A 144,179-nucleotide genomic window follows, 5' to 3' on the forward strand; every position below is an offset into this window, starting at 1 on the left:
CTATAATTCCTCCAGGTATGTTCTGGGTACATGTCCATTTTATTACTTCTGTTTTAGGCTTCAAGTTAGCATTTATTCATGCATAATAATTTATATATAAAATGTTAGCATTGTCCATTTAGGGATTTTGCCAAACACTTTGCAACATACGCGGAAACCCTTTCTAAAATGAATCTAATTACCTATTTCAATCAAAACAACACAAAACAATAATTCATGAAACTCTTACCCAATCTCTTTCGCAATTCTTCATTCTAATTACTTTATGAATATTTGACTTTTCTTCCTCAGTTCACTACAATACCAAGGTTAGTACAATAAACTACACCATTAATATTTCCAACTTGAGATATAAACATCAATACATATAGAGTACTCTTAGCCTTTCTTTTCAATTTAGCCAATAAGATTCCATATAACATAAGCTTAAACCAAAGTTACATGCTTACAGAAATTAAAATTTCTATAATTCTTTATGCTAATATTATACTAAAATTTCAAGGAAATTAAATCTATACTTGGTGCAATATTCAACTACAACAACTAAAATCGTGCTCCATTTCTAATTTCTTAACCAACTTATTTAAACCATTCAGTTTACCTTCCAACCATATCCAGGAATAACTTCTCCCTCTAGAACCCTCGAGCTATATAAGTTCACATGCAGTACCAAAATATAGAATTAGAGAGATATACAAGGCAAGCTGAGGAATATGAGTTTCACTTCCTCTGAATACCACTCATGTTAAAATCCATTGGGTAGAGCTACTTAGTAATTTAGATTAGAATTTGGCTACTCTCCAGGTCTCTCCCTCTCACAATCTTCTTCAAATCTCTCAAACTCTAGGTATCACAATGCACCTTCCCCTCCCCTAGGTGAGAAGACATGATACACATATATAGGATGAGAAAATAATTCTTGTCATAAAGGAGAAGTAATATGCATTCCATGAGGAAGAGTAGAATATTCCATTTATGGGAGTGTAACTCATGTCATTAAGGAGAGCTACACATGCCTTAGTTAAGGAGACTGTAACATATGCATTAAAGCAAGCATAAGTGGAAGTTTTAATGGGATGCCTTTAATGAATGTAAGAGTAATATGCCATGTTTGTAATGAGTGCGTAATAGAGTGTAATGTATAATTAAGAGAAAGAGTTACGTAGAGCCATGAGAGTCATCAAGGAGAGAGGTGTGAACTGGTTGAGGTGATGAAGGTGAATTATAATTCCCTTTAATAATAATAATAATTATATCAAAAAGCATAATGATAATATTAATAATTTTCATGATTAAGTTGAGATTGAACTATTAGGATTGATTAGTGTTAAGTTAAGTGATTTCCTTCAACTATACTTGATTACAAATTGATGCAAGGTGATTTGCTATTTTTGGAAAGTCATACTTGAGATGATAGACATGACTTTATATTTTTAGCAATTCACTCCAGAATTGTCAGAAATGATATTTGATTAAATAAATCCATCCCTGAGCCACCCATCAGTGGTCTTTTTCTTCTAGTGAATAGGGATTCTGCATCCCTATTGCATGCATCGTCGTTCCCTAGTAGAGGATTTCACACCTTAATCTACTCCAAGGATCCAATATTCCACACCTTGATATTTTAAATATTTAGGAATCCATGCCCTAATCCTTTTATTATATATCCAAGACTCCACGTCTTTATATTTCATGGATTTAGGAATTTGTGCCCTAATTTCCATGACTTCTCATCTACTCTACTTTGAAACTTTGTGCTTCACCTTAAGGTATTGATTGTGAGCTCATACCCATCTAATGGTTCATTGGTAAGGTCTTGTTCCAAGACCAAGAATTGTGCATGGCCTCCACAATAATTTTGGTTTTGAATAAATGAATTCCATAATTATTTATAATTTGAGCATCCTGGTTGGAAAATAACTAGGTCCCCTGCCAAATCTTGCTCAGTACAAGATTAAGCATATATAATCATACTAATCATGTGTCATCCATAAATCATAAATAGCCATGATCACCCATGGATCTATGTGTCTCAATCCTAGATCACCATCCATGTCATACATGTATGTCAAACTAGGATACCAAAAGAGAAAACATTGATAATATGCACTTAACCAAAATCAGCCTTATATACAGAACCATAGATATTATCATAAGCATGCAACAACGATGTGACCCAAAATAGGTCTCTAGCATACAAACATATACATAAGTCTAGCATGCATAATCTTGATATCACTGCATCAAAATCGTCCTCTCTAAGTGTCACCAAAGCTAACTCACCAACAAGGGAGATTGTAACGCATACAATTGAAAGATCTATACAAAACATTTCAACAAGAAAACAACATCCCAAAACAAATTTGAGCACTCAAAAGAATACCTATTTCAAAGGGAATGAATGCTTGCAGGGAAGATAATTAAAAAAAATAAAAATTCAGGGAAATTGTTGCATACAAGATCATAAAAAAATAGAATACACACACTAGATAAATGCATTCAATAGAAAATTTGAAATTGCATAAGTAGAGGTTAATAGATTTTGAATGGCATTGATAGAGATATTTAGTCACAAGCTTCTAATACTAAGACAAAAGCCTTAGAATGAAGAATTCACATGCATCCATATAGACAAAGAAAATAAAAATTTTGATGACCTAAAGAGAACTAAGGAACCAAGAGAATATGCATATATAATCTACAAGAATTGTTCACGAGGATGGGACACAAATAATGAGTTCCAGGTATGAGATGACAAAACACATAAGTGACAGATGTAAGTGCCAAGGATTCAAGGCAGAATGAGTAGAGGAAAAGGCAGAGGCATGGTTATGGATAAGAAAATTTGACATGAACATAGATGGTAGTAAACAGAGAGGCAGTGTAGATGATAAGAATGCAGATAAAAAATATTTTCATTTCATGGCACATATGAATTAATTGGATGAGCATTATGTCCTAGGCTATGCATTCTATTGGTGTTATATTGTTCAACATCTTCTGATATTAATATTATTGGCGTTTCTTTGAAGAAACATTACAAATCCTCTTGGCATATGAAGTAATATGAAAACCATATATTCAATAACATTATTTTGAATTAGGTACACTACATATATTCCTAATTAAATTATCATATGGTGTGTTACATTGAAACTGGGTTTTTGTGCCCTATTCTAGTCCATGACCGTTGAGTCTACCAAATAGGGATGTTCATGTGTCTGCAATGATATCTTGATAAACAAGTGGATTTCATAAAAACATATAGTTGGTTATTACCATGCATTTGGTTAAAAATTCATTATTATTATTATTGGGGATCCTTATTACCAATGCATTGCTATTATTGATGGGATATATAATGTTGGTTTATGAAACATCATATTAGATGGAATGTTGTTTTATGAAATGGATATAGAATGTTGGTTTATGAAATGGACACAAAAATTTGGTTTATGGGATTCATATATGGAATGATACATAGAACACATTAATGAGGCTATGTAACACTACATAAAAAGATATATGGAGTGTTACATAGAACACTAATATATGAGGCTATGTAATGCTGCATACGAAGTTATATGTGTTGGAAATAATACTGAGAGGGGGGTGAATCAGTATTATCAAATCAATTATTTTTCATTTCACAATCAGATTTGTATACGCTACTTCAGCTATGGGAAACTGCGTATATATGCTACTGTGTCTAAAGCAACCAACATATATCAGTAAACTTATGATTCATTAAATGTTGATCTTTAATCAGTGCATCAGAACTTCATTAACCATAAGAACAGTAAACAGGTGCAGTAAAACAGAATAGATCATCACACATATGGACACAAGATATAAGGTGGAAACCCAATGTGGGTGAAAACCACCTGCTACAATTCGTCTCTATCTTCTTTTAATAAGAAACTTCTTTTTACAATATTTCTGTACTGGTGCAGTCTTATACCAGTACGCAGGCTTCTACCTGCAGAAGGCTACAACCTTCTCTCGTTCTCCATCTTCTCCTGGAAGGGAGCTACAACCCCCTTAACTCTTGTACTAGCTGATGTACTAGTATGTAGGTGCTGACCTATAGAAGGCTACAACCTTCTCTTTTCTTCCAGGGACCATGTTTCATAAATTTTTAGACTGGATCCATCAATAACAATAATCAGACATCAAATACATTTGCATCAACCAATCTCCTTTGCTTCAATCAAAACTGAATCAAACAATTACTTCTCTGAATGCTGTAACCAGAATACATTAACAGTAACCAGAAACCAATTCTGAACCCAAAACACTGCAGCAATAAACAAAAGTAGCTAAAACATATTTCATGAGACGTACTGTACTTCAATATGTAGAACCTGCGTGCATATGCTTCTATATTAAGGCCAACTAGCATATACGCTATTTTGACTTACTGAACCAGCATGTATATGTGCCTCTGCTGTGCCGAACTTGCGTACAGATCTATAAAAGATAATTTACCCTTTTCACTTATTCAGACATCAGTGATACCCAGATTATTAGATTTATAGATCAAGTCATGCACCAAATATAACAGATCAAAATCACATATAGATATTACTATTCAAGCCTTAAGATCTTGACCCATCAATAGAACTTATCCTTCTTCTAGCGCTCAGATTCCTCCTTGGTTCAGATCCAGCTATACACCATCACCCAATTCTAGGTCTTGCTCTTCATAAGATATTCAATACTTGAGTGAATGCATTTGCCTCATGATCTCCTTCCCCTTTTATAGTGTTAGGCCTTACTCAATACCGTGGTCCAAAACCATAGAGAATCAATACCATGGACCCAATACCTGGGCTCAACACTTCGGATGAGATACCATGGTCCAAATACCAAGGACTAAATACCATAGACCAAAAAATAAGTTTTCCCACATGTATGCGCTTTTCCTTGCATGAAAGTGCATACATACGTATATGCGCCTTTTGATTTGTGATCCCGCGTGTATACGCGACTTGGTTAAGAGGAACCTGTGTATATCTCTTTTTCCTTCATTCTGAGAGCCTGAACTGTGATCTGTCATCTGAGTGAGTTGCCATCAAGGACAACACTTGTGTCATAGCGCCTGTAGTGTTCTATCTAGGGTACTAGGCTAGACTCTATATTTAATATCGACCAAGGTGCGTAAGCTTAGAGGCATGGTCTAAAATATATAGACATAAAGGATTGTTGGCCAAGTGATTATGATGTAGGTTACAAGGCTTCTTTATGGAAGGCTGGGATATGTCACCTATCATTCAAACACTCAGATTACCTTACTAATATACCTGATTACAATGCTTATCATTAAATGCATTTACCAAATTAAACCCTGAACCTAAGCACTGTGTATGACTGTGCAAACCTAAGCACTGCGTATGACTGTAACAATGATTTTAATCTCCTTACAAAGATATTACCCAGAAAACCCTTGTTCAGTAAACACACAGCATTCAATGATATTTACACTATATCAAACTATATAGAGAGCATAAATGAATTGTGGAATAAAAACAGAGTTTATGATGGTGCTTTTACAAGACACACAGGGATCGAATCCCTTACAGGACGCACTTCCAAATCTCAGTGATGACTGTGCAGCATAACCATAAACGCAAACCAACCATAAGCGCAAACCATATACATTCAATGGAAATCGAAAGCTATGGAAATCGAAAGCTATGTAATTGTAACTGTTATGCAAACCATATAAAACCTATTGAAATCGAAATCCAATCACTGTGCAAACCATACGATAACCGAAATGTAAATGAAATAAATGGACAGTATACCGATTGAACGCAGGGCCCGTCCGTGTTCCAAGGGTACACTGGCTTATAATCGACCGGCTACCAAATCAATGCACGAGATACACAAGTCGTAACTGTGAATAGGTCTTAGTATTAAACTTAAAAACTCTGTTCTGGAACGATTCAACGATTAAACATTAACCATTAACCGGACTGTATTTACATATGTATATCCACAGCCATGTCATTGCTACAATGAATGTACATTCGGCTATTGCCGCTTTTATTACATCAAGCCTTTTCAAAATGTTTCTATCCTAAGTGTTTTCAAAAAGAACAAAAACCAAATAAAAATAGAACGAGCTGCTGTTGCTGCTTTTGTCTACCAGGTGCCATGCTTTGACTTGAGTTGACCGCGCATATAGGAGGATCGATTCGGCTGGGAGATAGGTGTTTGTCCATGCTTGTACATTCTGCTTTTCATCCATGCCTTTCGTTCTAGCCCAACTGCTGCGTCACATGTCAAACGATAAGCTTATTACAGGATGTGGGAACTTCCTGTAACCATTTCATCAAAAACTTCTAATTCTTCAACATAAAACCCCTAAATCAATTTCTATGCAATTTAATAACTATAAGACTATTAATAATCAATTTTCAAGGATTCTAAGGGATATATGATGAAAATGAATGGATAAATGATATGTTTTTGGGAGGAAAAAAGGGTCTTGGGATGATACCAACATCTCTCCCCGACTTAAGGATTAGCATGTCCTCATGCTACCCCCGAAGTGCTTCCCTTGAACTCTGTCCCTGCCTGGATCTCTGCTGCCTTGAGCAAGGTGTCCACATTCTTTTTCACCTGGTTATCTTTCTGTCCCTTGAGCTACTGCTTTAGCTTTTTATATTTTTCTTTAAGGGTCTTCTTCTGATTGTACCACTTAGTGGCCCAGTTAGAAATCTCAGTTTGCTCAGTCTCCAATTCACTGATTCTTTCCTTTAACTTTTCATTTTTATTCTGAGTTTCTTTGCTTTGCGCCTGGAGCATTTCATTTTCTCTTTTAATAACTTTTTCCAACATGTTAGCTTCCATGAGCTCTTCCTTCAATTCTTCAATTTGTTTCTCTAACTTCTTCTGTCTTTTGATGGGAGGTGGTGAACATTTTTCCTGTTTGTTATTGCTTTCTACCTCCATGTCAACTTCTGGTGCTGGTAGTGAATGGTCACCACTCTCAACATCCATTTGTGCAGGTGCATGAGATTCAAATTGGTCTTCTTGCAACTGGGCTTTTGGTGTCTGCCTTGTTCTTCGTGAGTAAGTGGTAAAAATTTTGTCTTTTTCGGCCCTCTTAGCATCTCCTTTTTGCATGTTCCTGGTCCTTATGCTGCCCACAGGTAGAGGTGCTTTGCTGGCTTTGGATACTGGAATTTCTTCATCAATGTCCTTCATAAACCCTGAGTCCTCTTGCACTTCTTCTTTTTCTTCCTCATCTCTAATTTGATTGACAGCTAGGAATTCTTTCCATGGTTTCCCTCTTTTCTGCAATTCATGCTCAATGAGGATTTTAATTAAGCCAAAATGGTACAAGCTCTTGTCTTCATTCCCCTTCTGCTTCTGGATAGTCTTGGACATCTTAGTTAAGCTTTGTAGCAGAAAATATGGCACACTGATTACACATTGTTTCTTCAAATGGAGGAGTAGTTTGATGTGGTATAGATAAACAATACTGTACCTACCTTCACAGGTTATGAATTTTTGAAGGATGTAAACCATTTCATCCCAAGGATGAACTAACCAGCTTCTTGGAACACCCTTCTTCCAGTTTACTGAGGAGACTCTAGATCTAGACATGAACTGTGTCCATGATTTCTCTTTAAATTGCTTGGTTTTAAAGTACTTCTCCCCTTCTGGACTAATCCCTATTGCCTGAGCTATAGTATCCTCTGAAATTCTGAAGGAGAAGTTACCTATTAGGGCCTTTTCTCCATTAAAGGTGAAGGCAAATTGCTTGGTAACTTCCTCATTACTTCCATGGAATTTTTCTAGAAATGGTAACCATTGTATTTCTTTGAGAATTTCAATGCAATCCTCATGGTATTGTGAACTGTCGAACACACTCGGTTCGACCCTATTAGTCATGGTGGTGGCAGAGGGTCGTGCTTCTAACCCTTCTCTGTCTATATTCTTACAATTTTAACAAAGAAATTTCGAGTTGGTTACCTGATGTATTGCTTCCTTCAGTCTTCAATATGATGCTCGGCTGGTCGATATGACTGTGATGGGAGTCAAAATAGAATGGTGATACTTTCCTCTTTCGGCACTCACTGGTTTCAATCTTCACTGTGTAAATCGACCCAAACGGTAATACTCCCTTCGGCGCTCCTTGCTTCTGATTCCACTGTGTAAATCTACCCAAATGATAATACTCTCTTCGGCGCTCCTTGCTTCTGGTTCTCACTTTGGAAGTTATGGGAATCGAAGGTGGAAATGATGGTGAGATAACCCTGTACTCACTTCACAACGTAACCATTCATTTAAAAAAAAAAATAGAGGAGTGTTGTACGCTTGCATGGATGTCACCACAAGAGCGCTGGTAGCGTATCTATAATGCTGGGTATGATTTTGGGGAGCCCCTTTTGATCATTGGGTACGTTGGGTGGTGAAGTTATGATTTGACTGTGTGGAGTGAAATATATATAGGCCGCTTATTATGATTTGGCTGTGTGGAGTGAAATATATATAGGCCGCTTTACATCTGTCTCTTCCTTTGTATTTAAAAACACAACTCACCACGTGCCCTTTTCAGTTGGTATTCGGTCGTATAGAGGATGTTGGTATGACTGTAGGATATATGACAAGGTGGATGTGTTGGTAATGGGTTTTAGGGATATGAATAGGTTGATGTATGGAAATGATGAGAATCGGTGGGATAAGGGGTGATAGGAGATTGATGTAGGTGTCCTTGAAACTAATCATAACAGTTCATAGTCATCAAAGTTACATTAAAAATCAATCTAGGAAATTAAATGTTTAAGAACAGAAACACATTACTCTTTTGTTGATCGTTATTGTATTGACATGCTGAGTAGCTAGTCCCTTTTTGGACTGTTCTTTTGCTTGTTGTAACAGGTCCTCTGAGGAATATTGAATGCACATTTCCTTTGAGAAAAATTGAAGATGTAACAGGTCCCTTAGAAAATTTTTGAAAATGTTCATGCAGCTCCTTATATTGTTACATGTTCACTGAGCTTGGCATTTGATGGAGTGTTGGTGTCCAAATCCTTGTAGAAGCTTGATGAAATTCTGTTGAAGTAGCCCTTGGTGTCAATTTCTTTAACAAGTCCCTTCTGAATGTCTTAAAACAGGTCCCATTACTGCTGGTGTTGGTAGCGTAGATATCTGAACAGAACAGGTCCCCCTGCAAAATGTTTATAACCAGGTCCCTCTGAAATAAAATCATGACAAAATAGCTTATTTATTGAAGTCTGGAATGCTGGAACAAGCTGCTGTTGGAAATTTACAGTGAAAATATAGAATAAGAAATCTTGAAGAATTTACAAGGGAGAGATAAAAGTAACAGAACAGAATGTTGATGCCTCTCTCCCCGACTTAAAGTTTGACTTGTCCTCAAGTCATGATTCAGCTGAGAAATTAAACAGTGAACAAAAGAAAGAGAATTCATACCCGCCAACGAATTGGTTTTCAAGTAGGAATTCAGGGTTAGATTGTGCCAGATACTGGTTTTCACATCTAACCCATTATTTATTTTTTATTTTTTTTAGTTTTTTTTTTTTTTTGTTTTATAAATTATATATATATATATATATATATATATATATATATATATATATATATATAGATATATATATATATATATATATATATATATATATATTTTATTATTTTTTCTTTTTGACTTTGAAATTGAAAGGAAATGAAACTAAGGCAGTGATACTACAGCTGAGGGCTGCAGTATCTCAACCTCTCTTTGCTGAGATAGTGTATGGAGAAAATCTTGCTTGCTGATGGGCTTGGTGTACAGTTTCAGGCGATGACCATTGACTGTGAAGGAGTGACCTTCGCCATCAATAGTTTTGAGCTTAACTGAACCATTGTCATAAGCCTGAATAATTTCATAGGGGCCCATCCAATGGGTGGTGAACTTGGCTTTATGATCCTTGAATTTTGAATCAAAAAGTAAAGCCCAGTCACCTTCCTTGAAGTGCTTCTTCTTAATGTGTGAATCATGCCATTGCTTCCTGTGTTTTTGCATGAGGATGGTGGTTTGTTCTGCTTGCTGCCTCATCTCATCCAGCTGGTTCAATTGCTGGATTCTTTCTTTTTGTGCTTGGTCCAAATCAATTTGTAAATCTGCAGCCAGTTTAAAAGTGTGAATTTGGAATTCAATAGGAAGCATGACCTCCTTACCGTACACCAATTGGTATGGTGTAAATCCTGTGGTATCTTTCCAAGTAATCCTGTAAGCCCAGAGTGCCTCTTTGAGCTTTTCTTCCCAATTTTTCCTGTTCATTGCAACAGTTTTGGTAATGATCCCCTCCAAAGTTTTGTTTGTTGATTCCACCTGCCCATTGGCCTGTGGATGATAAGGGGTACTTTTTCTATGCTTTATTTGGTACTTGTCTGTGATGTCCTTCATGAGCTTTGAGGTGAATTGAGTACCTTGATCAGTTACAATTTCCCTTGGTACTCCATACCTCACAAAGATCTCCTCAAAAAGGAAATTGACTACTGTGTGTTCGGTTGCTCTCACCAGTGCTTTTGCTTCTGCCCACTTTGTGACGTAATCAGTACATACTAAGATGTACTTCTTACCATTGGAGGTTGGGTTAATAGGTCCTATAAAGTCCAGAGCCCACTTATCAAATGGCTCTAAGTGAACTTGGGGTTGAAGGGGCATCTCATCGGTAGCTGTTGGTCTGCCCATTCTTTGGCAGCTGTCACAACTCTTTACATACTTCTTGGCATCCTTGAAAATGGATGGCCAGTAGTATCCAAGAGTAAGAACTTTGAAGGTTGTCCGCTTCGCTGCAAAATGCCCACCACACGGTTCATCATGGCAAGATTTTAAAATGTCAATTACCTCATCATTTCTTACACATCTCCTAATGATCATGTCAAAACCAGTATAAAATAGATCGCCATTAAGCCATGAATATCTAGCACTTTGTTTGATTAGTCTTTTCCTTTCCTTTGCAGTGAAGTGTGGAGGTGTCCTTCCTGTAGACAAGTAATTAGCCAAATCAGCATACCAAGGAGTTACTATGGAAATTGCAAATAAGTGTTCATCCATAAAAGAATCTTCAACTGGAACAACCTCACCTGGATTTTGCAGTCTAGAGAGAAAATCTGCCACCTGGTTCTCTTTGCCAGGTCTATTTAACACTGTGATGTTAAATTCCTGTAACAATAGTAACCATCTGGTAACTCTGCCACTAGTTATTGGTTTATTCATGAGATGCCTAATGGCAGAATGATCAGTATGTACAAAGACTTCATAACCAGTTATGTAATGTCGGAATTTATTCACAGCATAAATGATGGCAAGTGTTTCCTTTTCTGTAACTGTATAGTTTAGCTCTGCAGGTGTTAGATTTTTACTAATGAAATAAATGGCATAAGTACAAGATTCCTCTTTTTGGCCGAATGATGCACCTACTGCAGTGTCAGATGCATCGGTAAAAATATGAAATGGTAAACTCCAATTAGGCCCTCTCAAGACTGGTGCGGTAGATAGTTTCTTTTTGAGTTGTTCGAATGCATGTTAACAGTTCTCAGTCCAGTTGAAAAGTACATCTTTGGTTAGAAGTTTAAACAAAGGTAAAGCTATCTTGCTAAAATGTTCAATGAATCTGCGGTAATAGCTTGCATACCCAAGAAAACTTCTTACCTCTCTCTGATTTTGTGGAATAGGCAAATCGGCAATAATCTGGATCTTGGCTGGGTCAACCTGGATGCCTTGAAAAGAGATATAATGGCCCAACACTATCCCTTCATTTAACATCATAAAGCACTTTTCGTTGCTGAGGGACAAGTTAGCTTCAATACGCCTTTTCAAAACTCTCTCAAGATTTTCTAATGCATGTTCAAATGAATTGCCATATACTGAAAAATCATCCATATACACTTCAACACAATCATGAATTAAATCAGCAAAAATAGCTAACACAGCTCGCTGAAATGTAGCTGGAGCGTTACAAAGTCCAAATGGCAAAACATTGTAGGCATAGGTGCCCCAAGGATAGGTGAATGTGGTTTTGTCCTGGTCTTCAGAGGCAATCCTGATCTGGTTGTAGCCATTGAAACCATCAAGAAAAGAAAATGATGATTTGCCAGCTAGGGTGTCTAACACTTGGTCAATAAATGGCAGTGGGAAGTAATCTTTGAGCGTTGCTTTATTCAGCTGTCTGTAATCAACACAGATGCACCACTTACCATTTTTCTTAGGCACGATAACCAATGGGGATACCCACTGACTGTCAGAAATAGGATATATAAAGTTGACTCTCAAAAGTTTTTGCAATTCCTCTCTGACAATGTCTTGGAGCATGGGGTTCATTCTTCTTTTTGGTTGCCTCACTGGTTTAATGGTGCTATCTGTGTAGATATGGTGAGTGCATGTGTCGGGGTGAATCCCATGCATGTCAGTGTAATCCCAAGCAAAGGCTTTTTGGTACTTCTTCAAGAGTCTAATCAATTTCTCTTGCTGAGATGAGTCTAGGTGGTTGCCTATGTTCAAAGTTTTCCCTGGACTAATCTCTATGACCTGACTCTGTGTATTGGTGATGGATTGAACTGGAAAGATGTCGTGAAATGTAGATTGCAAAGAGTGGATAGTGCATGTTTCTTGAAAGTTTTGAGCCAAAAGTACATCTGCAGCATTATATTGTTCATTTCTCAAATTTTCAGATACATCGGGTTGAGAAAGAAATAATTCTACCAAATCATTATTGTCTTCGTGGAAATCATAGATCTGGTCAATGCTAAAAACAGATTGTACTTCTTCTTTATCATTAAATTTATCATCAAGCCACAAGTTATGTGTTACTGCTGGTGATTGTGCCGATGGATAGAGGGTGAGTTGTTTTCTTTCGGTCCCTCTGGAAATAATCATGTTGCCTGATCGGCATCCAATGAATGCATCAGCAGTCGCTAACCATGGTCTACCTAGGATGATAGGGTGTCCTCCTAAATTGGATTTGGGTTGAAGGACTAGGAAATCCACTGGATACTCCCAAGAGTCCAGTGAGACAATGATGTCTTCCAAAATCCCTTCAGGAATGACTTTGGACCTATCAGCTAGTTCAAGAACAATCGTGGTATGTTGCAAATTCATGAGCTGGAGTGTTCTCATGGTTTCAAGGGTCATGACATTGATTGTGGCTCCAAGATCTATCAAAGTGTTTGGAATCCGTATGTTGTTAATGATGGTGGTCACTTTGGGAATGCCAGGATCAACATACTTCTCCATGGAGATGGTATTGGTCATAAGGCCTGCTAAATTTCCTAAAACATGAATGGTCTGAGGATCAATCCTTTTCCTAGCAGGCTTCTTGAGACACATGTCTTTGATGGCTTTGGTATAGATAGGAATGTCCTTTATAGCTTGCAGCAGTGGGATTTTTATGTGGACATTTTTAAGTTCATGCAAAACATCAAATTGTGGTGGAGGCAGTGGTGGTTTTATTTGGACCAATCGGTCTGGAAAAGGTGGATGCAGTGATTGCATCTGTTTATCTTTGGTATCACTGCTTGGTTTTGTTTGAGTTGTCATTTCATTGTCTTTTTCTGAGTTTTCTTCTTGCTGATCTGTTATTGGAGAATCCTTCTGGAGCACCCTACCAGACCTCAGATTAATGTTTTGCAAAGGCAGTGTGGAGTATGAAGTTCCTTCCTCTACATTATAGGCTGGCCTCTCTGCTCTATTATTCGGATTTGGGACAGTTTGAGCAGGTATTTGAGTGGGTCTGGGAGGTTGTGGGTTAGTTGGAAATTGCAGTTGTGGTACATTTATTGGTGGAGGAGCAGGCAGTGCTTGTTGAGAAGGTTGGGGCTGATAAACAACTTGCTGAGGGTGCTGCTGATATGTTTGAGAATGTGATGGATATGGCTGTTGGTACTGTTGATATGGCTGTGAGTAAGGTGGGTATGATTGAGGATATGGATGATAAGATTGTGAGTATTGTTGAGACGGTCTCCATTGATTTTGTGGTTGGTTTCCATGCTGCCATGGCATGGGTACATTCCATGAGTTTTGTGCATACATCTGATCATTCATAGGAAATTGCAGATTTTGATTAGGAAACACACCTTGGGGTGCTTGCCTTGGCTGCCATGGTCGCTTTGTGCCCATGTAATACACGTTTTCCATCTCTGTACTGGCTGCCATGTTACAGTTCTACAAAATTTTAACTTTAGGACAGTTAAACATATCATGATGTTCAGTACAGAAAGCACAAACTTGGATATTTTCTAGAGGGCAGTCTTTTAATGCATGTTTCTTGCGGCATTTGGGGCAGAAAATAGCCATGATATTATCTTCTTCTTCCTGTTTCTTTTTGGCCTTTAAGGTATCAATTTGGTTCCCTAGAGTGCTCAACAAATCTGTTTTAAACTCTTCTAAAAGATTACCAATTTCAGCCCGGGTGACACTAGCAGAGGCAGTTTTTGTGACCCTTGATGACAAGGTTCTCTTTCCCATTTTAGCTTTACTCCTTGAATATTTTTCACACAGCTCAGCTATTTCTTCAAAGGGTAAGGCAGAAATGTCACCTTTGCCCATTAAGTTGAGATCATCCATGTATTCTTCCCGGATACCTTTCAAGAATATTGTGCGGACCAGATCAGGAGGCATTGTTCGGTGTTTAGATTTTTGCAAGTTGTAGACAAACCGTTCTAAATATTCTTCTAAGGTTTCATCCTCCTGCTGACTCATTCTAAAGATGTCATCTTTAGAGTCTTTGGATCTGCAATAAGGCTGATATTTCCTTAGAAATATTCTCCTCATGCCATCCCAATCAACTATGGCATGCTCACCTAGCCCCATAAACCATTTCAAGGCTGCTGCCTTTAATGTGGCTGGAAACAATCTGAGCCTATGAGCATCATCTGTATAGCCATAAGTTCGACATACAATGTCAAACTCGAATAAGAATGAGTCTGGATCCTCTGAAGCCATACCATAGAAATTGGGTAGCACGGATGGGGGTATATTTTTCATTTTGATCTCCTCATCCTCCTGTGGTTCTTATATAGGGAACTTAAAAGTTGACTCCTCCTCCTCTTGGTGGGGAACTGATCCAGATCCCTCCTCAGCCATTCTAATTGGTCTCTTTGTGTCAGTGTCACTTGGTGGAAAAGAGAGAAAGGAAGATTGCTTGGTAATTGTACTACTTTTCCCTTGTGTAGAAGATCTAGGAAAGGGCTTCTGCTGTGATTTATGTGCAAATAGAGTTTCTCTCTCAGCAAGAGTAATTTGTTGTCCTGAATAAAATCTTTCTTCCAATGTTTGGATATCCTCTTCAGCTGGTGTTGTATTCCCTAGAGAGTCTGCTCCTGATGATGATGGGTTAGTTTTTAGATGGTGGGGGGTTTTTACAAATCTCCCTTGATTGTCTCTAAGTCTAGGCATAAATGAACATGATTTCTAACTGTGTTTTTGTTTATTTTTTGTGTATTGAAATTTTTTTCTTTTTGTTTGAATCCTTTAAGTACGCCTCCCCGGCAACGGCGCCAAAATGTAGTGTTCTAGCTAGGGTACTAGGCTAGACTCTATATTTAATATCGACCAAGGTGCGTAAGCTTAGAGGCATGGTCTAAAATATATAGACATAAAGGATTGTTGGCCAAGTGATTATGATGTAGGTTACAAGGATTCTTTACGGAAGGCTGGGATATGTCACCTATCATTCAAACACTCAGATTACCTTGCTAATACACCTGATTACAATGCTTATCATTAAATGCATTTACCAAATTAAACCCTGAACCTAAGCACTGTGTATGACTGTGCAAACCTAAGCACTGCGTATGACTGTAACAATGATTTTAATCTCCTTACAAAGATATTACCCAGAAAACCCTTGTTCAGTAAACACACAGCATTCAATGATATTTACACTATATCAAACTATATAGAGAGCATAAATGAATTGTGGAATAAAAACAGAGTTTATGATGGTGCTTTTACAAGACACACAGGGATCGAATCCCTTACAGGACGCACTTCCAAATCTCAGTGATGACTGTGCAGCATAACCATAAACGCAAACCAACCATAAGCGCAAACCATATACATTCAATGGAAATCGAAAGCTATGGAAATCGAAAGCTATGTAATTGTAACTGTTATGCAAACCATATAAAACCTATTGAAATCGAAATCCAATCACTGTGCAAACCATACGATAACCGAAATGTAAATGAAATAAATGGACAGTATACCGATTGAACGCAGGGCCTGTCCGCGTTCCAAGGGTACATTGGCTTATAATCGACCGGCTACCAAATCAATGCACGAGATACACAAGTCGTAACTGTGAATAGGTCTTAGTATTAAACTTAAAAACTTTGTTCTGGAACGATTCAACGATTAAACATTAACCATTAACCGGACTGTATTTACATATGTATATCCACAGCCATGTCATTGCTACAATGAATGTACATTCGGCTGTTGCCACTTTTATTACATCAAGCCTTTTCAAAATGTTTCTATCCTAAGTGTTTTCAAAAAGAACAAAAACCAAATAAAAATAGAACGAGCTGCTGTTGCTGCTTTTGTCTGCCAGGTGCCATGCTTTGACTTGAGTTGACCGCGCATATAGGAGGATCGATTCGGCTGGGAGATAGGTGTTTGTCCATGCTTGGACATTCTGCTTTTCGTCCATGCCTTTCGTTCTAGCCCAACTGCTGCGCCACATGTCAAACGATAAGCTTATTACAGGATGTGGGAACTTCCTGTAACCATTTCATCAAAAACTTCTAATTCTTCAACATAAAACCCCTAAATCAATTTCTATGCAATTTAATAACTATAAGACTATTAATAATCAATTTTCAAGGATTCTAAGGGATATATGATGAAAATGAATGGATAAATGATATGTTTTTGGGAGGAAAAAGGGGTCTTGGGATGATACCAACAGCGCCAAACCTGTGTCATAATGCCAACAATATGGAACATTTATGAGACTATATATAAAACATTGCATTAGTTCCATATATGATATAGAACGCTCTTTATTATGATTTTCATCCCTTACTTCTGCATTAAGTTGTGTATAAAACTCTATCTGGAATGCTATGCAAAATCTCACGCTATAATTCTATGTATAAAATGTTGCATTTGGTATATTGAATGCTACATAGTGATATAGTTTATGGTGTATGGAACGTTATACATCATGCTATACAAAACATTGTCAAATATATGCAACAATATGCCACAACATACAACGTTGTCAACTCTGTGGTTTATTATTTTCGACTTAGTCACCGGAGAATCCACAGTAAGAACCATTTTCTGCCAAAATGGTTCTTACTGTGGATTCTCCGGTGACTAAGTCGAAAACGTTGTCAACTATCTGCAAAGATATGCCACAACATACAACACTACTTTAAATATGTCAAGAATGTCAACGATATGCAATGATATGCAACACTACTTTACATATGGGAAAAACAGGGACAATATGAAATGGTATACAACGATGTGCAATGCTGCTTTATGTATGTTATTGATGATACGCACCTTATGTTATTGACATATAAGGAAGGTATTCGTCATTCCATATCAATGTTAACACTACGATGGCTTAGTTATCGGTAATGTGCTATCAAAGGTTAAGTGGTAGTGCGTTAATGGTACATGATTTCTATTCTTTAATTACTGGTGTGTTTTGCAAATTAGGGTTTTGTGCTCTAGTTTCACTCAACAATCAATCTTCAAAAAATTGATTGCAGTGGCTAAAGGCTATTGTTGGTACTTGGTGAGCGGAAAGGTATTGAATTCAAATTAGCAATTTTTGAAGATAAGCATAGTGGAAAACACAATGGTTCTATGCAACAAAAACTATAAATATAGTGGTATTGTTTTCAACACAACAAAGATTAGTCCCTTCATGTATTGAAAAATCAAACTAAAACACATAAAATGAATATAAGCAGTATTCATATTTCTCTACAAAACCCCCATGTCATTGATGTCAAAGGAGGAGGTGCTGACAGGAAAAATGAAGTTGAAAAGAGAGTGTTTACATCAATTCCAAAAGGGGAGAATGTTGGCAATGTTGGCATTGATTTCAAATGATCATGTCATTAATTTGATTATGTTTAGACTAATTACTAGACTGCTATTGTTGAGTGATAGACTACTGTTGTTGCAAGATTGCTTGAAATGCAAAGGATGAACATCGTTGGTTATCTTGATGTATGTATTACAATTAAAATGAAAAATTCCACATGAGATCTTGAGAAATAAGCTTGAAATTGGACACCTTTATTAAAAATAATCACTTTTACAATAATATAGTATATTACGAGTCATGAAACTCATGAATCTTCATGTTTCTAATGTTAAAGACATTACAAAAGGATCATCAAAGGGATTAACATGTTGCTACTACAAATATGAAATAGAACTAAAGAGATAGTTAATGCAAATCTAATTTTTTTCAAGATTTTACTTTTGCAATCATTGTTAATGGCCTATATTATTTCAACTCTTCTCTATATTACAAAAATGCTTGAATTGATTTTCAGATTTGGAAATGAAGAGGTGGATTGTGGACAACCTTAGAATACCAAGAGAAAACTCCTCAGTTTGTATTCCTGCATAGATTATAGACAATCAATAAGCTATGCTTATAAAATATGCATTTTTAAATGAGAATTAAGTTTTTTTGCATAAGTTAGGAAACTTGTATGAGAGTGTTCATGAGTAGTAGCTTGGTGAGGAAGAAAAGAGAAAAGTAACAGAAGAGGAACATAATTAAATAAGAGAAGCAAAGAAGACGAGCAACATACATGAGGACAAAAATTAATATCAGGTAACTAGCAAATTGGATTTGTATTGTGATTGGGAGATTGTAGTCTCCTTTCAAGTTGTATCTTGTTGAGGTAGGAGCCTCATGTGTGTAGCCTGCAAAACAAATTGTCGGAGTTGGAGATTCCTTGAGGTACCAGCCTCTTGTAAATTGTATTCTATGAAAAATTTGATGTAATAGGGGAGTAGGAGCTTGCATTCACATCACCTTCAGCCAAAAAAAATCATGGTTTTCTATATTTATGGATTTCCACCTATATATGATGTCTTCATGTGTTGCTTGTTGAATGTTCCAATTGTGTGAATTCTCTTGAATTCTAAATATGTAAATATGAAAATGTTTCTCTCTGGTAATTGTAAAATAAAAATTTAATAATTGAATATATATATATATATATATATATATATATATATATATATATATATATATATATATATATATATATATATATATATATATATATATAGATATATAAGCCGAGATAGAGGAGCAGTAGTGAAAGGATGGAGCGCGCCGGATTAGGGTAATCTTTAGGGTTTACTGCATAACCCTGCAGACTGTAGCCTGTACCGTAGCCGTTTCGCTGTCTCTCACCGGTGCCGTTTAACCGTTTCCACACCCGTCGCCATCCGCTACCGACCGCTGGCTGAAATGGAGGAGAATATGGAGACAGATCAAGTGGATTACTCCGAGGACCCTTTCCCGGATCGGGTAATTTTCGGTAACCCTAATTTCTCTATGTCGGTTTCTGTTCCTTTTCCGATATCAGACCTTACCGCGCCAGCAGTCTCGCCTGTCGTCACATTGCCCGGCTATAGCGCTGCTCCCTCTACCTCTGAGCCGCCCCCTGTTGATTCACCGGGTCTAGAAGCTCCTCCACTATCTCCGGGCACTCTGCATATTCTCTCCACCTACACGCCACACTCGCTCTCGTTTGACCCTCACTCGCCCCTCTCCACTGTCCTCTCTGCGCCCCTGGCAAATGCTCCTGTTGTTGGTCCTAATATCCCCCCTGTGCCTGGACTGCGGCCATCTGGTTGTTTCGAAACCCCGGCGGTGAATATTAAGCCTGTCAAGAATATCTCCCCTGAGGGTGTCCCAAATCCCTTTGTTGACCATCCTTCGGCCCCCCGCACCAAAAAAAGGAAGACAAAGTGTATTAAGGCGACTGCTAAAGATATTACTATCAGATTTGCGAGACCTCGGCCATAGGGGAAGCTGCGGTCATGGCGCGCACAGTTTTAGTTGGACATGTGCGTGGATGTGCTTACTCGGCCAATAGGCTGACGCAATGGGTCAAGGAGATTTGGGGTGCCCTATTGAAAGAATTGCCGGAAGTTCACGTTTTTCCCCGAGGATGGTTCTCTCTACATTTCGCAAAGGAAGTCTACACGGATCTGGTAATGGAAAAGTACTGGCATATTGAGATGGCTCCAGTTCTTCTCAAGCGGTGGAGCCCCCTTTTCGACCCGGAGTGCGAACAAATTGGGGCAGGCCCTCTGTGGGTAAGACTGCCAGGGTTACCATTGCAGTATTGGAGTGAGGATGTTCTCATCAGAATTGGAAATGCTCTTGGCACCTACCTAGACCATGATCGAACATTCGTGGAATCGAAAAATCGAACACTTGCTCGTGTGCTGGTACACCTGGACACACGTGAAGGACTGGAGGAGAAGATTACTCTCCAGTGGGGGAAATACAGCAGGATTCAGATTTTGGATTATGAAGGGGTCCCGTTTTGTTGCAGATGGTGTCATAAGGTGGGACACCTCTACAAAGAGTGCCCGCTTAACAAAAAGCCAGAGGACTCCCCCAAAGCTACTCCTATTCCATCCAGAGGAAATTCTCTAGTAATTTCTCGTCCACCTCCAGGGCCTTCACCTGCCGCTCAATCTACTCCTCAAAAGGTTGGGGCGATGGGGCATGGCACATTCTCACCACCGATGACCAGAGCTCGTGCTGCACCTGAAGCCGCACATGCCTCGGGTATCTCTCTTAACCCTTCCTCCATAGTTCTTGATAATACTTCATCTATGGTTGTATCATCGGCTCAGATCTCTATGGCTCATTGTAATATGTTGTCACCCCCCATCGTCGCCTCTGCACCATCACTCAATCCCCCCTCTTCATCCTCCATCTCGCCGACATCCTCGGGGACCTCTATCTCCCATCCATATTTCCTCTGCTCTCGATCCCATTCCATGGATTCGCCGAACCATCTGGCCGGGTTAGGGCTAGCAATTCTGGGCCCTGGTCCTCTGTCTACCAGAGGAAGGAAATCTGATCTATCTAAAGCTATTCTGCGTGCTGGGGCGGAGGTTGCCTCCGGCCGTCAATCCACTCTCGATGGGGTCCTTAGAGCATATTCTACCCCGAGAAGCGTTCCCCCATGAAATGCTTATCTTTCAATTGCAGAGGCATGGCTAGTGCCTCCAAGAAACTAGCCTTGCAGAGACTTTTTGAGGTTGAGCCGACTGACATTATATTGCTTCAAGAGACCCTAGGACAGGCTGAGAATATCACCCACTCTCTACAAGTTCTAGCCCCGTGTTGGAAATTTATAGCTCTAGATGCTGTTGGGAGATCTGGGGGTCTAGCTGTTGGGTACAACCCTAGAACAATCAGGGTTGATGCATCCTAGGGGGGATCAGGTTTCATGGGCATCGATGTTTTCTCTGCAGAGCTCAGCAAAACCCTCCGTATTGTGAATGTTTATGGTCCATGCCACCAGAGAGAACCTTTTTGGCAACACCTCCTAAATCTCTCTTTACTGGCCCCTGATCACCTTATTATGGGTGGGGATTTAAATTTTTCCTTGGGTTTCAGTGAATCCTGGGGATCTTCGGCTCAGGTAGATGCCATATCTAGGTATATGACAAACCTTCTGGAACAGACCAATCTTATGGACGTCCCCATGCACAAGCCACTCCCCACTTGGCGAAACAGGAGAGTGGGAGAAGCGGCATTGGCCCGAAGGCTTGACAGATTCTTGATGAAGGGTCCACTCTTCCAACAACTTCATTTTTACAAGAAATGGGTCGGTTCGGGAGGTATTTCGGATCACTCCCCTATTTATCTGGAAATTCTAGGCCCTCACCAGAAGCCGAAAGCTCCCTTCAAATTCAACCACACATGGCTGCAGGACCCAGACTTCATAAAATTGGTTACTGACTTCTGGGTTGCAAACCCCATCAACAGAGAGGCATCTCTGGCAAAAGGTTTTTGTAAAAACCTATCCATGCTGAAACATCATGCTATTACATGGGCAAAGGATAAGCTAAGCAGGGAAAACGCCCAGCTTACCCTCATTGAAGCTGAATTGAGCTCTTTATTGGATGATCGGAATTTGGGGTTCATCACAGGAGAAGAAAAGGCACGCTTGATCGAGTTGGAGAACCAAAAGGCTCATATTCTCAAATTGAGGGAAGAATCACAAAGATTGAGAAGCAGAGCCATTTGGCTTAAAGCAGGTGATGAAAACTCTAGATTTTTTCAAAACTTTGCAAAAGGAAGAAAAGTTACTAATACTATCTGGAATCTTCCTCTTCCGGAGGGAGGTTTAGCTGACTCCTTCATCAAGCTCTCGCAGCTGGGTACTACTCACTTCAGGAACATATACAGAAGCCCCCCTGGCATAAATCTGGCTGAGATCATAAATGTGGCAAACCATTTTCCCAGATTTGTCAATGAGGAGGACGCTGATGATCTACATGCACCGGTCACCTCAGAGGAATTGGAAAGCACATTAAAATGGTTCAAGAAAGATAAGAGCCCTGGACCGGATGGTTGGACCATCGAGTTCTATCTAGCTTTCTATGAACTATTGGGACAAGACCTGCTGAGGGTGGTGGAGGAGAGCAGATCTTCTGGATGCCTTTATCATGCTATCAACTCTACATTTATTGCCCTCATCCCAAAGTCTGACACCCCATCCTCTTTTGATGACTATCGTCCCATATCTCTGTGCAACTGCCTATACAAGATTATATCCAAGATTATTGCTAATCGCCTCAGACCCATCCTATCTAGGAACATTGCTCCCCAGCAATTTGCTTTTCTTGAAGATAGACAGATTCATGAAGCCATAGGATCTGCCCAAGAAGCCCTGCACTCTATTTGGTCCAAACATCTCAAAAGCATCATCCTCAAGATCGACCTATCAAAAGCTTTTGATCGGGTCAGCTGGCTTTATATCAAAATGCTTCTCATTCATCTGGGTCTCCCTCATAATTTCATCAATTGGATCATGGCATGCATCACCACCCCTACTTTCAGTGTTCTCATCAATGGATCGACATCCCATTTCTTTCACTCAGAAAGGGGACTCAGACAGGGCTGCCCCCTATCCCCTCTCTTATTCCTTATTGTCATGGAAGGGCTAAGTAGATTAATTGCGTCAGCTAAGCGAGATGGATCCCTCAGTGGCCTAAAGATCTCTGATGACTGTTACCTCACTCATCTATTATTTGTGGACGATGTACTTATCCTGCTGGATGGTAGCATCAGAGACTCCCAGGCTTTCTCTCGGATCCTTCACCTTTTCTCGACTGCCACTGGCATGCTTGTAAACCAGCAAAAATCCATAATCACTTTTGCTCGCACATCAGTTCATGAATCTCAGTATGCTCTACAGGTATTCCCTTTCAGTATCCACCCATTGGACAGAGGACTAAAATATCTGGGTTACTGGTTAAAACCCACTTGTCAGAGGATAGCAGATTGGGTATGGCTCGTTACAAAGTTGGAGAAAAGGCTCATCTATTGGAGCCACAGATATCTATCCAGGGCAGGTAGATTAGTGCTTATCAAATCGGTCCTGGAAGCCACCCCAGTCTTCTGGATGGCGCTCGCGTGGATACCAAGACATATTCTATCTCGCCTACAGAAACTGTGCAACAGATACCTTTGGGCCGGGAATCAAGACAAGCGCATTTTTGCCTGGATCAGCTGGCAAAAGATTGCATTGCCAAAGAGATGGGGGGGATGGGGTCTGAAAGATCTCCCTCTTTTTGCTCAAGCCCTTGCTGCCAAAATGGGCTGGTCCTTGCTGACTAGTCAAAACCTATGGTCCCGATTATCATATCATAAATATATCTGGCCCCAAGACATGATGGATTGGGTCAGGCTTCCTAGCTGGCAGAAAACAGGCATCTCATCTGTTTGGAAGGCGTTGCTTCACTCACTGCCCCTAATTAGAGACAACTTGGTATGGAGGATCAACGATGGATCCCTGGCTAGGATAGGAATGGATCCTTGGATTGGAAGTGGAGGTAGACATATCCTCTCTCAAGATCTCATCAGATATCTTCACTCCCGGGAGATCAAGGTTTTCTCACAAATTGCTGACCAACAGAACTCAGGGATATTTTATCAGGCATGGAAGTTGGCTCATCAAATAGATCTTCCTCATAGATGGCATCAGGAGTGGCAGGAGTTCAGATCAGCTTTAATTGAATCCCATCTCAGAATCAAAGAGGGTCTGGATGAACTAATATGGAGCCAGGCCGAAAATGGCAAATACTCCCCAAAGGTCGGGTACATCACTCTAAATTCACATAAAAAACCTGACATCATCCCCATTTGGTGGAGTAGTATATGGAAGCTCACGGCCTCGCCAAGAACCAAGCTATTCTTTTGGTGTATTCTAAGGAACAAGGTACCTACAGGGGAGCATCTCACACACAGAGCTTTTCAAGGGCCCACCTGGTGCATACTGTGTAAATGTGCATCAGAATCCACAGAGCATCTCTTTTTGCGCTGCAGTGTTATTCTAGACCTGTGGAACTCTCTATCAAATTTGATTCCATACAACAGGCATTGGGAAGGAGATGACCTGAACATCGCATGGGACGAATGGACTCATAGACACAAAGGAACAAAGCTCTTAAACCTTCCGGTACTCAACAATTGGCACATTTCGAAAGCTCGCAACCGCCATATCTTCGACAACAGACCTGCACATTGGCCACAGATTGAGGCAGGGATTATATCTGCATTCAGGGAGCTGCCAGATCCCCCGCCTCCTAAAGAGCGTCGACCACATCCACCCCCGTGTATTGACACAAACACACCATGGGCATTTTTCGACGGGGCTGCAAACCAACATGGATGCGGTGGAGGGTTCATTTTATATATCAATGCACAGCATTACTATAAAGTCAAAATGGGCTTGGGTGCCGGAACAAATAACTATGCTGAACTCATAACATTGCGCCACTTACTGCACTTCACACTGAGTCACCATTGCACCAACATTAACATTTTCGGGGACTCTAAAATTATTATCAATTGGTTCAATGGCATATCTGATTGTCACATTCACACACTCAGCAACATACTAAATGAAGTAAATATATTCAAAGCAGCATTTAACAATATCTCTTGCTCTCATATCTACAGGGAGCATAACAGCCATGCTGACAAATTATCCAAGGAGGCTGGGCTAATGCCCAGAGGCGTTTGGGAGATTACCGAGCAACAAGGGACAAATGAATACCAATTTTACCACCAGCCATATATAGATCAAACATATCAGAGAGATCCTGCTCACTGAACAGGACTCCTATTTTTTGTTTTTTTGTTAACTTATCTGAACAATACAAATGATATTTTTTGAAATGTGCAGAACCAAGTATGAGGGCCCTGCGCAGCTAAATGTATAGTCATAACATAGTTGACAATATATACAACTAAATATAGCGGATTGCCTTGCGAGGTATATCTGGCTATAGATACTCTTAGTTTCTCTTATGCTTCTCTTATGATCATAGTTTCTCAGTGGCAAACAGCATATTCGAAAGCATCTACAATATGTAATTTTTCCAATCTAATGAAAAATTATGGATTTTTCCAGAGGAAATATATATATATATATATATATATATATATATATAGAAGCCATTAGCTACATAAGAAGATATTTGAAAAAGGAAATTTAATTGAGCTAAATAATTGGAAAGATACAATTACTGATTCACTGTTGCACAAAAATTGTCACCTTGACATTCTGCAATCTGTGTGAGTCCATTACCACTCATACTTTCCTCCTTTGCAAGTCTTAAGCCTCAGTTCCTCATATCAAGCCTTGAAAATAAGAGAAAGCCCTCAAAAGTCTATAAAACTCTGGTTCCGCACTTTCTCTTAGCATTACCTGCGGTCCCGCACCTAAAGGTCATGTCTCCTGTGCACCTGACTGCTCTGTCTCTGTGTTATGGGTGCGGACCCCTGTAAAAGTAAAAAAGGTGCAAGTATATTCTTAAAAACTCACTTTGAGTCATTTCTAGAAGCTTCTGGAAGGAATCTTGAGGTGGCAAGTTCACTCCCTTAAGGTTCATGCATCCCATACCTTAAGGAGCTAACCCCTTGATATGAGGAGCTTATCCCTTTGAAGGAGGACTCTATCCCTTCATAGGTGGACCTGTAACCTCCTTCCTTTGCACTATAAAATGAAGCACTGGGCTGGTTATTGGGGAGGTTGAAAGCTGAATATTTTTGAGGTGAAATGCTGTTGGAACTTAGTCTTCCTAATTGAGCTTTTATGAGGAGAGATTACATACCTCTTTGATCTCATTTGGAAGAGTGTAAGGCTTGTCAAAGTAAAAAAGATTCATGTTTCAGACCCTAGGAAGAGCTTGTTCAACATCAAGGCTGAAAAGGTTGTAAGGTTCTTCTACTTCAAAGTTAATACAAATAAGTTTTTTTTCTCAATAAGCTGTGTTTTATGGTTTATTTTATGGATTCCTTGATCACCATAATGAACATGATTTATGATATTAGCTATGCAGGTGTTATTTGATGTTTGCTTGTTTGTGTTTGCAGGTTCTAAAAATGAAACTCTTTCGGATGGTTGAAGGATCACTGCTACAAACTAGCGTTGGACTTAAGGTAGGGTCTAAACACCTCTATAATTTTTATTAATGAATCACAATATGTTTAGAGAGAGATAGATTTGCTTGTTTGCTTGTTGCTAGATATCTTTTGATACTAGGGAGATCGGCCTTGTCCACAAGATCAATTTATCTGACCAACAAATTGGTGAGTGCACTGGGGACTTGAATTTGGTTTTTGGTTTTCCTTTGTCTTTGACTTGAGAAACTTGTTCTCGTTTCTGGTTTTTGCTTGATGTGTGTTGGATTGGGTAGCTTTTAGGATCTGGATTATTTTTTGTTTTTTTCGAAGTTTTCAGAGGACCGCACTTTCTTTTTACAGACAGTGCGAGCATCTCCGCACTTTTCCTTTAGTACACAGAGCGGTACCGCATCTGGTTCTTCTGGAAGCTTGCGGACCCTGTGAAATTTTTTGAAAAACCTAAAATTTTTTCTTCCAGTTAAGTTTAGGTTTCATTTACGGCTTTTAGTGTCTACCCAGATCTGCATGTGTTCTGTCAAAAATCTCTTGTGAGTGAATTCCATTGGTATTTTTGTTTTAGATGATTTTCTAGAAGTTTTGCATGCCTGGAGTGGTTTTCACTTGGTCTATGTAGTGACTCAAAGATCAGAAGCCTGAGAAACCTTAGATTACCCTAGTGTCTTTTTGTCTTCTTGACGAGTCTCACTGGTTTGTAAAATCTATCCTTTGTGAGAAATAGATTTACTTTTCTCTTTGCAAATCTTTGAATGAACTTGATTATAAGTTTTGAATTTTATTTTTACAAAAGAAAACATATCTGGATTTTTTTTTATTGATTTGTTATTCTGAACGAATTAATCCTTAGTTTACTGAATAACTAAGTAAAACGTCCTCAAAAAGAATTGAAGCTTTTAGAAGTTTTTAGATCTCAAGATTAGTTTTGGTAATTTTAAGTGTTTTCTAGAAATTGTAGAATCTCTTTCGAAAGAAATTGCTTTTTGTAGTTTTGAGTGTTGAAAAAGGAAAGGGATTTATTATGAGCATAATTAGTAGTCTCATTTTGAGTTCTTATTGAAAAATACAAAGAGATTTTCTTTTCATTTACATGTTGAAAGAAAGATTTTTTTCTCAAAGAATTGCATTCTCGAACTCTTTCTTTTAGCTAGAAATTCATTAAAAGAAAAAACGAATTGTTTATCATTTTAGGTGCATTTTTTAGTGTTTTTGGAGTTGAGTCTTCACACCATCAAAGTTTCATTTCCATACCTATTGAATTAAGGAACAACCCATAAAAGTAACGCTTAATTAAAATTGATCTAGCAATCTTTTTAATTTCTAGGGCTCTTATCACCAATATAGCTTAGGCTAGTATCTTGGAGTAGGGAGTAATTAACTCTCCAAGATAGTTAAAACAAACAAGTAGCTATATCTTGCTGTAGGAAATCAATCCAATTGTAATTGATATAATCTGGGAAGCTTCTCTTAAAGGAGTCAATCACGAGATCATGTCCGAACCTTTGAGACAATCAAGTCTGTTTCATTGGAAAAGATAGAAGATTTGCGCGTATTATAAACGGTAAACCTTAGATTGACCATTATCGAGGAGCCTGGGGTCACTTGCTGTTAAACCTCGGATTGATCATGTCGAGGAGCCTTCAAGGGGATTGATCTTTGTTACTCTACCCTTGCGCATAGATTGGATCGTAGACTGTTCCCCCAGTTGTATTTGTTGTTGTTGGTAACCTTAATGTCCATAAACTTAAGATTATTTCCTAAGGTGACGGTGAAGGACGGGTCTCACTGTACCTGGAGCAGACGTCGACTAGACTCACTTGGACTCTTTGGGGGGTTGTCTTCACTCGAGATGGTTTTGTGAAGAAACTTGTGCCAGTCTGTTTCATTAAGCAGGTTATCAGGGTAACTGTTCCAACTGCCCTTTCTATATTAAATTCTACGACATTGTATTTCATCACCAACTAGTGTTTTTAGTACTGGAAGTTACTATTTCTGTGTGGTTTGAACTCTTAGATTTTTTAGGCGTGTGATTCAATTGTTTGTTTCTTTAGAGACTTTAGGTGGTTTTATTGAAATTTTCTTTGTTTGATTGTGAGTAATTAAATATTTAATTGTGGCTGAATTATCGAGACAATCCCGTAGACTTCGGGGGCAACCTCCCGAGTATACACCAAGACAGCTTGAAGGGCTACGAGCTCTTGTATCACCTAGTGACAGTAGAGTTGGGTCACTAGAAGCCGGAGAGTCATCTTTAATTGTTCATCCTGATTATCAAGTACAAACAACAGAGTATATTTCTGAACCAATTTCATTTTCCGAAGTTACTGGTAGTATTTCTCCTACCAGTGAATTAGCTGAAGAACCTGAAATTTCTGAGCCTGAAACTGAACCTGCTGCTACTCCATCTTTAGGATTTGCTTCTCCAACTTCTAGTGGTCCTGGTTCACCCAGGGTAGGAAATATCATTACCCAAAATCTTCCTTCTGGCCTCATTTCTATTGAAGAACTTGTTAGTCCGAACGAAGATATAATTCTTCCTGAAAATCAACCAACTTTAGAGCTTAGGGAGTGTGAATCAATATTCTACAATCCTTTTAGGAGTGACGCTTGGTACGTATCATTAACAATTTTTTTAGAAAACCTGGGTCTTAGTTTTTCACCACCTCGAATTCCTTTTCATCCAACACCCAGAGGTTATTATCCTCTGTTGAATATGTCGAAACAGTCATCTATGTTTTCCCAAACACCGGAAACATTTTTATATGGCGATCCTTCTGTTCCTTCGGGGTACTAGTGACTCACTGGTATTTTTTCAGGAGCATCTCCTCAACCAATTAAACATGAGATATCAACTGGTAATAATGGAAGTCAAGCGTTGAGCGTAGAAGAAATCATTATGATGTCTGGTAGTGTTCCAAATCCTCAACCCCGAGGTAGTCAGTTACCGCCTGGGGGGAAACCTCAAGGTAGTCATTTACCGCCTGGAGGGCAACCTCAAGGTAGTCAGTCATTGCCTGGGGGGCAACCTCAAGGTAGTCAATTATCACGTGGGGGGCAACCTCAAGATAGTCAGTTATCGCCTGGGGGGCAACCTCAAGGTAGTCAGTTACCACCTGGGGGGCAACCTCAAGGATAGTATATACCGTTAGGATAGTACATACCTCAAGGTCAACCCCAGACTCAGTACATACCTCAGGGTCAACCCTAGTATCAATATATACCTCAAGGTCAGTACCCAACTCAAGGTTTCCAACCACCTTCTATTCAACCATTTGTACAAGGAGTTGGAAATGTATCGCTTAATTATTAGCCCTACGTTCAACCCGGTGATGGTCCTCCATATGCACAACATTTTATCGGTCCATACCCCGAAATGAATATGGTGTGGGATCCATCTCAAACTCAACAGACTATGCAACCTAATGTGCAGTTATCAAGTCAACCTGGACAACCTTTAGTTTCTGGTCCAACCCAACAACCTGTCCAGCCTACTGTTCAAACTTTTGCACTGGGTTCAGCTCAGCAGCCTGGGCCTAGTTCACCTCGAACTCTGCCTCAAACTGCTGCTGTAACTACTGCAGCTTCTGTTCAACTTGCCACACCTGTTTCTAGAGTATCGGTAGCTCTGGTTTCTACTGTTCTCGCATCAGTGCCAACTCCTCAAGCCTCTTTACCACAGTCAGGACCTATAGTTTAGACTTCAGTCTAGATGCCTACAGGACAGGAGACTCTTCCGCTGAAATTCCTGCCGATATCCATGTCGTAGAATCTTCTACGGCCAAATCAAAATCCGGTAGTAAAAAGAAGGGGAAGAAGAAAAATAAACAAAACTAAAAAGAGAAAATAGATAAAAATGAATCTACTGACGAGAAACGTAAACCTCGCTATCCTTGTCTCATTTGTGATGAGGAGCATTTTACAAGAGATTTCCCACATCGAGCAGAGGTTTCGAAAATCGTCAAAGGTTCTCAAACACCTGCTATCTTGAAGGATCCTTTTCCTAATCAAGATAGTAAGATGATCGGTTCTTCCTCAAATGCCTCAGAAGAACCCATTATGATGATGTCTCATGTCAGGATTGCGACGCAATCGCAAGATTATGGTAGTAAAAATCCTGTTGGTGGTAAAGAAGCAGAATCTTCTAATTCAAACCCATCAACTACAACTCCTCCTGGTTCTGATCTGCTACAGATCGAGAAACCTAACCCTGACTTAGTAATCAAACCGCCTGCTAAAGGTATACTTCGGAAATTATCTTTCAATCCACATGCGAGATCTACTCAGAATTATAACATTGTTGAAGACTTAGCTATTTCTCCTTCAGCAATGTCGGCTTTGGAAGTGCTGCAATCATGCCCAGCATAGTGTAAATTACTATTGTTGGCTATAGGAGTTTTTGATATTCAGGATTCGAACCTAATAATCTTCGATTTAGAGAATAGTACACGCTGCCTACCTCATCAAATGGCTTTCCAGATTCCAGTGTTAGTCAAAAAGAGACCTTGCTTTCGAACAGTGATTGATGAGGGAGCTTCTACGTGTATTATGTCGATCCAGTGTTGGAGATCGCTTGGTTCTCCTACACTCAATCAGTCTCCGATGATTCTAAAGGCTTTTGATGGCCGATGGTTCCATCCTTTTGGTATTTTACAGGATTTACCTATAGGGGTCAAAGGCAAAACTGTAAATCTAGATGTGGAAGTGGTTGATGCTGCTCTAGATACAACCTTCTCTTGGGTGGCAGTTGGTCTTATGCTATGATTGCTATTGTTTCATCGGTATTTCAGCTTAACAAGTTTCCTCATAATGGAAAGATCATTACGATAGACCAGATGACTTATTTTTCATTCGACCCAGCCTCTTCAGATAGTATTCAACATGTCGGTAAAACAACTATCCCTTACAAGGATGTTGGGGTAGGTTTGATTAAAGATTCTGGTTTACTAGGAACTTTTTCTTTCCCTCCTCCTAACGTATCGCCTTCTATTGCAACTATTCATATGATTTCATCGAACATTATTGCTTTTGATGATCCTTGGATCGTACCTTCCGATTCCGAGGTGGATTCATTTGGTAACACGATGCCTTTGAGTCCCTTTGAAATTGCATATCAGGCTGTACAGTCATTTTCTGACTCTTGTTCAACCAAAACTGATCCAATGAATGTGGTCCATGGGGAATCACTTTCGATATCAACCTTAGCTTCAACAACATTTTCTAATCCTATTCATACTGATGAGCAGATTCGTGAACTTTTGTCTGTTGATGATTTACCATGGGAAGATCTTCATCATCGATCTTCATTTTTACCTGAGCTTGATCATTTTGAAAATGATTTTTCATCTATTTTTACTACTGACTATGTCAAAGAACCACAGAATCCATTGCAACATCCTGATTCTGAGTTAAATTTGGGAAATATCTCTCGAACGGTTCCTATTGACATTTCAGTTAAACCTGGAATTATTGAAAACATTCATATAGGTGCTTTTTGTACACATAATGAAATCCAAACTTATAAAGCCATATTTCAAGAATTCCATGACGTGTTTGCCTGGTCATATGAAGAAATTCCAGGAATCGATCCATCCATTGTTGTCCATGAAATGTATCGATTATAGGGATAGTAATCAAGTTTGTCCTAAAGACAATTATCCAACCCCTTATAACGATCAAATTATTGATGATTGTGCCGGTAGTGAAATGTTCTCCTTTACAGATGGTTTTTCCAGTTACAATCAAATCAACATACTCCCTGCTGATCAACCTAAAACGGCTTTCATTTGTCCATGGGGGACATTTTCTTATTGCAAATTACCTTTTGGATTGAAGAACGTTGGAGCAACTTTTCAAAGGGCTATGTCTTACGCATTTCATGACATCAAGCACATTGTGTAGCCTTATCTTGATGATTTACCTACCCATTCATTACATAGAGCCGATCATCTCACTCATTTACGAGCAATCTTTATGAGATGTAGGCATTATCGAATTAGGTTGAATCCACACAAATGTGTATTCTGTATAGAAACGGGTCATTTACTGGGATTTGTCGTTTCAAAAGTTGGCATTCATGTCGATCCCTCGAAGGTTGAAGCTATCGTCAAATTACCTCCTCCTTCGACTCTTCGCCAACTCCAAAGTTTGCAAGGGAAAGCAAACTTTTTACATCGTTTCATTCCTAACTACGTCGAGATAACGAAAGGTTTTACCAGGTTGTTGAAATAGAATACTCCATTCTTTTGGGATGAGATCGCTGACAAATCTTTTGATGCACTTAAACACGGGTTAACCAATGCACTGTTACTGCATCCTCCCAATTACAACCAGGATTACTTCTTGTATCTCGTCGCTTCTCATTCCACTATTGGGATGGTTTTAGTTCAGGAAGATGAATTCAACAATGAACATGTGATTTACTATCTTAGTCGAACTCTGAATCCGACTGAGCTTAAATATTCGCATGTGGAGAAATTGGCCTTGGCAGCTGTTCAAGCTGTCCAAATATTTCGTCATTACATCTTATTACGCAAAACCACGGTAATTTCTAACTGTAACCCTATGATGTACATCTTGACCAAACAATTGCTAGGGGAAAGTATTCCAAATGGATAATTATCCTACAGGAATTTGACTTGGAATTTGAAAAATCCAAGGCAAAGAAATCTTTGGTTTTTGTGGAACTGATGTGTGATTTCCCACGTACTGATACTAAAACTATGGCGGAAGAGCCCATTGTGGACGAATCCTTGTTTCTTATCAGTACTCTTGATCCATGGTATGGAGATATTATTGTTTATCTCCAAACCCAATCTTTTCGGCCTGAAATCTCATGATCTTAGCGACGGAAAATACATTTCCAATCCCAACAATACAATATTATTGGTGATACACTCTAACGTCGTGGGGTGGATTCTATTTTCCGACATTGTCTTACTCATGAAGAAGCTAAAAAGGTTCTGAATGACTGTCTCTCTGGAGCATGTGGTGGTCATATGTTTGGGTATGCCACAGCCCAAAAGATATTGCGCACTGGTTATTTCTGGCCATCCTTATTCAAAGATTGTATCTATGTAGTCCGGAAATGCCACAATTGTCAAATGTTTTATCGTAAGATGCATGCACCACCCACTCCTCTCCACCCTATAATTGCTATCGGTCCTTTCGCAAAGTGGGGTATTGAGTTTATTACATGTAACCCTCACTCAACTGAGGGGCATGCGTATATCATCCTAGCGGTAGATTATTTTACTAAGTGGGCCGAGGCGATGCCTACATTTTCAGCAGATGGCAAAACTGCTGCAATTTTCGTATTCAATCATACAATTGCTAGATTCAGTGTTCCTCAAGCTTTTATTACTGATCATGGAAGTCATTTTCAAAACATCATGATGACTGAACTGACAAATCAACTTGGCCTGCGTCACGATAGTTCTACTCCATATTACCCACAGGCTAATGGTCTGGTTGAAGCTATCAATAAAGTTCTAGTCACTATGATCCAACGAATCATTGGTATTCATAGGTAAAATTGGCATAACATGTTATTTTCAGCACTTTGGGCATATTGAACCTCAGTGAAAACATCAACTGGTTTCACTCCTTTTCAACTGGTTTACAGTTTGGAAGCAGTGTTACCTATTGAATGTGAAATTCCATCATTGCAAATAGCCATAGAATTACTCCTAGCCACTTCTGAAGAGGAGAAACGTTTTTTGTACTTAGCTCAGCTAGATGAGAATCGATGCAATGCTGCATTAGCAATCGAAACTCATGTGAAACGAATAAAAGCTCAGTACGACCGAAATGTTACACCTTGTAATTTTTCGAAAGGAGACCTAGTTTTATTATACGATCAAGAAAACGATAAGCTAGGGGCTGGAAATTTTTTACCTATGTGGCATGGTCCTTATATTTTTAAGTGAAAGCTGGCAAAAGGGGCCTATGAATTGGTAGATTTTGACAGTGTCTCTTTGGGTAAACCCAGAAATGGGCTTTATCTGAAGAGATATTATGCTTAAAATTCGGTGTGGAGATTTTTGTTAGATTAGTTTTTTTTATAGTTGGTGTGTTTTAGATTAGAAAAGCGTGCCTAGTTTAGAGAGTGTTTTTATCATTATTCCTGCTTATCTTGGTTTTACTCTTGATATTGCAGATGTCGACGTCTCTTCAAACATACATTGGTTTTACTGATGGTGCTTGTCATAATACACAGAACATTTCTTCCACGGCTTAGGTTATATATTCACCCTCTGATGAGTTAGTATCTATGCATGGGGTAAGCCTCGGTCAAACAACAAATAACATTGCAGAGTATAGTGCAGTGATTGAGTTATTATCTAAATCCATCTCATTTGGGATTCGGAGTTTGATTGTTAGGTTAGATTCTGAACTCGTTGTATTACAGCTTAACAGGGTTTATGCCATTAGAAATCCAGTGTTATTAAGATTATTTTTGAGAGTTCGTCTCTTGGAACGTGAATTTGATTACATTGAATATCAGCATATTCCAAGATATTTAAATACATTAGCAGATGCAGTTGCTTCTCGTATGATAAATAGACATTTGCAATAATCAAAACAGTAAATTTATAACATTCCATAACATGTTACACAAGATAGCCAGTAATAGTGATATATCATAGCATAAAAGTGTGTCAAATATACATCATCTTCGATCATAGGTTGAAAAACACCTTATGATTGGCAAAAATGATAGTACAAAAAGACATAAAATGTCGTATGAGTCTACAAAAGTGATCATCCTATCCCTGGTGATGATCACGATAAGAAACCACTGCTCGGGCCACCCTACAAAGGAACCTCCTAAAAGGTCCTGGGACCCCAATCACATATCGCTGTAACCTAAGTGGAATATCATCTATGCCAGTCTCTGGAATATCTACTGTCAAGCACTCTAGATGATTCTCCAATTCGGTCAGGGTCTCTATAAATTGTTCTTGTGGGGCCGGTACTGCTGCAGCTGGGTGTCTCCTCTCATAAGGCTGGAGAGTGGCTGGTCATCGTGGACCCACATCTACATTTGAAACTTTTTATTGTCAGTTTTGGATGATTTAAAAAACAAAACAAAAATTAGTTAAAACTTAGAAAGTGTTGAAAATTATTTTACCTGAATCATCCCACTGCTCTCCTGGTGGAAGAATCATGTCTGGGTCACCGCGATAATCCATCCCGGCATATGGAAAATCCTGAATCACAAAAATTTGGTTCCTCAACCAACGAAAATACTCAGGTGGAAATCGAACAACCTCTGAACCCTCCTCAAGGTGACGGGCCATCACTGCAACCCAACGCATTATCCTAGGCTCTCAAGGAAGACCAGCCTCAACAGAAAGCTATTGTGGGACCAACATAGGGACACTCTCTAGACCAAATCTCACAACCAGGAAACTGTATCCAAAGTTTTTTAGTTTTCCGTTCTTTGCTCTAGTTAGTTGGCCTTTTACATTCGCCAACATAGCTTCGCACCAGTTGAAGATGGTACCTCGATAACAGTCTACTGCCATTCGCATCTGGGATCCGACAGCTACATGCAATGCTGCACTCCCGCATAGTCTGGTGATAGTGAGCGCAATAACCTTAAGTTTAGGATGGGAGATAGTTTTAATATCAATCTGTTTGTCCTCTGTTTGATCATTGCAAAACTCTAATCGGAGACTAGCGACAGAATGGCCACCTGGCCTAGTCCCGAAAGGAGATAATTGTTCACCTCTCTTGGGCAGACCAGTCAAAAAATATATGTCCTCTAGCTCAATTTCGAGCCGATGGCCACCAATCATGAAACACTGGTCCTTTATGTTCCACCTGTCTACCAACCATTGCAAGAAGTCTACTTGGGCCCTCATGCTTGGTATGGCCCAGAATTTGAACACTCTGCATGCTCTCAATGCATCCAATGTGGGTTGATGATTTATTGTGGCAAGGTCCACATCCTCATGCTCGCGTTCCCACCAAATAATCATTTTGTATGTCCTACAATGCAAAAAAGATGTATTAGAAAAATTTAGTTCGAAAATTTTTGGGCGGAAATGGAGAAATTTGAAGTTTTTAAAATCCATTTTGTGGGGTCCACACCCATTGGTTACAGACAGTGCATAGGTCTGCACGTGTCGTAAGCAATAGGTGCGGACCCACGACTTTTTTCTTTGTAGAAAAAAGGCGGGGTCCGTAAGGGCCACATGTTGCACTTGCAGACCCCCGCGAGCGAATTTCTAAACTACTTTTTCCCTTAAAAATCAAAATGAAAGCCTAAAAATGAAATGTAAACAGTTGAAATGCAAGATAAGGATGATGTGGATTACCTAGAGCTGACGGTTTTCGATTCCAACAGACGGATTTTCCGCAATTTTCACAGGAAGTTTCTTACCCAAAAGCTCTCACTTCTCACTTTGAAGTCAAACGGTAAAAATGAATTTACAAAAGCCCTTTTTATAATCTTTTTTGAATAAATGAATTTTTAATTTATTTATTTTTCACTTTAAAAAGGTAACTTTTTGATGCATTTTTATTTATCTTAAAGAGACATGAGTAATGTTTTGAGTTTTTGTGCAGAATATTGGATTTTTCGGGGAAAATTGATCATTTTCAACAAGAGCATACTTTTTTCACTTTTTTCGGACTCTTCCAAAATTTTCAAAAAAGCGAAACATTGGAGTCCTTATTAAGCTCTTTTCTGACTCGTAAAATATGAAAATATTGCTGAGTTTTTCCCTTTTTAACTCGTTAAACAGAATTAAAAAGGAAGTCCACTTACAGCTCTTTTCTGACCGTATAAACATGAAAAGATCGCCAGACTTTTGTCGTTTCAAGTTCGATATTGGTTATAAAACGATGTTTCTTCGATCACTTTTTTAATTTTTCAGATCGGAGCCACTAATTATGAAAAGTACTCCTTGATCATAATGGTCAAGTGGTTCTCTCAAGTATTATTTTATACTTTTTCGGGCTTGAGGGACACAAATTTACAAAAAAGGACACCCATGGAGTTTTCTTAAGTTTTTCTTCTGACTCCCTAAAAATGAAAAACACCGAGATTTTCCTATACTGGACTCGTTAAAATTTAACAGTAAAGGACCTGTTCAATTTTAAACAGGAACAAACCACTCCTTCTTAGGGTTTGAATTTTAAACTAAGTTGGACTCATCCGAAGGATGAGCTTATAAACAAGAAAATGTTATCCTCCTCAAGCTTGTCAAAAATAAAGAGGTACTTGCCAGAAACGTTGGGGGAAAAGAGAGAAAAATGAACTTGTTTGTTACACTTTGTGTTTTAGAAAAACAGTTAACAACTTTTGAACACGACACTTTTTGTTCACCTGGGTTGGGAAATCCTTTGCCTAACAGTTAATCAAACCATATTGAAAGTCTTCAGCTGGTTTCCAGGTATTAGCGTTGGGTCAATTGTCACCAAACCATCTGTAGTGTCGCTATGTGTTCAAGAGGTCAGTTCAAATAAACCATTCATCTGCAAAATATCTGTCATCCATTTTGACCATCCCTGAGTTAGTCCTTGCCAAATATATTTCTTCAAAACTTGATCTATGATTTCGTGTTGTGGGCTTGCCTACAACAGATTGCTTTCTATTGACTTCAGCTCATTATCTAGAAAGATGATCTAGAAATCATCAGTACCTTGGAATTTGCATGCCCTAATGGCGGGTTTCTCGCCTTTGACGATAGGTTGCATCATTGACCTTTGATCAAAGGATTCTGTGACATGTTCAACGTCAGCTCATTTATTCACATTTCATGGATTGTACTGAGTACTTTGAGAGTCATTGACATTACTGGTGGTTTCTCTCACACTTGTTAACAGTTCACATCATTGACTGGTAATCAAGTGGTTTCTACCATGTTCGACTTTGACACATTCATTCACATGGATAGAATTGTACTAGTTCGGGAAGCAGAAATCAAGACTCTAGATCTAGTTTCTACCATCCAGGCTATGAGGAATTTTGTTATTCATTATACAGTGGACTATTCATAAACAGATGGCTGCGCCCATACTGTGTCTACATATGTCTATACTCTTGATGTATTACAAAATCATTCCTGTATCAGAACAGTTTAGTCAGTTTTAATCTGAGTATGGGAATGCCTACCTCAGCAATGATATGTCCAAATATATATATTTTGCATTAAATGTTTTTACAGGTTCTGACTGGGGTGTCCACAGGATGATCCTTGAAATGATAAAGTACTTCACTCTTCATAGATGACAAACTCTATCTTCATCTATTATAGACTTCACACTTTAGGGGGCAATCTATTGCACAAAAATTGTCACCTTGACATTCTGCAATTTGTGTGAGTCCATTACCACTCATACTTTCCTCCTTTGCAAGTCTTAAGCCTCAGTTCCTAATATCAAGCCTTGAAAATAAGAGAAAGCCCTCAAAAGTCTATAAAACTTTGGTTTCGCACTTTCTCTTAGCATTACCTGCGGTCCCGCACCTAAAGCTCATGTCTCCTGTGCACCTGACCGCTATGTCTCTGTGTTATGGGTGTGGACCCCTGTAAAAGTAAAAAAGGAGCAATTATATTCTTAAAAACTCACTTTGAGTCATTTCTAGAAGCTTCTAGAAGGAATCTTGAGGTGGCAAGTTCGCTCCCTTAAGGTTCATGCATCCCATACCTTAAGGAGCTAACCCCTTGATATGAGGAGCTTATCCCTTTGAAGGAGGACTCTATCCCTTCATAGGTGGACCTGTAACCTCCTTCCTTTGCACTATAAAATGAAGCATTGGGCTGGTTACTGGGGAGGTTGAAAGCTGAATATTTTTGAGGTGAAATTCTACTGGAACTTAATCTTCCTAATTGAGATTTTATGAGGAGAGATTACATACCTCTTTGATCTCATTTGGAAGAGTGTAAGGATTGTCAAAGTAAAGGAGATTCCTATTTCGGACCCTGGGAAGAGCTTGTTCAACATCAAGGCTGAAAAGGTTGTAAGATTCTTCTACTTCAAAGTTAATACAAATAAGTTTTTTTTTCTCAATAAGCTATGTTTTATGGTTTATTTTATGGATTCCTTGATCACCATAATGAACATGATTTATGATATTAGCTATGCAGGTGTTATTTGATGTTTGCTTGTTTGTGTTTGCAGGTTCTAAAAAGGGAACTCTTTCAGATGGTTGAAGGAAGACTGCTACAAACTAGCGTTGGAATTAAGGTAGGGTGTAAAAGCCTCTATAGTTTTTATTAATGAATCACAATATGTTTAGAGAAAGATAGATTTTCTTGTTTGCTTGTTGCTAGATATCTTTTGATACTAGGGAGATCGGCCTTGTTTGCAAGATCGATTTATCCGGCCAACATTCATGCCCCCTCTGTAATTGCCAAATATTTATCACTAGATCTATATCATGTTTCAACCTCTTAGTTACCTGTAAGCCTCTTGATTGCCTATATAAATCCTTACATACAAGGGTAAAATACAAAGAATTTACTATGAAGTTAGATATCACAAAATATAAAAAGAAAATATATGTTTGGAAAACTAAATTAAATCCATGTAAGAAGCAACAATCAAGAAAATATTGATTCCTATTTGTGACAGAGTGTTTCTAAGTCCTGTGAAGTATGTCCTTGCTTACAAAAAAAAACTACCAATTCTTTACCTTCAAAACTTCATCACTATATTTTTCTTCCGCAATTGAAGAATCATATTCAAGGATTGTTCCCATTCTTTTCCAATTTTTCAACATGTATGCATTTGAAATATTTTTTTCCCTATCTCAAATGTTCCATTTTCATCTTCTAATTCATTAGCATGATCTTCATCCAAGCATTCAATCTAGGAAAAAACTAGGAATAAATAAAAAAGCATAAAAAGAAACATTTCGAGAAAAAAGGAGGAAGAAAAAATACTCAATGTGAGGTGAAACTAATTGCATGCATATCTCATGCTTACGGATAGCAAGCAACTCTTCAATTGGAAACTTGTTTCCACTCCAAATCTATGTAAGGAACTAGATAAGAAAATATAAGCGTATAGTTTAAGCACCAAATGATCAAATTTTAAAAGAACATTTCTCATAGAAGAGTCCCTGATTCCATCTAGCATAACTAGTCAATTTTTAAATAACTATATTTTAGTGATCACTATATATCAATTCTTCATCATACCAACAATATATACAAGGAAAATATAGAGTTGTTAGTTTACTAAGTGAGTTTATGGAGCTGATAACTCTTCTTTGAGAATAAACAGTATCACCTAAAATAAATATCAGGAAAAACACTTGAATGAAATAACATTACCACTTAATTTTTCTTTGGTGTATATCTATAATGATATTTTTTTATTTGCAAGAATTCATCATCATCCATTTTATTTATATGATGACATAGAACTCTAATAATATGGAATGGAATGATCAAGGCATTGAGCAAGCCCTTCTGATATGTTGGGTTGTGTTATATTCTTTCCACGTAGTTAATAAGGGGTTTGAATGGCACCCGTAACCCCACTTTATGGGGTCCGGGGCAACGCCCCGAAAAATTTTGGTTTTGGACCCTATGTTAGGTTGGGCAGATCCACCTATGGTTTTGTGCATGATTTTCGCACATGTTTTTTGGACGCGATGGTTTTTTGTCCATGGTATTGGACGCGATGGTTTTCTGTCCATGGTATTGGACGTGATGGTTTTCAGTCCATGGTATTGGATGCTTCGGCATGTATAAATATGTATTGTAACATTGAAAGGAACATAATGAAAAATCAAGCTGGTAGTCCCAGTTTTGGGATCCAGGGGAAAATCTCTGTGTATATGTGTTTTATGTGTTCTGCTCTTGCATTGTTTATTTTTTTGTGTTTTAGAATTCGTATGTAGGTAATTTATGTACGGGGTTAAAACCTACATTTGGTATCATAGCAGATTTGGCTTCAAGGGGATGCCTTTTTTGCTGAGGGGTTTCGCTCGGGCCTGTGGTAGACCCTGTTTAGTGCGAGATCTACGAGATCGATTCTAGTGGTGAAAGAAGATGGCGAGCAATGGAAAGATAGAGATTGATAAATTTAATGGTCAGAGTTTTGAGTTGTGAAAACTCAAGATGGAGTATCTGTTGGTGGATAAAGATTAGTAGATCGTGGTAGATCCAGGTACTAAACCAATGGGAGTATCCAATGAAGAATGGAAGAAGTTGGATCATAAGGCAAAGAGCACAATACGATTGTGTCTCAGATTCAATATTGCTGAATGTATCAAGGGAAGCTACAACAAAGGCTTTGTGGGACAAGTTAGGGACTTTGTACCAATCTAAGTCTCTGGTGAATAAACTTTTCCTGCGGAAAACGCTGTATAACTTGAGGATAAAAGATGGAGACTCGGTGACAGAGAATCTGAACGCATTTAATATTGTGGTAAGTCAGTTAGCATCTGTTGATATTAAAATTTCAAATGAAGATAAGTGCATCAGTTTGTTGTGTTATCTACTAGATTCGTGGGATAATCTAGTTATTGCAATAGGTAGCAATGCAACTGCCTTGCAGTTTGATGAAATAGTATCAGCCTTGCTAACAGAGGAAATGAGACAGAAAAATATGGAGAGCCAGAATGGTGATGCCTTGTCTGTATGAGGATGGTCCCCGAACAGAAACAAAAATAAGTCATCGAGTGGGAGATCTAAATCTCCAGGAAAACCTGTAAAGGTGGTGTGATGGAAATGTGGAAAGGAAGGCCACTTTAAAAGGGACTGTAAATCTAAAGCTCCTGAAAAAGGAAAGGGATCATATAAGGCTCCTTCTGCAGAGGCGAAAACCACCTCAGATGAAGGTGGGGATGTGTACTTGGCTTCTTCAATTACACATGTAGATCATGAGGCATGGTTGATTGACTCAGCTGCATCCTTTCACTTCACTCCCCATAGAGAGTGGTTCTATGAGTATGATAAATATGATGGTGGTGATGTCTTCTTGGGGGATGACAAGAAGGCTAGAATCATTGGTCGTGGAAAAGTAAAGTTGAAGCTGCAAGGTGGAAGGGTTAGAACACTTCCGGGTGTTCTGCATATTCCTGCATTAGCCAGAAATTTGATTTCTGTTAGTAAGTTGGATGATGCAGGTGTAAAAACAGTGTTCGAGAAGGATACCTGCAAGATGGTTCGGGGAGCACTAGTATTGATGCGAGGAGTTCAGATTGGAACTCTGTACAAGCTAGAAAGTAGCATTGTTGTTGATGGGTGCAACAGTTCCGTGGTTCCTGAAAGTGGAACAGAAAATCTAGTGGTCTCTAGAGAAAAGACCATGCTGTGGCATCAAAGGCTTGGACATATTGGAGAAAAGGGCCTTCAAATATTTCATGGTAAAGGTATGGTAGAAGGTATGAGTAATAGCTCTCTGGATTTTTATTTCTGTGAAAATTGTGTATATGGGAAGCAGAATTGGGTGAGTTTCCCCTCTGGTAGTAAGAGGGCGAAACAAATATTATAACTTGTGCACAGTGATGTGTTTGGACTTGTGAAGGTTCCATCATTGGGTAAGTCTATGTACTATGTATCATTTATAGATGACTTCTCAAGGAATACATGGATATATTTCCTTAAGAAGAAATCTGAAGCCTTTGACAGGTTTAAAGAATTTAAGGCTCTCGTGGAAAATCAGATAAAGAAGAAGATAAAGGTGCTGAGGACAGATAATGGTGGAGAGTTTTGTAGCAAGGAATTTGAAGAATTCTGTAAGAAGTGTGGTATAGCACGACAAAAGACTACTCCATATACACCTTATCAAAATGGAGTTGCAAAAAGAATGAATAAGACATTGATGGAAAGGGAAAGAAGTATGCTCAGTGGTGCTGGGTTAGGACATGAATTCTGGGCAGAGGCGGTGGATACTACATGTTACCTGGTCAATAGGTCACCTTCATCAACGTTGGAGGATAAGACTCCACAATAGGTATGGACTGGTAAGAAACCCTCTCTTTCACATCTGATGGTATTTGGATGTGATGCATATGTACATTTTCCAAAGGAGAAACGAACCAAGTTGGATAGTAAATTTGAAAAGTGCATCTTTATTGGGTATAAGGATGGTTTAAAAGGTTATAAGCTTTGGAACCCAGTCACACAGAAGGTTGTGTACAGTCGAGATGTGGTGTTCAGAGAGGTAAAAGATGTTATTAAATATGAAGTCCAACCAAAGGAACCTGAGAAGACAGAGTTTGAGCTAAAAGAGGAAGAATCAGACTCTACAGTAGAGGAGGAATCAGAAGATGAAGAGCCACAAACTCCGGCTATGAGAAGTTCAGTTCGAGAAAGAAGGCAACCAGAAAGGTATAGTCCATTTGCTTTCTATTCAAATTTTGCTTTGTCTATTACTGATGATGATCCCAGAACTGTGAAGGAAGCAGTGGATTCAGAGGATGGAAAACTCTGGAAAGAGGCCATGGTTGATGAAATGGCATCTTTGCACAAAAATGAGGCTTTGGATCTGGTGGAGTTGCCGACTGGAAGGAAACCCATAGGTAGAAAATGGGTGTTCAATAAGAAGACAAATTCAGAAGGAAAGGTGGAGAAATACAAAGCTCGATTGGTAGCAAAAGGTTATTCCCAGGTGCCGGGAATTGATTTTGGTGATATTTTTTCTCTTGTTTCCAAGGTAACTTCTATTAGATTACTTTTATCTGTTATTGTTGCTTTTGATTTTGAGGTAGAACAATGGATGTGAAGACAACATTTTTTCACGGGGATCTGGAAGAGGAAATATACATGAAGCAAACTGAAGGCTTTGCAGCGAAGGGTAAGAAAGAACTGGTATGCAAATTAAAGAAGTCTCTGTATGGGTTAAAACAGTCACCAAGGATGTGGTATCAAAAATTTGATACATTTATATGGGGACTTGGCTTCACCAAAAGCAAGGCAGATCACTGTGTGTATTTTAAATTATTGGTGACCGTGTTATTTATCTAGTCTTGTATGTGGATGATATGTTGCTGGTTGGAAATGACAAAGAAATTATCTAGGATTTGAAGACCCAATTGTCCTCCAAATTCGACATGAAAGATCTTGGTGTTGTAAACTATATTTTTGGCATGGAAATTAAAAGATATCGGGCAAAGAGGAAGCTCTGGTTAAACCAGAGGAAGTATGTCGAGACAATACTGCAAAGGTTTAATATGCAGGATAGTAAACCAGTGAAGGTTCCTAGTCCTGTAAGTGTGAGGTTATTTGCTGAACAATGTCCCAAGACACAAGAAGAGGAAGAGGACATGCCCCATGTTCCATATGCAAGTGCAGTCGGTAGCCTGATGTATGCAATGGTATGTACTAGACCTGACATTGCACATGCAGTGGGAGTATTGAGCAAGTTTATGTCAAAACCAGGAAAGGAGCATTGGACAGCAGTGAAGTGGGTTTTCAGGGATTTGCGTGGCACTAGTGATTATGGTCTATGATACCAAGAAAGACCAGGATTGGACAGAGTGTTGGATATTCATGGCCTTGTTGATGCAGACTGGGCTAGATATTTGGATCAGAGAAGATCTACAAGTGGGTATGTGTTTAACCTATTTGGAGGTGCAGTCAGCTGGATGAGTAAGAAACAATCTGTAGTGGCACTATCAACTATAGAGGCAGAATACATGGTAGCCACTCATGCAAGCAAGGAAGCAGTTTGGTTGCAGAGATTGTGTTCAAGTATCGGGTTAGTACAGGAAGCTATAAGGATAGACTGTGACAGCCAAAGTGCAATTTTCTTGGCAAAGAACCCTACATATCATTCAAAGACAAAGCACATTGATGTTCAGTATCACTTTGTGAGGGATATGATAGAAGACAAAAGGTGTTGTTGGTAAACGTGGACACTTTGAAGAATACTGCAGATGCATTGACAAAATCTGTGAGCTCTGAGAAGTTCTCTTGGTGTAGAGAGACAATGGGCATTTCAGGGCCGGGAAAATGACTAAGCTCTCTTGTGGCCCCCTGTGGAAAGAAAACAACAAGTGGGAGAATGTTGGGTTGTGTTATATTCTTTCCACGTAGTTAGTAGGGGGTTTGAAGGGCACCCGTAACCCCACTTTATGGAGTCTGGGGCAGTGCCCAGGAAAATTTTGGTTTTGGACCCTATGTTAGGTTGGGCGGACCCACCTATGGTTTTGTGCATGATGTTCGCACATGTTTTTTGGACACGATGGTTTTCTGTCCATGGTATTGGACGCGATGGTTTTCGGTCCATGGTATTGGATGTTTCGGCATGTATAAATATGTATTGTAACATTGAGAGGAACATAATGAAAAATCAAGCTGGTAGTCCCGGTTTTGGGATCCAGGGGAAATCTCTATGTATATGTGTTTTATGTGTTCTGCTCTCACATTATTTATTTTTTTGTGTTTTAGAATTCGTATGTAGGTAATTTCTATATGGGGTAAAAACCTACATGATATGACAAAACAAAAATTTTATATGCTGGAATGGAATTATTATGAAACTAGGCAAGCCCTATTGATGACAATGTATTAGAAAAAATGAAAAAGGGTCACTTTGTTCATTAGACATACCAAGTCCTTTTCACTTTTGAGAGAAGCACTCTCAAAAATAGGCTGACTTACCAAAGGCATCTAGCGCATTTCTTCCACTCATGATCTCCAACAAAAAAACCCCAAAGCTATATACATTGTTTTTATCTATAAGTTGACCATAAAGAGCATATTCAGGAGCTAAGTAGCCATGAATTTTTGTTATTTTATTCATGATATGAGATTTTCCTTCTCTAGTCATCATTCTCACCAAACCAAAATATACCACACAAAAATTCACTTCATCATCCAACAAAATGTTAGTGGCTTTGATGTCTCTATAATAAATTATGGGCTGGACACCACCATGGAGATAAGACAACCTTTTGGTAGTGTCAAGGATGAGGTTCCTGTGCTACAGCCAGCTCAAAGGTCATGCCTTAAACTCTCATCCAAATATATGATTGACCTGACTTCCATTGGGCATATAATCATATATCAAAAATCATTGGTGCCCTTGTTTCTACTCATTACTACACAATGGCACCTCAAAACAACCAAATTCTAGTGCTTGGTGTTGTTGATGATCTCCACTTTGTTCAGGAATTTGGAATCCTCCTCACATATGAAACTTCTAATTCTCTTCACAACTATCAGTGGTGTGCTTGATCAATCGAATGTTGAACCACACTTCCCTAGTGTTGGGTTTCATGATCTCTTTGAACTTTCCTATTATCATTTACGAATATCCTATGTAGTATAGCCTTAGGATCGATGCTCCTCACCCACAGATAGTAGAAAATCCCTAGAGCACAAATTAAGATGACGGATAGGGTAGTGCCCATCAAATCATATGACAAAACTTGGCCATTCAACATGGATTGGACGAAGGTCACATGGAGGATACACAGAGAAACATTTTTGTTCTTGGGGAAAAAATAATTAATCACTCCAATGGTATACAAACACATGAAATAAAAGCATTTCCTAATGATTGCCTCATTTGTCAAGTTTTTGTATGTTTATGTTATGCAACTAGATCACAAAACAAAACAAAAGATAGATCAACGACTTGAGAATTAGCCTCTTCAAGTGGGAAACCTCCTTTACATCACATAAATGAACAACTCTTAGATGATACAAATGAAAAGGTCTCCTTGGTATATATAGGAGTCTAAGGGATCACAATATAATTAGAGCCTACCTAACAATAATAATGTAAGTGCACACAATAATAATAATGAGCTTCTATGGGGCACAACAATAAAAATATGGGGGCTACATGGCCACAACAATAACAATAGGGGGATAATTTTATCTTTTGATAACATAAAATAAAGAAGTAGGCACTTCCGATGTGTGATGCTTCCCCTGCTAGGGTTACTGAATAATCTCGCCGTCCCTCTCCTTTGTGCCCTCGGCTTCTCTGGCCTTCGACACCGCTAATCTCCTCTCCATGGCCCAGCCGTCCGGAGGGGTGGGCTCTGCCCCCCCTCGCTCATCAGATCCCTCTCCTGACAAGCCAGTAAATGCAGAAGTTCCAGTCGGTCAAGGCCCTAACCCAACTGATGGCCCTCATTCAGATCCTGTTACAGACAACAATGGAAATGCTGTTGCAGGTCAGACGGTAGCCATAGACAAAGGAACAGACCAGAACAACTCGACGTCATGGCCAAAAGCGTTCTCTGCAACATGCATTCCCAAGTCTGCAGAGAGAATAAAAATAGATCTTCCCAGTGATCGTATCAATGCCCAAATCCAATACATGAGTGATCATGCACTCATAGGTAAGTTCCTCGGATTCTGGCCAACTGAAAAGGCCTTGTATGGATGGATAGCCTCCAAATGGAAGCCTAAGGGTCAAGTCTCCCTGCAGCTAGGCCCCAAAGGTTTTTTCACTGCTATCTTCAACTGCCTGGAAGACAAAACCCGCATCTTCGAAGGAGGTCCATATTTCTTCAACTCTGCAGGCCTATATCTCCGAGAATGGAAAGCGAGGTTCGATCCAGACAAAGAGGACTTCACCTGGGCTCTGGTATGGATACACTTGTATTCTCTTCCCGTGGAATATTGGAACGAGGAGACTTTAAAGGAAATTGGCAACAACCTAGGAGTCTTCATCAAAGTCACTGAGGAAACCAAATACCGAAGATACACCTCCTATGCCAGGATCTGTGTACACATGCATCTAACCAAAGAACTCATGGATTCGGTAAGTTTATTTCATGATGATTATGAATGGGTACAAACAATAGACTACGAGCACATTCCTTTTCGCTGCAGAAAGTGCCATGAGCATGGCCATCTTTTCAGGGATTGCCCTCTGAATCTTCAGTCGAAAGCATCCGCATCAGAGACAAGTAAAGACGCTGAAGGATTCACGAGAGTTCCTAGCCATAGAAAGCAAACCAAGAAACCTCCAGTTGCTCCAGAAGATCCCAAGAAACCTAAAACTCAGAATAGCTTTGGAATCTTGTCCTCTCCAATCTTCATGGAGGATCATACTCTCATCCCGCCTTCAGATCCTTCCTCTTCCACCCCTGTGCCTCCCCCAAATCCCTCAGCTCCGCCCTCTAAGTCTGCTCCAATCAGCACTCCCGCCTCAACCTCTACTGACAAAAATCTCGCTTCAGAAACAACCATACCATCTTCCGCCATGGAGATTGACGCTTCTCTAGCACACAAAATTTATCAAAGGTCAGATGAGGAGGAACAGGGTAAACCATCACTCATGGAGGAGGGACCATAAAGTGAAGATCTAGGAGGTCTGGACCTACTCAAACTGGAAGCAGCATGTCGACAGAAAGATTTCAGTGATATTCCCCCAAGGGAGATCGACAGACTTGAAGGAGTTCTGATCAGAGCACAACAAAACAAATATCTTGGCATTCAGGCAGGTAGTCCTTGGGATGGTAAAAAAATTTTGAAAGACACGAAAAAACGAGGGTGCAAAACAGATTTGCAAAGGACTATCATTATTGGAGAAATGCTGGTGGATTTTGGAGAATTCCCCAAGCTGACCAAGTTCTTTAAAGCTCTTCCCCACGGTTCCTCATGAAGCTAATCTCATGGAATGTGTGAGGGCTTAACAGCCCTGCAAAACATAGAATGCTAAAAAACATGATTCAACAAGAAAGGCCTACATTAGTCTTTCTACAAGAAACCAAAAGCAATAGCACTGTATTGGAGAAAATTCTAAACAAAGTTTGGACAGGTTGTTGCTCAGTCTCTGTGGATGCATCAGGTGCTTCTAGAGGGCTGGAAATCTTATGGAACCCTCAAATTCTCTCCCTTCAAGATTTCCATGCCTCTCACTTCTTCATTCAAACCACTTTCCACCTCATTGGTACCAATATCCATGGTCTTCTCACTAATGTGTATTTTCCTCAAGATCTTAAAAAAAAACTGGATTTGCTGAACACTCTCACAACTCTCAGCTCTGGCAGAAGCCATCCCCTATGGATAAGTGATGGTGACTTCAAAATCATTACAGCGCTGGAGGAAAAATCCAGAGGTCAAGCAAGACTGGAAGGGGATAGCATTGGCTTTAAAGACTTCATATCTAGGAATCAGCTCATGGATCTTCAGACCTTGAATGGTATGTTTACATGGACCAACAAACGAAGAGGATCTCAGCACATAGCTTCCAGACTTGATTGTTTCCTCTTGTTGGATAAAGCCATTCATTTGGGCGGAGATTTCCATGCTTCCATTTTGCCTCAAGTAGGCTCAGATCACTGGCCTATAATGCTTCAGTGTTCGCATCCAGAGTCAAAGAGCAACAAAACTTTCCACTTCGAATCCTTTTGGTTCTCTGATCCCAATTTCAAAGATGTAGTAATAGCTGCCTAGAAATCCTTCACTCCCCCTGCAGAATCCAAGATGTTTCAATTTCAACAAAATTTAAAATACCTTAAGCAAGTGCTGAAAACTTGGAATCACACTCAGTTTGGCAACATATTCGATCAAAGGAAAGCGTTGGAGCAGCAAATGAACACGCTGCAACAATGTATCATATGAGAGGGTCGAACGGAGGATTATGCATGACAAGAGCAGGTACTCCTAAATCAGATTGAAATGTGCTGGCAGCAAGAAGAGACCCTCTGGCGACAAAAATCCAGGATTAGATGGCTCAAGGACAGGGAGAAAAATACTAAGTTCTTTCATAGGTCAACCATTCAAAGGAGAATGCACAACAACATCGCATTCATCAACAATCAACAAGGGGAGCGCCTGGAGGTGCATGAAGACATAGTACAGGAATTCCAAGAATACTTTCAGGACACTCTTAGAGAACCACCGGGTAGCAGAAATCAAGCGATAAAAACTATAGTGTAGCACATTCCTAAAATCATTAATGAGGATCACAACAATAGGCTTCTCCAACCTATCTCGATGCAGGAAGTGTAGGACGCAATGGCCCAGCTCAAGGATGGTAAGGCGCCCGGCCCTGACGGATTCACAGCCAACTTCTTTCATGCTTTCTAGGAGCATATCAAAACAGAGGTCTGGGAGCTCGTGGATGAATCACGATCAATGCACTGGGTTCTACCTTCCCTAAATACGACCTTCATAGCACTCGTTCCTAAAATGGAAGATTCCAAGACTCCTGATAAATTTAGGCCGATTGCATTATGCAATGTCATCTACAAGCTTATATCTAAAGTAGTGGAAAATAGACTCAAACCTCTTCTCCCTCTCCTCATCTCGCTAGAGCAGACAAGATATGTAGAAGGGTGCCAGATTCTGGATGGTATCATTCTCTCCCACGAAGTGATCCACTCACTCAAGATATTGAAAAAACTAGGTATGATTCTCAAACTAGATCTCTCCAAAGCTTTCGACAAACTCAGCTGGACCTATATTAAACACATCTTATTAGCTTTCAGCTTCAATGCCACTTGGACACGATGGATCATGAATCTCATTTCCTCCTCCTGCTTCTCCATCCTTCTCAATGGATCCCCCTCCCCTCCTTTTCATCCTTCTCGGGGTATTCATCAAGGACATCCTCTTTCCCCATTCATTTTTGTTCTCATGGCTGAAGGGTTAAGCCGCCTTCTTCACTCTGCTACTACTTCACACTCTTTAAAGGGCATTTCACTGCATGGCCAATCCCCCATTACTCACCAACAGTTTGTTGACGATAATATGCTTTTTGGCTATCCTTCAGTACAAGAAGCCTCTGCCTTCAAACACCTGCTCAATCTTTTCTCAGATGCCTCTGGCACATCCATCAATGCCTCCAAATCTCAACTCTTTTTCTTCCATACTCCCATTCTCACTCAAAGGAATATAGCCTGGATTTTGGGCTTTTCGATAGCCAAGCTTCCTTCGAAATATTTGGGGGCTCCCCTGTTTGACTCTGCCATCAAACATGCCGCCTGGAGGACCCTCCTTGACAACTTAGAAGCCAGGCTTTCCTCCTGGACCTACCGCTCTCTCAACATTGCAAGCAGAATCATCCTCATCAAATCTGTCCTCCAAGCCATGCCTCTGTACTTGTTCTCAATCTTGGCTGCCCCGAAATGGGTTCTCAAGAACATTCGCAATCTTCAAAGAAATTTTCTTTGGGGCTCCTCAGGCCACAACAGAAAATGGGCCCTGGTTAAATGGTCGGAGGTTTGTCTCCTGAAATCAGCTGGGGGATTAGGCCTGAGGGACCCCCTCCATAGCAACAACATCATGGGGGCGCGTATATGGTGGAATTGGCTGTCCAAACCACTTACTCCCTGGGGTCATCTATGGCAAGCCAAATACGGTCCAGGCAATCTTGTGGAGGAGCTAATCCGATTCTCCTCTACCACTCCTGGCTCACTAATCTGGAACGCTGCCAAAATTCATAGCGCCTTCATTCAAGCGCACAACTTTTGGGAAATCCACTCAGGCAACACTGCAAGATTCTGGGAAGATTCCTGGCAACAACTTCCCAAACTTGCCTCTCTTTTTCACAAACCCAAGTGGCAAATAACCATGCAGCAAAATGAGCAAATCTATGTACATCAATTTTGGCAACAACATTCTTCCCACGGATTTCAGCTTTGGAGATCGGCGAATACATGGCAAGCCAACTGGCAGGAGGAAACCTATGATGAGATTGACAACGAGCTCAAACTCAGGAAAATCAAACTATCAGATCAGAAAGATCATTTGAGATGGGGATACACTACCAAGGGCCTGTTCACTACCAAGGAGGCTTATCAAATCCTTTATCAACCTCTGCAGATTATAAAAGACCCACTTTGGGACCAAGTCTGGCAACCAAACATTTGGCCTAAGGTTTCTACCTTCCTTTGGCTTCTAAGCAAACAAAGGATCCTCACTTGGGATAACCTGCAAAAGCGTGGATTTATCAGGCCATCCAGATGCTCCAACTGCAATCTACATTCAGAGAACATTAATCATCTCTTGGACACTTGCCCATTAGCAGCTCAAATGTGGGAAAGAGCAACTCAGTGCAATAGAAAATCAGGTAGAAAAGAGGGATACACAATAAACACCATCAGAAATTGGCCTCAGAACCCTTTCCAAAGTCCTCTTCTTAATGCCCTCTGGCACCTCCTTCCAGGCTTCATCTATTGGATCATCTGGAAGGAAAGAAACAACAGGATCTTCAAAAATCATAATTCACCTCTTGATACCCTTTGGTTTCTTCTCAGGCAGAATCTTCAAGAAACTTTGGCTCTTAAACGATGGCAAGATTCAGATATGCCAGTCCTACCCCAGGAGCGTCTCATTCTCGCCAATTGGAACCTTGATCTCACCTCTATAGATCATATCAAACCCAACACCTCCATTCACTCTGAGTCAGCTCATTTTTGGTCACCTCCTGCCATCCACCCTTACAAGCTGAACTTTGATGGTGCGGCTAAGGGCAATCCTGGGCCGGCTGGCTATGGAGGCATCTTTAGAAACGCGACAAGCTCAGTTTTGCATATCTATCATGGAACATTAGGCAAAGACACCAACAACGTTGCCGAGCTGGAAAGCTTATGGCAGGGTCTATGCATAGCAGAAACCAAAAATTTGCTCCCTCTAGAGGTCGAAGGCGATTCTCAAATCCTTATAGAGGTTGCAATCAGGCTACAATCAGGATCCTCAGCTGCAAAAATAGCTTCGAGTTGGAGGCTTCTAAGCAGATTGGAACAAATTGAAGAATGGCTCAAAATTCCTCGCAGCATATCCTTCAAGCACATCTGGCGTACAGCTAATAAGGCAGCAGACAGACTGGCTAATCAAGGGGCTGATCAACAGCTCCCATTTTTCTCTGGCCCATTGAACAATTCCAATGATTCACAACTCAAGCGCGACTGCACTCTCCTGGTGCAACAAGATCTATCCCACCCAGATGCGGGTGTATAATATGGCGTACAGCTCGACAACGGCATGGAAGGGAGGCGCGTGGCCCATCACTAGCGCCAACCGGCCTCGCATGAGGATTGAATTAATGAATCAAGACTACAAATTAATTGCTGCATTAATGCAGCACACCACCACCCTCCAGTTCAACAGTATAATTGTAATGGCGCTTTGTTTGTTCTTCATTCTGGCTCCTCCCTTGTGCTTAAGCTGTTCCAGCGAGAATGTCGCTCCTGGCTCTCGAGAAAGATTAGTCCACTGTCTAGCTCGGGTTCATAACGCTGCCATTCATCAGTGCATCCATCTTCCTTTTAATCTGTCCTGCACCTTCCTCTGCAGCTCCCTTTCTGTCTCCTCCGTTGTTGTTTGTTCCGCTCCTCCTGCCATCCTCAAAATGCCCAGAACTCGCTCTAGGATGAGCTGCAGGAGAGGCAGCTCCCGTGGTCATGTCTCCTGCCAGCCATCCTCCATGACCTCTAAACCTTCGTCTGATGCTTTAGAATTCAGCTTTAATAGATCCCCTGCAACCAGAAGTGGTCGTGGCAGAGGAAGAGGGCAAATTATCACCGAAGCTTGCTCTTACCACTCCTAATCCCACACGGCTCGCTTCCGCTTCCCCTGCTCCCTAGGCAACTCTTCCTTCATTGCGTCAGTCACCATTGAGCTGTGTGAAGACGCTGTTGGTTCAGGAGCTGTTGGTTCGGAGGCTGTTGGTCCAGGCGCTCCCTTGGAGCCGACGACAGCAGACAAGAACGCTTCCACGCAGACTGAGACTACTCAGCGAAAGGATCCAGGCGGCCCAGCAAATCAGGAAACTACCATTCATGCCGGTCCTAGTGCTCCTACAGAGGGTGGTTCTTCAGGAAAAAAAGGCCAACCCTCTGAGTCTGAAGATTCTGACCAATTCGGCTGCCGCATTATTGAGGAATCACCTCCTACCTCGCTTAATGATTGAACAGGTCCGCACCTTCTGTTTTTGCTCCGCAGTGGTAAGAAGACGTCTTATCCTCTCAGAATCCAAAGTCATTTCTTGTCTCACAATTATCAGTATCAGGTCTTTTGCTAATGTTGACTCGCCGATTTCCCCTGCGTGGGCAGCCCTCTCCAGTTTTTTGGTTACTGTCATAACCACTGTCTTACGGTCTCTGTCCTCCTGGATTTTGTATTGGGTCAATAGGTTTATAGGTCCTCATTCGGTCATGGAAAGGCCACGCAGTTTTGAGCTTTTGTCTGGTTCCAAACACTCTGTCCCGGCTTTCAGTTACAGTTTCAAGACACATCAAGTCTCAAAGCAAGTCACTATGAAGGATTTCTGGTCAGATTTTCAAGTGATTTTTTGTAAGCATGCCTTATTTGAGGCTAGAACTCTCGAGGCCTCTGCCTCTCTGTAATTTTATTATGTATCAATATAGGAGTATCCAAATTCAGAAAAAAACAATAACAATAGGGGGATACAATAACAATAACAATAACAATAATTGGGCTACAATAATAATAATAATAATAATAATAATAAGGGGGTACACTAGTATTATAGGGACCTAACATGCCCCTCTCCGTCAAAAAAAGTGTTTTCCTCAAATCTTGAGTAGTTCTAGATGTTTTTGTATAAAATTATCATCCTCCCATGTGGAATATTTAGCGGTTAAGCTATTCCACTTAATGAGATACTCTGAAATTGATCGATTATGTAGCTGTCGGGTTCTTGTTTCTATGACTGCTTTAGGACCCGATATGATTTTTCCTTCTTCGTCAAGTTCTAGAAATATTGTTTGAACTATGATCTTATCACAAATAATCTTCTTTAAGCATGAAACATAGAAAACTAGGTGTACTCAGGAAGACGTAGGAAACTCCAATTTGTATGCCAAAGTACCAATATTTTGCAACACTTTGTAAGGACCATAATACTTGGGTGATAATTTATTATCCTTCTTAGCTTGATTGAGGGACATTTGTTTTTATGGTTGTAGCCTTAAAAATACATAGTCACCTACATCAAAACTTCTTTCACTGCGATATTGATCTGCCTATTGTTTCATTAATTCTACGCCAGAGTGAGGTTATCCTTTAAGAGTTGAAGAACTTATTATTGATTGTCGATGTGATCTTCCACTACTTGAATCTTAGAATTTTCTCTTAAATATGATGTGATGGATCATGGATGGTATCCATAAAGTGCCATAGTTGTGGTCCATTAGAGGAAATTTCAACCTAAAAGTTACCTCCTAAGGAAAAATAATAAAATAATAGGAAAATAATAAAACAAGAGTTATGAATTTTGGAGGGAAAAGAAGAAAACTACTTTTTTCAATTGTATTTATTGGTTTATCTCCTTATATATTTACTCAATTTTGAAATGTAGACACTTGTTGGATGAAAAATTAAATTCCACATCCAATGCATATTCATTATGCATACTTTTGAGAAGACATACATTGATAAAAAGTGAAGATACATTAAAAAAGTGTGTCCAACACGTTTTTTTAATGTATCTTCAATTTTTATCAATGTGTGTATTCTCAAAAGTATGCATAATTGGTACCGTTGGATGCAAAATTTAATTCCGTATCCAACGTGTATGTACACTTGAATTTTGAGTAAACCTATAAGGAGATAAGCCAAAAATACAATTTAAAAACATAGTTTTTTTATTTATTTTCCCACCAAAATATTTACATGTACCTATTTTTGAATTTAAAGGATTTTGATTGGTTTTCATATAATGTACGTGAAAATTTCATGGGCACTTTTAGGCTAAAATTTCCCCTAATGATTTTTGCTACAGTATGGAAGGAAGTGTTATACCACCATTCATCCAATGGTAACCACTTGACCCATTGTGTTTATTTATCATATACAAAGAAACAAATATATCCTTCCAAACATTTGTTCACTATCTCAGCTTTCCCATCAGATTGAGGATGATAAGATGAGCTATGAGCTAATTGAGTACCAAGATAAGAAAATAATTCTGTCCAATTTTTTTTAGTGAAAATGGGATCACTGTCACTTACAATAACATTTGGGTTTCCATGTCGCTTTTGAATTATTTTAATAAATTCAATAGCAATTGTACCAGATTTAAAGGGATGAAATAATTCAGAAAAGTGTGCATATTTGACAATTCTATCAACTACCACCATGATGAGACACTTTGCTTCAGGATTAGGTAAACCTATGATAAAATCCATTGAGACCTCCTCCCAACACTAACTTGTTGGAAATAATACTAAGAAGGGGGGGGGGGGGGGGGGGTGTGGCGGGGAGTAAATCAGTGTTAGCAAATCACTAACCTTTTTATTTCCATAATCAGATTCATATACGCTACTTCAGTTAAGGGAACCCGCGTGTACACACAACTGTGTTTAATGCAACTAGCGTATATCAAGTAAACTTATGATTCAATTAATCGGTTATATGATGATCTTTAATCAGTGCATCAGAACTTCATTAACCATATAAACAGTAAACAGGTGCAGTAAAATAGAATAGATCATCACACATAAGAAACACACATGAACACCATGTTATAAGGTGGAAACCCAATGCGGGACAAAAACCACCTGCTACTGTCTTTCTTTAATAAGAAAAACCTGTTTACAATATTGTACTGGCACAAAATCATACCAGTACGCAGGCACCCACCTGTAAAAGGCTACAACCTTATCTCATTCTCCATCTACTACTGAAAGGGAGCTACAACCCCCTGGCTCTTGTACTAGCCGATATGTTTACTAGTACGTAGGTGCCGGCCTACTGAAGGCTCCAACCTTCACTCGTTTTCCAGCTACTACTGGAATGGAGCTCCAACCCCCTGGCTCTTGTATTGGCCAATATGTTTACCAGTACATAAGCGTCAGCCTACAGAAGGCTATGACCTTCTCTCTTCCTCCAGGGACCACGTTTCATAAATTTTCATACTGGATACTCCTGAAGCACAACACCATAATCTAAAGGCCACATTTCATCCAATTTTCATACTAGACCCGTCAACAACATTGAAGCACAAAATTAATCACCACTGCAGTATACCCATCAATTATACCTGCATCATCAATCTCTGAATCACCCAACACTGAAACCCTGTCAATAAAACACAGTCACCAGAACACAGAGTAGACCACAAAATTCTACAACAACAACTAGATCCAACTACAACTTCAAATATCATATTTCATATTGTATACACTACTCTGATGCACTGAACCAACGTGTATACACGCTTTTACCAAAGGGAACCCACATACAGATCTAAAAATATTTACTCATAACTTTGCAGCTATTCCAGACATCAGCCATACCCAGATCATAACATTTATACAATAAAACATGCGTCAATAATTCAGATCTAGTCTATCCATGATTAAACCACATAATGATAATACATTCCAATCCTTATGATCCTGATCCATCATCCATCATCAACAACATAGGTGCATCCTTGGTTTAGATCAAGCAAAGCATCACAAACCCATAACCAGCATACTAGATCTCACACTTCATCAGATATTCACACTTGCTCACTTGCTCTTTGGCCTAATGATCTTCTTCTCCTTATATAGGTTTAGGCCTCTCTCAATTCCATGGTCCAAAACCACATAGGACAAATACCTTGGACCCAATATCTGGGGTCAATACCTCGGACCAAATACCATGGACCAATACCAAAATACCATGGTCCAAATACCACGGACCAAAACTTAGTTTTCCGACATGTACGTGCCTTTCCTTCTATGAAAGTGCATGTGTACGTTATATGCACCTTTATATATAGTGAACCTACGTGTATACGCAACTTGGTATATAGTGAACCTACGTATACTTTTTCGTATATGCAACTTTGTATATAGTGAACCTGCGTGTATATGCGACTTGGTATATAGTGAACCTGTGTATACCTTTCTTTCTTCATTCTTGTTGTTTACCTGCTATACTGTGATCTTTCATCTGAGAGAGTTGCCATCAAGGACAACACTTGTTTCATACCTGTATCATAATGCCAACATGACTTGGAATCACTAAAGGTTGTAACAAACCCAGGGTCTTAATTTTCTCAACTTTATTTTGTTGGAAAACCAAATAGTTTGCCACAAACTTCTAAATATCAGATTAAAGGCCATCCCAAAAAAATTCCTTCTTAACCTTGTGGTAAGTTTTTAAAAATCCCGAGTGTCCTCCAAAGGGAGAGGTGTGAAATTCCAAAATAATATTTTGTTTGAGTTAGGAATTCTTACAGAGATATACGTGATCTTTGTACCATAATGAATCAATTTTCCAGATAAATGTATCAGCTGTACTGGGATCTTGCTGCAACTTTTGAATTAGTGTCCACACCTCTTCATCATTATTCCATTCATCCCTTTCTTTAGTTATCAAATTAGGTTGGATAATAGAAATGGCATAGAGTGATGCTTCCACATCCTCATCCTTTCTTGAGAGTGCACCTGCAACAACATTTTGCTTCCCTTTTTTGTAGATGATTTCAAAGTCATAACCCAACATCTTTGTGACCCATTTTTTCTGCGCTTCTAAAGATAATCTTTGTTCCATAAAGTATTTAAGGCTATCATGATCTTTTTTGACATTGAATTTTCTTCCCATTAGATAATGTTGCCATTGCTTTAGTGCATGTAGTATTGCCAACTCTTCCTTTTCATAAATAGGTTTTTGTAAATACTTTCCTTTGATTGGATGACTTTCAAAAGCAATGTGTCTTCCTTCTTGCATTAAAACAACACCAATTCCATTTCTTGAGGCATGACATTCCATAATAAAGGTTTTTGTGAATTTTTGTGTAGTTAAGACCAACACTCTACACATTTCCTCTTTAAGATGTTTAAAGGCCTTTGTTTCTTCTAGAATCCAAGAAAAATCATCTTTCTTTAGTAATGTTATTAGAGGTGTTGCTCTTCTCCCATAATTCTTAACAAACTTGCGATAATGTACTGTCAACCTGAGAAATCCTTGAATATGATTTAGGGTTTTGGGGATTTTTTGTTCCTTAATGGATTTAATTTTGTTAGGGTCTACCTTAACACCCTCATGAGATACAATATGACCCAAATATTCCACCTCTTGTACTCCAAATAAAGCTTTATATGTTTTTTCATATAATTGTTTCTCCTCCAATAGATTGAGCACCCTTTCAACATGTTGAAGATGATCCTTCCAAGATTTGGTGTAGATTAGTATATCCTCAAAAAATACTAACACAAAGTTTCTAAGGGTTTGAAAATGGAATTCATCAAACCTTGAAATTTGGAAGGTGAATTAGTAAGGCCAAAAGGAATGACCAAGAAATTCGTAATGACCTTCATGAGTTTTGAATGTTGTTTTCAGAATGTCTCCAATATTCATTCTAATTTGATGATATCCTGAATCAAGATCCAACTTGGTGAAGTAAATTTCTCCAATTAATTCATCTAACAATTCATCAATGATAAGAATGGGAAATTTATCTTCAATAGTGAGCTTGTTGAGCTCCCTATAATCTAGAAACATATGCCACGATCCATCCTTATTTTTCACCAATACTACTAGAGAAGAGAAATAACTTTGACTAGGTTGAATTATACCGACCTCTATCATTTCTGCAACCATGCATTCAATTTCACTCTTTTGGGAATAAGGTTATCTGTAAGGCCTAATGTTTGAAGGAACACTTCTGGAATCAAGTGAAGAACATGATCATAATCATGAATAGGTGGGAGGCCCTTGGGAGTCTTGAATACCCTAGAATGATTGTCCAATACTTTTTGGATATCTGGAGAAATAAATGATTTCTATGTTTGATCTCTAGGGAGAATAATTGTGCAATTTCACCCCGTTGTTATTTCTTCAAAAGATTTTTCATGCCATTAGAGTTGATTATATTCCTTGATTTCCCTGCAATACCCATTAATTCAATTTCCTTTCCTTTCCAAAAAAAATTCAAGAAAAGTTCTTGAAAATTAAAATCTATCATCCCCAAAAATTGTAATCATTGGACTCCTAGTACAACATCAGCACCACTCATTGGAATGGTAAGCATTGGACTATTCAATACATATTCCCCCAGGGTTAGCTTGATATTATGGAACTTTCTAGAGAAATTTATAGTTCCTTCATTTGCAATCATAACTTGACACTCTAGTGCTGGATGTAGAAATCAATTCAATTCCTTGACTATCTAACAATTAATAAAATTATGGGTACTACCTAAATCAATCATCACTATTACCTCTTTCTTCTTGATATATACTTCTATCTTGAGAGTTTGAGGAGTGGTAATTACCCCCAATTCATTACAATATATGGTCATATTCATTTCTTCTTTCTCTGGGTTGGTTCCTGGTATATATCCTCTAAGTTTTGATGTTTCTTATTCCTTTTCTTCCTCCTCTTCACAATCTATGTAAAATAATTTCTTCTCAACACACTTATGACCTTTAGTGTATTTACTACTACAATGGTAACAAATTGCTTTTGATATTTTTTCCTCCAATTATTGTGGTGTCAACCTTGTAGGTTGTGGAAATCTAGGAGCAACAACACTTCTATCTTTATAGTTGTGAGTGGTAGCCTTCCTTGTTGCCATAATTTTTCTTTCAACTTTTCTTGCCACCCTGAATGCCTTATCTAATGAATCAAGTTCCAAAAGGAAAACCTCATGTTGGATGTTTTCCTTTAAATTCCCTATGAAGACATCAATCCTATGCTCCTCTACAATATCAATTACCCTAATATACAATTTTCAGAAATCCTCAATGTGCTTAGCCATTGAACCCTTTTTTTTTACATTTATCAAATGGCTAAAGAAGGTATTACTCTTTGCATCCTCATAATGTGTTATCATACAAATTGATTGAGTTCTGAATCTAAAGATGCAATGCATACCTTTTGTGTGTGATGCACATCATGTAGATATAAATATTGTTCCATCTGTAGTATCCATGTTATCAAATCCTTGCCATCAAAATTCCTCATATCGATATTTAGAATACAGTTGGCCTTCAATACAAAATTAGAGTCTCTAAAATCATGATTAACATTCCTTTTGTTCTCATCATGAGTTTCATGGAATACCTTTTCACATTTAGGAAACATTTAACGTAGTGACTTTGCCAAATCTTCCTTCAAACCTTCCATGTATGATTTTAATCCATCCTTCAAACCTTCCATGTATCATTTTAAACCATTCTTCAAACCATCCATATTAGCTTCCATTTCCTTTTTGGCTACTCTTTGCGAGAGCGAAATTTGTTGCACTTGGTCATGTAATTTTGATATATCATGTTGCATTTCTTCCTCTTCTTCATGTGTCATAGTAGATATTTTTGGTTGCTTACTGGGAGTATCCATTTTTTTGTTGAGGCATATTGGAACCAAATAATGATATCTATGATTTACTATGCCCTTTGAATTACTTTAGACTAATTTTTCAAACAAAACTTATGCAAATTTAAAAAAATACACACCTTTTTCTTCTTTCATTTTGGAGATTGATATTAAACCAATTGTATCTTTGAAATTTCAGCCTCTCAAGATCTGAAATTTAGTAATATGGTAGAACTATTACTCTTATTTACAATGCCATAAGTCATACCAAGATTGGATTCTTTAATATAAATTTATGCCAAATTTCCCACGATGACCTGATTATGGACTGGTTCAATAGAGCGAACTTGTACAAGAATCCACGTGTCACTATTTCAACTTTGGGCCTAAAATTAATGCAAACAAAACTACATTCCATGTAATTTAAGTAACTTTTTACGGAATTCAAATCCGATGCATGAGAAGAAAGTTATGATGATGTTCCCTAGGTCACTTGTTTGAGACTAAATTCTGGAGCATGTTGAATTCCTAACTTCTTCAAATCATTTCATAGAAAATATAGCGAACCAAGATCTAAAATTTTTACACAAATTTCACAAAGATTTTGGATCCACCTTGTCAAAATTTTAGTTTTTGAAGCTTCTCATAAAAAAGTTATAGCGAAAAATCCAAGATTACCTGATTCAAGTAGCGAAACCTTAGAATTTGAAGCTCTGACACCAAATGTTATGCAACCGGATCACAGAAAAAAGAAAGATATATCAATGAATTTAGAATTAGCCTCTTCAAGGGATAAACCTACTTTACATCACATAAATTAACAATTCTTGGATGATACAAATGACAAGACCTCCTTGGTATATATAAGAGTCTAAGGGGTCACTATATAATCAGGGCCTACATAATAATAATAATGTAAGGGCACAACAATAACAATAGTGGGCTTCTATGGGGCACAACAATAACAATATGGGGGCTACATGAGCATAAACATAAAAATAGGGGGATAGACTAACAACAACAATAAAGGGGCTACACTAATAATAACAATAAAGGGGCTACACTAGTAATATAGGGACCTAATAGTTTCCACCAGTATCTTGGTAATGAGACCTCCACTTTGCCTGCACCACAAACACGCAACTAGATTTGAGAGGTTTCCTTTTTAAGACAAATCCAATGAGGTATTATTCACTTTGCAAATCTAGTCATGCTTGATCGGTATGTCGACAAAAATGTCTGGGCTGAAAACAAACTCAGACATATTCTCGAAACAATTTTCCAGCAATTCTAGTGAGAGAGCCATAGACTCCAGGTGTTGTTTAAATTTCTTGAAACAAGGGACAATGGAGGAATTACTTGAGAGTTTGAATTTGGAAGTATCTCTCAAATAGTAAGCTAATCCATTTGTACCGTGATAGAAAAATTTCTTTACATTTGTTTCTCCTTGCAAATGAGATTTGGTGTTGGAGTTAAAATGAGACGAGAATGGTGAAAATAAAATGACGATGATGAGTATATTGATGAAATCAAGGGAATAGAAATAATTTTAGAATCCATCTGCTCAACTCAGCAACAAAATAAAATAATATTTGAATGAAGAAAAGCCTAAGGTCACATACCAATAAAACACACAATGTGGTAGAGATTGTGTTGGCATAAAGACAAGAGGCACATGGGCCTCATGTGAGGCTTTACCCACATGAGGGCCAGGTGCCTACCTTCCAACATATTTTTTATATATAATATTTTTAATATATAATTATTTATTCTTTATTGTATAAAATTTTATCAACAATGCTACGTAAAAGTGTGACATTTATTGTTAGGTAAAAGGTTATAATTAATATTATATATATTCTTTTATTTTTATTTTTTATTTTTGTTTTTATAGTTAATGTTGTATAAAATATTATAAATAATGTTATATAAAATGTTACATTTATTATTAGTTACAATGCTATAATTAATTAATTAATTAATTAATTAATTATATATATATATATATATATATATATATATATATATAAAGAAGGGGACTTATTTAATTAGTCAAAGAATATATATATATATATATATATATATATATATATATATATATATATATATATATATATATATATATATATATATATATATATAAAGAAGGGGACTTATTTAATTAGTCAAAGAAACTAATAAGGGTTAAGACTAATATAATGGATATTTTTAATTAATTACATTTAGCAAGTGATCATATAATAATCATTATATGTTAATCATTGCTAAAATAAGGTTACTGATATATTTAATTAATTAAGGTTGTTATAGGGGAGAGACCTAATGCTAGGAAGACATCTGATGGTGCTTAGTATCATGTCATAACACTTGCTCAGTTAGCAAGTGCAAAGGATTTAATAGATCAATGAGGATCTACATAGTATTAGTAATGCTCGTTTATGAGAATAGTAAAAGGAAATAATACTCCTATCATTTTATATATTTGTGTGAGATGACTAAGAGATAACCAATTCCTAAGTTGCACTAATAGTTCTTATGTGTCATGCAAATAATTTAAAAATTCAAAATATTGATGATGCAAGGAAATTGAGGTCGATGAGGGATGACAAAAGTACCACTTTATCCAAATAAACCACTTTGATCATCGGAGTTGGTTCTCATCTTGTGCTCCCTAGTGGAAATTAATGAGATATTAAGACGGTTCCAAACAACTAAGGTGGAAGTAGAGCACCCTCCATCAAGGGTGTGAAATCCCAACTGGTCAAGGGACTCTAATAAAGGACCTCCAGCTGAGGACATTACTAGGGAGCTCCAAAATATTAAGCTCCTAGAATTTACTAAAGTTCATGCCAACGAACAAACATAATCCTAGTTGGATGAAATGACATGTTTCACACTAAGAGAGTATACTTCCAATTGAAAGGCTAATATTCCAACTCAGAGATAGTGCCCTACATTGGTGGGGTCACCAGGAGAAACACCTACACCTCACTCATGACATAATTACTGGGGAGTTATTTGAGGCAAGATTAAGGAAGAAGTTGTTGGCATTATGATTCAAGTGTTGTCCTTGATGGCAACTCACTCAGAGGTTGGTACAGGTACTCAGAGGTTGGTACAGGTGATGGCAACTTAATCAGAGGACAGATCTGAGTACAGCAGGCCAAGACAGTTCATACACGCAGGTTCGTTAAGCCCAAGTCGCGTGTACACGCAGGTTGGCTTCATTAAAAGCGCGTGTATGTGGAAAACTCATTTTGGTCCGTGGCGGTTATTCCTTGGAAGTTGTGCCTATGGTTTTGGACCATGGTGTCTCGACGGGCGTGTCAATCCCTAGTTTTGAGGTTGATGGTATTGGGTTACTATGGTTTTGGCTCTTGGTATTGAACAAGGCCTAAGGCTATATAAGGAGAAGATCATTAGGCAAGAGTGTGTGAGTGATGAAGATCTGGGGAAGTGTGAGATCCAAGTGCTGGTTATGGGTTGGTGATCTGAACCAAGGTTTCACTCATGTGGAGGATGATGAATGATGGAACGAGATCTCAAGGCTTGGAATGATTATCTTCATATGGTTTGACTGTGGATAGATCAGATCTACTGACGCATGTTTATTATGATCCGGGTATGTTTTGATGTCTGATATAGCTGCAGAGTTATAAGTTAGAATTTGCAGATCTGTACGCGGGTTGGCTTTGGTAAAAGAGCGTATACACGCAGGTTGGGTTCATCCAAGTAGCGTATACAATGTGAAGTATGATATTTGAAGATGAAGTTGGATCTGGTTGTTGTTATGTTGTCTGGTTGTTGTTGACAGGGTTACAGTGATTCAGAATTGGGTGTTTCAGTGATTGATGATGCAGGTTGTTCTACAATGGTGATTGTTTCATGGATCCAGTATGAAAATGTATGAAACATGGTCCCGGGAAGATCGTAGGCCGGCACCTACGTACTGGTAAACATATCAGCCAGTACAAGAGCCAAGGGGGTTGTAGCTCCCTTCCAGGAGCAGCTGGAAAACGAGTGAAGGTTGTAGCCTTCTGTAGGGTTGGCACCTACGTACTAGTAAATGGATCGGCTAGTACAAGAGCTATGAAGGTTGTAGCCCTCTGCAGGTTGCAGCCTGCGTGCTGGTAAATGACTGCACCAGTGCATTGTAAAAGAAGTTTCTTATTAAAGAAGAAAGAGACGAATTGCAGCAGGTGGTTTTCACCCACATTGGGTTTCCACCTTATATCATGGTGTTCATGTGTGTGGCTCTTGTGTGATGTTCTGTTCTGTTATTCTGCACCTGTTTACTGTTAATATGCTTAATAATGATCTGATGCATTTACTGAAGATTAAGATAACTAAATTATAAGATCTCTGGATATACGCAAGTTTCATTAGACACAGTAGCGTGTACACGCGGGTTAACTTAATTGAAGTAGCGTATATGTTTTTGGGCATTGAAAAAGTTTGATTGATCTGATAATACTGATTCACCCCCCCTCTCAGTATTATTTCCAACAATTGGAATCAGAGCAGGTCCTTCAGAGAAGCTTGATCGCTTGAAGGAGATTCGTAGAACAATGGGGAAGAAAGCACGTCAGAAGAAGAAGACAGCTCAAAGGAACAATGACAACCTGCCGTTGAGTGGAAGTAAGAATTCAGATCTTGAATCACCTCAGAATGAAGATGGACAAACAAATGAAGCATCAGATCAAACCATAGATCAGCAAGATCTACCTAGCAAAAAGGAGAATGCCCTCAAAGAAGAAATCATCAAATTAGAAGATCTGTTGGAATGTGCCTCCAGAACTCGACAAATGCTGCTAGCACTGAATAAAGAGCAAGAAAACGAGATCCTCAAACTAAGGCATCAGTTGGATGAAGGAAGGAAAGCTGAAGAGACCTTGAAGAAGCAATGTCTAGACAAAGAAGAGCAACATCAAGTTGAGGTAAATATCTTGAAAAGTAAATTAGAAGAAAAGGATAAACTATTATGATTTCAAGATAGTAGTAAGATCTTGGATGATATTCTTAGTAATCAAAGGTCCTCTGCTATCAAAACTGGTCTTGGTTTTCATGAGTCTATTGAAGGTGAATCTGGTTCACAAAGTAAGACAAGAATCTCTAATGCAAAATCTGAAAGGCTCTACAAGGAAATGAAAGGTCAACCTCATCAACAATCAAGGAAAGAGACTCCTCAAAGAAAATCTTTTACTCCTCCCATGAATAATGTTGAATGTTATGTATGTCATAATCTTGGACATATTGCAGCCATATGTAGAAGAAGAAGGTTTCAAGACCATCATGCAGAAAGATCATCACATTCAAGGTACTTTAATGGATATTGCTTTTCTTGCAATATATTTGGCCACAAAGCTGCTGATTGCTATAAGAGGAATATGAAACATGTAAGATGCTATGCATGTAACAAGTTTGGACATAAAGCAAGAGATTGCAGGAACAAAGCTCATGATAAGAAGAAATCATCAACATGCTTGAAGATATGGAAGAAGAAGGAAGTTCAGCCAGAAAGATGTGGCACAGCACAGGGTACTCAGCACAGCACAGACATAACAGACTCAGGGGGAGCTGAAGATGTAAAACTTCAGTGTTCTAATTCTCATACGCAAGTTTCATGAAGTAAAGCCGCGTATATACGCGAGTTTCACACTGCAAAGTCGCGTATATGTCAGTTTGTGAAAAAGCAGTGGGGACAGACTCAGAAAAGGGGTCTGATATGATCCAGTCCAATATATGCTCTATTGGTTAACAGTTACAGTCTGCTGAGGATGTTTGGAAATGTTTTGATACTTGTAAGATGTTAGAAGTGTTTAATCCTAACTTGATGATGATGAGATCGTGATGCTTATTATTGGTGTATGCATGATCAGATCTAACTACAGATGGCACAGGCTCAGGGGGAGCATATACTTCAAATAATGCATTGTTGGCATTATGGCTAGAAGTTGTTGATAAAGTCTATGAAGCTAAATGATACATCTTGTTGTTTGATCAAAGGAATGGCATTGCAGGCTGATGGTACAGATCATATATGATGAATGATAGTCATGGTCTTGAATGAATTGCTGGTCCTAGAACTTGCATCTACTCAGGGGGAGCATGGATGGATTGATACAACTTGGAGCCCATTCAGAAACTTCAGCATGTATCTCTGTTGTGATATCTCTTTTATGGTGTCAAGGTCATGTAACGGCCTATGTTGGTTTCCCCACTATGCCTGGGATGAATGATGTAATGTTCATGTCTTATCATGAGTAAACTCTTAATGTATCTCCACATGGTTAGGTGGATGAGTCAATATTGGTATATCCCCACTAGTTTGGGTGATGAATGTATGTATTGAGTCTTTTGGTGATAGGAAGGTCTTCTATGGTGTATAAGTCTTTGTTCTTCTTGAAGAACATCTTTTGCAGATCTTGCCTACAGTCAAGGGGAGCATGAACAGCACAATTCAGCAAGAGCAGGATGGATAGATTGGTACACTTTGGCATACACAAAGGGGGAGCACATTTGGAGATTGCAGCAGGTACTCAGGGGGAGTATGGATAGCAGAAGGTATACCAAAGAAGAGGATATCTTGGTTCGCCCTTTGCCCTTGATGTCAAAGGGGGAGAGTGACTTGGTGTGGTGGTTGCCATCAAGTCCAAAGGGGGAGATTGTTGGCATTATGATTCAAGTGTTGTCCTTGATGGCAACTCACTCAGAGGTTGGTACAGGTACTCAGAGGTTGGTACAGGTGATGGCAACTTAATCAGAGGACAGATCTGAGTACAGCAGGCCAAGACAGTTCATACACGCAGGTTCGTTAAGCCCAAGTCGCGTGTACACGCAGGTTGGCTTCATTAAAAGCATGTGTATGTGGAAAACTCATTTTGGTCCATGGCGGTTATTCCTTGGAAGTTGTGCCTATGGTTTCGGACCATGGTGTCTCGACGGGCGTGTCAATCCCTAGTTTTGAGGTTGATGGTATTGGGTTACTATGGTTTTGGCTCTTGGTATTGAACAAGGCCTAAGGCTATATAAGGAGAAGATCATTAGGCCAGAAGAGTGTGTGAGTGATGAAGATCTGAGGAAGTGTGAGATCCAAGTGCTGGTTATGGGTTGGTGATCTGAACCAAGGTTTCACTCATGTGGAGGATGATGAATGATGGAACGAGATCTCAAGGCTTGGAATGATTATCTTCATATGGTTTGATTGTGGATAGATCAGATCTACTGACGCATGTTTATTATTATGATCTGGGTATGTTTTGATGTCTGATATAGCTGCAGAGTTATAAGTTAGAATTTGCAGATCTGTACGCGGGTTGGCTTTGGTAAAAGAGCGTATACACGCAGGTTGGGTTCATCCAAGTAGCGTATACAATGTGAAGTATGATATTTGAAGATGAAGTTGGATCTGGTTGTTGTTATGTTGTCTAGTTGTTGTTGACAGGGTTACAGTGATTCAGAATTGGGTGTTTCAGTGATTGATGATGCAGGTTGTTCTACAATGGTGATTGTTTCATGGATCCAGTATGAAAATGTATGAAACGTGGTCCCGGGAAGATCGTAGGCCGGCACCTACATACTGGTAAACATATCAGCCAGTACAAGAGCCAAGGGGGTTGTAGCTCCCTTCCAGGAGCAGCTGGAAAACGAGTGAAGGTTGTAGCCTTCTGTAGGGTTGGCACCTACGTACTAGTAAATGGATCGGCTAGTACAAGAGCTATGAGGGTTGTAGCCCTTTGCAGGTTGCAGCCTGCGTGCTGGTAAATGACTGCACCAGTGCATTGTAAAAGAAGTTTCTTATTAAAGAAGAAAGAGACGAATTGCAGCAGGTGGTTTTCACCCACATTGGGTTTCCACCTTATATCATGGTGTTCATGTGTGTGGCTCTTGTGTGATGTTCTGTTCTGTTATTCTGCACCTGTTTACTGTTAATATGCTTAATAATGATCTGATGCATTTACTGAAGATTAAGATAACTGAATTATAAGATCTCTGGATATACGCAAGTTTCATTAGACACAGTAGCGTGTACACGCGGGTTAACTTAATTGAAGTAGCGTATATGTTTTTGAGCATTGAAAAAGTTTGATTGATCTGATAATACTGATTCACCCCCCCTCTCAGTATTATTTCCAACAGAAGTACCTTCCAACATATTATGAATAACAACAAGTAGGAGCCTTCCATGCTTTGGTACAAGGAAATTGCATAGTAGAAGAATATGAGATATGATTCATGGAATTGGTTAAGTATGTCTCTGATATGGATACTAATCAACATCATGTAGATCACTTCATTTATGGATTAAACCCTAATATTAGGGAAATGGTTCAAATCATATTCATGGAATTGGTTAAATGTGTCTCCTACATGGATACTGATCAACATCAAACAGATCATTTCATTTATGGATAAAAACCTAATATTAGGGTAATGGTTTGGATGTGGAAAACATACTTAGTTGTAGAAGTTGTTAAATTCGCGCCATGTAGAACTACACTTGGACTTGAAAGGGGGAAACGAAGTTGTTTTTATACAACAACCTAGATTTGTGGGGAAGGCCCCTCGTACCTTCTCTATGGGAGGAATTTTGAGGCCACCACCATATGAAAAAATGTTTGTACCCAAAAAAATGACAATAAGGGTTTCAATGGCTTCCATCACAACTTCACAGACAACTTCAGGGGCTCGTACTATTGAAGAAAATGTAACTAGGTTCGGTCCTCATAATGACATGATATTTGTAAATGATGAAATGAAAGAAATAGAATTATTTTTGTATGCCTTGCTGCATGGGTTTCATAAGCAAGAGGTTTATTTGTTAGTGGCTCCCATTAAGAGAACTAGGATTTATTATTGAGTCAAAAGAGTCAATATCATGTATGAAGAGCTCTTCTTGAGCACATGAAAAATATATATGAGTCAACCTAGTGTCTAGAAAATCCCTCCAAAAAGACAAGCATAATCCTCTTGATGTTGGCCAGCAAAATGAATTAAATACAGTCATGTCGGATCACCTATGGAGACACACCCATTCATAATGACACGTCGGCTCATTTATGGAGACAAAACTACTATAAATACCCTGCTGAGATTTTCGTATAAGTTTAGTTCCTGATCTCGGATGTCTCTGAAATATTCAGTGGATATAGTGAGGTACATGAACTCATATTCTTTGAATTATTCGGATGGGTACAAGTTTGAAATCCACATTACATGAGGGCATAAAAAACCCAAATGCCTAAAATTATCGTGAGTAATTATAGTCTCGACCTTCTCAGCATAATTTTGATGATGAAGACCTTGGTGCAGTGAAATAACAGTCACAATCTCGATATAGTTGTGATGATGAAGATGTAGGTGATCTCTCTGTTATACACTCTTGGCATAGTACACTCTCAACATACTAGTCACAGTCATGATCTTGACATAGTGGTAACCATGATCTCGGTCATAATCTTGATGAAGATAAGGTCATGATGAAGATATCAGTATATACATACATATCTCAGTATAGAGACCTCATTGACATGGTGATGATCTCAGTGAGAGTGCAATAATGACCTTGGAGAAGGTACAACACTGATGCAATTGTAATGCAATAATGATTACCTTGGTGAAGCAACAATAGTGATGATGAAATCAACAGTGACAAAGAAGAGAATTGGTGTTTTGGTCTTGGAGTGGCCTAATAGGTCAAGGGTCATGGCCTTAGTATTCGTCAATTGGAACCTATATAAGAATAATTTTGTGTAGGTTTTCCTCTCAAAGAGTGAGAGGTTTTGGCCCTGGCAGAAAGCCAACATCTTGTGTCCTTGTCTATTTTGTTTTGGTAACTATTTGATGAATTGAGAAGACACACTCTAATTATAACAAGTGAAGAATTGTGCTAATAAGAAAAATTAAAAACACCTCACAAATAGTTATCATGACTAGAAGAATCTAATTAACCTACATTTCGCTAGATTCTTCAGCACATACAAGTCAATGTTAGATACGAGGAGCTACAAGTAGGGATATGGGTCCTAGGGAAAGGAGCACTTTTAATAGAGCCCCCAAAAAAGTTGTTCATAGTTTACCACAAATCAATTTTTGGGGGTGCAGGGGATGTCATTACCAGTGTGACTATCCTGAGTTACAATTGGTAACCACTGTAGTGAAGGAAAATCAGTGATGGGAGGAACAATCCACCATTAGATCTATGAAACAATTGATAACCACCAAGATGAACAACAATTTCTATGGTATAAACCTCAGGTATGATAAACCATGTAAAAGTTTAAAAAAAAATTGATTCTAGCACTAAATTTATTTTGATTTCACCAATCACAATAGAAAAATGTGGGTTGGATGCCTATGAGCATGATGACTTTAAACAAGTAAAATTGGCTTATGGGGTAAAACAAGTGGTAGTACCTAGCATTAAATAATGTCAAGTAAACCTTAGGGTGTGTACAACTAAGTTGAAAGCATATCATATCAATGGGGACATATAATGTAATCATCATAATGGACTAGCTAGCAGCTCATTAAGCTTTGGTACATTATTTCAGAAAGAAGGTGATTTTCTTAAATGATGAAGGTAGGCCAATTGAGATTTTTGATATCAATAGAGGAGTGTCTATACAATTCATTTCCATGATGAAGGTAAAATGTTATCTCTAGCAAGGTTGTCAACTTAGATTTGTGGCTGAGGTTGTAAGTGACCAAAAGGAACCCTCCCTAGATCAACAACCAGTTTTGTCAGAATTTGAGGATGTTTTTCCCAAATAATTGCTAGGGTTACCCTTGTGAGGGAGATCAATTTCACAATAAAGCTAAAAAATGGTGAAAATCCAATATCCAAGGCACCCTACATGATGATGGCTCTGGAACTTTATGAGATGTAGTTAAAAGAGTTGTTAGATTTGGGATTTAATAGACATAATATTTCACCTTGGGGTGTGCCATTGATTTCCGTCAAGAAGAAAGATGGTTCCTTGAGGTTTTTCATAGATTATAGGGACTTGAATTGAGCCACACTATATAATAGATACCCGATAACTACAATAGATGACCTCTTCGACAAAATGAAGGGAACAATGATTTTCTCAAAAATAAATATGCAATCCAATACCACCAATTGAGGATTAAGGAAGGTGACATCCCAAAAAATACATTTCGAAATTGACTTGGATAATATGAGTTCATAGTAGTGCCATTTGTTTTGAACAATGAAATAGTAGTGTTCATGAGCCTCTTGAACGATTTGTTCCAAAATTTTTTAGATAACTTTGTGAAAGTATTTCTAGATGATATTATCATGTATTCCAAGAATGAAAAGGAGCATGAAGAACACTTAAGGGTTGTGTTGACATGCTTAATAGAAAATTAGTTGTATGGGGAAATGTCAAAACATTCTTTCTTTTAGAAGAAAATTCATTACTGTAGGCACATCATCTCAAGTGAAGGGAATTTAGTTGACTCATAAAAAGTGAAGGCCTTAATGGATTAGTTAATACCAAAAAATGCTCATGACTTGCATAGCTTCATGGGGATGATAGGTTATTATCAAAAATTTATGGAATTTTTTTTTGAATATTGTGATACCCATCACCAAATTATAGTGGAAATGGGTTACGTATGAATAGACAGATGAATGTGACATTGCATTCACTAAAATAAAGAGAGTACTAACTAGTGCACCTATCCTTTGAGTGCCTGACATGGAGAAGGACTTCAAAGTTTGCATATATTCCTCGAATCATGGATTAGGAGAAACGTTGATACAAGAAGGTGTATTAATAGCTTATGCATCTAGGAACATGAATAAACATGAATATTTGTATGCTACCCATGAATTAGAATTAGTAGCAGTGATGCTAGCTTTTAAATTTTGGAGACACTACCTTGTTGGGAGAAGCTTCAAGTTAAGAAATGATCATGAGATGATGCAAGTGCATATATGGAGCACAAAGTTCGAGGAAGACTAAACCTAGGCTTGCCAATGTGATGGGAGGGTCTCATGGTTATGCTAGGAGAGATGTTAATTTTTTGTAGATATTTGCATTAGGATGGGAGTTTTATATTTAGAATAAGCGGGGGGAATATTATTTTCTAATGTAAATGTAATTTGAGTTTCCCATATTTTTTGAGAAGGGGAAACAAACCATCACTTCTGACTTTTTGTTACCCATGTTAGATTTCTTTATAAATAAATGATTGTTTGAGAAGAGAGAGGCAAAAGTGTAGTAGAAGTAGAGAGGAGAAGCTCCAATGCTAGGAGGAGAGGCAGAGCATGAGAGGCATGGGTTACACGTCCACATTGTAGACATGGTTAGTTTAATGTAAATTGAATGTGATTAATGAGAAAATGTGTTTATGTGCCTATGTATGTGTATTTTCCTCTGTTTTTTTATTATTAATGAAGTTGTTTATCTTCACTTGCTAAGAATCGAAATATGTTGAGAGATGTATCGTGGTTGTAAGTATTTAAGTCATATTGATTCTTTGGCTTAAATGAAGTTTGAATTTGGAATGTTTACCCTAATCATATGAAGTTGTAAATTCATATTTATGCATAGTTGTGGTTGATGATGTTGCTAGTTTGTACATTGGTGTGTGTGTTCACTATTGGTATATTGTGCTGTCAGAGAGGTGTTGTAAAATCGATGCGTGTTGAGACCTTGCAATCCGAAGAACTGATTGATGTTAAGAGTTGATTGTTGTGTGCATTAGTTTATGCACCTTGGGATGTCATTGTAATTTTCTCCAAACCCATGATGGAGTAGTCGTTGTGTTCTAGTAGGTGACTATGCATGAATTGAGTGTTTAGAATAAGAACAGAGAACTTGCATTAATACCTCTTTGACTGGTTTGATTGGTAAAGTGTATGGTGAGGTTGCCCATGTGCCTTTGTGGGATTCTTGTAGTAAAGTCCGTAGAAGAATTGTGTGAATAGTGGCTACGTGTTTTCTATTGGTGATTGATGTGTTGTTACAATAGAAAACCAAAGGACCTATTTTGTATGTTATCCAAAACCCTACAGAATTGGTAAGTGTGAGTTAAAGGTAAATCCCCATGGATAAGGGCGTATGAGATTGTGTGTAGCATTAAGGAGCAACTTAAGGCCATGTGGAGTCGATTGGGATCAAGGCTGAGTCGTTTCACCTCCTAGCATTCAAAAAGACAAGTCTTGGGATGTTACAAAAATATTTTCCAGTGCCTACCGGAGCGCTACAAATTATTTTCCAGAGCCTACAACAAGGACGTTTTAGGGCTGCATATGAGGTTTTGAGAACCTATTTTGGCCTTCTGGGCATGCCATTGTTGAAGCCCATGTGAGTTAATTGAGATGAGAAAATAGGTTAGAAGGCATGAGAGACAGATCTCATAGAATATGTGAAGGAAATCTCCATATTCTGATTTTGACTGCACAATTTAAATAAAATTTCTAAATTTCCAAAAGTAAGAAAAAAAAAGTTGTGTTTGTGGGTTTGAGTAACCTAGGTTGTTGGGAGACATCTGGGGTGATCCAGTCTATCCCCATAAAGTGGTATTAGAGATCAAATTTTCTCTTTGGAGAACATCAAAGCGTGAAAAGAGCATGTTCACTCTTTGGTGATGCAGTCAAAACAACAAAGGTTGGAATTAAAGTTCAGATGTTGATTGTGTATGAAGGCCTTTTGAATGGGTTGTTGTGAAAGAATTCGAATGGAATCATGAAAAAAAAAAAAAAAAAATCTTTGAACATAATTTAAATTGATAGGGTTGATAGGATACTTGTTGTATCTTGAGGTAAGCTATGCAGGATATGTAGGAGCAGACTTGAACATAACAAAACATAGTGTTCAAGAGGAAATGGACTTTTAAACATTTCTATGTGGAAAGTGAATATAACTCTAGAAGATAAATGAATAGGTTGGAAGAATATCCATGTGATGGATATGGCATAAAGTTCAAAAAAGGGTTGATCCATGTAAAAATGGAATTTCCAGGTTTAAAGACAACTTGACAGTAGGTTGAAGAGGAAAAGGAACTTTACAATAGTAAGTGAGGTGATTGCATGAGAATGAAGATTTGTGTTGATAGTGTTGGACCCGCCAACATGTCAGGGGATCTCCCCGGTAAGAAGTCCCAAATAGAACTCAGACCGTTTGGTGTAGGAGTCTCAGTAGTGGGTCATATGGTATCGCCTTGACCGTGGTTGTGCGCAAAGGCAAGTAAGATGTCCTTCTTGGTAGCAAGAGTGTGACATATACAACAAGTCAAGGAAGGTGCATGAACAATTCTAACACATGAAGGGTGAGGTGAGTGCGCCCCTTGGAAACTTGTGAAAGCACGAAGTTAAGAAGGGAACACACGAGCAAAGATGCATCACAAACTGGAAGGCAAGTAAGCTAGCAATCCAAAGTGATGGTTAAACCAACAACACATTTTAGTAAGATTCATACATACATATACAGAAAGATTCTATACACACATGTGTAAGAAAACAGATACATATATCATTTAGAGTAAACAAGATAGTTGAAATACAATATGACATATGCATGAAACATGTTGGCTCTGTTATATTAAGAAGTGAAAGTTCCAGTCATACAATACAACCATGACCAACCACTAGTTCTGACAGCGGAACGTTACAGTCATTGTTGCCTGCTCCTCCAAAGAGATATACTAGCTCTGCACAGTGGAGAAGCCAAGGCTCGTTACAATACTCTCCAAGCTTTCTCTAAGATACTCCTACGGAAGCTTGGCTGACCAAAAGCCTCTATAATGAGTTATGAGGAGCTATTTATAGAAAAGGGTGGGGTGACCCTTGACATTCACCTTTGTAACCATTCATCTACCCTCATGACTCTTCAGCTACTCTATGACTGTTACATTCAACTATCAAAACTTGAACTTCCACTTGACAAGACATTACATACAGTCTGCACATGTACCCATGTGAGACAAAATGGCTTGAGTAAGCCATGCAAGACATCAATCACACTCAGACCATTATGGTAAGACCAACTCTTCCACATCCTCATGATGGTCGACGGTGGCAAAGTGATGCCAATCTTGGTCATCCGTGCGCTGAATGGTGAGATCCTGCTGAAAGTAAACTCTTTCCTCCGTTGCATCTGGGTACACTGATATGGCTCCTTTGTCCAACTCATCTAACAACATCCAAATCATTGTCTTGAGTGCAGCTGGACAAGGAACATACTAATGCATAGTGTCTGTGCTGATCTCTGAGTGTGTGTTGGTGACCATGCACATCAACTTGTCAAAATACATGTTTATCTCCAATCGGACTTGCTTCTTGTCTTTGTCTCAGTGAGTGTGCCAAATGGGTGGGATTGCATGCGTGTGCACAATTACATCCATGCTCCTAAAAACCTTTGCATGCAATCAACAACACTACTCACCCTGTTCGCTCCATGCCAGCTGCTGTATGGATCCATAACCTGTATGGGCGTAGTTTCATCGGTCTATGGATGTTGCGCCTCCTGTTGTACTTGTTCCCGCTGTAACTCCTTCTCTTGTCTGTGAAAGTTTTGTTCTTCCTTGAGTTACTGCTTCAGCACCTGCAACCCCTTCTCTATTTCTCTCTTTGCCTTCATGCGATCCTCTTGTCCTGTCGTTGCCTAAAACCCTCAATCTCCAAAGCTGCTTTCATCATAAGTAGATTTTCTTGAGCTTGCAACTTTATTCCGCCTCTACGCTATCAACAACCCTCCTCTTGCATTTGTCACATTCAGGTGTGCTACCTTCTACTGTCGCTGATGGTGGTTCTCACTGTGGCACCACTTCCATTTCATCTTGATATCCTTGCCCATGAACAACTCGATGTCTTCATAGACAGGCAAGTTCATAGACACTTGATCGACTACATCCCTAGTTGTGCTCTTAGCGGTGTCTTTGACTCTGCTCTCATGGAAGCCATTGTACCTGTGATACTGAGAGGTAGATGAACACCTGTGATACTTGGAGACATAGAAACACTCATGACAAGAAATCTGTCAATCGAAAACCAAAACAATGTAGAGGACTGACATACAACATACCTGTGTGATTGTTTGTGAAGATTGCGCAATTTTCACTGGGAGGCTGGGAGATTGAATGCCAAAACTGCTTTAGCATAGTCCAGGTTGTCAGGAGGCTGATTGACTACTAGAACTATGCAACGTACAGTCCAACCTAGTCTACCAAGGACCGAAACTGTGCAACAATTTCAGTCAGTAGTGACATGCAAACCAATAAACTGCATTGTACAGTTTCTGGGGCCATCAAGGCACTGCCTTCCAGAATTGCATAATGCAAGCCTAGAGGTTAGTGTTGGGCAAGAATTGCGTAATTTCTGGAGGGAAGGTAGAGCCTTCACTTCCAGAAATGTGCAATGCTAACCAGGCAGGACAAGGTCTAGGCCAAGGCAGCCCAGACCCACTGACGCTGACTGAAAACATGAGAAGTCTAAATGCATGGTGATACCAAGTGTAAACAAGAGTGAATGATCATGCATGCAAACAATGAGTGTAGGATTTAGAAAACAGGAAAACATGCATGCGTGTGAAATAGGCTGCTACAACGACAACCGTCAGTGCAAAAATAGTGGCATGCATGCGACAACAATGAGATATGAACGAAAACTGAAATAGTGCTTGTACAAGCTAACATGCATGCAAAAGACAACAAGCGTTCATGGAAATCAAGAAGACAACACTCACACAAAGAGAATAACCAAAAGCGACAGAAATGCAGCACAAGACATGTAAATCGGGCTTACCCTGAAACAATTGAGCTGAATGTGTCGACGACTCCTAGATGCAATGTGGGATGTCATAGCTGCAAGATCGATGTGAGGAATAAGCTCTGCAACATTCAGTACATAAGTTTTGATAAGATCGGGGTCATGACGCATATGCCACAAATCTAGGAAAAAGTGATACTTGGCGGGAGGTTTCTAAAATGATCTTTGCATGGAACCTCCAACTGCTAAAAATGGATCCATAATATCTAGGGATGCCTTTGCATGTTTCCTTGTGCTATTTCGGGAAAAATAGTCCATGCATGCAAATTAGTTTCTCTCAGTCCTGGAGGGGACTAGATGACTTGAAGGCACATGCAATAGTCTACAAGCCTGGGAGAAGGATTTGCATAGTTTCTAGGCTAAGCTGGGCTGGCTGTCCTAGAGGGATTGCACAATTTCTGTGATGAGCAGGTGACTGTCTCCTATAATTACGCAATTTCTAGGCTGAGCTGCCGTGCTGGGACAAATTATGCATTTTTTAGAGCGAAACCAGTCTATCTCCTTCGCACAATTTTGGAGCCCAACAGGCTACCTAGCTGATTTTCATAATTTCTAAAGGGAAGGTTGGTTCCCCCACAAAATTATGCAATTTTCTAAGGGAAAGCTGACAGACTTCTCTACACAATTCTTGAGTTCAGCAGGTTGGCCAACTGAGTTGTGCAATTTCTAGAGGGAAGGCTAGTTCCCCTCTAGAATTGCACAATTTTCTGGGGGGGTTGCCTGTTCAGCACATGGTCTAAGTCTAGGAAGACAACCTATGAGGGGAGTGAAGTAAGCGGACATGCACAAGCCGATAGGACAGTGAAATCCAACTGAATCTTATGTCCTTGACAGTGCGAGACATGCTGCTAAGGATGGTTGGTAGGGAGGCTCCAAAACGAAGCTAAGGAAACAAGTGTTGTACTTTACCTAGATTGTTTCAAGAGTCACACATGATCCATGTGAAACTATCCTACAAACTTAAATAAGAAAAAAAACAAGCAAACAAAGAAGGAAGTAGAAGCAAATGGGTAAACAAAGTGAGTAAGAAAACAAATAAGAAAGCAAGCAACACACAACATAAAAAGCAAACATGCATGCAAGCAAACAAACTCAAAAGAAAACACTACTCGTGCTCCTATGCTAACAGTGCATGAGTCGTCTGACATGAAGTGATACTTCCAATGCAGCCACCAGTGCATTGGTCGACCCATGTTGGTGAAGGCATGGTTCGTGAACAACACAGTTGTGCGAACCAGTAGATGTGAAGGATATAACAATGAAGACAAACAGACTCCATGTTTAAATGCGTCCACAAGACAAAATTGAGTGCAAGTGCATGGCATATAGTCCATGGACTCGTCATGGTGTTGTGTGATCCTGCATGCATATGTTGAACAAACGCACACTCTTGACTGTGACATGTAAGAAAACGAAATAAACAAAGACAAATTGTGTTGCACACATGTGTGTGTTGTGTAAGATTCCTCTAATGCAAGAGCGATGGGATTGTGTAGTTCGAGTGGAGGAAACAAAATCTATGTGTGTGGTTGATCTTCAATGCATATAGATGAGTGCCGAGTAGCCTCGAGTGTTTCAAAAATTTCTTGATCAAAATTGAAACCAGCCTCAAGATAGTGAGGGCCTAACATAACCATCATCTCAGGCTGAAGTGCCTCGACAGTCTGGGGTGTTTCTACTTCTTCGACAGATAGATCATCGTAGATTAGTGTCTTAAATGGATTAACAATGATTGAATCAACATCATGATCGGATGAAGAGGTAGAGTGATCACGACAACCAAGATCAGAAAATTCTGGATGTTTGACGACATCCTCATGATTTGATGAATCACACAGAGCAGTAGATGAGAATCAAGGATGTTCACCATCTGCGTTTCCGGAAAAAGCAGATGAAAAATCAAGTGGATCTTCAAAGAATGATTTGTCCTCTCCACTGTCGAATGATGGACTGACATCCAGTGTGTTCTGCGAATGATCAACAATGGATGCATCTGTAGATGAAGGTACTGATGAGCCTCATCATTGGGTAACTATATGGATCTTAAGACACCTGCTAGCTTATTCAAATCAACTCTTCTCATAATTTCTTACATATTTTGATTATATTTTCCTTAATGAGATGAGTCAAAGTGAGATATTATTCCTAGTCGACTAATGTGCATTGATTTCAGGTTTTTGAGAGCAAATCATGGAAATCTTGGCTAATTAAGGGCTGAAACTCGAATCAGACAAGAAGGAGAGATTGTAGGAGATAGATCCTCCTCATTTACTCAATAATCATTCGAATATTCCTCCATCAAATCACACTAGCTCTGAGTTACAAGCAACAAATTCATGAAGATCAAAAGGCAGTCAAGCCAATGACAGTTAAAGAGCCAGTTAATCTTGAGTTTGGAAGCCGAGCCTCCCTAGATTTAAGGAAGTCGTTGAAGACTTCAGTTGTATAAATAAGGATACCTAGAGCCTCATTAGGATTTGAATTTTTGATGTAAAAAAACTAGGAATTTTCAAGTTCAAGACTTGTGGAATACATTGTTATGTAATTTTCAGATTTGATAATGAGAATGAGCATTTCCTTGATCGAGCACTGAGTTGACTCAGAGTGTTGAAGCTCTTGGGTTAGGTCCTAACCCTAGCATAAAAGGATCCTCTTCATGTATTTGTATGCTTAGTTGATGATGAGTGACAATATCCCAGCAAGAATACTGCAACTCTTGGGCTACCAACTTTACTTTATCAACCCAGGTTTCATACAAACTTGTAGGTGAGAATTTTGTATACACAAGTAAAAGTGATGGTTCTACCTATTGTCACTATTCAATTGGCAAGAGACCAATGGGTTTTTCAAGCCAGACTTCTATGGAGTTAGAAGAAGCTTGATTTCTTGATGGAAGAAAGGTAAATCTACTCTAAGAGAGAGCTTTTCTACTGCAATAATGGAGAAGACCGAAATTCAATGCTAAATCACACCATTTCCTAAGTAACTGCTAAGAAACTATGTTTTGAAAAAATGATAAATTAACATGAACCAAATTCTATTATCTAAGTATAGAATTAAGAAGCATCAAACATCACTAATGTGCAAGTAAAGAGACTGAAATAAATCTGTTTCTGTCTTTTTGTCTTTTCATGCAAAATCAAGTATGCAAACTAATTTCTTTTGGTGATGTGGTAGGTGAATTAAGGATGTTTGAGGATGTATGGAAGGGTTAGGAGATGGTTGGATGGTGTGGGAGACCCTTGGGAGGATTTTGGTGACTTCCTAGAGGTTTTCCCTCAATTCGGCCTCAAAACAGGCCATTTCAAGAAAACCTACAGGATGTACTAGAAACCTACAAGATTCCCTGTAAACCTACAGGATACAACCAAGAGAAAAATGTGAGGTGTTGGAGGTGATGGAAGGCTTAGGAAAGGTGGTTTATGGGTGTAATGGATTGAGAGAAGGTCTAGGATCACTCAGAAGTCAACAACAAAGATAGGATATGGTTGGATTCGCTCAATGTGCTTGGAAGAATTTCTATGAAAAATGATGAAAACTAGTGAAGGTGATGGTGAAAACAAGGGATGGCTATGGTGGATGGAGTGGAAGGTGGTTACTAGCTATGAAGTCTTTGTCTCCTCCTGAAGCACCTGCTCTACATAAAACATGTATATTTTCAAAAAAGTTATGTAAACAAGAAAAAATCTCATAAACTAGAAAAGCAGAATTAATGAACTAACTGCCTACATTATGCATGAGGAAAGTTGTTGAAAGGAATGAGGGAGGAAGTGAGCCCAAGACACCTTCTGAAAACCTTGTGGTGCTCCTTTTGTCCCTTCTAACCTACTACTAAAGTAAGGCACAAATGGAAGCAAACTAATAAACAACCAATCAAATCTACTCTATTTTGCAATGGAAATGCATCTAAAATAAAATTAACAATGAAGCTATGAAACTAAACTAAACATACATATACAAGAAAGAGGATCCTTGGCTACTAGGGTTGGGCCCTAACCCAAGAGCTTCAGCCCCCTGAGTTAACTCAGTGCTAGCTCAAAACAAAACCCATTCTTATTACAAAAACAGAAAATTACATCAATAGCACTTTCACAAGTCTGGAACTCAAAAATAGCTTAGAGTTTTACAACAAAAATTCAAATCCTAATGAGGCTCTAGGCCTCTCTACTTATACAACTAAAGTCCCCAATGACTCCCTTAAAATCAGGGAGGCTTGGCTCCTAAGCTCGAGATAAACTAGCTCTTTGTCTCTCATGGCTTGGCTGCCTTCTAATCCTCATGGCTTGGATGCTTGCACTCTGAGATGGTGTGATGGATGGAGGAATATTCGAATGGGGTATAATTAAATGAGGAGGATTTACCTCCTACAATTCCTCTCCCTTGTCCCATTTGAGTTTTAGCCTTAGTATTTGCAAAAATTCCTTGATTTTCTCCTTCAATCCTGCATTCAATGGATGTTAGTCCACTAGGCATAATATCCAACTCTAACTCATCTCATAAACAAAATATAATTAAAAAAATGTAATAAGTCGTGAGAAAATTTGGTTTGACTAAGCTAGGAGGTGAATTAAGGCCCATATAATTACCCAATGATGAGGCTCATCATCACCCCCCTACTGAAAGTGTTGCTCATCCTCTGAGCAACTCAACCAATATCCATATCCTTCATAGCTCTAGTGGCCTTGACATCCCATGCCTCTGTTGTGGTTTCCTCTTCTTGTGCATAGAAGCCTACTTTCCTTTCTACCTCCTCCCACTTCCTCTTTTCTTATTCTTCCTTCCTTCTAACATTCGTAAGAGTAGTGGTGGACTGGGTTCCAGGCCAATCCAATTGACTTTCAGCCTTTCCATAGATTGCTTGTACATGGGTGTCTTCTTTAGTGCTTCTCTCAATCTTTGAGGAGAGTGGTACTCTCTTATCTTTAAGCTGTATGGCAATGTGTTCCATCTCCTTAGGCAATCATGTATGCTATCATCCCCTAATAGCCTGAACATGTCCTCAAAATGTGATTTCTTACTCTTAGGCAGCAAGATGTCTAAGTGCAAGTTGAGGATCATTTGAAATCAAATTATGGGTACTGATGAGGGCCATGGGATCTGACTGTTCAACTCTAATCATAAGAGGTTCAATTTTCTCTCTTTCCAATATCTTCTTCATCTCTAAAGCCCTTGATTCCTAATGGTTCATCCATGATGCCAAAGCCATCAACTATAAATATCCTAGCCTGGCATTAGGGTCCCATACATTCATGTATGTTAAGGCCATGTTGTGCAAATAAAACTCAAACATCTTTGCCCTATCTTCTAGTGTGCTATGATCAAAAGATCAATGAAATGACTGTAGTCTTGAAATGGCATGGTGCCTCTCTATGCTACGGTCTTGATCTAGAACTATATCCAATGTTCCTTGAGATATAGGGCATAAGATTTAGCTGGAATCTTACACTGGATTTGTTCCAAAGAGAGACTGGCCATACATGCCAATTGATTCTCTCTTTCTTGCAGTTGTCCTCTCAACCATGCATTTTCTGTCTCTAGTTGATTTTTCATTATGGCCTCTCTCTCTTGCTCACAAGCTACTTAGCTCTCTGTCCATCTCCTTGAGATTCTCCTCCATGTGCCCAATGTCTTCCACCCCCTTGGATTTCGCGATCTTCATCCATCGGTGAGTTTTGGCTCTCTCCTTCTCAAGCTCGAAGAGCAGTGGAATAGAAAATTTTTGAGGTATGACCCTGCCTCCTTCAATAAACCTATAGTAGGAGTCAAGGTTAGGTTTGGAACTAGGTTATTTTGACTCTGGGTCCTCTTCTTTAGTTTCTTTTTGTTTTCCTACCTCCTTTTCCAATTTTTATGTCTCCTATAGGTTCAACAGAGTATGTTGTAGGACTGCTTCTGCTTCCTGTAGATTCTGCTGTGTATCTCATAGGATTGCCTTTCCCTTGGAGGAGGTTGATCTAGTCATAGGCCTTCTCACATAGATGATAGGAGACTTAGGGGAAGGCATTTTATCCTTTTTTTTAGGTGTGTCTTCAATCACAATGGGAATTTTGGTTGGTGTTTGGGGTTTCCCCTGCCTTATTCTTGTGCTTTTCCTTGTCCTGAAATATAAGGGGGTCTGCCTCTGTCTTTTTCCTTTTTGCTTGATGGATGTGCTAAGATAAGTGAGGGTAGCTACTACCTCTCTCTCAGTGGGTTCTGGAGACACCCTAGGTGACTCCTCCTTGTTTTCTTCCCCCTCTTTTCCATTACTTTCTTCACCTATGTATTTCCTTTCTTCTTCCTCTTCTAGATCCTCGTCATCTTTATCAGTTTCCTCCTTAACATCCTCCTCTGTTTATTTATCATCCTCCTTCTCTTTCTCCTCTTCTTCTTCATCTTCCTCATTTTCTTCTATTTCATCTTCTTCATCATCCATCTCATCTTCATCTCCTTCTATTTCTTCTTCTTCCTGCTCTACTTCTTCTTCCTCTTTACTGACAGTAGGACTAACATCATATGTGAGAGCTTTGATGTCTTCCTCTACCTGCATGTCTCTGAAAACTAACCATTGTATAGGAATTTTGAGGTTTTGGAGGGAATCTTCTATAAGGATTATAATTAACCCATGGTGAGATAACTGTTGGGAATTTCCCTCTTGCACTATGATGCTTGAGTCTATTAGTGATTGCAACAAGAAGTATGGTATGTTGAGCCTGTCGTGAGGGGGTGTTTCTGCTCCAAATCTCAATTCTTCAAGAAGCCTAAAATGATAGACATAGACCACACTATACCTACCCTCACATGAAATGTATTTGGTCAATTGGTAGCTTACCTCATTCCAGGGATATGGCAAACTTGCTATCCTTACTCCATTTTTTTCCTTAGTGGGTTCCTCACCTTCTAAAAATAATTTCCTTTTGGCAACCTGGCTATCTCCTTTGTCTTCCTTCCTCCATGGTATTCCTAGGGGAAGTGTGGTAACTCTGCTGATGAGTTCAGGGGTTAGTTCTATGGAGAGGCCTCTTACCACAACAAGGGCATGGACTCTAGTGAGTGGAATGAGGGAGAGAGAAAAATCTTAGGCCACCTCATCATCATACCCCCTGAATTTTTTGAGAAACCCCATCCAATTATGCCTTGTGAAGATTTCTAGTACCTGAGGGTGTTGTTGGATTCTCACAATGTTTGTGGGCTCCCTCTTATTAAACCCTCCTGTCATCTTGGTTGGTGAGCTTTTGAGGAGATGAGATGGTTGATACAATTTTCAAATGCAAAAGTAAAAAACTGAGATGACTGTGTGGACAATTCTCTTGCACAACTGCCAAATTCACTCAAACTGGAGGATTTTTTTTATCAATTTACTTAGAAAGAGGAATCTAACTACAGAGCATACCTCTTCATAATGTTTCTTGTGGTTAACCCCCGAGATTTCCCCTCTAAAACTCCTCTCGACCTATCTTGTAGACTGTCTATGTGTATCCTGTAGGAATTCCTTTGCATGGTCCTGTAGGAATATCTGTGCAATCTTGTAGGAATTCCTGTGCAGTAAAACGATGGAGTTTTGCTTTCAATGGGTTACCTAGGTATGGGAGTGAGCCTCAAGGAAGTGAATGCATGAATGCATGGGGACGATGATTATTTCCTCTTATGGTCATTTGGGGTGAGGTGGTGTGTTGGTAGCAGAGGTACGTTTCCATTTTTGGACTATTGGTCCCCACTACCACCTCATCACTCCCCACTCCTCGTAATCAGCTCCCACCTTATGCATCCATAGATTTAACTTCTTTTGTCCTTCTCCTTCTTTGTTTTTGAGTTGACTGTTGCCACATGTGAGAGGACACCCTGTTTTGTCTTTGTTGACTAAGCGAAGGTGGCCAAGTTAACTGGCCACCTTTTCACTTATAAACCAACTTACTCGTAACTTTTACATTTTTTTTACTACATGATGCATATGAGAGAGCGAGCAGGATACTTACCTGTGGTGCCAATACCTTGCTGTAGTTGTTGAAGACTGGAGGTGCTTATTATGTGTATTGGCTGCATGCTATTCTTCTTCCCTTTCTTGTTGTTTTCTGATGATCCCTTTGTTTGTGCAGGTACCTGTTGTTGAAGATGGTGGTGTTTCTGCTGCTTTGGAGCTCCTTCTATCCTTGGATCACCATGATGGAGGCTTGCTTCTATTATGATTTGTATTTTGGGGGATAGGCTCCTACAAGATTTCCTATAGGATGTCCTATAGTTGCTTCTCCCTAAGAAATCTTAACCATACACTTTTCTGGGGTTGTGAGGATGGTGAAATGGATGGAGAGAGAGACTGGGAGTGTGGATAATGAGTAATACTCAGGTGATGCTCTCTATTGCTCCTTGTTTCCCTTATTTTCGAAGACTGTAATTTTTTTTTTGGAAACTGATTTTGTTTTTAAGGGTGAATGTAGGGGTGACAGAATGATGGTGAGTAAGGTATGGTGATGGAATGATGATGAAGGGGGTGCTATTTCATTGACATAGCAGGTCATTTTTTCCTTTAGGGTCACTTCCTGTAGGATTTCTGGGTCACTGTGATTCCTACAGGATCATCCTATAGGTTTTCAAGGGATCCTATAGGTTTACAGGGGATCCTATAGAAAACATAGTCCCCTTGTAAACTGAAGGAAAGGAGTGGAAAAAATGAGAGAAATGGTAGAGTGATGAATGAAAATGAGTGGAAAAATAAAATGTGAGTGAAATAGGTCTCTTGGTGATCCTCCTTTTCTCTTTGATCGTCCTTCTTTCTGACCTACAAAAATATAAATTTTCATGATTTTTTTTATTTTTTTTTTATTTTTTTTAAAACAACTAGGCTGCCTCTGAGAGGTTTTCATCCTAGCTATTTTCCCTGGGCGCCTCAAGAGAGGTTTTCACCCAGGGATCTTTTTATTCTCATTTTTTCTCTCTTTTTTTTATATTGACACCATTGGGCCGCCCCAAGAGGTTTTCAACCCGATAGTGGGGCTCAAATGCCTCATGGAGGTTTTCACCTGAGTCCTTATTTTTTCTCTTCTTTTTTTTCTCAATGATTTGATGAGGCAGGAGCTGAAACTTGCTCCACTATCATCATTGTTTTATTGATATCATCAATGAAATATTGTTTTGACAAAGGTCTGTTGTAAATTTTCAATCGAATCCATTAACAAGTAAATGGATGGCCTCTTGATCTATGGTTCTGATATGCACTGAACCATTATCATGACATCTTTCTACAACATAAGGTCCTAGCCATCTTGTCCTTAAGTTTCCCTTGAAGTGTTTATGCCTAGAATCATATAAAAAATCCTAATCACCTTCTTGAAATTGCTTCTCCTTGATGTTCTTATCATGCCAAACCTTCCTCTAAAGTTGAATTACCTCTGTATGTAGGAGGGCCTGCATTTTGAAGTCATCCAAACCATTTAACTGGAACAATCTCTCTTTTTGTGCATTGCTGAGATCTAGATCTAGATCTAGTTGAGTTGCCATCCTTAATGTGTTATACTCAAATTCAATGGACAACATGGCCTTTTTCCCATAGACCAGCTCATAGGGTGTGAACCCAATGGTGGTCTTCCAGGTGGTATTGTAGGACCACATGGCCTCAACTAGTCTATCTGCCCAATCCTTCCTGCTACGGCTTACCACTTTGGTCAAGATGCCCTCCAGTGCTCTATTGGTCACCTCCACTTGCCCATTAGCTTGTGGATGATAGGGAGTGGATGTTCTATGTTTGATCTTGTGCTAGCTGAGCAAGTCTTCAATCATGTTGGAGGTAAATTGGCTGCCTTGGTCTGTGACCAGCTCTCTAGGGTACCCAAATTTGTAGAATACATTATCTCTTAGGAACTCAACCACCTTCTCCTCTATTGCTGCCTTAATTGCCTTGGTTTCAACCCACTTAGTCAAATAGTCACTGCACACAATGATGTATTGTTTTTGCTTGGAAGGAGGGTCAATAGGCCTAATGAAGTCAATGCCCCACTTGTCAAATGGTTCGAAAGTCACTTGAGGCTGCAGAGGAATTTCATCTCTTGGAGTAGGCCTTCCCATCCTTTGGCACCGATCACAATGACTAGTATATCTTTTCACATCCTGATGAAGAGTGGGCCAATAATAGCCTGCTTGTAACACTTTGAATGATGTCCTCTTTGCTGCAAAGTGACCTCCACAAGGCCCATCATGACAGGTCAGAAGGATGTCAAAGACTTCCTCCTCCCTGACACACCTTCTCAAGATTTGATCTGGGCCAAGTTTGAAGAGATTGCCCCCAATCCAAGTGAAGGGGGCGCTTTTCCTCACTATCTTGATCTTCTCTTTGGAGGACAAGTTCGGTGGGAACTCTACCGATACTAAATAGTTTGCTATATTAGAAAATCACGAAGAGAGAACTGAAATAGAAAATAAGTGCTCATCTGATAACTGTTTCAACCATTCCTTCTTCACCTGCAGGCAAATTTAATTTGGACAAAAAGTCCACAACAACATTTTCCTTACTAGGCTTATCAACAATAGTTAGATCAAACTGTTGTAATAAAAGTAACCATCTTATAATTTGAGCATTCACATCTAGTTTATTCATTAAATATTTGATTGCAGCATGGTTAGTATGCACAAATGTTTGATAGCCTATAATATAATGCCTAAATTTGTTCAATGAATGCACAACAGCCAGGAGTTCCTTTTCATTCACTGTGTAGTTTAGTTCAACCTTGGATAGATTCTTACTAATAAAGTAGATAGCATAAGGCAATTTTTCATCTACTTGACCTATGGTTGCTCCTATGGCTTTATGTGAGGCATCAACATGAATATGAAAGGGGAGGGCCCAATTTGGGCCTCAGAGAATCAGTGTAGTGGTTAACTTGTCCTTTAGGGTGTCTAAGGCCTCTTGACAACTTTTTGACCATATAAACTTGGATTCCTTAGCCAACAAACCAAATAAAGGAGAGGCCAACTTGCTGAAGTCCTTTATGAACCTTCGGTAGTATCCAACTAACCCTAGGAAACTTTTGAAATCTCTCTTCTTTTGAGGAGGTGGGACCTTTTGGATGATAGCTATTTTGTTTGGGTCCACCTGCAGTCCTTGCTGAGATATTTAATGACCTAGCATAGTCCCTGCAATCATCAAGAATTCACATTTTTTGGGACTAAGAGGGAGGTTCATTTCAATGCATTTGTGGAGTGCTTTGCCTAGGTTGGACAAAGCCTCTTGAAAATCATAGCCATAAGGTGTAAAATCATCCATATAAATTTCCACCGCATCGTGGACTAACTCGGCGAAAATAATCAGGACTGCTCTCTAGAAAGTGGCAGGAGCATCACATAGGCCAAAAGGAAGGAACCTATAGGCAAAAGTACCCCAAGGACAAGTGAATATGGTTTTATCTTGGTCATCCAAGCTGACTTGGATTTGGTTGTACTCGCTGAATCCATCTAGGAAAGAGAAAAACTTTTTCCATGCTAGGCCATCTAGCACTTAGTCAATGAAGGGTAGAGGGAAATGGTCCTTCTTTGTGGCTTTGTTTAACTCCCTGTAATCGACACAAATCCTCCACTTACCATTTTTATTTGGAACTAACGCCAAAGGAGAGATCCACTCACTATCGGAGATAGGGTAAATGAATCCTGCATCTAGCCATTTTTGCAATTCTTCTTCGACTATATCTTTAAGAGTTGGATTCATCCTCCTTTGGGGTTGTCGGACTGGCTTGCAACCCTCTTTGATGTATATGTGGTGAGTACACACTAAGGGGTGTACTCCCTTCATTTCTTTGTAACTTGAAGTGAAGGCATCTAGATGTTCCTTTAGCATGTTGCATAACTTCTCTTCTTGGAGAGAAGAAAGAGATGGATTGATTTTCAAGGTTCTCTCAGGGCTGAATTATATGGTTTTGACACGGAGGGGGTTGGAATCGGCCAATCATAGGTCAATTGGATGATTGTTCTTGGTTTCCTTTACTACATCTTCTAAGGGCAATTATTGGGAGTTGGACTTTGGGGTAGGTGTTTAATCAAATCATCTTCATCCTATTGTCCTCCTCCCATGGTTGTTTCTAAAGTATAAGGTTGGGTCGAATAAACTTCATCTTCTTCCTCCTCCTCCACCCATAAAGGTAAATCGTGCTCTAGAGATGGCTGGGTAGGAGGGTATAAGACTAACTTCTTGGACATATGTCCATTCTTTATGGTCATATTCCCAGCTTTGCAGCTAATGTAAGCATCAGTAGTGGCCAACCATGGTCTCCCAAGGATGAGAGGGTAACCAGTAAGCTTAGCCTTAGGTTGGAGAACTAGGAAATCTATAGGGTACTCCCAAGAGTCAATCGAGACCATCACATCTTCCACAATCCCCTCAGGGGTTATTGTGAAGTGGTTTGCAAGTTGCAGAACTGTTGTGGTCTTCCTCAATGAACCTTGGAGGTTGAGCTTGAGCATGGTGTCCTTGGTCATCACATTAATGGAAGCCCCAAGATCAATCAAAGTGTGTGGAACAATGGTGCCATTGATGTGCACATCTACTACAGGGCTTCCAGGGTCTAAATACTTTAGACATATTACCTCCCCTAGCATTAAGTCGGATAGTTGTCCAATGACATTAATGGTAGGGGCATCCCTTCTTCGCCTCCCTGGATGCTTGAATCACTTCTCCTTAATCAACTTATTGTAAATAGGAAAATCTTTTATTTCTTGGAGAAGTGGAATCTTTACGCATATATTTTTCAATTCTCCCAGAAGTTTAGTCTCTTCGGGGGTAGGCTGGAGTGGTTGGGTTAATCTCTCAAGAAAGGGTGGATTCACTTTAATAATGCTTTCCTCTCTTTCTTCCTCAAGCTCCCTAGGTGAAGGTGGAGGTTGGTTATCTAGGAGAACTCTCCCAGATCTCTAGTTAATCTCCTATATTTTCACAAGATAAGCCGGATATGATGTCTCTCAACTGTATATTTGTTGAGCCTATCTGTTGTTCGGGTTCGGATTTGGCTGGGTAGGCATCTGGGGTTGCTTGGGTGGAGCAAAGTGTAGCAGCTTTGGTTGGGCAGGTGGTGGAGGCAATAAAGTTGGAGCATTGTCGTATTGGGGCCTCCACCCCTGGAGCGGTGCATTCCACTGAGGTTGTGGCGGAGCATATGGTTGAAATGACTAACTTGCTGGCTCAGAGTGATATTGAGATGCAAAGGCCAAGGAGGGGGTGTAGACTAGGAAGGATGAGTAGGAGGTCCCCAAGAAGGTATGGCTATGGTTTGGTTGGGGTTGTAATATGCATGAGATGATCCTTGCATGCCCTGTTGGTATGGTCTAGGCCCATTAGGTCTCCTTTGATTTATGTAGCAGACCTGCTCAGTGACCCCTTCAACTCCTTGATATACAATTTTGAGTCCAGGCAAAGAAGGGCACTTGTCTGTGGAGTGGTTTTCTTCATAGACTCAGCAAATTTCAATAGAATTCAATGGACATTCATTCCTAGGATGCCTCCTGGTGCATCTAGGAAAAAAAATGGCCAAGGCTCTCTCTGCTTCCTCCTTCTTTCTTTTAATGTGCATAGTGTCCATTTGCAAGGCAAGGGTTTGCAACATCTCACTTTTGAAATCTTCCAGCATGTTTTCGATTTCACCCTTGATGGATATATTGGAAGAGGATGTACTGACGATAGGTTGACTACCCCTACCCTTTTTCCTAGCTACCCTAGAAAGGTTTCTAAACATAGTCTTGATATCCTCATAGGGTAATTGGTAGATATCTCCTCCTGCTAACAAGTATAGGGTATCAAGAAGATTTTCCCTTACTCCCCTAAGTAGGACCAACTTTAGTGACTCAAGGTCAATTGTGCACCTAGCCCTTTTGTAACTAAGATGGAATCTTTCTTCGTAATCCTCTAGGGATTCATCATTGCCTATGGCCATCCTAAAAATTTCCTCTTTAGAATCCTTTGACCGACAGTAGTATCGATACTTGTTGTTAAAGGCTTGGTGCATCTGAGCCCAAGTTGTGATGCTATCCCCAGGTAAACCCATGAACCAGCGTAATGCTGCATCCTTGAGGGTAGATGGAAATAGTTTTAACTTCTGCTCATCATCTGTATAGTCATAAGTTCATCATATAACAACAAACTCAAATTGGAAAGTGTCGGGGTCTTCTGTGTTCAAGCCATGGAAATGAGGTAGGGCAGAGGGGATGATATTTTTCATCTTAGTGTCCCCATTGGTTTCCCTAATGGGGAAGGCACCCTTAACTCTATCTATTCCCTCTATCATTTCTATTTTCAGCCATTGGTTTAGTAGGAATGGGTTCTTCTTCTTCTTCTTCTTCCCCTGTAGGTTCTTTAAATATATCAAGTTTCTCACCTAAGGGTTCCTCCAATTCATAGCCACTGAAGAAGAGGGTAGGTTGGCTATTTGATGCAGTGGGGGTATTTGGAAAAAATTTCCCTAACTTATCCCTATTCCTACAAGGCATGAAAGGAAATGATTTTGGTTTGGTTTTGTGTTTTTTTCAAACTTGGAAAGTACTTTGCAGAATTGAAATTACTGTTTGAATCAAAACTACTGAATGAATGAAAAAAATACTTTGTTGAATTGAAATCTTGCTTGCAAAATGGAAAGGAAAGCTAAAAATGCAGAATGAAAAAAAGGAAACAACTAAATTACTTTTGCAGAAATAAACTAATGGCAGAATATTGGAGACAAGAAATAGAAGAAAAGAAAGCAGTAATCACATTTTACTCAGACACCTCCTTGACAACGGCACCAAAAAGTGATGAGTACCAGTATTATAGCAAGAATGTTGCAACTCTTGGGCTACCAAATTTACTTTATCAACCCGGGGTTCATACAAACTTGGAGGCAACACTATTGTGTACACAAGTAAAAGTGATGGTTCTGCCTGTTGTCACTGTTCAGCTGGCGAGAGACCATTGGGGTTTTCAAGCCAGAATTCTATGGAGTCAGAAGAATCTTGATTTCTTGATGGAAGAAAGGTAAATCTACTCTAAGAGAGAGCTACTCTACTGCAATAATGGAGAAGACCGAAATTCAATGCTAAATCACACCATTTCCTAAGTAACTGCTAAGAAATTATGCTTTGAAAAAATGCTAAATTAACATGAACCAAATACTACTATCTAAGTATAGAAGTAAGAAGCATCAAACATCACTGATGTGCAAGTAAAGAGGCTAAAATAAATCTATTTTTGTCTTTTTGTCTTTTCATGCAAAATCAGGTATGCAAACTAATTTCTTCTAGTGATGTGGCAAGTGAATTAAGGATGTTTGTGGATGGTTGGAAGGGTTAGGAGATGGTTGGATGGTGTGGGATACCATTGGGAGGCTTTTGGTGACTTCCTAGAGGTTTTCTCTCAATTCGGCCTCAAAACAAGCCATTTCAGGAAAACCTACAGGATGTACTAGAAACCTACAAGATTCCTTGTAAACCTACAAGATACAGCCAAGAGCAAAATGTGAGGTGTTGGAGGTGATAGAAGGCTTAGGAAAGGTGTCTGATGGGTGGAATGGAGTGGAAGAAGGTCTAGGATCACTCAGAAGTCAACAACAAAGATAGGAGATGGTTGGATTCACTCAATGTGCTTGGAAGAATTTCTATGAAAAATGATGAAAATTAGTGAAGGTGATGGTGAAAACAAGGGATGGATATGGTGGATGGAGTGGAAGGTGGTTTCTGGCTATGAAGTCTTTATCTCCTCCTGAAGCACCTGCTCTACATAAAACATGTATATTTTCCAAAAAGCTATGTAAACAAGAAACATTCTCATAAACTAGAAAATCAGAATTAATGAACTAACTGCCTACATTATGCATGAGGAAAGTTGCTGAAAGGAATGAAAGCATGGATGAGATATACTACAAAAATGAAGATGAAAAATATGACAATGGAGTCCTACTTTGCAAAACTGACCAAATGCTAATTTAAAGACAACAAACTCCAAAGCTTATAAAAGAAATAGAAATCTGTGTTTTTGGGGCTGCATAAGGGTCCCTTCCTCAAGTCATGATCTCAGAGGGAGGAAGTGAGCCCGAGACACTTGCTGATTGTTAAAAATAGCAACAAGAAATGATAAAAATAGAATCTAGAATATTCCAATTTTAATTTGTCCTTGAATTAAAATTCGAATTTAGTCTCACTAACTGCTTGAAAAATAATTAATTAATTCATTATGGATTAATTAGTTGGAGAAATTCAAGTTAGAAGTCTTTCTAAATTCATGCAACAGTTATCCCTTAAATTAAGGAGATTATCCCTTAATTAAGGAGATAAGGTTGAGTTGTATTTGAGTTGTAATTAGTTATCTCATTTTATTGAGTTAAGTCCAGTTAGATTAGTTCCAAACTGTTTGAGGAACTAATTGTGAGTTCAGTCAGTTAATGCATGCATGCATCCAACTAGTGTACTCCAGATAACTGAAGATTCTCTCATCATTAACTCATGCATGTCTATTATGAGAAAGACCCAGTTGAGATTAAAGACAGGGACAATGTACTATCAGTTGCATGAGTTTTCCTATAAAGGAAACTCATCCATGCAGAAGGAACAAGGTTCCTTGAGGATTGCGCAGTTTTATAGGGTGTGAGATCAGTGTGAGTAATCAATGTTACACTTGGTAATAGGAGGATCACCCAAGAGAAATAGCGCAAGGAAATTGGAGGCTTGGAGGGTTGAGGAGAAGGTTTTTGAGAAGCCTTATTTGCTTGTGAGCATCCAGAAGGATTATACTGAGAGCTAGCTAGCTATGAGAGCTAAAGCTTTGTGTAATTCTGAGATATTTTCACCTTGTATGATGATATATAGTTGGATTTTTAGCTGAGGCTTTCCCCTAAGTATTCTTTTGTATTTCATGTGCATTGATTCTTCTTCTAGTTATATGTGTTTAGCTTGATCTTGCTCAAATATATTAAGCTTCCGCAAGTTTGATTGTAGAAGTATATTAAAGTATTTTGCTTTAGTTATATTGCATTATCAAGTTAATCTATAGTCATAATTTCTACACTGGCAACCTTGTGGTGCTCCTTTTATCCTTGCTAACCTACTACTAAAGTAAGGCACAAATGGAAGCAAACTAATAAACAACCAATCCAATCTACACTACTTGCAATGGAAATGCATCTAAAAGAAAATTAACAATGAAGCTATGAAACTAAACTAAACATACATATACAAGAAAGAGGAGCCTTGGCTGCTAGGGTTGGGCCCTAACCCAAGAGCTTCAGCCCTCTAAGTTAACTCAGTGCTGGCTCAAAACAAAACTCATTCTTATTACCAAAACATAAAATTACATCAATAACACTTTCACAAGTCTGGAACTTGAAAATATCTTAGATTTTTACAACAAAAATTCAAATCCTAATGAGGCTCTAGGCCTCTCTACTTATACAACTGAAGTCCCCAACGACTTCCTTAAAATCAGGGAGGCTCGGCTCCCAAACTTGAGATAAACTAGCTCTTTGTCTCTCACTTGCTTGGCTGCCTTCTAATCCTCATGGCTTGTCGTCTTGCACTCCGAGCTAGTGTGATGGATGGAGGAATATTCAAATGCGGGATAAGTAAATGAGCAGGATTTACCTCCTATAATCCCTCTCCCTTGTCCCATTTGAGTTTTAACCTTAGTATTTGCAAAAATACCTTGATTTTCTCCTTCAATCCTGCATTGAATGCATATTAGTCCACTAGGCATAATATCCAACTCTAACTCATCTCATAAACAAAATATAATCAAAATCATGTAGTAAGTTGTGGGAAAAGTTGTTTTGACTAAGCTAGGAGGTGAATTAAGGCCCATATAATTACCCAATTATGAGGCTCATCAATTGATTTCATAGATTAATGGTTGAATTATCTTTAGCATTATTTCATTACAAGTAGTTGTGGATTTGATTAGTTTGCTTCCATTTGTGCATTGCTTCAGCATTATCTTAGGAATATAAAGGCATATAAAAAATTTGTTAGTAGGTGGATTTGGCATCACTCCTCCCTTCGGGGACCATGGTTTAAGGAAAGAACTCCTATGCAACCCCAAAAAGACAAAATTCTGATTTCTCATGGAATATAGGGTTTTTTGTTACTTAGGTCAGCATTTTACTTGTTTTCAAGAATATTATTTAATTTTCATTTCTGCTATCTTTAGTCTTACATTAGATTTCATCAAGGTTTCATATTACCCTACAAGTTTTCCCATGCATGGAATAGGCAGCTAGCTCATGAAATTATGTTTCCCTTAGTTAATTGAAATCCTTCTTCTTTACATGATTTCTGGATAAATGTCAATGATTGATATAGTGTAGGAGTTTCAGCAGTACAGAGAGATTTCATGATCAACAACCCCATCCTAACCTCATCCATCGACAATTATCACTTTCTTTCACTAGATCCCTCACCGAATTCATCATTCCACAAGAATACTTCTCCAATCTTGTTGAGAAAATCCAACCATCTCATAACTCTGTTTGTGAGTTTTGAAGAAGTCATAGGCACTCCATTGCTTCTTTTCATCCACCATCCACCTTCCCTAATCCTTAAATCACCTTCCAAATCCATCCTCTTGCTCTCGACTGTATCTTGTAGGAATACAGAGGTTCCTGTAGGAATACAGGACATCCTGTAGGACCCATTAGGACATCCTGTAGGTTGACCTGTAGTGGCCTGTTTTGAGGCTGAATTGTGGAAAAATACCCTAGGAAGCTAGAAAAGGAACCCTACTTGCCTCCCAAGCCATCTGACCATCCACCATCATCCCTAACCCACATGCAACATCACCAAAAGAAGTTAGCTTTCACGCTTTCACACAAAAAAGACAAAAAGGAAAAGAGGGTTATTTTGCTCATTTACATTCACAACAATAGAATGTTTGATGTTTCAAATTTCATGCCTAGGACAGTAGGATTGCACATATGATAATTTAGAATTCTCTTGAAGAAAATCCTCTTAGCAGTTATATTAGATGAATGGTTTGTTTAAGCATTTTATTTGAGTATTTTTCCTTACTGGAGTAGACACAATTTCTTTTAGTGTAGAGTTCCCTTTTTCCTCATTGGTAATCAAGATTCTTCTGAATCAATAGAAGTCTAGTTTTAAAAACCTTAGTGGTCTATCGCCAGCTTAGCAGTGAACAAGAACAGACCCAACACATTTACTTGTGTATACAGCACTGTCACCTCCATGTTTGTACGAACCCCGGGTTGATAAAGTAAAGTTGGTAGCCCCAAGAGTTGCAGCATTCTTGCTGCAATACTGGTGCTCATCAATTTTTTGTGCCATTGTCGGGGAGGTGTCTAAGTAATATGTGATTTCTTCTTTCTTTCTTCCATTTCTTATCTCTGACATTATGCTATTAGCTTCATTTCTGCAAAATTAATTTAGTTTGATTTCTTTTCCATTTCGCAAGTGATATTTCATTCAAGCAATTAGTTTTCATTCAGTCAGTTAGTTTCCATTCCGTTTGTGATTTCAATTCTGCATATCTTATAAAAGCTCAAAAAAAAAAACAAAAACACTTCTTTCATGCCTCGTAGGAATAGGGATAACCTTGGGAAAATTTCTACCAAATACCCCCACCGCTTCAAACATCCAACCTTCCCTCTTCTTCAATGGCCGTGAATTGGAGGACCCCTTAGGTGAACAACCAGAGATATTTGAAGAGCTTACAGGGGGAGAAGAAGAAGGAGAACCCATTCCAACTAACCTAATTGATGAAAATAAAAATGACAGAGGAGATAGAGAGAGAATTGAGGGTGCCTTCCCCATTAGAGAAATTAATGGGGATACCAAGATGAAAAACATAAGCTCCTCTACTCTTCCTCATTTCCATGGCCTGACTTCAGAAGATCCAGACACTTTCTTGTTTGATTTTTCTGTCATATGCAGAACTTATTATTACACCAATGATGAGCAAAAGTTGAAACTATTCCCATCCACTCTAAAGGATGCATCTTTGCGTTGGTTCATGGGTTTACCTGGGGATAGCATCACAACTTGGGCTTAGATGTAGCAAGCCTTCAACAACAAGTATCGAGACTACTGCAAGTCCAAAGACACTAAAGAGGAAATTTTTAGGATGACCTTAGGGCATGATGAATCCCTAGAGGATTATGAAGAAATATTCCAGCTTAGCTACAAAAGGGCCAGGTGCACACTTGATCCTGAGTCACTGAAGCTAGTCCTGCTCAGAGGGGTAAGGGAAGATCTTCTGGATACCCTATGAAGATATCAAGATTGTCTTTAGGAACCATTCTAGGGAAGCTAGGAAAAAGGGTAGGGGTAGTCAACCAATGGCCAGTCCATCCTCTTCCAATACATCCATCAAAGGTGAAATTGGAAATATGTTGGAAGATTTCAAGAGTGAAATGATGCAAACCCTTTCCCTACAGATGGACACTATGCACATCAAGAGAAAGCAGGAGGAAACAGAGAGAGACTTAGCCATTTTCTACCCTAAATGCACAAGGAGGAACCCTAGGAATGAATGTCCATTGAATCTGATTAAAGTCTACTAGGTCTATGAAGAAAACTACTCCAAAGACAAGTGCCCTTCTCTACCTGGACTAAAAGCTATGTATCAGGGAATTGAAGGGGTGACTAAACAGCTCTGCTACATAAATCAAAGTAGATCTCATGAGCCTCGACCATACCAGCAGGGCATGCAAGGGTCATCCCATGCATATTATAACCCTAACCAGACCACATCCATTCCCTTTTGGGGGCCCCCTGCTCATCCCTCCTGCTCTACAACTCCTCCTTAGTACTTTTCACCTCAGTACCATTCCCAGCCGAGTAGCCAATCATTTCATCCATATGCTCTGCCACAGCCTCAATGGAATGCACCACCCCAGGGGTGGAGGCCCCCATACAACAATGCTCTAGCTTTATTTCCTTCACCACCTACTCAATGAGAGCTTTTACACGTTGCTCCACCTAAACAACCTCAGATGCCTGCCTAGCCAAATCTGAACCTGAACAACAGACAGGCACAACAAGTGTATAGTGGAGAGACATCCTATCTTGATTATGTTGTGGATATTCAAGAATTCAACCAAAGATCTGGGAGAGTACTCTCGGAGAACCAACCTCCACCTCTCCCTAGGGAGAGTGAGGAGGAAAGAGAGGAACAAATGCCTAGAGTAAATCCACCACCCTTTCCTAAGAGATTAACTCAACCAATCTAGCCTACCCCAGAAGAGAATGAACTTCTGGGTGAATTGAAAAATATATGTGTCAAAATTCCACTTCTCCAAGCCATAAAGGATGTACCTATTTACAACAAGTTGATTAAGGAGAAGTTCTTCAAACATCTAGGGAGGCGAAAAAGAGACACCCCTACCATTAATGTCATTGGACAATTGTCTGACTTAATGCTAGGGCAGGTAATTTTCCGAAATTACTTGGACCCTGAAAGCCTTTTAGTAGATGTGCACGACAATGGCACCATTGTCCCACACACTTTGATTGATATTGGGGCTGCCATTAATGTAATGACTAAGGACACCATGCTCAAGCTCAATCTCCAGGGCTCATTGAGAAAGACCACAACAGTCTTGCAACTTGCAGACCATTCCACAGTGACCCCTGAGGGGATTGTGGAGGATGTGATGGTATCCATTGACTCTTGGGAGTACCCTGCAGACTTCCTAGTTCTCCAGCCTAAGGCTAAGCTTACTGGTTATCCTCTCATCCTTGGGAGGCCCTGGTTAGCCATTTTCGATGCCTACATTAGCTGCAGGGCTGGAAATATGACTATAAAAAATGGCATATGTCAAAGAAGTTAGTCATGTACCCTCCTGCTCAACCATCTCTAGAACATGACTTACCTTTATGGCTGGAAGAGGAGGAAGAAGATGAAGTCTACTCAGCCCAACTCTATACCTTAGAAACAACCATGGGACGAGGACAATCGGATGAAGATGATTTGATTGAACAAGTACTCCAAATTCCAAATCCCATCACCTTGTCCTTAAAGGAAGTAATAAAGGAAACCCAAAATAGCCATCATATCAATCTATGCTTAGCTGATTCAAACCCTACCCATGTCAAAACCATAGAATTCAGCCCTGAGAGAACTTTGAAAATCAACCCATATCTTTCTGTACACCAAGAAAAAAGGTTGTGCAACATGCTAAAGGAAAATTTGGATGCCTTTGCTTGTAGTTACAAGAAAATGAAGGGAGTGCACCCCTTGGTGTGTACTCGCCACATTTATATCAAATAAGGTTGCAAACCAATCCGACAACCCCAAAGGAGAATGAATCCAGCTCTCAAGGATATAGTCAAAGAAGAACTGCAAAAGCTGCTAGATGTAGGATTCATTTACCCTATCTCGGACAGTGAGTGGGTCTCTCCTTTGGTGTTGGTTCCAAAGAAAAATGGTAAGTGGAGGATTTGTGTCAATTATAGAGAGTTAAATAAAGAAACAAAGAAGGAACATTTCCCTCTACCTTTCATTGACCAAGTGCTAGATGGCCTAGCAAGGAAAAAGTTTATTTCTTTCCTAGATCAGTTCAACGGGTACAATAAAATCCAAATTAGCCTGGAAGACTAGGATAAAACCACCTTCACTTGTCCTTGGGGTACTTTTTCTTATAGGGTCCTTCCTTTTGGCCTGTGTAATGCCCTTGCCACTTTCCAGAGAGTAGTCTTGAGTATCTTTGCCAAGATAGTGCAGTAGAAATTTATATGGATGATTTTACACCCTATGGGTGTGATTTCTAGGAGGCTCTGTCCAACTTAGGTAAGGTGTTGAGAAAATGCATTAAAATGAACATGCCCCTTAGTCCCGAAAAATGTGAGTTCTTGATGACTGCAGGGATTATTCTTGTTAAGTTATGGTATGTTCTATGCTTATAACAGTTTACTTCTTTTTCTTATTATATTCCACAAATTAGCAATCACATGTACATAAAGTAAAGTGCAAATAGAAAATTAAACGATCGAAAGAAAACAAGCCAAGACAAGAGACACAAGATGTGGCAGCTAACCAAGGACAAACCCCACAATGTGTGGGGAAAACCTTTGATCAAATCTTCTTTTATCTTCAATAATTCAGCAGAGAGAAATAGTACAATAAATCTGATCTATATCAGCAGTACAAAACCCTAGATCGGCAGCATCAGCATTAGCGGCTTCATCATCAAAACTAGGGCAATCGATATCTCACAAATCGACCATCGGATCGGCTTGATTCCACCACCAAAAGTGGCAACCTTAAGAGGAGGTTTAGATGAACCTACAACGCAGTTTAGATGAGGAGATCTTCTGGTCCACGTAGGTCAAACTTCACTTCTACAGTTGCAGCTTCAGTTTCAACAGCTTCCTTCAAACTAGGGCAGTCGATATCTCGCAAACCGTTCGTCGGATCGATTTGATTCCACCACCAAAATTTGCAGCCTTTAGAGGAGGTTCATATGAACCTATAGCGTAGATTAGACAAGGAGATATTCTGGTCCATGCAAGTCAAACTTCACTTCTGCAGTTGCAGCTTCAGTTTCAGCAGCTTCCTTCAAACGAGGGTAGTCGATATCTCGCAAACCATCCATCAGATCGAATTGATTCCACCACCAAAAGTTACAGCCTTCAGAGGAGGTTCAGATGAACCTATAGTGTATATTAGAAGAGGAGGTTTGATGGTCCACACTGGTCAAACTTTGGATCTACAGTTGCAACTTCAGTTTCAGCAGCTTCTAGCTTCACATGTGTGAGAGAGTGACCCTTTTCTGCGCAGTAGAGAAGAGACTCTTTTTTGCACAGTAGAGAGAGAGAGAGAGATGTGATGAGATGAGTGAGTGAAAATGAGGAAAAGTCCTCCTATATTTATACACAACTATTGATGTTTGAATAGATGCGACTATTGGGCTTCTGAGCCTACATGAGTTGTAGGTCGGCTTGATGATAATTCCATAATCAAAATAAATTCATATCTCCATGAATACTTATCAGAATCAGATGATCTTTAGATCAATCCTACACCTCTCGATGAGAGGAATCTAATTAACATATTATCAGCCATGAATAAGATGAACCATATGAAGTTTGGCCCTAGTTTCCAATTTTAACACTCCCTCTCAACTAGGGAGAACTTCATCTGCAATCTGTCTGTTGGTCGTTATTATTCATCCATCAAATGCACTGCCCTGTACAGCCTGACCCTTGCCCTTCTCTATTCTATTCTACCTGTTCTGCTTTGTCTTGTTCTGCCCTATACTAATCTATACGGCTCTACTCTGTTATGCTCTGATCTACTTTTGTCCGAATTATGAAGAAGAAGAAATGATCGAGGATGTATCATACTGACTCAAAGTCAGTCTCAGAGTATGTACCACTGGTCCTAGACCAGTCTCAACCAACCCAAAGTCAGCGTCATAGTGAGTACAACTCCTACCACTGGTCCCAGACCAGTAACATCCTCCACTAACTCAAAGTCAGTCTCAGAGTGCGTACCACTGGTCCCAGACCAGTAACAACCGACCCGAAGTTAGTGTCATAGAATGTACCAATCCTACCACTGGTCCCAAACCAGTGTCATTGATCCCAGATAAATGGAGGTCACCCTAGCATAGGGAGTATGGTAGATACAATGACGCGTCCATCGGTACTACTATGGTCCCTAACTTCATTTCCCTGCTCATTGATCAGATGGGAGGTACTTCCCATGAGTCCCAGACTGCATGGGTAGGATGTCTCGACAGGAGAATTTAATCAATCCCGTCCTCACAGGAGAACACATCAATCCTGCTACAATTGCCATGGAGAACACATCAATCTAGGCCTCACAAAAGAACACATCAATCCTGCTACAATCTCCATGGAGAACACATCAATCCAGGCCTCACAGGAGAACACATCAATCCTGCTACAATCGCCATGGAGAACACATCAATCCAGGCCTCACAGGAGAACACATCAATCTTGCTACAATCGCCATGGAGAACACATCAATCTAGGCCTCACAGGAGAACACATCAATCCTGCTACAATCACCATGGAGAACACATCAATCCAGGCCTCACAGGAGAACTAATCATCCTGCTACGCAGGAGAACGAATCATCCTGTTCCACAAGAGAGCGAATCATCTTGTCTCACAAGAGAACGAATCATCTTATTCCAGTGCACACCACTAGGGGAGGGTGAGTCATCCTATAGTCATAAGTTGCTCTAGTAGGAACCACACGCCCTCAGAGCTCCTAGAGATCAATGTATGCAACATGCAAGACCCTTGTACAAGGGTTTCTTGACGACTCAAAGTCATTTGGGAAAATCACAGATTAGATCTTTCCTTGGGGCTTTGACAGGGTGTATCGACTTGTACATCATCTTAATGTGATGGAGCCTCCTTGCTCATTGACTTACCATATCCCAAATGATGTCTATCTACTGGAGCAATCGACGAATACAGGATTCCTCAATAATAGAATCCCACCTCTGGTTGTTACAGAGAATCACAGTGGTATGTGTTCAAACAACTCACTGAAGAGCTTCCCCAACTAGGCAGCTTCATACGAGATCATACTCATATATATGTATCTGGTCTCGACAGTGCTTATGGCAACCGACTTCTGCTTCCTGCTCATCCATTATATCGAAACAGAATCCAAAAAGAAACAACACTAAAAAGTGCTCCAGTGATCCTCCACACTACCTACCTAGTCAGAATTCGAATAATCATGTAGTTTCATATTTCCGGCCGTGTATCTCAATCCATGAGAGATTATGTCCTGAAGACATCACAGAAGATTCTTGGCACCAATCTAGTGAGGCTCAACCAAATATGAGCTCACAATGCTAACTGCAAAACATATGTTCTGACGGAGGTTCACCAAGAACATCAACGCGAATGAGTTTTTGAAACTCAGAGGCATTTCCCAAATTTGGTTTGACATTACTTCCATATAACTTTTGAAAGTTAAGATCCTTGAGGTAGTCATAGGCTTGCAGTCCATCATACCAAATATTTTCAGAATCTTCACCACATATTTTCCTTGAGATAGGAAAAGTTCCCTTGGCTTCTGCCACACTTCAAGTCCTTGGTTCTTCATTTCAAATTTAGAAGCCAACTCCCTCTTACCTTTGTGAATGAGAGGGTATGCACCTGTTAGAAAGAGGTCATCCACATACAACACCAGCATGAGAGGCTTGTCATCTTCAACCTTAAAGTAAAGGTTAGGATCAACTTCACTCCTAGTGAATCCCAACTTCATCAACTTCATCGGGGTGCTTGCTTCAGCCCATAGAGAGCCTTCTTCAACTTGCATACATGAGATTTTCAATCATAAATCTCAAATCCTTCGGGTTGCTCCACGTAGACCTCTTCTTTGATCGAACCATGCAAGAATGTGGTCTTGACATCCATCTGATGTAGGTTCCATCCTTGTGAAGCCACAAGGGCTATGATCAAGCGGATGGTCATTTATCTGGCAACAGGTGAAAATATCACATCATAGTCTATACCTTCCTTTTGGGAGAAACCATGAGCAACAAAACAAGCCTTATACTATTCCATACTTCCATCTGCTGTAGCTTTATCTTGTAAAGCCATTTTGAAGTAACAATTGTCTTGTCATGGGGTCTGGGAACTACTTCCCAGACATCATTCCCCATAATGGTCATAACATCCTTCCATACTTGATGCTTGACGGCATCTGGATGAAGGCTCATTTTGTATGATCGTGCTCATACTAGTCAGGTATCACTGATACCTGTTGGGTTTCTTACTTTCATGGAAGGTTCCTCAGGGTGTAGCATGTCTTCAGCATCATCAAGTATCCCCCTAAGCCATGAAGGCCTCTTCCTGGAAGAGGAAGGCTCAGGTAGATAAATAGGATCCATCAGTTCTTCCACATCAGGCATTGTTACATCATCTACCCATAGAGATAGCTTCCACAATCATACGGTGCCACACCATTCTGCTCTAGAGTGTGTGGTGTAGTATTCTCCTTCTTAATGCCAACCTCAGGTATGCCTGAGTGAACCAACTGTAATATATCGGAGGTCTTGCTTAGGCTTGAGTGTAATGGTCCCCTTTTGAGCTTTCCTTTAGCACATCCCGAACATACACTTTATTTTCTTTTGCTCGGAATTCGGGCATCCCTATTACCATATGTCTTACATCGGGTAGATCTTTGTAATGAAGGTGGGTAAATCTCCAATGCCAAAGTTCAGACTGAAGAGATGTGTCATAAGACATGACACCTACCTAACTTTCATCGACTTGATATAATGAATCAACACAAAACCCAAGAGTAAAGGCATCTTTATCATTATTTTTCGATACATGTACCTTGCCATCGCTGAAGGTTACCTTGTAGCCTTTGTCTTCCATTGCCGAGATGGACACCAGGTTCTTTCGGAGGTCAGGTGAATTTAATACATCCTAGAATTTCTAGCCTTCTTGAATGGTTTTCCTCTTCCTTGATTTCCAGCATTCCTTTTACCTTTTCTATTGAATTTTCCATCCCTTCGATTACCATGAGAGGGATTTTGATCATCGTCACGGTGAGAGTCCTTTCTATCACAACATTCCCTTGCATAGCGACCCGCTTTATTGCACATGTAACATCATCCTTTTCTTCCACCCTTAAGTCTAGCCTTTCTTTTCGATTTAGACCCAGAATTATTTCTTTTCTTAGCATGAGAAGAAAGGACAACAGGAGGATCTTTAGGCAAGGGCATCTCTTGCTCTTCTACCCTTGTTTCTTCTTGAATGCATCTAGCCATTAATTCCTCGAAACCAGGAATTACATTATTGTTCAGAAGAGTAGTCCTAAACATGTACCATTTGGATGGTAATCCTCCAAGAGTTGTGAGTGACATTTCCCTGTCAGTAATAGTTTCCCCAATAGATAGTAGATCATTCTTGATCTCAGTGATTCTTAAGAAGTATGCTTGCATACTCTCATCTTTACCCTTCTTGATTTCCCTCAGCTTATTTCTAAGAAACAAAACTTGATTTGCATCATTGACTTTCAATAAACTCACTAGTCTATCATGGATTTCCTTGGAGGTGTCCAGTTCAAAGATGTAGGCCACCAAGTGCTTGTCGATAGAGTCCCGGATGATCTTCTTTGTTTTGACTTCTCCATTTTTCCATTTTTTCTAGGTAGCAGTGGATGCATTTGATGGAGGCTCAACAATATTGCCTCTTACATGGTCCAGCACTTCTTGATCTTCTAGGGTTAGATTGATAGACATCTTCCATCCGTGATAGTCAGCTTTCTCACAGAGCTTGTCCTCGGCAGGAAAGAGTGTTGAGGACCCCATAGTTCTTTTAGGATAGCCTTGCCAATCTTCTCTTCAATGATTGCTCTTGCTCTTACTCGGACTTTGTCTTCACCTCAGCTCTGATACCATGTTAAGTTATGGTATGTCCTATTCTTATAACAGTTTACTTCTTTTTCTTATTATATTCCACGGATTAGCAATCACATGTACATAAAGTAAAGTGCAAATAGAACATTAAACGATCGACAAAAAACAAGCCAAGGCAAGAGACACAAGATGTGGCGACTAGCCAGGGACAAACCCCACAATGTGTGGGGAAACCCTTTGATAAAATATTCTTTTATCTTCAATAATTAAGCGGAGATAAATAGTACAATAAATCTGATCTATATCAGCAGTAGCAAACTCTAGATCAACAGCGTCAGCATTAGCGGCTTCATCATCAAAACTAGGGCAGTCGATATCTCACAAACTGACCGTCGAATCGGCTTGATTCCACCACCAAAAATTGTAGCCTTCAAAGGAGTTTTAGATGAACCTACAACACAGTTCAGATGAGGAGATCTTCTGGTCCACATAGGTCAAACTTCACTTCTGCAGTTGCAGCTTCAGTTTCAGCAGCTTCCTTCAAACTAGGGCAGTTGATATCTTGCAAATCGTCCGTCGGATCGACTTGATTCCACCACCAAAAGTTGCATCCTTCAGAGGAGGTTCAGATGAACCTACAACATAGATTAGATGAGGAAATCTTCTGGTCCACGCAGGTCAAACTTCACTTTTGCAGTTGCAGCTTCAGTTTCAGCAGCTTCCTTCAAACTAGGGCAGTCGATATCTCGCAAACCATCCGTCGGATCGACTTGATTCCACCACCAAAATTTGCAGCCTTCAGAGGAGGTTCAGATGAAACTATAGGAGGTTTGATGGTCCACGCTGGTCAAAATTTGGATCTGCATTGTAGCTTTAGTCTCAGCAGCTTCTGGCTTCACATGCGTGAGAGAGAGACGCTTTTCTGCAGAGTAGAGAAGAGACTCTTTTCTGCGCAGTAGAGAGAGAGAGATGTGATGAGATGAGTGAGTGAAAATGAGGAAAATTCCTCTTGTGTTTATACACAACTTTTGATGTTTGAATAGATGCGACTGTTGGGCTTCTGAGCCTACATTAGTTGTAGGTCGGGTTGATAATAATTCCAAAATCAAAATAAATTCATATCTCCATGAATACTTATCGGAATCGGATGATATTTAGATCAATCCTACACCTCTCAATGAGAAGAATCTAATGAACATATTATCAGCCATGAATAAGATGACCCATATGAAGTTTGGCCCTAGTTGCCAATTTTAATAGTTCTAGGTCATTCAATATCCCAGAAAGGACTGCAGGTGGACCCAAATAAGATAGCCATCATCTAAAGGGTCCCACCTCCACAAAAACAGAGAGATGTTAGGAGTTTTCTAGGTTTAGCTAGATACTATCGAAGGTTTATAAAATACTTCAGCAAGTTAGGTTCTCCTTTATTTGGGTTATTGGCCAAAGTCTCCAAATTTTTATGGTAAAAAAACTATCAAGAGGCCCTAGACACCCTGAAGGATAAGTTTACCACTGCACCTATTCTCCAAGGCCCAAATTGGGCCCTTCTTTTCCATATACATACTGATGCCTCTCACAAAGACATAGGAGCAGCTCTAGGCTAGATAGATGACAAGTTACTTTATGCCATTTAATTCATCAGTAAGAATCTGTCAAAGGCCGAATTGAACTATATAGTAACTGAGAAGGAGCTCCTAGCTATTGTGCATTCATTGAACAAATTTAGGCATTATATTACAGGTTACCAAACATTTGTACATACTAACCATACTGTAATTAAATACTTGATGAATAAACCTAATGTGAATGCCTGGATTATTAGATGGTTACTTTTATTACAACGGTTAGATCTAACTATTGTTGATAAGCCTGGCAAGGAGAATGTTGTTGTAGATTTTTTATCCAAGTTAACTTTGCCTACAGGGGAGGAAGAAATGGTTGATGATCAATTACCGGATGAACAGATATTCGCCATTTCAGTTCTCTCTCCATGTTTGTTGATGTTGTGTGTGGAGCATGATTGTTCAAAAGTCTTTGCTTCAGCCGGATGTATACCCCAGGAAGTTTCGTACACCCCTCCATGTGGGGGCATGCGGGGGAGCCGATCCCCCCCGGCTAGGGGGTCCAGGGGCCAGCGGTCCCCCGGCGGGGGCTCGGGGGTAGCGCCCCCGAAGCTAAAAACAAATGTAAAATTGCCTTGTAAAAGTATAGTAATTTCTAGTCAATCTGGGCCGTTCATTAGGCGGATGATCTGACGGTAGAACTTATGTTTAGTTTAGGGTTTTTTGCCATAGAAGGCAACCCCTCTCTTTGTATGAGGGTATTGTATTTGAGGCTGTAAAATAGATGTGTATTCTGTGAGCGAGAAATAGAGAGGTGAGACTGTGAGAGAAAACAGAGGATATTACAGCGGATTTGCTGTAGGTTGTGTCTCTTCATTTTGTTGGATAATAGAAAGGAAGGACTGGCTGTTCGGGGTGGACGTAGCCCAAACTGGGTGAACCACGTATATCTGTGTCTCTCTTGTTTTGTGCATTTTCTGTGTTTATATTTCTGCAATATTTTATGTGTTCCATTGCTCCGTAATATATAATTTCCTAACAACTGGTATCAGAGCCGAAGGTCTATTTGGCTGATAAACTCGCAGGAAAGAAGGGTTCCTGGTTCGAGTGGGAGCAATGGCAGAAGATGGTAAGTTTAGGGTCGAGAAATTTAACGGCCAAAACTTCTCGCTATGGAAGATGCAGATGGAAGATTATCTGTATTAGAAAGATCTATACCTACCATTGGGCGGAAAAACAAAGATGCTGACGGGTATGAAAGACGAAGAATGGAACCTTCTCGATAGAAAGGCACTCGGAACAATACGGTTGTGCCTTGCTACGTCAGTTTCCTTCAACATTTCGAAGGAAACCACGACAGAGGGTTTGATGCAGACGTTGTCGAAACTATATGAAAAACCCTCGACCTCAAACAAGGTATTTCTTATGAAACGGTTATTTAATATGAATATGTCAGAAGGTGGATCTATTGCAAACCATTTAAATGATTTTAATATAGTTACAAGTCAGTTAAGTTTTGTAGGGGTAAAATTTTATGATGAAGTTAGAGCTCTGTTATTCTTGTGCTCATTACTAGAAAGTTGGAATGGTTTGGTAATGGCCATTAGTAACTCCGTTTCTGGATCTAGTACTTTAAAGTTTGATGATATTGTCGGTGCTACCCTTAGCGAGGAAATGCGACGGAAAAGCTCCGTGAGTCATTGGGAAATGCTTTGAGTGCAGAGTCTAGAGGAAGAAAAATGGAAAGAGGAAAGAGCTCAGGATATCACAGTAAATGAAGGAAAGGCAGATCCAAGTCCAAATCGGGGATAGTGTGCTAGAAATGTGGAAAGAAAGGACACCTAAAGAAAGACTGTAGATCTCGGAAGGGAAAAGAAGGAGATGCACAGCAAGAAAACAATCATGAAGCAAATGTGACAGGTGAGGTGTTACAAGATGCTTTGATTCTTTCTTTCGAAAATATTACTGATTCCTGGGTGGTAGATTCAGGGGCTTCATTCCATGCCACACCTGATAAGAAATACTTTCATGACTATGTTCAAGGAGATTTTGGACAAGTTCGTCTGGGTGATGATAAACCTTGTAAAATCGTTGGAATGGGTAAGGTTCTTGTAAAACAGCAAAATGGAAACCAATGGCTATTAAAGGAGGTAAGGCATGTTCCAGATCTAAAGAAAAATATTATTTCAACAGGGCAGTTAGGCGATGAAGGTTGTGTGACAACTTTCACAGATAAAGCTTGGAAGGTCACCAAAGGAGCCCTGGTAATAGCAAAAGGTGAAAAGGTTGGTACATTGTATTTATGCAATGGTATTTCTAACTCTGTTAATGCTTTAAATTCCAAAGGAGCAGATGCAGCATTATGGCATCATAGGCTTGGACACATGAGTGAAAAGGGGATGAAGATTCTTCACTCAAGGAATTTGTCGTCGGGTTTGAAGAATGTTGATTTGGATTTCTGTGAGAATTGCATTTATGGAAAATAGAAGAGAGTCAGATTTCTCAGAGTTGGGAAAGAAAAGAAGAGCGAAAAATTAGAGCTTGTGCATACAGATGTATGGGGACCTGCTCAGGTATCATCTCTCGGTGGCTCTCATTATTATGTTACTTTTATTGATGATGCAACTAGAAAAACTTGGATTTATTGTATTAAGAATAAATCTGATGTATTTGATACTTTCAAGAAATGGAAAGCTTTGGTTGAGATTGAGACACGAAAGAAATTGAAGTGTCTTAGATCAGACAATGGAGGTGAATATTGCAGCAAAGAGTTTGATAGGTACTGTTCAGAACATGGAATTCGCAGAGAGAAGACAGTTCCAAGAACACCACAAGAAAATGGTGTGTCAGAAAGGATGAACAGAACAATCATGGAGCGTGCAAGGTGCATGAGATTGCATGCAGGATTGCCTTTACAATTTTGGGCAGATGCTGTAGATACTGCTGTTTATCTAATAAACAGAGGGCCTTCAAGTTCCTTGGATGGTGGTGTTCCAGAGGAAACATGGACAGGTAAAAAGGTAAACTACTCTATTTTAAAGCCTTTTGGTTGTGAGGCCTTTGTCCATATTGATAAAGAAAATAGAACAAAGCTTGAGGCAAAGTCAAAGAAATGTACCTTTATTGGATATGGTGTTAATGATTTTGGTTATCGCTTATATGATTACGAAAATCACAAAATCATTAGGAGCAGAGATGTAATATTCAATGAAAAGGTCTTGTATAAGAATCAGTTGCAGGAAAAGAAACAGGAAAAGGAAAACAAGGAATACGCAGTTCTTGATGAAATCACTGAAAAAGGAAAGGTGCCTGAAAATAATAATAATCAAAAACCACAACAACAACAACCGCCACAACAACAACAGGCACCCCAAACACCTGAAATTGGTGTTAGAAGATCTACCAGGATAAGCAGACCCCCTGAACGATACTCTCCTTCATTATATTATTTATTGTTGACTGATTCCAGTGAACCCGAATGTTATGAAGAAGCAATGCAGGTTGAAAGCAGGAAGAAGTGGGAGGTAGCCATGGAAGAAGAGATGGACTCCTTAATGCATAACCAGACTTGGGATTTAGTCAGGTTGCCTGTAGGAAAAACTACATTGAAGAATAAATGGGTTTACAGGCTGAAGGAAGAAGATGGAGGAAAACAGAGGTATAAAGATAGACTTGTGGTGAAGGGGTTTGCACAGAAGAAAGGTATTGATTTTGATGAAATATTTTCTCCTGTTTTTAAAATGACTTCAATCAGAACCATTTTAAGTCTTGTAGCAGCTGAAGATTTGCATCTTGAGCAGTTAGATGTAAAGACAACCTTTCTCCATGGGGATTTGGAGGAAGAGATATATATGCAGCAGCCACAAGGATATGAGGTGAAAGGCAAGGAGAAACTAGTGTGCAGGTTGGAGAAGAGCTTGTATGGCTTAAAACAAGCTCCAAGGCAGTGGTATCTAAAATTTGACAAGTTTATGTCTGAACAAGGTTATACTAGATTTCACTCTAATCATTGTGTTTATTTGAAAAAGCAAAATGATGGCAGCTATATTATATTGTTATTGTATGTAGATGACATGCTTGTTGTAGGATCTAACATGCAGGAAATAAATGTGCTCAAAAGAAAATTGGCAAATTCATTTGCAATGAAGGATTTGGGAGCTGCAAAACAAATCCTTGGTATGAGAATAACTAGAGACAGGAAAAATCGTAAATTAACATTGTCTCAGAATGAGTACATACAAAAGGTGTTGAAAAGATTTTACATGCACAATGCAAAACCAGTTAGTACACCTTTTGCTAGCCATTTCAAACTTAGCAAGGAAATGTGCCCAAAGACCCAAGAAGACATGGATTATATGTCTAAAGTTCCATATGCATCAGCAGTTGGAAGCTTAATGTATGCAATGGTCTGCACAAGGCCTGATATTGCACATGCAATGGGAGTTGTAAGTAGGTACATGAACAATCCAGGAAAGGAACATTGGATGGCAGTGAAATGGATTCTCAGATATTTGAAAGGTACCACAAATAAAGCATTATGCTTGGGTGGTTCAAACATCTCCCTACAAGGATATGTTGATGCAGATATAGCAGGTGACGGAGATAACAGGAGGAGCACTACAGGATATGTATTTATTGTTGGAGGAACAACTGTCAGCTGGGTTTCAAAAATCCAAAGTGTTGTTGCACTTTCAACAACAGAAGCAGAGTATGTTGCTGCTATAGAGGCTAGTAAAGAAATGATTTGGTTACAAAGATTTATGGGTGAATTGGGTAAGGAGCATGATATGGGCACGTTATACAGTGATAGTCAAAGTGCCATTCATCTTGCAAAGAACTCAGCATTTCATTCCAGGACTAAACACATACAGCTCAAGTACCATTTCATACGATCAGTGTTGGAAGATGGAGAGTTGAGGCTGGAAAAGATACACACTAGCAAGAATCCTGTAGATATGCTAAAAAAAGTTGTAACCAGGGAGAAACTGAGAACATGCTCAGTGTCAATTGGTCTTCAAGGATGACGATGAAGATGAAAAACAACCAGGTCCAAAGAGGAGTCATTGTCCAGCAAATGAAGCAGCAGTGGAGTTGCTACAATCATTCTCCAAGTGGGAGATTGTTGTGTGTGAAGCATGATTGTTCAAAGGTCTTTGTTTCAGCCAGATGTATACCCCAGGAAGTCTTGTACACCCCTCCACACAGGGGGGTGCGGGGGGGCCGATCCCCCCCGGCTAGGGGGTCTGGGGGCCAGCGGTCCCCCAGCGGGGGCTCGGGGGCAGTGCCCCCAAAGCTAAAAACAAATGTAAAATTGCCTTGTAAAAGTATAGTAATTTCTAGTCAATCTGGGCCATTCATTAGGCGGATGATCTGACGGTAGAACTTATGTTTAGTTTAGGGTTTTTTGCCCTAGAAGGCAACCCCTCTCTTTGTATGAGGGTATTGTATTTGAGGCTGTGAAATAGATGTGTATTCTATGAGCAAGAAACAGAGAGGTGAGACTGTGAGAGAAAACAGAGGATATTACAGCGGATTTGCTGTAGGTTGTGTCTCTTCATTTTGCTGGATAATAGAAAGGAAGGACTGGCTGTTCGGGGTGGACGTAGCCCAAACTGGGTGAACCACGTATATCTGTGTCTCTCTTGTTTTGTGCGTTTTCTGTGTTTATATTTCTGCAATATTTTATGTGTTCCATTGCTCTGTAATATATAATTTCCTAACAGTTGACATAGCAAACTACTTGATGTCTGCACAGTTCCCACCAAATTTGTCCTCCAAATAGAAAAGAAATATTGTGAAGAAGAGCACCCCATTCACTTGGATTGGGGTCAACCCCTTCAAACTAGGCCTGGATCAAATTCTGAGAAGATGTGTCAGGGAGGAGGAAGTCTTTGACATCCTTCTGACCTATCATGATGGGTCTTGTGGAGGTCACTTTGCAGCCAAGAGGACAACATTCAAGGTGCTACAAACTGAGTATTATTGGCCCACTCTTCGTTAGGATGTGAGAAGGTATACCAGTTAGTGTGATCAGTGCCAAAGGATGGGAAAGCCTACTCCAAATGATGAAATGCCTCTGCAACCTCAAGTGACTTTCGAGCCATTTAACAAGTGGGGCATGGATTTCATTGGACCTATTGACCCTCCATACAGGCAAAAGCAGTACATCATTATGTGCACTGACTATTTTACCAAGTGGGTTGAAACCAAGGCAATCAAGGAAACAACAAAGGAGAAAGTGGTTGAGTTCTTAAGGGAAAATGTATTTTATAAGTTTGGGTACCCTAGAGAACTGGTCACTGATCAAGGTAGCCAGTTTACATCTCACATGATTGAAAATTTGTTAAGCCAACACAAGATCAAGCATAGAACATCCACTCCTTATCACCCACAAGCTAATGGGCAAGTGGAGGTGACCAACAGAGAATTGGAGGGCATTCTGACCAATGTAATTAGAAGTAGCATAAAATATTGGGCAGATAGATTAGTTGAGGTCACTTGGGCCTACAATCCCACCTGGAAGACAACCACTGGATTCACTCCCTATGAGTTGGTCTATGGGGAAAAGGCCTCATTTTCCATTGAATTTGAGTACAATACATTGAGAATGGAAGCACGACAAGATCTAGATCTCACTAGTGTGTAACAAGAGATATTGCTCCAGTTGAATGGGTTAGATGAGTTTAGAATGAAGGCCCTCTTGCACATAGAGGTGACTCAATTTCAAAGGAAGATCTGGCATGAAAAGAACATAAAGGAAAAACAATTTCAAGAAGGTGATTGGGCTTTGTTGTATGATTCTAGATACAAAGATTTTAAAGGCAAGTTAAGGACTAGATGGTTAGGGCCTTATGTCATAGAGAAATGTCATGATAATGGTTTAGTGTAGATAAGAACCATTGATGCAGAGGCTATTCCTTTACTTGTCAATGGGCACAGATTGAAGGTCTACAAGAAGCCCTTATCAAAGCAAGAATTCATTGATGGCATGAACAAGACAGTGATGGTAGTGGAGCAAGTGTCAGATTCTAGCCCATCAAGTCACTGAAAAAGAGAAAGAAGAAAAAATAAGGAGACTCAGGTGAAAATCTCCATGAGGCACCTGAGTCCCACTGTTGGGTTGAAAACCTCTTGAGGCGTCCCAATGGTGTCAAAACAAAAAAGAGATAAAAAATATCTCTGGTTGAAAACCCCTTTTGAGGCACCCAGGGCAAGCAGTTAGGATGAAAACCTCTTGGAGGTAGCCTAGTTGTTTTCAAAACAAAAAGAGAGAGAGAGAAAATAAAACTTTCAAAACGTTGTTTGCAGGTCAGTAGGAGGAGGATCAGAGAAATAAGAGGGGATCAAAAGGACCTATATAACTCATGTTTTCATTCCTCCATTCCATATCCTTCATCATTCCATCATTCCCTGCTTTTTTTAACTCATCTAGCTCAGTTTGCAAGGGTTCTATGTTTTCTATAGGATTCCCTAAAAACCTACAGGATGATCTTGTAGGAATTACTATAGTGGCTTGGGAATCCCAAGGAAAGTAACCCTAGAGCAAGGGGATGACATGCTTATGTCAAAAAATAAGTATCTACTTCACCATCTCATCACCATGTCTCTCTCCACCATGGTCACCCCTGCATTCCTCTAATAAAGTCAATTTCAAAAAAAATTATTACACTTTAATATATATATATATATATATATATATATATATATATATATATATATATATATATATATATAAGAGGATCAAGACAGAGAACAAGGGGACAACACTTGAAGGCTATACCACTCTGATTTGATAATCACCCTACGAGTGATCTTAGTTAAAGATTTATTGAACAAAGGTATTACAGACTCATGTGCTGGTGTGTGTCTATGTTATTTAAGCAACAAATCGATCAGATTTCCAATACACAGACATTTAAATGGAAAGATAGCAGAGAAATACAATAAGAAAATACAAGAACATAAGAAATTAATAAGGAGTTCACCCTATTCTCCAGGGCTACATCTCCGGTCCAACTCTCAGTGGTGGCCTTGTTTTATTGTGTCTTAAGCAGAGAATTACAATGCAGGAGCTCAATATGAGTTACCTGAAATAGATTTTGCTTGACAGGGTGGTTCTTGGATTCCCCAAGCCACTGGAGTACACAGACTCTATTTGCTTACCAGCTCTATGACCTTCTGGTCTATAGTGGAAAGAGCCCAATGTGGTGCTCAGTCCAGACAGATCCTCTCTGGGATGGCTTGAAGCTCTCAAGCTCTCTGGTGCTCGACGCTGCCTTTGGTCAGCTCGGTCCTCTATCTTCTTCTGCTTTTGCTTCACTGTCTTCTTCTCTGTGTGTCCCGTCCTGCTCTCAGGATTATGGTTTCTCTGTCTCTTGTCCTCCTCTCGGGATTCTCTCTGAATCCCCGTTTCTTCTGTCTTTGTTCATGGCTTTGAATCCATTCATTCCCATGTCTATTTGGTTCCTCTTCTGCCTCCGTTGAATCACCTTCTGTAGCTGCGCTTGGAGTTCCTTGTTCAGCGTCATCATCAGCTCTCAGGGAGTGGCCACATGTCCTCCTGTAACTCGCGCCAGCCTACTTCGTCGGTTCAGTTCTTCAGTTACATTCGTGGAATGAGTCTTCCTCCACCGTGGTGGTCAAACGAACCTCAAATCTTTACAAACTGCAGCTTAATCCTTTGTCGATTTCGCTTCCCTCATCGGGCGTGATCTTAGCCGTTAGATCTAGGGCCTCCAGATCCAACGCCATATGCACGTTTCACGCAGTTGACTTGCTTGACCGTTAGCGCATGATCAACGATGATTTTCTCTCTCCTCCAATTGCCACATGTCGATCGTTGAGTGGGATCGCTCTGCTTTCATCCAAAACCACTTACTGTTTAAGGAGCCCCCCATCAATACCGCCAATTTCGGAGCGGGTCCCGCCTTGTCCTTTAGCACTTTTTGCCTTTTGTCTTATGGTTCTCCGGCTCTCCACGCGACCGGGTGCTCAAGGCTTTCCCATTTCGAGCCTTTTTGCCCAACGATGCACAATTAGCACTAGGGGCTAATCGCGCATCAAAAACCTCCTCTGTTTCCTAATCTGGGCCTCCCAGGGGCTAATTTCACCTCCCGCGCAATCTCCATGGGCCTCGGTCAGCATGATTTGACCAAGGTCCTCGTCATTCCATGTTGGATGCCACTACCACTGGTTTGGGGTGTTTTTTATCACTGTTTTGAATTCTTTAATGTTTGTCCCGACCTGATACAGTCATGGTTCTTTGACAGTTCTTTATGGATCCAATTCAGATCACGGCCTTCCCATTGAAAAATCTTTGGACCACCAAAAGCTATTCTCAAGCATTGAATAAGTGAGGGTATTGTTTTCTCACTTGTCCAATCTCAATCCACTTTGCGCTACTCAGCTTCAAACCTTTGAGCCCAATCCTGAGGTACTCCACATCTCCCCTTCGCGTTGTCCTCACCTTCCTGTCTAGCATTGTGTCTTCCTGCAACTCATTAAGATATTCAGGTAGCAAGTCATCAATAAAAGGCAATTGACTTTGCTCTTCAGGGTCCTCAATCATTGAATGTTTAAACAATCTCAAGCAATCTGCATTTACGACTAAGTAGATGTGCATGTAAGCTGGTAGATCAAGGCGAAAAGCGTTTTCACAAATCTTCTCAAGTATCCTAAAGGGTCCATACCTGGTAGGCTTTAGCTTTTTACCTTCGCCTTGCATCCTGTCCTTGCTGATATACAGCCAGACTTGGTCTCCAACTTGAAAACTATGCTCCATCTAATGCTTGTCATGCCTAGCCTTGTACTTGGCTTGGCTCTTTTCCAACTGTTCCTGTACTGCCTAGTGGATCTCCTATATTTGTTCAATGAACCTAGTTGCCTTGTTCACATCACTGTGTCCATCAACCATGGTATCTTTACCAAAGACAAAATCCAAAGGAGACCTTGGTGTGAAACCAAACAGGTCTCAAAAGGAGATCTCTGTGTAGAAGAGTGTTTTGCTCTGTTGTAAGCATGCTGCACATAACTCAAGTGTTCATCCAAAACCTTAGGATGTTTGCTGCAATATCCCCTCAGTAACTAGATCACTGTCCTGTTAACTACTTCTATCTGGCCATCAGTTTGTGGATGAGAAGCTATGTTTTTCCTTAGTTTGGTGTCCATCAGTTCCCACAGACTAGACCAAAACTTCCCCACAAACCGGGTGTCTCGATCAGATACAATGGAAATGGGTAATCCAAAATGTACCCATACATGTTCAAAGAACAATTTTGTAGTCTATTCAACTGTAATCTGTTTATTACAAGGTATCAAAATACACATTTTTTTGAACCTATCCACAACAACATATAAATAATCATGACCTTTCCTAGATTTAGGTAGTCCTCCAACAAAATCCATGGAAACACTTTCCCAAGGGTGAGAAGGAACTGGCAATGGAGTATACAAGCCTAGTTTTTTGTTGCTGGGCTTGCTTTTAGCACACATAGCACACCCTCTTACATATCTAGAAACTATCTCATTCATTTTCAGCCAATAACAAAATATTTGCAGCTGTGCAACTGTTTTACTTACCCCAAAGTGACCTGATATCAGAGAAGTGTGTGCTTTCCTAAGTATCTTTACCCTCTCAGTTTGTGGAATGCAGAGTTTCCCACAATGGTATAAGAGTCGGTCCTTCACATGATAATCCAATTCTTCTACTCTTTTGCCTTGACTCAAAGTTGCATATACATCTTTAAAGTCCATATCCTGAGCATATTGTTCAATGTAGCTTTCATGTAGTACAGAATTATGCTTAAGTATGGTAGATGCATTTATAATGGGTCTAGATAACATGTCTGCAACCTTGTTATGTATGCCATTTTTATATCTGATGACTAAATGAAACTATTGTAGAAATCCCATCCATTTGTAATGTCTTGATTTCTGCAACTTAGTTTGGGAGTGTAGATATTGAAGTGGTTGATGATCAGCATGTATTACTGTCTCTTTGCCTATTCAGTAATGTTTCCACTTTTTCACACTCTGAACTAATGCATACAATTCTTTATCATATGTAGGATAGTTAACTACGGCAGGATTAAAAGTCTCAGAATGATAACATATGGGTTTACCATGCTGTGTCAACACTACTCCCATGTGTTATCAGGAAATCTAGTGTCCACTTGGAGCTGCTAGAACCACTAAGACTGGTAGCTATCTTAGAAACAAACAAACTAAAACTACTTTCGCTTTCCTTTATGAGAAGTAGATAAGAGGGGAATAAAGGACACCAACCTCAGTCTTGCGCTTGATTCCTTGCTTGGTTCCTCTCCCTTCTGACAAATCCTTGCCGCTTTTCCTTCATCTACCCAGCTTCAAAGAGCACCTGTGGGATCAAAGCAGCACAATACTATCGAAGAACAGAGATCTACAATCATAAACAATATAGGACCAGATATATATTGACCACATAAATGTATATATCATCGAACATACAAGAATGTGGAGGAAAACTTGAATAGCTTTATTAATATCAAGAATAGCAAAGAGGATTACAACCAATTGTTCTGACCCAGCGTCATCCTCTCAGCATGAAAGCCCTTCTTCACCTCATGAAAAGCTTAGATCACCCAACACTATGATATTCCACCAAGAAACCAACAGCACTTCCTTACAAGATACAAAATTCCAGCCTCTGGATCTTTGGGATGAGGGATCCATATATAGATGATTGCAGGGGGGTGAGTCAGCTTCTGGGATTTTGATTAGTGTCCTCTCTCTGATAGTTCTTGATTCCACTTGGAGATTGATGATCTCTTACCCATCCCTGGGTGAATTCAAAGAGGTAAGTGTCACAGGAGAAGTTTCTGGAAGATTCCATGACGATCCACCTTGCAAACTCTCTCTACCATTTGTCTACTCTCGCCCATCGCACCCTACAAAAGGGCTTTCTAGTATGCATCGCACCCTCTGCACTAGGCAATCTGTATGGTCCAGCTTTGACCAATTCTGAGTAGTTTTATGTGGAGAACTTCTGGGAGATGATATAATCAATTGACCTTGTTCCTTTAGGGTGTGAAGCAACACTTTTAGGGACTTAGGAGCCCTTTTACACTGAGCAGGTGAGATGCATCGCACCCTCTGCACTGGGCATTCTGTATGGTCCAGCTTTGACCAATTCTGAGTAGTTTTATGTGGAGAACTTCTGGGAGATGATATAATCAGTTGACCTTGTTCCTTTAGGGTGTGAAGCAACACTTTTAGGGACTTAGGAGCCCTTGGTTTATGGACATGTATGAATGGGGTTGCAGTGCCCAAAAATGTCTATAATAGTTGCCCCCTAAAGCATGAGGTCATTAATCTTTTGATGTCGGGTGAAATGCTTTATCATGAGGATCCGAAGTTTTTTTGAGCTGGAAGGCGACCTGTAATGAGATACAATACAATACATTATCTTCATAATATTTTTCATGATCTAGCTGAGGCGAGCATTCCCATGCTCAGCTTTATAAATTCATTTTCATATACATAAGACAGACAACCGTCTATGGCAGACTGATGATTCTGATAGAGTCATCATCCTTTGATTCAGATGATCATCTATGCAGTAATGATGTACATTTGATGTCTTTATTTTCCTGAATATATCGCAGCCCAGATGGATGAAACTAGATCCAGGGTCTTCAAACTCGTCCAATCTTCACTCGGAGTACAAGTCGATCCATGTGAAAGATGTTTTGGAGTTGAACATGGAAAGACATCGCCTGATTACCAGCCAATGATGTAAGCTGTTAACAGGCGTGAGAGGAATCAACGATAATGATGATGACCCTCAAGGTACTACAGTACAATTCGCGTGGTGTGAAAAGGGACTTGGCGTCGAACACCACGCAAAATCTTTTGGTCGAAGGCCATTGATGTAAACCTGTCGCCAGAAGTGAGAAACTTTCCATTGAGGCATGCAAGCTTCAAAGTACTGAAAGGGTTGTTCCTAAGTCGACTTCTTGGATAATGAGTTGATGTCAACACGAAGCAACCTGTCGTAGGAGGGCCTTAATGAATCCCACATCTACGACATAGAATGGAGTAAATGATTTTGGAGGTGAAAACGATCCGATGATACAGGGTTTAGGGTGGCGGTCATGAAAGAATGGAGCGTAAATGTATTGCAGCGGATGAGACACAAGTGAATTCTCTGAGCGACTTCTCTTAAACATACCGACGACAATGACATGGATTGGTAGCGTTAACCCCAAATATGGATGGTGCGATGGACCAATGGTGATATGACTGGTGAACGGAATAACCCAACCCGACTCGGATGTGGAGTGAAAGTGTCATGTTCAAGAGCGACTTGCTACCAATAAAGTTTCTTCAAGTTTTCTTCCCAATTTTTCCCCAGTCATTGCTGACCAGTACCTCTTTATTTTTATCAAGCTTGAGGAGGCAAACATATGCTTGTTCTATAATTTTCCCTTCGGGCAAACCCATCATTATGTTTTAACGAGCCTAGCGACAGTGAAACTCATTCTTGTCTATATGGACAAGTTTGTCGCTATTTGGTTTTAATGAGTTTAACGACAAACATAACTCAGTCCTTTTCAATTTTAGAGAGTCTAAAAGGGACGTAAAGGAAACTCCAATAACCCTTTTTCGTCATATAATCCCTTAAGTCCGAAAAAGTATAAAATAATACGAAAGGGATGAATTTTCAGTAATTTTAACGAGCCAAACAAAACAAACGCTCAATCTTTTTGTGTAATAACCCTCAGGTCCAAAAAGATTAAAATCTAGAGGAGGGATAGCACTTCCAGTAGCTTTAATGAGCTGGAGAGGCCAATTGCTCGGCAATATTTTCATATTTTACGAGTCAGATGAAAAGAGCTTAAAGGGGACTTGTCTTTTGAGGAACGAGTGATAATTTTAGGTAGCAGCTGATTCGAGGTAAGGTTTGGAATTTTCCAATCACAGGAGTGTCACAAGGATGGCTAATAGGATCACTCTTCGCAGCTGTTCCTCAAAAGGGGTAAACAATCAAACAGAGGTGAATTATCAGCTAAAACAGAGTGGAGGTGATGGTAAGAACATGACCAGGGCTCAAAAGCTGATGATAATGCATTCACAATGGTTATTTACCGGGGATTGGTTCATTTTTTAATGAGCTTAAACTCTGGGGGGACGTTCACTCATTGCTAAGGTTTAATTTCTAACGAGCTTGAACTTTGCATAAAAAACTGCTCATGCCAGTCGTATAATAAGGATGTCTCATCGATAGGTTCAATTTTTAGGGAGCTTTCACCATTCAAAACTTTGCTCCGGATCCTTTCATTATGCAAGTTAGGAACGACCAATCCTACGAGTTTGAAGGGTTGAGAAACTACAAACTAAGAAAATAAATGGTCGATCTTTACTTTCAGGCAAAAAGGGTTGCATGCCCCCAGGCATAGCGAAGTAGAGTTTCCAGGCTACCATATGAAAGTTCTCGCATTTGCAATATTGCTCCATCCGCGTTGCAGACAAAACACTTCCTTGGTGATGTTTACCGAAATAGACAAAGGTGAGTGGCGCAGTCGCCTCCACTCACATAACTTTGATGAGGGAATATTATTCCAATCTAATCCCATTTTCCTAAATGGACGAGTGTGTCAGACTAGTCATATATCCTCCACGGAAACCTACCCTATACCCAAGGTTTTCCTGCCGAAACAGACCAGGGTGCATGCCCCCTGGGTTTCAGTCATGTCCCCCCGAATCACTCGTGCTCTTCAGGTGGATGGACCGGAGATTGATGAGATATTCCTTGCATGAAAGGACCATTTAGGGATGGCATTTGACTATTAGCTATGTGTGAGCCGGGGAACGAAAGCTGGTCTACGAGCTCGACCACTCAGCCTTCATCCGGAAAACACATTACTCTAAAGAGTGAAGAGATAATGGCTCCTATGCTATAAATATAGTCACGCCCAAGGAGTAGATTATAATCCAGAGGTCCTTGGACTACCATTATGTTCATATAAATGGTTTTCCTTCTCAACATTATGGGTACATTGGGAAGGATCCCTAACGGTCGACTGGTTCCTTTGTCGAAGCCTGTCAGATTTCTCATCTCAGGCAGAAGCGATGGTGAACCAAGCGCTTTCCAAGCAGTTGAGGAAAGGATACTCACAGAAGCCCCTTCATCTATGATGGTACCGACCATGATCATTTTGTAAGCTTGTACAATGATTCGGAATGGTACACTAGCCGGTAAACGAGGTCTGCCTAGTAGATTCCAATCGAAGGAAACGACTAGGTTGCTTGGAGGTGGGACCGAATAGATGGCCGGATATGACTCTAACAAACTTCCTTCCTGTGGTAAAGGAACAAGTAGATTTCCCCCATGTTCATCGAAGTCTGTGTTTACGAAAAGAATTTGAATGGTGTCGTTCTTATTCTCTTCGATGGTTGTATCATCTAAAGATGGACCTTCCGAAGACAAGACTGGGTCGACTGCCGCCTCAATCATTTGACTTTCGTCTGGTATGGATTCAGTGGGTTTATCTTCAATGACAGATGCTTCGACTGATGATAATGGCGTGTCGATCAGATTTTAAACTAGTGATGGACTCAGCAAGAGTTTCTTGTATCCAGGAGGAAGCCGTAGTGGTGAAGCAGGACGGTCATCCAAGACTCTTTTAGCTTCGTCTATGAAGGGACAACAGTGGATGACGTGATCACCTTCACACAGTTTAAAAGGAAGTTTACATTTCCTTTTCTGTCTGAATGCTTCGCTTTCACTAGTTGATGGTGTACTTTCAACATGATCTTCAGAGGTTGATGACACCGGATTGTGCAAACGAGGAGACCAATCCCTTAAGATGCGAGGGATGTAAGGACAATCTCGATGATAATGGTCTCCTTTGCAAATGACACATGGAGATTTAGGCTTGGACGGTGCAGTGTGCAGATTTTCACTAGACGATGCAAGGTTACCCCTTTTTGCCTTTGGCTCCTTCTTCTTCTTCTCTTTCTTCTCCTTCTCCTTCTTCTCCTTCTTAGTTACTTGATTTTTGGCTTTACCAGCTTCATCAAGCGAAGAGGAAGGAGGAGAGGGAGAATCAGACGAAGTAGAAGGTTGGGGGGTAGCTTTAGTATCATCCAATTGCTGACTCGATTGTTCAGGAATCACGGTGTTCTGAACGACAGAGGTCGAAAAGAGCCATATTGGCAAGCCAATCGTCAATCCTGAAAGTGACAATGTAGCCATATGAGGTGCACCAACATCTCCCCAAGAGGAGAAAGGACTAGGATTTCCTCCAAGCGGAAATCATTGGTTGGTAGACTCCATTTTCCTCAACCTAAGACCAATGCAGGAATGGTGATATTATTCCGATTAAAATAAATTTTAGGCGCTTTGACACAACTTGTTTTTTCAATTTTTAAGAGTCGAGAAAAAAACAAAAGATGACTCTAGTTGCCTTCGATTTTTAATGAGCCTAAAGTGACAAGTGCTCAGATGGACCTTTTCCTTTAAGGAGCCTAAAAAGGAAAGAAAGAGACTACTCTGGAAATCTAGACAGAGGGATTACCAAACCAATCGCAAAACTGCAGAATACTTTTTATGGTACGGCAGTCAATCTTCCTGAATGCTGTTTTCAGTGCATTGCGATCGATAGGGCAACAGACACGGCTTCCTATGGATAAAAGATATAGCCTATTGTAGTCTCCCAATATATACTCGAAGGTACGTGGGAGCACAAGTCCGTACTGGCACTTGTCGTCTCAAAGAGGAGGAATCACCCAACCAACAATGAAAGCGACAGTTACCAGGCCTTATGACGCCGGAATACGTCTCTAGGCTAGACTTCTAGATGTTGTGCGTTAGGTTCTAAAGCGTTTTTATGTTCATTGAATTTATTTTACAGTTGATCTTTCTTAAGAAATTTGCCTTTCAGGTTCACCGCGTGATGTAGATATACAATTCCTAAAATGCAATCTAAGATGATAAAAAATCGTTTAATCTTCTTTTTGCAATGAAAATCCTAGCTACTAAAGAAAGAGAGATGATATTCTTTCAACATAGAGCAGAGAGCACACACTAGATGCACTGTCCTAAATCAAACCAACAAGAAGTCTAAATGCAAATGCACATGCATGGATTTGTTTTCAGCTTTCTTAATGTGTGAATGACAAGAAGAATGCTAAGTACAAATCTGAATTATCTTTTCAAAGCGACAGTACTAACAAATTTCTCTTCAAAAACGAAAGGAAGATAATGATGACCCTTTGCTATTTTGAATTGAAAATTGCTTTTGACACTTGAAAAAATACTAATTCAAATCAAACACAAGAGTAACTGTATAATCGACCATTGAGAACAATAGAATTCTTTTCTTTGACTGAAAATGACACTTGCGACACTTTCAAATCAAAAGACGACAGCTTGATTATGCTACTTTTTTGTAAAAGAGAACTGTAAATGGCGCACAATACATAAAAACATTCACAATTCTTTGTACTATGGAGGCGGAATCATGCAAAAGAAGGGAGTTTCTACAGTGGTATACTAATCACAGACAAGAAAACTCCTGAATAAAGCTGAAGAGAGTGAACACAGAAACCAAAATTTGAGACCAGAAGAGGTCTTGTTTGATCAGTGCACCTGCAACATAGGAAAAATGTGATGCAACGCACCTACTGCACACGGGAGGTGCGATGCATCCAGATTCCCAAGAGGAGAAAGTGCGATGGTCTAGGGACGAGACTTCAACTTGGTTCCATGTCACAATTTGCAGCTTAGTTCAGGGATTTTGGCCGAGCTAATGATAGTCAGTAAATAGAAATCACAAGGGCTGATCTAATGAGGTTACTAGAGCCACCACTAGGGCAATTAGGATGTTTGCAAATCCATTGTTCAGTTTATAAACAAAACCCGGAGATAGACTGAAGCAGTGTTGATCTACTTTGCATTTGCATAGCAAATGCAGTTCGAAGGCTAGCTGGCTTAACTTCAGGCTCCGTCTGTAAGTTTATAAAACAAACAAATATAGACAAGAAAACAACTGATTCGCTCCCCAGCGAAGTCGCCATTTTGTTATTGGGAAATCTAGTGCCAACTCGAAGCTGCTAGTCCCACTAAGACTGGTAGCTATCTTAGAAACAAACAAACTAAAACTACTTTCGCTTTCCTTTATGAGAAGTAGATAAGAGGGGAATAAAGGACACCAACCTCAGTCTTGCGCTTGATTCCTTGCTTGGTTCCTCTCCCTTCTAATAGATCCTTGCCGCTTTTCCTTCATCTACCCAGCTTCAAAGAGCACCTGTGGGATCAAAGCAACATAATACTATCAAAGAACAGAGATCTACAATCATAAAAAATATAGGACCAGATATATATTGACCACTTAAATGCATATATCATCAAACATACAAGAATGTGGAGGAAAACTTGAATAGCTTTATTAATATCAAGAATAGCAAAGAGGATTACAACCAATTGTTTTGACCCAGCATCATCCTCTCAGCATGAAAGCCCTTCTTCACCTCATGAAAAGCTTAGATCACCCAACACTATGATATTCCACCAAGAAACCAACAGCACTTCCTTACAAGATACAAAATTCCAGCCTCTGGATCTTTGGGATGAGGGATCCATATATAGATGATTACAGGGGGGTGAGTTAGCTTCTAGGATTTTGATTAGTGTCCTCTCTCTAATAGTTCTTGATTCCACTTGGAGATCGATGATCTCTTACTCATCCTTGGGCGAATTCAGAGAGGCAAGTGTCATGGGAGAAGTTTCTGGAAGATTCCATGACGATCCACCTTGCAAACTGTCTCTGCCATTTGTCTACTCTCGCCCATCGCACCCTACAGAAGGGCTTTCCAGTATGCATCGAACCTTTTACACTGAGCAGGTGAGATGCATCACACCCTCTGTAATGGGCAGTCTGTATGGTCCAACTTTGATCAGTTTTGAGCAGTTTTCTGTGGAGAACTTCTAGGAGATGATATAATCAGCTAACCTTGTTCCTTTAGGGTGTGAAGCATCACTTTTAGGGACTTAGGAGCCCTTGGTTTATGGACATGTATGATTGGGGTTGCAGTGCCAAAAAATGTCTATAACACCATGGCATAGTCACTGGCATCATTTTGGATCTCAAATGGTCTTTGTAGATCTGGCAGTGCTAGTACAGGTGCTGTACTAATCTTTTCCTTCAAGGTGTCGAAGGCTTTCTGATGTTTGCCTCCCCACTGAAACACCTTATTAAATCCTGTTAAAGCATGTAAGGGAGATGTAATTGAGGAAAATTTAGAAATGAACTTCCTCCAATATTGTGCTGCTCTTAAGAAGCTTCTCACTTCTATGGCAGACTTGGGTTTAGGCCAGTTTACAATGACTGCCACCTTAGAGAGATCTATTTTCAATTCACCTCCCCCTACTATATGACCCAAGTAGTTTAGAGATGTTTTGCCAAATTTACATTTTGAGAGTTTTACATAATTTTTTCTCTTTTCAAAACATCTAATTTATGCTTAACATGCTTTAAATGTTCTTCCCACGTTTTACTAAAAATCAAAATGTCATCTAGGTACACAATAATAAAATCATCAAGAAAAGGTCTGAGTACATCATTCATTAATCTCATCAAAGTAGCAGGAGCATTGGTCAAGCCAAAAGGCATAACCAACCATTCATACAATCCCTGCTTTGTTTTGAAATCAGTCTTCCATGCATCTTGCTCTGCAACCCTGACCTGATGGTATCCACTGTGCAAATCTAGCTTGGTGAAATAAATAGCTTCTTTTAATTGATCTAAAATATCATCTGTGCGAGGAAGGGGATAATGATTTTTTATTGCTATCTTATTCAGTGCTCGATAATCAATGCACATTCTCCACAAACCATCTTTCTTTCTCACCAAAACAATTGGTGACCCACATGGTGATGTGCTAGGCCTGATGAACCCTTTCTCGAGCAACTCATGCACCCGCTTCTTGATTTCAGCATTCTCTAAAGCAGACAACCTGTACATTCCAATGTTAGGCAATGGAACATCTTGCTGCAAAATAATATCATGTACTATTCCCTTTTTGGGTGGCAGACCTTTAGGTTCTTGAAATAAGACATCATACTCTGAAACAACATTTTCTATATCAGCTTGATGTTCAGCATTACAGCCCTCAAATACATTGGTTTTATCATGTTTCTTTTCCTTTACAACCATCAGTAAGAATTGTTTGCATGAATTTATCATTCTTTTCATCTACCCTGAGTTTATGAGAGTATAATTATTCTTGAGCTTATGAGCTCTTACAAAGTATTCAATTCCATCTTTAACAAGTAGATACTTGTTCTCAGCTCTATATAAAATAGCCTTTCTATCATACAAGCTAGGACTTCCTAAAACAATTCCACATATATCCAAAGGAATTATTTCTAACTCAACCTCATCTACAAATGCTAACCCAAAAGAAAAATTGAGTTTGCACTATCTAGTCACTTGTAGTTGTGCTTTATCATTCAACCATCCTAATGGGTATGGTTTCTTATGAGGTGTAGTTTCTAATCCCAATTTCTTTACAATTTCTTCAGAAATTAGATTTACTTGTGAGCCACTATCAAACAAAGTATCAATCTTTTGATTTTTGGAAACAACTCGAATATGGAAAAGCTCATGTCTTTTTCTCTCATTTTCTTCATCAATAACAGATTGAGCAGAATTACTAGTAGATGCTTCAGAATTCTTACCTTTTATACCTGTGGCTGCTGTTAGTGCCTAGATTTACCTCAGGCTGAAAAGGTAGGATCCAGGGCCAACATCAAACCACGCTCAGCCTGGTAGCTAGCCCTACCAGGTCAGGAGAGGGCTCTCTCCGGGTCAATCTCAGCAAATAATGATCGATGAGGGCTTGAGATGACTAAAATATATATTGATCTTAGGCTAGGTATAGGTGCAAGAGAGTTTGATTTGATAAAATGATGATTTTTTTGGCTCAGATGGAAAGGCAGATTTTGGGTGCGGGGATTGAGGCTCAGTTCTACAGAGATCTCAATGGGGCAAGGTAGGAAATTGTTTTGGGAACTTAAAATTGAATGAGATGGAAGGAATAGACAGGTGAGGTGTTGAAGAGGGCAAGAGAAACCATGGATCCTCCCCAAACATTTGAAAACATCAAGAAACTAAAATAAAATTCAAGTAGAGCACTGCAATTTCAATGGATTCTACTTACACTCTTGTTTGTTTAGTTCAGAAGAAACAAGATAGAGAATGGCATATATGACATATAAGAAAATTCATAATTACAAATAAAAACACTGTACCAAGACAAATTTCCACATGAATCCCAAAGAGTGTTGCAAATCCTGGTCTCAATTCCTTAGCCAAAATGCTGATATGAGTGTACAATGAAGTTCTTTTCTTTCTCAAGAGTCCAACCATGCTAATGACTGAAAAATAACATAATATAGACAAACATAGCTCATCCTTGCCTCTAGGGGTCGAGCACACATGTTTAGGAGCTGTTTCAACTAATTCTAAACTGAGAACTAGAAACTAGGCAACATAACAGCATGCCTCTAGAAACAAGGGAACCGATTCATTCAATTTCAAACAACCTTTAAACTGATGAATATACCTCTACAAGTGAAAATTTAACATATTTACATCATGATCCATCAATTTTCATCAAATTACATCACAAATTTGCCATTAGGAAAGTGAAAAATTCAAACTAGCCAAAGTTGGGCGAAAAACAAAGCAAAACTTGGTCAAACTGGCAATTTTTCCTCTATGCACTGCACCTGATTCTCTATGCGTCACGCCTGTTTGGACCCACCTTGGGAGGCCTTCCCAGTGTCCAAATTAGCTCCAAGTATGCTTGTTGGAAAGGTCTACTTGTCTACTTTCCAACGCAAGTGGAATTTGTCAATTTTTCCTCCATTTGCCCCTCCAGAAGTCCATTCTCCCAACACTGCTTCCTGTGTGTCAAAATATGGGCAGTGAGGTCATTGTTTGAGTGTTTTTGACCTTTTTGAGGGCTCAAAACCTACCCAAATTTCTTGGCCATAGGTATGAAAGCATAATTTTTCATGCCAAATCCAAAAATGCTAAGTTTTTGTGATTTGGAGGCTCCTAGCAAAAGCGAGCGCCACATGGCGCGGTGCATAGGGCGGAAAATCCTATTTTTGTGCCAAAAAAATTTCCAAAATGCAAAAATTGCTCCAAATTTTTTGAAATTTGGGTTGAGTCTTCTCTATCAAGAGCTATGTTGGGCCAAGGAATCCTTGGCCAATATCTGAAGTCGATCATGCTCCTTTCGCCTCTTTGATGCCTTCTTTAATTTTGCTTTCAAACTCTTGATTCTTGCCTTGCAAACTTTGTTCCTCGCCATGTAATGAACAACCATGTGTCTCAACAAGTTTTTCTCCTTGTTGGCCTTTTATAGCTTCCTCTCCAAGTGGATATTGACTCTTTCAAGCCATGACTCCCTATCAGCATTAACCTCCTGCTCGAGTGAAGTGAACTCCACCCTCCTCCTTTGGGCAGCTTGGCGATTCTCCTGAATGTTTTGCAACTCCATAATCACCTGTTGGTCCTCAAGCTGCTTATTCCTTTGCTCCAGGTACTGTATTGTCCATTGGGCTCTATCCAAGTTGATAGACAAGGCATCAATGTCCACCTGTTGTTCCTGAATGATTTCTCTAAGATTGTTCTTTGCGGGCCCATATCAGTATCATCACCCTCAATGAGAATGAAATCAGTCTCCCACTCACCTGATGGTCCTTCCTCCTATAGTGGCCTCTTGCCTTGGTCCTAAACCTATTGTGCTGATGACAGAAGTGAGGCCCCTTCCACCTTGGGTGGAGATAACACTCGCTTTGCTGCTGTGAACAACTGTCTAGTGCCCTTATGATATGTAATAAACACCAGCATAGTAGTAGTCTGTGCCTCGTGACCCTCATGCTGATAAGAAGGTCCACCTGTCTCATGAAAAGCCTCTGTAGGTTCTTGAGGAGCTCTAAAAAACTCATGAGAGATGAAGTCCTCCCAAGAGATGCCCTGTAATCCAAGCTGATGAATGACCACAATTTTGATGAGATCAAAATGGTAAATATTGTTGAACTATTGCTGAGGAGTCTTGTGCTGCACTAGGGTGGTCATCTTCTCTATGTTTCGGCACATGAAGTAAGGGATGTTCATCATCTGTACGCGGGTAAAATGCATCAGCAGCCTGACATGATAAGCATATAAACGGGAGAACCGACCCTCATAGCTGAAATACTTCATGATTAGTTTCATTAAAGGAGCATATTCATCTTTGAGTTACCGAAAAGGAAACACTCTCTTGAGCTGTCTCAAAAAGCCAGGCTTGATGTACGGTTCATAATGCTGCCGATCAATTTTCTACCTCTTGTTCCATTGCTCTCCAATGTTGGGAATACCAGTTGCTAGTGAAATGGATTCTGGTGTTAATGTGAAAGTGATACCAGCAAGAGTGGTTTGATCACCATGTAAATGCAGTACAAACAAATGAGCCAACTCATGATGAAACTGAATGCTAGCAACCTTCTCACAAAATTCATAACATGACTGATGTTGGAAACAAGAGATGGCAAGAGGGCAGGCCTGTAATTTAGCAATAATGGTTGGTTCTTCTCTAATATGTTTGCCACATCTATGAGGCCTCCTGGGTACATGTCCCTTTGTAGGTGAGTCACTGTGGGTTTCCTCTTCATAATCACATGAAGGATCAGATGCCATGTCTACTGGTGGATAAACTATCTTGGAGCTGCCTTGATGAGAAATAGGTGAGCTGTGATGTATTGAACTGTGTTGAACTATCTTTGATGATGTGTTTGACCTCTGCCACCAAGGGAAAATAGTGAAATGAGGGACTGTGGAGGGGTGATTAGGGAATTAGGGAATGATTTAGGAGGGGCTAGGGTTTGGGAGTTTGTTTTTGGGATTTTGGGAAATGGGAATTGGGGTATGGGATTAGTGAATTTAGGGGTATGTGAATTTGGGGAATAGGGAAAACAAGGGAAATATGAAATAAGGGAGTGATGAGGTGAGGGGATACTTGGTAGCAAAATAGTCAATACAAAACCCTAGCAGCAATCTCCTTTGAAAATTTTGAAGAGATAGGGTTTGTTTTCCTTTAAACATTCACCATGCAACAAACACCATCAAACAACCATCAAATTTGGACGAAGAGCAATGACAAAGGGTCAACCTACTTGGACAAGTGACAATCCACGCGTTTTGGGCGATTTTGGAGCAAGTATTTGAAATTTCGGGCTTGCTGGTTGTGTGCGTCGCGCATCCAACCCAATGCGTTGTGCCTAGCATATGCGTCATGCATGTGCAAAATTGAACTGGAGTCTAAGGCCCAGTGCGCCGCACCGGTTGTGTGTGCCGTGCCTCCTGCCCAGTGCGCCGCGCCCAGTGACTTGGAGCGATTTTCACCAAATTTTCTCACTTGCTCACCAAAATCACTTTTCCTTGCTTCTACTTTGCAAATGAACTCTTGAAATGAAGAAATGGCTTATAAACAAGGAGCTTTTAAATTTTTGGCTCATAAAACCCATTTTTACAATGTTTTGAAATGACTTTATTTTTTAAACTCTATTTTTGGACTTTTTCACTTCCTTTTAGCTTTGTGATGAACTAAACGACCTGTGCTTTGTTTATTTTGCAGGTGATTGGAGCTACTGGGGCTAAGGAAATAAACCAGGGTTGCAAATGGAGTGATATACAATGAAGACAACAAAATTTCATGATTTTTGTACAATAAAAGCAAAAATACTCTGTTTTTTCCTCAAAACAGAGTTTTGAGGAAAAACACATGTCTGAGCACTTGATCATGAAATTTATTGATGCTGGAACCTCCTCATGGCCTGCTGGTTGTTATTGGACACTTTGAAACATTTTTTGACAAAACCCTAATGAAACCCTAGACCTAAATGACAATGAAACCATAAAGCAAAACCTTTGCAATCTTTAAGACAAAAGATGATTGTATATGCTTTTTAATGAAAAAACATGAGCCAGTAGGTAAATGATATGAGGGAAACTGTAGGAAAGCCACTACCGTCAGATGATCCATGCGCCTAATGGAATGCAAATGACTAGGCGGGACACCTAATATGAAATGTAACAAGAGGATTTGATCTCTGACAAAGGGATGAGGATACCAACACTAACATTGGCTCCAATGGGGATGGTAGCTCCTTGGAGGTGCCAAGAACTACAGATCTCTGGGAAAGCAGGCAGTGCCTTCGTCCATTGGGCTATGGAGTCAATAACTTCGACAAAAAAAACTGAACTCTTGACTTAAAGACTCAATTTTAGGACTGAACATGACTCAAATTGACTCATTTTCAAGACTGAAATTGACCGAAAGACCTAACTCTAACAAACCAAACCAAAACTGAAATCAAACCTCAGCTTTATAGCCTTCACCTCGGGCCCCAAGATAAGGAATGAAAACAGTACACACCTGCAATGGAATTTAAATAAACCGGTATATACAATGATGAATAGGACAACAGAAAACAGTTCACACATAATACCATTTGAGGAGATGACCGTTGACCGGCCCGCCAGGATAGTCTTTGCCATTCAGATCTTGTAAAAGGAAAGCATTCTGGCCCCGATGTGCAGCAATCTTGTATGATCCCTTCCAAATATTTTCAAATTTGTCGTGCTTACCTTTCTCTTCATTCTTTGCATCCCATTTCAACACTATGTCTCCGATTTCAAACCTATCTGCCTTTGCTTTTCGGTCATATATCCTCTTAATTCTTTCCTACAGCTTGGAAGTGTTCTAAAATACCTCCTCTCTAGTTTGTTGCAAATGTATCATTTGATTGATCCTCCACTGCAAACTATCATCTTTACTGCCAGCTTCTTGCAACATTTTTAGCACCGGGACTACCAAAAAGGTCGGGAAGACTATGTCCACACCATACACAAGCTTGAAAGGAGACATGCCGATAAATTTCTTTTGACTTACCCTATCTGCCCAAAGTTCATTGACCAGCTTTTTGTGCCAACTCTTCTAGTTAGTTTCCAGCAGCTTTTTAATAATGTTGACAAGAGATTTGTTTGAGGATTCTGCCAAACCATTGCCTTGTGGGTAATAGGCAGTCGAATGCCCCAAAGTGATTTGATACTTATGAAAAAATCAATCATTCTTTTCGATTTAAAGGCTGCTGCATTGTCAGTGATCAACTTATTTGGACAACCAAAACGAGACAAAATGTTGTTTTCAAGAAATGAGATAATTACCGAATCGGTGGCCTGCCTTGTAGGAATTGCCTCAATCCATTTGGTGAAATAATCCATCGCTGTGAGGATCCACTTATGCTGTGCTGAAGAAGAAGGATGAATCTCACCAATAAAATCCAAACCCCACTGCTGAAATGGAGCGCTTACTTCAATGGGCTTGAGTGGTAAAGGCTGCAACTTCCGCTTACCTTGAAAAATTTGACATTCGTGACAGCTGGCCATTGTTTTGTACACATCAGCAAATAGACTTGGCCAATAATACCCCGCTCTCAATATTTTATTGGCTATTGTTTTCCAAAAAATATGGCCTCCGCAATCTCCCTTGTGAAACTCTTCCATAACTTGTTTTGCCTCTTCTTCTACTAAACAATTCAACAAGACACCACCGGGATCTTTCCAATAAAGTGCACCATTCATGATACAAAATTTTGCAGCCTTCAATTTCAGTGTCCTACTTTTGTTCTTAGCCATTCTGGGAGGTGATGACAGATTTTGGAGTACATAAACAATGTCTGAATACCAAGGAGAAAGGAGGAAAATTTCTGATACCTGAGTGGGCAGATTTTCTTCATCTTCCTCAGACATAGCAGCAATTAGATTAATGTCCAAGGCATGCAGATTTGACTCAGCCATTAGTTTAGCCAGCCCTTGTCCTTTAATGAGCTTTTTCGGTTTGATTTCCACATCATATTCCAACAAGGCAGCAATCCATTTTCCTCTCCTTCCCTCCGGATCTGTTTGCACTAGGACATCCTTAACAGCAGCATTAGGGACATAAGCAAGGATGTGAGAATGCAAAATATAAACCCGAAAATATTTCAATGCTTTTACCAATGCAAGGGCCTGTTTTTCAATAATATTATACTTCAATGCCGCATCCCTTATGGTTCTGCTGAAGAATGCAATTGGTTTCTCGAGCTGGTCTCTTTTCTACATCAAGACCGCTGCCATAGTATGATTTGAGGCAAATGAAAACAAAATAAAATCCTAAGTATAGTCCGGGCTAATCAAAACCAGAGCTGAAGAAAGAGCTAATTTCACCAAATTAAAAGACTTAAATACTTCCTTGGTCCACCTTACTGCACTATCCTTTTTCAACATGTTTGTGATTTCTCTTAAGTGTTATGCAATATTGGGCACAAAGCGACGTAAGAAATTTATCCTACCATTGAAGGATTGGATTTCTTTCTTACTTCGTGGGAAATAAATCTTCTGAATGGCCACCACCCGAGCTGGATCGATGCGGATGCCCTCCTTTGAGATAATATGCCCGAGAAGCTTGCCTTCATCTATGGCAAACAAGCTTTTCTTTGGATTGAGCAAGATCCCATACTTCCTACACCGCTGAAAAACAATCTTCAAATGATAGAGGTGCTCTTCATCTGTATTAGAGAAAATTGTTAAGTCATCAAGATAAACAACTAGAAAGACATCTTTTTCATTAGCAAATGCTATATCCATCACCCGCTGAAAGGTTTCTCCAACATTTTTCAATCCAAATGGCATCTTTGCATAATGAAAAGTTCCCCACAGAGTGGTGAACGCTGTTTTGTCACGATCATCCTCATGGACCAGAATTTGGTTATAACCCGAATAACCATTGAGTAGTGACATCCGTGATGCTCCAACTACTCTCTGAAGTATGTGATCCATCTTGGGCAATGGATAATTGTCTTTCAAGGAAACTTTGTTCAGATTTCTAAAATCAATACATAACTGGATCTCACTTGTTTTCTTGCGAATGGGCACCAAGTTTGAAATCCAATCTGAAAATCTTATGGGGACTATGATACCAGCTTTATACAACCTATTCACTTCCTTCTCGATTGAGGGCAACAACTTTGGATTTATTCTTCTTAGCTTTTGACGAAAAGGCTTTTGATTTGGCTTCATCGGGATGACATGCTGAATTATGCTGGTGTCATAGGCCTTCAAATCTGAATAATCCCCAGCAAATACACCAATAAAAGAGGATAACCAACTGATATACTTTGCTTTTACCTATGGGGGCAATGCCTTTGATAATTTCACCATCTTGGGATTTTCAGCTGATCCAATGTTCACATCCTCAACTCCTTTTTCGGTTGGCAGCAAGCTTGGTTTTCTAGCCACATCGTCCTAATCGAAGAGCTCCTCTAAAGGTATTAGACCTTTAGGAATGATGTTGTCTTTGAGCTACAAAACTTCCATCTGATTGACTTCCATATCCTCATCACCATCATCATACTCCACATCAATAGAAGTGTCCTTGAATTTACCTTTATTTTGCAGAAATTCATCGATCTCATCATCATCTTGGAACACTTGCCAATACCTTTGATTGTCGGGGATAGCTGGGCAATGCTTCACGTGAATCTCAAACTTGTTGTTTGAATTCATTGGAATTTTCAAATTACTTGCTGTGTTGCAAGTGAATTTGCAATGACGTTCTGAGCACGGGGCACACAAGTTATAGTATAATCAGAAAATACTTTCAAAATATCCAACACCGCATTGCGGTAGGCCCACATTCAAGGATGCTTAGCTTGGTATTCGCCTTTCACCTGCTTGATAATTAACTCAGAGTCGTCATACATTGAAATCCTTTTAACATTCAATTTTCTAAGAACTTTCAAACCAACAATCAAAGCTTCATGTTTAGCCTCATTGTTTGAATAGTCAAAAGCTAGTTTATAAGAGCAAACCCTTACATTTCTTGGCAGTTTGTTTGGGATGAAAACCGGGCTGCGTATCCAAATACCAATTCCAACACCTTCCCTTCCTACCACACCATCAAAGTCCATGCTCCACAGGCTTGTTTCATCTTCCTCCAAATGGTGAAATTCTTTTTCTTTTCCTTGTTGTCCATCAATATGTTGCTGCTGCCGAACTACTGATTACTCAGCAGTACCATCAAGTCTTTGCCGTTCTTGTTTTAAGACCTCTCTGAAATTTTCAGTAATCTTGGGAATGTGTTCTACTTCAACTATTTGGCTATTTACATCATTAAAGCTATCTGAATACAAAAAAAATGATTCTAGATCAGTATGTACATAGTTGATTGGATGATTTACCGGTTTCTCCTTGCTAGTGATCATGTACTTCATTTTCTGTTCCCGGTATAGTTTCCTCATCTGACCGAACATGGGAATGGTAGCATAGGAGAAATCAAGTTTCATTGTCCCTTTAATCTTTGCTCCCCAAGATCTGGAAAGAAGCATGCCAAATCTAGGAGGTATATCCGCCACCACCACGTCCATCAAAACATTTTTAGCTGGAATCTGATCCAAACTGACCACCAAATCCTTGATAAGACCAATGCACTTTACTCTACCGGAATCAAAAGAGTAAAGGTCATGATATTTTATGGTTATATCCAATCCCAATTTTTCCATGATGGCTTTTGGCATGAGATTATGGGAGGCTCTGGAATCAAACATAGCATTATGTAATACAAAGTCATGCACCTTGAGACTGATATAGAAAGGAGCGACATCACTATCTTGGGACTGAACTTCCAATGATGACTGTCATCCTCCACGTTTACCATGTCAGATGATGGATCTAAATTCAAAATTTTAGACACCTGACTTTTATAATTGCTGTTCTTCATCAACTCAGTCAAAGGAATGGATATTTTCAACTTAGCAATTTCATTTTCTAAGTTAAAAACTGAAACTTTTTCTACCTCTTTTACTGGAACATCCTTCTTTTCTGTTTTCTCCTTTGACACATTTGGCTGATTTGGTCTTTCACTTGCTGATGTCGTTTTGCTGGTGTTAGGATCAGCTGTCTCTTTTCCCTTTTTCTACACATTAGGAGGATCATTCTTTGACGCTGCTACCTCCTTCCTTTTCTGAATTGGATTCACGGGCACATCTCTATTTCGAAGTGAATATTGCCACTGATGAGCTGACAAAGCATTCATATATCCTCTTTGGTATTCATCGGACTCTTCCTCAAGAACTGTCTCATTTGCCAAAATGAAATTTTCATCCCTTCGTTCAGCTGAATTCTCGGAGTACTCCTCATCTTCAGTGATAAAAATTGGCATGTCATCGGGCATAAAGAAATGATTTTCTTCTCCAATCACATTCTCCTCCTCTTCTGATTCCAGACCATGTACAAAATTTTATTGTAGAGGTGTCTACACTTGCTGTTGTGCTCCTTGATCTTGGGCTCGCTGCTCTCTTTGTTTGATCCTATATTGGGGCTGCTGCTGGCCACAGAAGTTAGGATTTCTGACTTGTGGTTCAGACTTGTCAAGTTTCATTCTATCAAGCATATGCTCCACCTTTCGAAGTACTTGCTCTGACGAGGAAGGCTCTTCTTTTATTGTGACTTTCTTCTCATCTCTTGCTCTAGCTCTCTTGGCCAGCAGACTTGCTTCAACACTGACCACAATCTTCTGCATGTCTTCCAAAGTAATCAGATCTCTCCCTCTTAATTGATACCCATATCAGTATCAAAACCATCCGGAAATTTAATCAAGGCTAGCCCCATGGGTGGCTTTATATGATCAGGGATTGCATTGTAAACTGAATTGAATCTAATACAGTAATCTTGAACAGACTCACCAGCGTTTCGCTTGATGTGCTCATATTCGGAAAGGATCTGAAGAGGATTTTTCTTCACTTCCTAACGGTCTAAGAATTGTCTCTGTATATTGGCCAATGTAGTGATTCTTGCAGCCGGCAAGGCCCTGAACCATTTCCTTACTTCACCACCAAATGTTTGTACAAAGAGTCTCATGGTTACATTTTCTGCATCAATCTCATGGAGATCGAAGAAATCTGTCATTCTATCCACATGTTGCTGAGCTGTAACACTATGAGGAGTGCCATCAAACAAAGGAATTTTGCTTTGATAATCAGTGGGCATATCATCCAAATTTTGAGGCAGTACAAGAGGTGCAAAATGAGCAGCCATTGCTCTTGGTGGATTTGCAATCGGTCTTGGGGATGTTGGGGGAGTGGGTGCAGCTGATGTATGGGGGGTATGAGGAGGTGTATGCGGAGGCAAAGAAATCTTGGATGTTTTAGGAGTAGGAGTAGATGGAGGCAACACTACTTCAGATTTTTTATCAGAAACAGTAGGCTGCACAGGAATGGTAGGAATGAAAGGAGGTTCAGTGAGAATTCTTGAACTAGATGCAATTGTAGATGACCCAAGGGTTGCAGAAGCAGTCTCTAAGAAATCAGCAATATTAGAAGCCACAATTGAAGTCTGGAACTGATTCAAGATATAATCATCAATAGATTTATTGGCCCTTTCAGTTTCAAGATTTCTAACAAACTCAAGATTTAAGGCAGTTGAAGCAACAACGCTTTCAGATTTGGTTTCAAACAAAGACAACTCAAACTGCTCATCAAACTCAAGATCCTTGAGATAATCAAAACTAACAGGACACGATTGAGCTTTAAACACGGGAATGATAGAACTTACCTAGCGAAGGAATCTCAGAATAAGATTGGGATTTTCGTAGACAAGAGGGGGATCACGATCCGGATTTGCTCTAGTATGTCTTCTGGAAGCTAGTGTGATATTATTTCCAAGAAATCAAATGGACATTAACAACTTGTTCAGCCTTTCAAATCCTAAACTTATCATCCAAAAGCTTAGAATTATCAGATGTACTGGGGTAATCTGCAAGTTAGATACTCTGTTTATAAGACTAGACCGGAGATTGACTGAAGTAGCGTTTATCTACTTGAGCTAATGCAAAGAAAAAGAGTTTCAAAGGCTACCTGGCTAATCTTCAGGCTCCGTCTCTAGTTTATAAAATGAATAACACTAACAAACAAACAATTTATTCCCCAGTGTGGTCGCCACTATGTTAGTTCCTAGATTTACCTCAGGCTGAAAAGGTAGGATCCAAGGCCAACATCAAAACCACACTCAGCCTGGTAGCTAGCCCTACCAAGTCAGGAGAGGGCTCTCTCCGGGTCAATCTCAGCAAATAATGATCGATGAGGGCTTGAGATGACTAAAATATCTACTGATCTTAGGCTAGGTATAGGTGCAAGAGAGTTTGATTTGATAAAATGATGATTTTGTTGGCTCAGATGGAAAGGAATATTTTGGGTGCGGGGATTGAGGCTCAGTTCTGCAGAGATCTCAATGGGCCAAGGTAGGCAATTGTTTTGGGCACTTAAAATTGAATGAGATGGAAGGAATAGACATGTGAGGTGTTGAAGAAGGAAAGAGCAACCATGGATCCTCCCCAAACAGTTGAAAACATTAAGAAACTAAAACAAACTTCAAGTAGAGCACTGCAATTTCAATGGATTCTACTTACACTCTTGTTTGTTTAGTTCAGAAGAAACAAGATAGAGAATGGAATACATGACATATAAGCAAATTCACAATTACAAAGAAAAAAACTGTACCAAGACAAATTGCCACATGAATCCCAAAGAGTGCTGCAAATCCTGGTCTCAATTCCTTAGCCAAAATGCCGATATGAGTGTACAATGAAGTTCTTTTCTTTCTCAAGAGTCCAACCATGCTAATGACTGAAAAACAACATAATATAGACAAACATAGCTCATCCTTGCCTCTAGGGGTTGAGCACACATGTTTAGGAGCTGTTTCAACTAATTCTAAACTGAGAACTAGAAACTAGGCAACATAACAACATGCCTCTAGAAACAAGGGAACTGATTCATTCAGTTTCAAACAACCTTTAAACTGATGAATCTACCTCTACAAGTGAAAATTTAACATATTTACATCATGATCCGTAAGTATTCATCAAATTACATTACAAATTTTCCATTAGGAAAGTGAAAAAGTCAAACTAGCCAAAGTTGGGCGAAAAACAGAGCAAAACTTGGTCAAACTGGCAATTTTTCCTCTATGCGCTGCACCTGATTCTCTATGCATTGCACCTGTTTGGACCCACTTTTGGAGGCCTTCCCGGTGTCCAAAATAGCTCCAAGTGTGCTTGTTAAAGGTATGCCTGTCTACTTTCCAACCCAAGTGGAATTTTTCAATTTGGCCTCCATTTACCCCTCCAAACGTCCATTCTCCCAACACTACTTCCTGTGTGTCAAAATAGGGGGAGTGAGGTCATTTTTTGAGTGTTTTTGACCTTTTTGAGGGCTCAAAACCTGCCCAAATTTCTTGGCCATAGGTAGGCAAGCATAATGGCCAATATCTGAAGTCGATCATGCTCCTTTCGCCTCTTTGATGCCTTCTTCAATTTTGCTTTCAAACTCTTGATTCTCGCCTTGCAAACTTTGTTCCTTGCCATGTAATGAACAGCCATGTGTCTCAACAATTTTTTCTCCTTGTTGGCCTTTTCTAGCTTCCTCTCCAAGTGGATATTGACTCTTTCAAGCCATGACTCCTTATCAGCATTAGCCTCCTGCTCGAGTGAAGTGAACTCCACCCTCCTCCTTTGGGCAGCTTGGAGATTCTCCTGAATGTTTTGCAACTCCATAATCACCTGCTGGTCCTCAAGCTACTTATTCCTTTGCTCCAGGTACTGTATTGTCCATTGGGCTCTATCCAAGTTAATAGGCAAGGCATCAATGTCCGCCTGTTGTTCCTGAATGATTTCTCTAAGATTTTTGCTTTGTGGGCCCATATCAGTATCATCACCCTCAATGAGAATGAAATCAGTCTTCCGCTCACCTGATGGTCCTTCCTGAACTGGCCTCTTACCTCGGTCCTGAACCTGTTGTGCTGACGATGGAAGCGAGGCCCCTTCCACCCTGGGTGGAGATAACACTCGCTTTGCTGCTGCGAACAACTGTGTAGTGCCCTTCTGATATGTAATAAACACCGACATAGTAGTAGTCTGTGCCTCGTGACCCTCATGCTGATAAGAAGGTCCACCTGTCTTATGAAAAGCCTCTGTAGGTCCTTGAGGAGCTCTGAAAAACTCACGAGAGATGAAGTCCTCCCAAGAGATGCCCTATAAGCCAAGCTGATGAATGACCGCAATTTTGATGAGAGCAAAATGGTAAATATTGTTGAACTGCTACTGAGGAGTCTTGTGTTGCACTAGGGTGGTCATCTTCTCTATGTTTTGGCACATGAAGTAAGGGATGTTCATCATCCGTACCTGGCTAAAATGCATCAGCAACCTGATATGATAAGCATATAAACGGGAGATCCGGCCCTCACAACTGAAATACTTCATGATCAGTTTCATTAAAGGAGCATATTCATCTTTGAGGTACCGAAAAGGAAACACTCTCTTGAGTTGTCTCAAAAATCCGGGCTTGATGTATGGTTCATAATGCTGCCAATCAATTTTCTACCTCTTGTTCCATTGCTCTCCAATGTTGGGAATACCGGTTGCTAGTGAAATGGATTCTGGTGTTAATGTGAAAGTGGCACCAGCTAGAGTGGCTTGATCACCATATAAATGCAGTACAAACAAACGAGCCAACTCATGATGAAACTGAATTCTAGCTACCTTCTCACAAAATTCATAACATGACTGATGTTGGAAACAAGAGATGGCAAGAGGGCAGGCTTGTAATTCAGCAAGAGTGGTTGGTTCTTCTCTAATATGTTTGCCACCTCTATGAGGCCTCCTGGGTGCATGTCCCTTTGTAGGTGAGTCACTGTGGGTCTCCTCTTCATAATCATATGAAGGATCAGATGCCATGTCTGCTGGTGGATAAACTGTCTTGGAGCTGCCTTGATGAGAAATAGGTGAGCTGTGATGTGTTGAATTGTGTTGAACTGTCTTTGATGATGTGTTTGACCTCTGCCACCAAGGGCAAACAGTGAAATGAGGGACTGTGGAGGGGTAATTAGGGAATGATATAGGAGGGGCTAGGGTTTGGGAGTTTGTTTTCGGGATTTTGGGAAATGGGAATTGGGGTATGGGATTAGTGAATTTAGGGGTATGCGAATTTGGGGAATAGGGAAAACAAGGGAAATATGAAATAAGGGAGTGATGAGGTGAGGGGATACTTGGTAGCAAAGCAGTCAATACAAAACCCTAGCAGCAATATCCTTTGAAAATTTTGAAGAGATAGGGTTTGTTTTCCTTTAAACATTCACCATGCAACAAACACCATCAAACAACCATCAAATTTGGACAAAGAGCAATGACAAAGGGTCAACCTACTTAGACAAATGACAATCCACGCGTATTGGGCAACTTTGGAGCAAGTATTTGAAATTTCGGGCTTGTTGGCTGTGTGCGTCGTGCATCCAACCCAATGTGTCGTGCCCAGCGTATGCACCACACCTGTGCAAAATTGAACTGGAGTCTGAGGCCCAGTGCGTCGCGCCGTGCCTCTTGTCCAGTGCGCCGCGCCTAGTGACTTGGAGCGATTTTCACCAAATTTCTCACTTACTCACCAAAATCACTTTGCCTTGCTTCTACTTTGCAAATGAACTCTTGAAATGAAGAAATGGCTTATAAACAAGGAGCTTTTAAATTTTTGGCTCATAAAACCCATTTTTACAATGTTTTGAAATGACTTTATTTTTTAA

This window comes from Pinus tabuliformis, chromosome 6 (genome assembly GCF_031772625.1).
Source record: "Pinus tabuliformis cultivar Carrire ecotype Pingquan chromosome 6, CPIR1, whole genome shotgun sequence".
Taxonomy (NCBI): domain Eukaryota; kingdom Viridiplantae; phylum Streptophyta; class Pinopsida; order Pinales; family Pinaceae; genus Pinus; species Pinus tabuliformis.